The sequence below is a fragment of the Nansenia antarctica genome (genome assembly GCF_963989245.1).
Source record: "Nansenia antarctica genome assembly, chromosome: 2".
NCBI lineage: Eukaryota > Metazoa > Chordata > Actinopteri > Argentiniformes > Microstomatidae > Nansenia > Nansenia antarctica.
Window position 1 is genome coordinate 67,912,176 of NC_137675.1, and position 131,062 is coordinate 68,043,237.

Here is a 131,062-nt window from a genome sequence, read left to right on the forward strand (position 1 = left end):
TCAATCCAGAAAGCAGGCATCTCAGGCTTCTCAGGGTGTGTCGAACGCGCTAGTGTCATCTGGCATCAGATCCAGGTCGCCAAGAAGGAGGGAACGGATCTCCATGTGGTGTTCCTGGATCTCGCGAACGCCTTTGGCTCAGTCCCTCACAACCTCCTGTAGACAGCCTTCGACTTCTTCAGGATCCCACCAGCTCTCACAACCCTTGTCAAGGCCTACTTCCAGGACGTCCAGCTCTGCGTGACCACAGCAGAGTACACCACAGCATGGCAACATCTGGAAGTGGGAATCATGGCCGGCTGCACCATCTCCCCACTGGCCTTCACCCTGGCCATGGAGGTCATAATTCGGGCCTCTCAATGGGTGGTTGGCGGACAGCGAATAAGACCTGGGCTGAGGCTGCCGCCAATCAGAGCCTACATGGATGACCTCACAACACTCACCACGACCAAGGCTTGCACAGTACGGCTACTAAGAAAGTTCCAGGAAAACATTGAGTTGGCTCGCATGAAGATCAAGCCAAGCAAGTCCAGAAGCATCTCCATTGTCAAGGGGAAGCTGTCAGACCACCGCTTCCACATTGGCGAAGAACCCATTCCAACGGTCTCCGAGAAGCCTGTGAAGAGCCTGGGTCGTTGGTATGATGCCTCCCTCAAAGATAAAGAGCAAGTAGAGCAGCTCAGGAAGGAGGTAGCCAGCAGCCTGGAGAACATCGACAGAACCCTGCTTCCTGGCAAGCTGAAGCTCTGGTGCATGCAGTATGGACTACTTCCACGTCTCCTGTGGCCACTAACCCTCTATGAAGTTCCTCTCTCAAAGGTGGAAAAGCTGGAGAGACTGGTCAACTCATATGCAAGGAAGTGGCTTGGCCTTCCCAGGTGCCTCAGCAGCATTGGGCTCTACGGCAAAGGGATGTTACACCTGCCCATTTCCAGTCTGACAGAGGAGTACAAGTGTGCCAAAGTCAGACTGGAGATGATGCTTCTGGATTCGAATGATCCATTTGTAGCCCAAGCTGCCCCCATCCTGGCCACTGGGAGAAAGTGGACCCCATTGGCTGCAACTGAGCAGGCAAAGGCAGCACTCAGACACAGCGACATTGTGGGCCGAGTGCAGGAGGGGAGGAGTGGTCTTGGCCTCGGGATTAGTACACCGGCCTGGAGCAAGGTCAATCCATCTCAGAGACGCAAGCTGGTGGTCCAGGAGGTACGTCGGGAAGAGGAAGCAGGAAGGCGCGCACAAGCTGTGGCGCAGGCAAAGCAAGGGCAGTGGATGGCATGGGAAGGAGTGGAAAAGAGGAAGATCTGGAAAGATCTGTGGGAGATGGAGGCATTTAGAGCGAGCTTCACCATCAGGGCTGCCTGCGATGTCCTGCCTTGTCCTGCAAACCTAAGCCAGTGGTATGGCGAAGACCCCACGTGCCCTCTATGGCAAAGTCCAGCAACACTGAAGCACATCTTAGTGAGATGCAAGACCAGCCTTCTGCGCCGTTCTGAGCGGCAGCCGGTCTCGCTGCTCTGTTTTTAATGTTTGTCGGTTTTTTGTTGTATAATGTCTAATGTTACAACCTCAGCCAGAGTTGTTTATACCAGAAGTGCCCTCTTTGCACTAAGAGAGACTGCAAAACATCAGGGTTCCAAACACTCATTACCGAAGGAACTACGGAAGAAATACCGGGGGTGCAGAGCTGGAGCGAGATACAAGCCGTTTCTACCATCAATCGTAATGGGAAATGTTAACTCCTTACCCAACAAATGTGACGAGTTGGAGGCACTCGTGATGCATCATTCAGTGTATCGGGAGTGCAGCCTGATGTGCTTCTCTGAGAGCTGGCTAAATGACAACATCGCCGACTCATGTGTGGAGATAGCCGGCTTCACTGCAGTGCGAGCGGACAGAGATGCGAGGACGAGTGGCAAGAGCAAAGGTGGGGGACTGATCCTGTACGTGAATAATCGCTGGTGTAATCCGGGTCATGTCACGGTGAAGGAGAGGATATGCTGTCAGGATGCTGAACTATTGGTAGTTGGACTCCGACCATATTATGTTCCGAGAGAGTTTTCTCACAACGTTGCAATTGTTGTTTACGTTCCTCCGAGAGCGGTTCCGGCAACAGCGTGTGACGTCATCCACGATACTGTCGCGAGAATTCAGACCCAGCACCCCGATGCATTCATTGTAATCTCGGGGGATTTCAACCATGTCAGCCTGTCTCATCACCTAACTGGATTTGTGCAGTATGTTGACTGTCCCACCAGAGAGAATAAGACCCTCGACCTACTGTATGCAAATGCCAAGGAGGCATACACTGTCTCAGCACTCCCACCACTTGGCAGGTCAGATCACAACCTGGTCCTACTCCAGCCCTCCTACAAACCCTGTGTTATGAGGCAGCCTGTGACCACCAGGACACTCAGGAAGTGGACACCGGAGGCCTGTGAGACCCTCAGGGCCTGTTATGAATGCACAGACTGGGTGGAACTACAGAACACAGAAGGTAATAGGGGGCGCACAGCTGTGGACAGGATGGTTGACTGCTGCACTGACTATTTGACATGGTGCAGGGACATGATTGTTCCGACGAGGACGGTGCGTTGCTTTCCCAACAATAAACCATGGATTACCTGTAACATCAAGCTACTACTGAACCAAAAAAAGGCTGCCTATAGAGAGGGGGACAGAGAGAAGCGCAGGCTGATACAACAAGAGCTGAAGAGGAGTATGAAACAGGCCACGGTGGACTACAAGAACAAGGTGGAGAGGAAGCTGCAACACAGCAACACCAGAGAGGTGTGGAAGGGGATGAAGACCATCACCGGCAACAAACGGAAGAACAGTCAGGCAGCGGTCCCAGACTTGGCTAAGGCCAATGAGCTCAACCACTTTTTTAACAGGTTTGACTCAGCGGCCGGTGCCTACTCTGTCCCTGCTGCCCCTCCCACTACCTCTCCCGCTTCACCAGCCTCCCCCACATCCCACAGCTACAGCCTCGGCAGCACGGCTGGGCCCCCTTCCCCTCCCTTCCCCCCCCCCCCCCTCCCCTCCCCCCCTCTCCCACCAAGCCCCCCCCTGTCCCTCACAGTGGAGGAGGTAACGGCGGAGCTGAAGAGGCTGCACCCTGGAAAGGCGGCGGGTCCTGATGGGGTGTGCTCGCGGCTGCTGAAGGTCTGTGCAGACCAACTGGCTGAGCCCCTCCAGAAGCTCTTCAACCTGAGTTTACAGTCAGGGACGGTGCCGGTTCTGTGGAAAACATCATGTCTCGTGCCAGTACCCAAAACTGGGCGCCCGGCCGAGCTCAACGACTACAGACCGGTTGCCCTCACTTCACATAGTATGAAGACACTGGAGCGGCTGTTTCTGAGACATCTGAGACCACAGACTGAACATGCACGTGATCCCCTGCAGTTCGGGTACCAGGAAAAAGTTGGTGTGGATGACGCTGTCCTCTACCTCCTCCATCGTGCTTACTCCTACCTGGATGAGCCGGGAAGTCAGGTGAGGATAATGTTTTTTGACTTCTCAAGTGCCTTTAACACCATCCAGCCTCTTCTACTCCGAGAGAAGCTTTCAGGTATGGGGGTTGATCCCTCCACTACATCCTGGATCATGGACTACCTCACTGGACGGCCACAGTCAGTCAGGCTGGGGAACTGTGTCTCGGACACAGTAGTGAGCAACACCGGGGCTCCGCAGGGAACTGTGCTGGCTCCCTTCCTGTTCACCCTGTACACATCAGACTTCAACTACAACTCTGAGTCCTGCCACGTACAGAAGTACTCTGACGATACAGCCATAGTGGCGTGCGTGAGGGATGGACGGGAGGGGGAGTACAGGGATCTGATAGGAGCCTTCAGCGTCTGGAGCGAGAGGAATGGTCTGCTCCTCAATCAAACCAAGACCAAGGAGCTAGTTATAGACTTCCGTAGGTCTAGGCCACCTCGGTTGCCCATTAACATCCGGGGCGAGGATATCGAGGTGGTGAAGACCTACAAGTACCTGGGGGTGCATCTGGACGACAAACTGGACTGGTCCACCAACACAGAGGCACTTTACAAGAAGGGCCAGAGCAGGCTGTACTTCCTAAGAAGACTTAGGTCTTTTGAAGTGTGTGGAGAGATGCTGGCCATGTTTTACCAGTCTGTCATGGCCAGCATTCTCTTCTACGCTGCAGTCTGCTGGGGGGGAAACATCACCAAGAGGGATACCGGACGGCTGGACAAGCTCGTAAAAAAGGCGGGTTCAGTGGTGGGAAGGAGCCTGGACTCTCTGGGGACGGTGGTGGAGAGAAGGACTAGGAGTAAGCTGCTGTCCATCAGGGACAACCCCAACCACCCCCTCCATCATGTCCTCGCTGGGCAAACCAGCAGCCGCCGCAGAGGGCGGTTCATTTCGGTACGCTCCCGGACGGAGCGATATAAAAAATCATTTATCCCGGCTGCACTAAGACTGTTCAATGGCAACTAAAGTAGTAGTCGGGGTCAAGGCTCCTGAATTTGTATTTATTATTTATTTTAATCATCATCATCACTTTTTAGTATTTTAATATAATAACTATAGCCATCTTTTTATCCACTTTTCTATCATGATCTCACTGTTTTTTATATACTATACATGGCTGGCCCAGTATTATTGTCTGTCCTTTATGTTGTGTTGTCATGTGTTGTTTTTAGAGAGTGGCGTGGCAAAATGAATTTCCCCACGGGGATAAATAAAGTATCATTGAATTGAATTGAATTGAATTGAATTGAGCCTCACCCAAGGCTGTTACACCTGGCGGCAGGACCAGGTGCTAAAGTGTCTTGCAGCAGTGCTGGAAAGTCAACGGACAAGTGTGAACGCCCTTCCTCCCCCGTCATCCCGGTGGCAGCCAGCACCATTTGTTCGGGAGGGCGAGGGTCAAGCCAGCCTCACCACCATAAGACCAGACACTGGGCAGCTGGGCAGAGCACGGGACTGGAAGCTGCTGGCAGACTTGGACAAGAAACTCTGCTTCCCAGCTGAGATCGCATCCACCAACCTGCGACCAGACCTTGTGCTGTGGTCAGCCTCGCTCAAGTTCGTTTACATCATCGAGCTCACTGTGCCCTGGGAGGGTGCAGTGGAGGAGGCCTACGAGCGGAAGAGGCTGAGGTACACTGAACTCGCAGCAGATGCCCAACAACAAGGCTGGACAGCGAAGGTACACCCAGTGGAAGTAGGCTGCAGAGGGTTCGTAGCCACCTCAACATCCAGGCTACTCAGAAAGATGGGAGTGCGAGGGAAGGCCCACCGGCAGGCAATCAAGGACCTCTCCAGGGCTGCTGAAAAGGGGAGCCAGTGGCTGTGGATGAAGAGAAAGGACTCGACCCGGGCGTTCAAATGAGCTGATCGCATCTAGGGAGTGAACCTGGGAAGCTGGGATTCACTGCTGAACCCTCTGGAGGTGTCGTGGGCTTATCAGCGAAACATTCATGAAGGAGGGCGCCCACTTGACAACCCAAAGGATGCCATCTGTGCCTTAAGTATGTATCTATTGAGGGATATCAACATCTAGTCCTACACAACAGATCTATGTATGGGGGGTGCTGAAATGGGAATATCGGCGCACACCACACACAATACGATCAAGGCTGTTCAATCCAAGATTTTTTATCTTCATGTGTGGGGTCTGTCTCAGATAAAAAATCTGTTAAGATTTTTGTGTACCGGGCTTTATGCAATTATGTCATCATGGACCAGTATTAGTATAGTGTTCCTAATACAGTGTTCGGTGAGTGTATATTTGTTATCATTTGAAGGCATGGCACAAATATACACACACATCCAAGGCGCATGTTTGTTGGTGACTATTTGAACCTGATAGCCGACAAACCTGATAGCTGAAAAACACTGAAACAAGCCTCTACTTTAGTAAAGGACTGCCCCTGTTTTGGTGTGACCAATCAATGTGACCATGAATCAAGATTAATTTTTGTTGATCCACGCTCCAGAGACAATAAAAGGTTAAATGCTCCGATTCTAAGAGGTGAGTCAATGGCATTTACATGCGTTTAGCCACCACTACACCACTGGATATAGCTCAGGGGTGTCAAACTTGTTTTGGTCATGGGCCACATTGGACCAAATGCATGGCCAGAAAAAATATTACATTTGTTAGTAAAACCAAATGTCCACTGCTGTGTGCACTGGCACATCATATTATTACAATACTCAGTATTATAGTAGCCTATATAATATATAAATAGATAGTAATAATAATGGTGTGCTTTTCAGATCGATGTATAGGATCATGATGCTACCATACTCAGAGCATGTTCCTGCTGAAGCAGGTTACCAACATTAACATTATGTCTTAAGAATAACCCTAACCCTATGTAAAGGGTCTCCAGATATCATCAAAAACGTTCTGTTTACGCCTAACAATATAAGTTATCTTTTCCATTGACATGTTTTATGCCATTTCTTCAAGCTTGCTATAGTGAAGTTACTTTCACTATTACTGCAAAAAAGCCACTTGGCTAGCTGCAGACAAGTTCATGTTGCATCCATCCAATTCCAATATGAAAGACGCGCATAAACACAGCAAACCGGCCACTTGACTAGCATAAAGGCGCGTTAATTCAGTTGTTTGTGACTGAAGTTGACTTCCTATGTTCACTCTGAGAATCAGACTGCAACCCATGTATTGTGATGTAAGACAATGCTATACGAGTCTACTCAGTTAGAATCTAACAATCTTTGTTCATCTCATTTTGAATGGCTACAGTGTAGATATGATCAAACTCTATTCCACTCATGTCCCTCTTACCATTAGTGTGGATGTCAAACATTAACCAATGATCAGCAAATGTCCCTGGAAATGATCCTTGCCATCTGAATGCCCCAAGCCTGCAATTTTCATCATGGAGAGTGAGACTGGATGACATTTTCGAAGTAAATCTGTCTCTCCTAGCGATAAGCCAGCTCAAATCACTGACACCTGTGGATATCAAACATGTATACATCAGAGAGAACGGCAGGCAGGAGGAGATGGTGACTCTGACAAGTGATTCCCTTCGGTGTTGGAATGTCCCCTGATTAGCATGTGTAGTTATGGGCCTTTAGATAGCCAAAAGTGCTTTAGAAGCAGCAGTAGAGCTGCTTGGACGCTACAGTAGTCCCAGGCCGGCTCTGATTGGAGAGCACTGCTCCCTGATGCCAGAGAAATATTAAATGCTCATGCCTACAGTATAGTCTTCATCAGGCAGGTCGTCCAAAAATGAGCTTCACTTTTCTATTATCGTCTGACAAGTGAGTAGTCACTGTGAGTGATAAAAGGTGAGATGCACAACACACTGAGCGAAAATACATGTATTTACATGCTATATAATTATACCTGAGTCATTTCCCCACCTGTTCCTTTGTATCAGCACCGTAATGATTAGATTAAGTTGAATCACAATAATTACAGACTTAATTTCTTATGTGTTGTCATACACTGGTGATTTGGTTTACTTAAATAATACAAAAATCACAACCAAGACAGCCATTTCGATCAAGGAATCTATTTAAGCTCTAATCTGCAGTGAGGGAAAACTGATTCTCTTACAATGTGGTGATCAACATGTGTTAGATATGAAGACCAATGATGGAGCTTGAGGACTATTTTGTTTATGAATACCAAATGCACAGTAAGAGGACATCTGCTGTTGCCGGCTGCTCTGTGGGTGACATTATCATGCCTCCTGCGTGTCCACACCCTCCTTAATGGCGCACTGACAATATCTGCTTGCCTCACACATTGACGTATACCACGCTGCCAGCCCCCAAGAAAAACAGATGCATAATATCCCCACGGGAGGGTCAGTGTTGAGATTGTAATTTACTGCGTAGTGATGCTACTAGTTAACTTTTCATCATCACCACATTGCCTAAACCCCACTTTATACCAACCACACTAGGGCAGCAGATTTGGTCAACTGGGCCAATAAATAAAAAAAATATTAATTTGGAGAGTTGTATTGATGAATGCTAGGAGCAGCAGTAAGGGAAGACGGAAATCAGCTATTAGGGAAGTTCAATGGCAGCATCTGGGGTTCAGTTGCAGCTATAGTCACTCCACAAACACAGTTGTACTGATGATGGAGTGAGGGGGATGGAGGAGTGGAGTTGGAGGGAGGGAGAACTGTGTGAGCCTGAATACATTTATAGGCTACTTGTCCAATATAATCAAAATGTATTTCATCATTTTAAGTCAGACTGTTTTAATGTCTAAACTTCCTTGTTATCTCCTATTAGATTCCAAACAGCCAGATCCAGGTGAGATCCCCCGAGAGGCTCCAAAATACTCCTACTGTCTGCCAAGAAAGCTAAGGAAGGAGGTCAGATTAAAAACATCTGAAATGAAAAGGTACATTGGAACTTGTCATCACAACATTGTTTTAGATATGGAAGTTTCATACTGCTATTGGTATTCATAATCTGCATGAATGAATAAATGTTATCCTTTTTATTTGGTCATTAAATATAACATTTAGACCTACTGTACACATCCATTAACTTTTGTTAAACATATGTGTCACGGCTTGGTGAAAAGGTCCGCATGTCAGGAATTCTGAAACATTGCAATCGAGCCAAAAATGAACAAAATTGTTTTCCGTTTTTTGCCATAGGACGAAAATTGAAGCGATGAAGAACCCACTCGATATCATAACCAACAGTTTTACATTCACTAAAAATCTACACTTTGTTAGCAAACTTGGGTCAGGGGAAGTATTATTTTTTGTGTTGGGGCATAATCACTTCTCTTTCTGCCACACCCCACACCCTCATAAATAGCCATGTGCGTGTGTGTCTGTTTGTGGACAAGAGAGAGAAAGTTTTGTCGATCAACATACTATTCACAGGACTGTGGTCTGTTGATACACCTTGTGCTTTGTTTTTGGGTGTGAGTTGTGAGTTACATGCTACTAAGCCGTGTGTATGTTCACTAGGCTAACCAAGTTTGTATCTTTGTTGCAGACACACTAAGAGTGAGTTACATGCTAAAGCCAAACGTTGGTTTATGTAGTGAGTTACATGCGTTATTTACTCACTGTGTGTAAGTGAATGTTTACTAGACTAGCCACACAAATGTTAGCTTGTTAGCTAGCTTGGTTAGAAGATTGTTTGTTTGTTTCTTTTTGTTAGCTGACTTAGTGGTTTTGTTGTGTATGAACGTTATGGTATGTGTGTGTGTGTGTGTGTGTGTGTGTGTTTACTACGCTAGCCAAACAAGTGTTAGCTTGCTAGTAGCTAGCTAGCTTTGTTAGAAATATAGTGGATTATAGAAAAAGTAAATGCTTTTGTAATGAACGGGTAATGTTGTGTGGAATCAAAAAGAATGATTCATTCATTGATTTGTAGATTTGCTGTAGAATAATACTGTGGATTGAAATTATTTCACTAGCCTACTTCTTACAGTACAGGATGACTTCAACAAGTACAGTACACTATCGTTCATGAGAGTCTATGGAAAGCATGCAAGCCTACACTATAGAACAGGGTTGCCAACTCTCACGCTTCTGGCGTCACACACGCATTCACCTTCAGTCTCACGCTCTCATGCTGCCCAAACAATTCTCACGCCAAAACACTGCGACAGCAACAGAGATGAACAGGCGAACGTATATGGTCAGAGTCTTTCTGGTATAGTAATGGTTAAACCAAGCGAACGACTTTGATTGGAGAGGATAGCTGATTATTCGAAAACCTGGTGTTTCATATACAGTAGGTGTTTCCATGGAGCTGCATCTCTTAAATTACTCTCTGATTGCTGTGTGATGCTTATCTCCGTGTTGATTGGACCAGTGTTTTTCAACCACTGTGCCGCGGCACACTAGTGTGCCGTGAGAGATCATCAGATGTGCCGTGGGAAATTATCAAATTCCACTTACCGTATTGACCCGAATATAAGACGGGGTTTTTTCCCCGGAAAAAAGTCTGAAAAAGTTGCATCGTCTTGTAAAAGTCTAGGGCGCGAATATAAGTCAATATTAATTCACAACAACGTATGGCGCCAAAAGACTGTTCCCCACGCGAGCCACCGTGTTTCTCCCTCTCACACACACACCAGTGACGGGTGCCTGGAGAGATGGAGACACACTCACACACACACCCGCGGAGAGACACCGCAGAGACACACTCGGACCAGCTCGAAAAAAGTGGCTCAAGTGGTTGGTCAAGTTAACAAACAACAGAGGTGGAGTTACGATGCCAATTTTAAGACCATGGTGGTCAATGAAGCAGAGGCATCAAACAACTGTCGAGGAGCCAAGAAATATGATATTACAGAGTGTAATGTTAGAAGTTGACGAGCCCAAAAAGATCGGCTTAAGAATGGTAACAGTCAGAGAAAAGCGTATCGCCGTCCGCAAAGCGGCCTCTTCCAGGTGATTGACAGGAGGGTGTGTGAATACGTGACTGAAAAACCTAACCATTGTATGCCCATACCCCAAGATGATAAAAATAACCTACATTGTTTCATTCATTCATTAACCCTTGTGTGGTGTTCGGGTCAACCGGACCCGTTTTACATTTTTACTTGGTGAGAAATGGTACAAGAATACATTTGATCAATATGAAACTCCATGGCCTTGGCTTATTTTCTATGAAAAACATGTAAAAGTGAAAAAAAAAATGTTTACACATCCTACAATACCCCAACACATTTATGTCCTTCATAAGATCTTCGGGTCATTTAGGCCCGGATGCACAGAGACACACAGAAACATACACACACTCACACTGACACTCACTCACTCACACACCTCTGCTCTAGCTTTCGTGCCAAGAAGCCGTCTGCTCTCGCACTTTTTACCCTTTGAAGTGCAACATTGTAAACATTTTTACATTTTCTTGCACTGTACAGAACGTATGCAGCAACTGCAAAAAGTACATTTGAGGTACACACACTGTCACATTCTGTGCTTCATGTGTTGTGTAGACAGGCATACCCATGCACACACAATTGTAGCCAGTGGTATTTCAGAATTATTTGGGATTTTTCAGACATAATACTGTATTTCGACAGTGACAGTGAAAACAGTGTATATTCCGTTCGTGTTTTGTGATTCAGCATTTGCAGACATTTTTGAGAGATGTATTTCATAGCTATTGGCAAAAACAATCTTAGTTTGGTTCTTTCATTTCTATTCTTGTTCATCACCTGTATTTTCTTTACAGCTTTGATTATAATTAGATAAATGTGAAATTCAATTGAGAATATAAATTCAAAATAATAAACAGCAATGAAAACATTGTTTCATTAACATTGTTCCTAGATAAGTATGATTTATGACACCCAGGTCTTTATTATAGTGGATTTTGCATTTTCAAAGTTAGGGGCATCATGTGCGTAAAAACGCTTCTACTCATCATGCTGTCGTTCGGCCCCACCTATTCCCAGGGGTCTGACACTTTGTGGGTTGTTACTAAGCATCCTCTGCTCCAGCCTCTCCAAAGGGCAGCCCCCTAGATCCACTAGAACAAAAGATATGCACTTTTGAATGTGTACACAGTAGCTATTGTGCATTATTGGGTACAGTACCTGTTTGTGCCCACAGGAGGCGCCCTTTAATATTATGGGCTATTTTGGGGCTTTCTTGCGCCCTGAGTATACCCCCTTGTATGGGTCACCCTTGGGACTAGGAGCACCATGTCAAGACAAGTGCTTTTAAAACCCCAATGATGTCCCGGGTCAACTGGACCGGAACACTACGAAAGGGTCCAAAAAGTGAACATCACACAAGGGTTAAGACGATTGCCAGACGCATTGATGACATGTCTGCAGACATCGAAAATGTTGTTTTGGAGAAGATACGTGGCAGTGGGCAGTTTGCTTTGCAACTTGAGTCTTGGCTCAACTCTTGGCCAATGCACGCTTTGTGGATGGAGACACAATCACAGAAAATGTCTTTTTTGCAAGACATTGCATACAAAAAACAACAGGGGAGGACTTCAGTGGGACAGCTGCGTAAGTGTCTGCACTGATGGAGCAGCAGCTATGTTGCCGAGACTTTACCAGCGGAGATAGCTGTTGTTCGTATGGTAAACTTTGTAAAAACAAGACCTCTGAAAAGCCGCTTATATGCAGCATTATGTGAAGAGATGGGAGACCAGCATAAGACGTTATTGCTCCATACGCCGCGTGTTTGAGTTACGGGAGGAGCTGAAAACCGTTTTAACTGATGAGAAGTGTGATGACGCAAAATTGCTTGCAAGTGACAAATTGTGCGCAAGGCTCGCATACATGGCCAACATACAGGGCCAGGCTTCGCACTGAGTGAGTATAACGACAAGTTCATATAATGTTACGTATATGATAGGCTACTATGTATCATTTTGTAACATTTGGGATGGCGGTGTGCCGTTGGATTTTTTCAAGGTAAGAAATGTGCCGTGGCACAAGTCAAGTCAAAAGTCAAAAGTCACTTTATTGTCCCATCACTGGGAAATTTGTATTGGGCTTACACCCCACAGCAGCCAACAAAGAGCAACAGACAATACAGCATGTTAACACACAAACAGAAGGCAGCCCTGATTAAGACAAGAGTGGAAATAAAACGATAAGCAAGATATGTTCACATTCATCTGGTGCAGTTTAAAAGTTTAACAGAAACGGAAATAAAAGAATTTTTAAATCTATTTAATCTAGAGCGGGGGACTCTGAACCTCCTCCCAGAGGGCAGCAGTTCATACTCTGCATGTAGGACATGGGAGGGATTCATGAGAATTCTATTAGCCTGTCTGAGAGTAGCCTGTTCAAAAATAGACTGCAGGGATGAGTGGTCTTTCACCCCTATGATCTTCCATGCAGTCTGTATCAGTCGGACCAGTTTGGACCTTAGTTGTACAGATAGGTTACCAAACCAAGATGTAATGCCGTATCTGATGAGACTCTCTAAGACAGACTGGTAGAAGAGTAGCATACATTTTTGGTCAACACCATGAACTCTAAGGCGGCGTAGGAAGTGTAGTCGTTGTTGTAATCTGCTACAAAGGCTGTCTACATGAGTGCTCCAGGTGAGTGAGTTGTCAATGAAAACCCCAAGATACTTGTAAGAGGCGACCTGCGAGATGGATTGTTTGTGGATGACCACAGGCCTGTGGTCCCCAACACCTCTGGGGTCGAACACCATCTCCTCAGTCTTCTTAACATTTAAAACCAGGCAGTTAACATCACACCATTTAACAAACCTCTGGATTTCAGAATAATAGTCAATTAGGTCACTGTCCTTTTTAATTAAAGCAAGGATGGCAGTGTCATCCGAAAATGTTATGATGCGATTGCTAGGGTAGGTGCTTCTGCACTCGTTTGTGTATAAAGTAAAGAGCACAGGGGAACTGACTACACCCTGTGGAGCACCAGTGCTTATGGTTCTGGGTTCCGAAAGAGTGCCATTAACACTGACCCGCTGTGTGCGGTTAGTTAAAAAGGAGTGATACCATTAAGTGACACAGCCCAATGAAAAGGGCTACCTGTAGGCGAAATCATTTTTCAGTTTTTTACATGTGCTTAAACTACAGATTGTAAGCTTTCAAATGATGCATCATACATTGAAATCGGAAACAAATTGAAGACGACATGAGTATTTGAAAGTTGCTACACCGGAAATCACTAAGCACAGAAAATCCCCATCAAAGATAATGAATCCCCATCAAACAACAAGAAACGAAGTCATTGTGTTATAGATTACACTTATTTAATGAACGTAAAACTGTTCGGAAAAATAACGAGTGGGTACTTCACATCTTCGAGTTGAATGTTAGCTAAAAAACGAAAATTTGAAAAAAAAACAAAAAAACTTTATAGACGAATTTGACGTCTTTCTCATTTCCGAGAGGTGTCCAGAAACACCAGGAGCAGTCACAATTTTTATAATGAGGGGGTGGACATTAAGCCCATTTAACTTCTCAATTAAAAGGTGCGGCTGTATCGTGTCGTACAAAAAAGGTTGAAAAACACTGCCCTAGATAACGTTATTCCATTGTGACTGTCTCCTACCCCCTCGTCTTGTCCGGTTTGTTTATTTGTTATACATTACATGTAGCGCTGTCAATCGATTCTTTCTTTTTTTTAAATCAAGTTAAGAGAGACAGACCTCAGGGCGGTGTCATGTGAACAGCGGTGGTGGATACACACCTATAGGATAGGTTGTTAGAGACCAGTTCACCGTTCAAGGTCATTATTGATTGAGAGGTTAGTTTTTAAATTGTGTAATAGTATTTATAGTATAGTAGTTTATTTTATTCTATTATTATTCAATTGTCATTTATTTTTTGTTGTTGTGTGAGCTTCTGTAACTCCTTAATTTCCCCTCGGGGATCAATAAAGTACATGTCTGTCTGTCTGTCTGTCTAGACTTCTGTCTAAAAATGAGTGTTATCGTTTCTTTACAAGGGACCAAGGTGCAAGTGAAAATATGGACAGCTATGTCACAGAACTGAAATTGTTGGCGAAAACATGCATGACTGCATGAATTCCCCCCCAGTGGAAGGGTCTAGTTCCCCCCCAGTGTGTTGTGTTGTGTAGTGTGGTGTGGTGTGGTTTGGTGTGTTAGGTTTTTGTTTTTTTTCTGAAATAAAAGCCCAACTTGAAAAACTACTCTTGCTCTGTGCTGTCACTTTGTTGACCTTGTATGGAACTGTGGCTGCATCATTGAGAGTTCTCAACATAGAAGGCTCTAGGAGCTCTGGGTGCAGTAATTGTCACAATGGCCGCTCACAAAAGAGAATGTTGCCTAAGATTCCACTGTCAAAGTCTGTCATAGTTCTAATGCCACACACAGGTATAGTGTAACCAGGTATAGACAGCCTTCTATTTCTGGCTGTTTTTTTTCTGGGGTTTGTTGGCTACAAACAAAGTTTACAAAAAGTGTCTGGGCTTGGAGGAGAGGCTGCAGAAGAGGCTGGTGGGCATGGAGGAGTGGGGGCAGGAGAGGCAGGTGGGCCTGGAGGAGAGGCTGGTGGGCCTGGAGGAGAGGCTGGTGGGCCTGGAGGAGAGGCGAGTGGGCCTGGAGGAGAGGCTGGTGGGCCTGCAGGAGAGGCGGGTGGGCCTGGAGGAGAGGCTGGAGGACCTGGAGGAGAGGCTGGAGGACCTGGAGGAGAGGCTGCAGGAGAGGCTGCAGGAGGACGAACGCCAGAGGAGGATGGCCAAGGGCTGACCCGCCGGGACACAGACTGACTGCCCCTCGCAAGGAGAGAGTGAGGACATGGCAGATATTGGTTGCCCTATTAGTCCTGAAAAGGACAGCTTTAAAACAGTAAAATGTGATCATCTCAAGTCTAGTATTCTTTTGAGGTTATTGTTCGACAGCTGCTCAAGTTCACAGCCGAGAGCAGAGTAGGCATTCAAGCAAGCCAGCCACTGACTCCAACTAACAAGGTGAGTGACATAAGGAAAGCTATCAATCATGGACTAATTAATTAACGAACCCAGGGTTTTTGTTATAAACTAACTAGCTATATAATATTTGTTTTGAATAAATGCTCTGTAAATTACAGAGTAAGTTTAAGCTAGCTTAAGCTATGTAAACAGCTAGCTAGCTTACGTTAGCTGTCTATAACATTAAGTGCACGGCAGAGAGAATAATGAAAGCAACGCTAAGGCATGGCATTCGGCTTTTCTATTCAACTAAACTCCTCAAAAAAAGTTCGGAAACGTTATTTCGGTCGATTATTCCTCCCCTTTAATAATACCAATTGGTATTGTATTTTATATCGTTGGAAAGCCTGATTAGTCACCTTTACAACAAGGTCAGGCTATAATTATACTTAAATCTTAGACCTAAGCTCCTGCTCCCGTCAAATGTGTAAGCTGCATACCTTTTTAAAACCCTGATGGTGAGTCCAAAATGTGCACGTGATTAAGTGTGTGTGCACGTACGCGTGATTAAGCCCATGGAATCAAAATATCTCTCCAGCTAGATACCCAAAGTTGGCAGCCCTGCTATAGAAGTGTCCACTCCTCTGACCTGAAATTTGTGTTACAGAATGACGAAAGTGAGAGGTTCTGAGAGATGAGGTTCTGAGATCTACCCTTTCATAATCTGGAAAAAACTGGAAAATGACGTTGCCCTACTTGGGGTCACATATCTCTTCATATAATACAAGCCCATTACACTGATAATATGGAACTTAACATTACTACCGTTACCATTCGCATTATTCACGCCGCGGCCATTTTTAAAAAAAGAAACAAGGCTTTGTTAGGAAACCCCCAGAGGTAACACCATGGCAGCCATGGACGCTAACGTGAGATGGAAAATCAACCTAGAGTTCTTGCCCCTTATAACCCATGCACACCGGCAAGAGTTGGCTAGCTCTAACTAATGTTCTCTAACGGGATCGTACTCTGAATAACATTGCTTTTGCAGCTAGAAGGAAAAAGAGTGACAGGGCTAGTGTCAGAGCAAGGGCATTTCCCTCCATGAGGAAGAACGAGCATCCCTATGTGGTCCAGTAACTAGATGTGCACAGTAACGTAAGCAGTTGAAAGGCTATGGATGGAGGACCAAAAATGACATAAGTGGGAATAAATAAATGTGAAAATAATACTTTTCCACGTGTTATATGTAGTTACTCATTTCCACGTATGTCATTTTTGGACCGCCACAAAGGGACACAGCAGTACGATCTATGGCAAGCCGTTTTAACATTTATTAGCAAAATTTGACTAGTCGTAATTCGATTTTTACTAGTCTAAATTTGTATTCAAGATATCTATAACGTCATTCTGACTAGTCAAAACGACAGTTAGAGATATCTGTAATTCAGTTTTGACTAGTCAAAATTGAATTACAGATATCAGCAGTGATGTCACCGAAAACGACACTCAACTCGTCACACATCCTTAAATGACATTGCAGATATCTGTAATTGAGTTTTGACTAGTCAAAAGAATAGTTGCAGATATCTCAAACGTCATTATGACTAGTCCGAATTGTATTGCATGACGATGCTCATGATGCGAGGTATCTCATGATATTGGCGGGACCAGCAAAGCATTTGATGAGTGTTGGCAGAAGCAATGGCGGTTGCTGTGGTGGATAGGATAGCGCGAAAATGCCATGAAATGGAGAGAATATATCATCAAGGGATTTGTGGTGAACGTGAGATTCGTTCACTAGATGCTTGTACTACAAATCTACAGCGCATTGCAGATGTGTTGTCTCCACACACACTTGAGGAAGCTGCTCCCGCGTTTTCTGACAACAACAGACATTTCTGACAACAACAGACATATCTGAAACGTCATTTCGCCTAGTCTAAACTCTAATTTAAGATATCTGTAATAACATTTCGACTAGGCAGAATGAAAGTTAAAGATATCACCAATTTGAGATATCAATCATTAAAATGAATTTCAAGATATCTATAACTTTAGAATAGATATCTACAATTAAATTACGACTATTCCTAATTCCAGTTTGAGATATCTACAACTTCATTCAAGATATCTTCAACTTAATTTAAGATATCTTAAAGGACAATGTAGATATCTTGAATTATTGGGAATTATGACTAGTCAGAATGAAACCGTAGATATCTGAAACTGTAATTACAACTAGTCATAATTCAGTTGCAGATATCGGCAATGTGAATAGCTGATATCTACAACTGAATTGTAGATATCTGTAATCAGTGGCGGATTAAGGTGGTCAGTGGCCCTAGGCTACTCCTTTGTGTGAGGGCCCCCCCCCATACACGAGCCTCCCCCTCCCCAAAATACACAACTCACGAGCACCCTGCACACACACACCACTCATAATGCTTTACCATAAAACACATTGTGCTTTAATAACATAATGCAAACAATAAAAAATGCACTGAAAAGGTTGTTATCATTCAGTGACTCTTGGATGTTGGCATAGTTCTGGTGTAGTGCTTTTGTTGCTTGCGCATGTGCTGACCAGTGTTGCCACAGTTACTTTGAAAAAGTATTCTGATTACTGATTACTGATTACTCCTTTAAAAAGTAATCTAGTTACTTTACTGATTACTTGATTTTAAAAGTAACTAAGTTAGATTACTAGTTACTTTTTTAGTTACTATTGGCAGCTGCCTAGGCACCCGACCCCCCCCCCCCCCCCCCGCAACATAAAAATGAAAACTGGTTTTGCCAAAACTCACTTTATTTTAACAGTAACTTAAATTACATAATTAAACTTTAAACAATAACTTAAAACAACAAAATAAAGAGTCTTTCTTTGCCTCACCCAACATAAATACTTGTTTTTAAACAATAAAATAAATATAATCTTTATTTAACAGTAACTAGCAAGGAGTGGTTTCACAAAACCTAAAACCTACCCTGACCATTCAGGCTTTTACCACAGGACAATATTTTCTTGCCAGCACAGAGTGTACAACGAACATTTATGTTCTTGTCATCCTTTGCTGACACAAACTCAAAATAATCCTTATATTTCCAGCTATTTAACGCATATCTCTGTTCTCGCTCCATTCTTCTGTTTACACTGTGCAATCAGCGTGGTGATACACGTGAGCGATTCTGCTGCAACCTCGTGTTGAAAACGTGAGCACTGACGTCACTCCCCAAGACACGAGAAAAGCAAACAAATGTTTGTTTACTATCGAACATTACAAAGAAATACTGCATTTAGCCTAAGTTATGAGGTAGTAACGCAATAGTAACGCACAGTCACTTGAATAAGTAACTTTAATCCGATTACTGATTTGGAAATAGTATCGCGTTAGAATACTCGTTACTGAAAAAAGTATTCAGATTAGAGTAACGCGTTACTTAGTAACGCGTTACCGGCATCACTGGTGCTGACCATCTAGTATCTGACAAACTTTTCAATTTCTCCAGCCTCTTGTTGTCAATAACATTTAGCCCCACAGTTATTATCTGCCAACGCGCCGTGGATTTGGAACAAAAATTATAAAGTGTCTGTACAAAATTTAAAAATTCCATTGTCACAGGGCAACAATTTACACTGGCAACTCCCACTAAATTGAGTGTATGCGCTGCGCAGGGTACCCACTCGGCCAAATTATTTATCTCCTTAATGCGTGTTTGCAAACCCACTGTAAATGCCAGACATGTTGGCTGCATTGTCATAACATTGGCCTCGGCAGTTATTGATGTCAATGCCCATTTCTTCCAGAACAGACTGATAAAGTGACTCCCCTGAATGACTCTGAATTGGCAAAAACTTGAGAAAACGCTCCTCCACGCATCCATCTGGTGACACATATCGTATGATGAATGTGAGCTGGTCTGTGTGTGCAACATCTGGTGTAGAGTCGACGCTGATTGAAAAGTACTTTGCTATTTTTACCTGGCTGATTATCTCAGCTAGGACATGCTCTCCCATCAATTCAATACATTCTAAGCATGTTGTTGATGAGAGGTAAGATGGGGTTCCCTTGCCAGCATTTCCATATTTGTCTATGTGCGCTTTCAAGAATGGATCAAACTCACTGATCACTTCCAACACACCCATAAAATTCCCATTATAAGGCTGGCCAAAGGTTTCACAGTGTCCCCTCAATGGTAATCCTCGCTCTGCAAGAAACTTCACCACTACAACCACTCGCTTTAACACATCTGTCCAATAAGCACACTCGTTGTCAAACAGCTTTTTTAGTTCTGAGTCAATACAGCCAGCAACAGCACAGTGCATCACATAGGAAAGCATAGCTTTAGCATATATATATATATATATATATATATATATAACATAGCATAGCTTTCCTGTGGCTTTCGGAACCTTCATGCTCAGCCAGACACACTGCTGCGTGTTTCCAGTCATTGTAGCCTGTTTTGAGTCCTGATTTATGATCACCGTCTGCAAATAATTTACATGCGAAACAAAATACTTTTCCTTTTGCAGGTGAATAAATTAACCATTCTCGAGGCACGGTTTCGCCATTTGAATGTTTTCTTTTAAATAGTGTTTTTGAAAAATACCTCTTCTGATGCTTGTGCTGTGTTTCTGAAGCGGCGACATTAGCATCTTTATTTTGACAACATTGTGGCCCCATCTTAATCTTGAGATGTCTTGGAAATATGAAGATGTCTTAAGATTTACAGAAATGGCAGAAAAAATTCTCCCCCTTTCCAAGGCCACTCCCCATGCCTCTTATTGGACCAGAGCAGAGCACCCACAGGCCACTCTGATTGGACCAGAGCACAGCTAGTGTGTATAACATTATTATTACCCATTTAAAACCTAAAATGTAATGATAGAAAGCTGGTTGAAAATGGGTGAAGCCGTCTTTTAACTGCGAGGGCAGAGTAGCCTCCGCACTATAGTCTCACCAAACAAGAGAACATCTACTTCAATGCCCATTGCACACCGTTTCACACCACTTTGAGGAAACATTCAAGTCATTAATATCTGTATTTTTTCGATTGCAGATACAGCATGTTCAATGCTCTCAAGAAACGGGCCGAGAGGAAGATCCTGCCAACCTCCACAGAGGCTGAGGTGAAAAATTTGGTTCCTAGAGCCACCAAGCTTGCTTTCAAGCATATGGGAGGGAACGGGAGGGAACTGAATGAGTCGTGCCACAGCATGACAGCCGTTTTTCTGTTGGCGTGGCACAAGGCAGTGCAAAGTGCTAAAGATGCACAGACCGCAGCAGTTAACGCTGTTAAAGACAATGATTTATGATTTTACTTAGATTTTTGTACAGTTTTTTAATTATTTGTTACATAAACGGCTGTCATGTTCTGAACTCAGAACAGCAGGCAGAGAGAGACCAACAAGAGGCCCAACTTAAATTAATGAAGCAGCTGGAGGACGAATTACAAGGTGTCAAAGACGAGCAGCTTGGCTTCAAAGCAGAAGTCGAAAACTCACATCAGGGACTGAGCCTGAAACTGGAAAATTCTGCTCAGCAAATTCATGTCACGGGGTGACATTTGCATGCGGAACCTTTTTCGTCTGTGTTTTGTTTCCCTTCGGTCGGGCGCACCGTTGGTGTTGTGGTCGCTGCCCCTCCTGTGCACACCTGGTGCTGGTTGATGGTGATTGGGGACTGGGAGTGGCACTCTTCCCCTTTTCTCTATTTAAGGTGCCAGCAAGCAGAGGAGGAGAGCGCAGTTCGGGAACGAGTGGCCAGACGGGAGTACAGAGACACCGAGTGCCGATAAGACGACCACTAGACGAGCCCCTGCTGGATACCAGAGGGACCTGCGTGGAATCGAGAGAATGCCTGACTGGGGATAAGGGAGGGTGTGGCACAAAGCCCCCTTCCCAGAGTTAAGTGGACTTTACGCCTTACCTCATCATCTGTCGCAGCCTGTGGGCCACTGTAGTCCCGCTGTTGTTGACGGGAACGTCCGGACTATTAGCTCGCCTCCTATACAGACATAGTGTTCTAGGGTTAGCCCCTCCAGTGTTTCTTGTGAACTTTATTTTGCTTTTGCTTGGTGTGTCTATTCTTTTGAGTAGTGTTGTTTATGACGAGCTAGTGGCAAGCTCCTTATTTGTGTGGTTTATTATTTCTGTCTTCGACAGTTGTGTGGTTTTCTTGGATCATTTAGTTTTAAGTATTGTTTTGAGTTGTATTATTTTGGAGATCGAGGGCTAACCCTATGGTCTAGCGTAGCTGGGAGTTAGTGGAGGGGCGCACCGTGAGAGTGACTGTCGTCTATATACCACCTGTTGAGTCCCTCTCCCTCCTGTCCTCAGCGAGACCATTGGCGCCACGCCGGGATAGAGACGTAATCTGTGATCATTGAGAGTTTTAGAGCAAACTAAAAAAATAAATGGTTATTCATATTCAGGGTCCTTAGGGTCCTTGACCGACGGGATACGGCCGGGAGTTAACCCTGGGGGGGAGCCCGATTCGAGACTCCATCGGATTACCCCATCCCATTGGACTCTGTTGTTTTTAAAGACTCTATTTTTAATTAGCTTTTGTAATTCCTTTTAATAAAGATTCATTGTGGACTGTTCCTGGTCTCTGGGTGTTGTCTGGGTAACCTTGGTTGGCTCCTCAACAGTATCCTCTTAGAAGGCAGGGGTGTTGGAAAGCTTTAGGGCTGCCCCGGCCCCGTTACATTCAGATGTCCCTTATGAGGTTCCAGCTGCTCATAGATCTAGCTTCACAGCGAGGACAAGCCCCTGGACCCCTGGCTGATGCTATGCGAGTGGAACCTTAAGTGGGACCTTAAGTGGGAGCGGAACACCGAGGCCCTCATGAAGAAGGCCCAGAAGAGGATGTTCTTCCTCCGGCAGCTGAGGAAATTCAGGCTGCCGAGGTCCATGATGGTCCAGTTTTACACGGCCATCATAGAGTCCATCCTCACCCACTCCATCATCACCTGGTTCCCTGCTGCAACGACCAAGGACAAGGCCAAGTTGCAGCGGGTGATACGTTCAGCAGAGAGGGTGATCGGCTGTCCCTTGCCCTCTCTCAACTCCCTGCATGACACCAGGGCTCTGAGGAGGGCAAGGAAGATCATGGCCGACCCCTTCCACCCCGGCCACGGCCTCCTCACCCTGCTTCCCTCTGGAAGAAGGTTGCGGCTGCCTAAGACATTAAAGGCCCGCCACAGGCTCAGTTTCTTCCCCTCAGCTGCCAGGCTGCTAAATGACTCTGGCTTCCCCCTCCCCCCCGCCTCCAAGCCTGCCCAGGACTGAACATGCACTGGACCTGAAATAACTCTGCACTGCACTTTATATACAGCACTATCCATGTCTGTCCTGTGTTTGTCCTGTTTTTGCATTTGTATTTGTACTTGTTTTGTTCATGTAGCCTATATGTGAAAAAAGCATAAATGCACCTTCTGTAAATGCCAAAACAAATTCCTATATGTGTCAAGCATAATGGCAATAAACGTTATCTGAATCTGAATCTGAATCATGCTGTGGCATGACTCGTTCAGTTCCCTCCCGTTCCCTCCCATATTTTATAAAAATGAAATTGTATATACCGTAATAATTAACTATATTTAATAATATAATATATTTGTTATATATTTATTCTATTTATTTAATTAATATTTATTATACTATTTACTTGTTTTAATATTTAATGATTTGTTACATATTTAAAAAGATAAAAATGAAATTGTATATAATAATTTAATATATTTAATAATATAATATATTTGATATATATTTATTTTATTTATTTTATTAATTAATATTTATTATACTATTTACTTGTTTTCATATTTAATACACTGTATTTACTTGTATTAAACTATTTTGTACTTTTCCATTTTTTTCTTTCCTAACACCAGGGGAGCCACCCCTCCTAAATTTCGTTGTTTGGTACCTGTACTATAGCAATGACAATAAAGACCATTCATTCATTCATTCATTCATTCATAATTGTACTTGTATTAAATGTTTTAAGCTGGGTGCTCTCCTCCTGTCTACTAGACAGCTGCTCTTCCTTTGTCTGAATCTCCTCCTTTTGCTTTCTGATCTGCTCCTCAAAGGCAGACACCCTCTCCTGCAGCACCTCCTTCTCCTGGACGCTCTCTTGATTTTCCCTGGTCAGCAGCTCCTCTCTAACCTGTGCTTCATTCTCAGCCTTCTTCAGAGAGGCACCCACACTCTCAATCTGACTCTTCAGATCTTGGATTTCCCTCTGCAGAATCTCCTCCTGAACAGAGCTCTCGTTGTGCTTCCTAGACAGCTGCTGTTCATGGGTCTGGATCTCCTCTTCAGCTCTCCTCATTGACACAACCAGGCTTTGCACCTCCTCTTTCAGGCTGCCGATCTGCAGGTGTTCATAATCAATTCATGAATTAGCTATAACAGTATAATAGTTAAATGGAAGAGATGCCAAGTTAGATGGAAATACAAATACACTACATGGCTGATATTATGGGTGTGAAACAGGTGTGAATCAACCCTTAGATTTACATAAGGGTATACTGGTATATCTTGAGGACCATCTTAGATTTACAATGGCAACTCAAAGAGGCACAAGTTACAGTGGGGTGCAAACATGTGGGCACCCCTGGTTTAAATGTCTGTTACAATTATTCTCCAAGTGATTGAAAGCAAACCTGAACACTAAATGCTACAAAGTTAAACATGACACCTTTCTGCAAATTTTAAAGCAAATGTTAAAGTTTCTTTTTTATAAATGATAAAAAAAAGTTTGGGAAATAAACAGATCCTGTATGACATCAGATACAATGTCATATGATGAAGGTTAATATCTGTTTGATATGGGACAAAGAGATGACATCTAGTTAGTTGTAAACAAACACCTTCTGAGCGGTGGCATGTTGGAGCTCCATCTGTAGGTGGCCGTGTTGAGCACTACACTCCTCCTGAGCCTGCACCTGGGCCTCGGTCAGCCTCTCCACCTCAGCCTCCATTCTGGCCAGCTGCGTGCACACTGTATGCATCTGTCAGAGATAGACAAACACAGAGATCAGAGGCACGGTGTAACAACACTGAACACTCAGATACAGAAATCTGTACGGTCGCCACCAGTGAACGAACCAGTGTCTTTTATACCCGTACAAGTCTATAGTGCTCTGTGAAATGTTTAAACATGTTGTTTTTTGTTTACCACGACTGTTCTTTTGTGCATGTGTCTCACCTGGGCTGAGAGTGTGCCATTCTCTTCTGTGAGCTGATCCACCTTGCGCTCTAAGTCCTGGCACTGCTTTAAAAGCCCTATAACAGAGCCCTAACACCAGGGTTCGAGTTATAAGCTGAGCTTTGTGGGGGTCTCCAAAATAACAGTGCGAAATGTTCTCATGCACGCGCGCGAATCATGCCCACACAGCGTTGGGACTTACAAGTTTTAATTAGCCATAGGCTACTCATTTCACCACATCAACAGCACCACATGAAACAACAGCTATAAGCGATAGTCACGGGTATCTCGGCCAATCATTTTGTTGTTTTTGCTATACAGTCCATTCACTTTCACTGTTAGCACGACACATTGTCCACATCTCCATTTCTAGTGACATCGCACCTGACATAAATAATCATGTATGCTCGTCCATGAATTGTGCTTTCATCTAATGTTATGCTACTACGGGAATCAAGTGATTTGACATTAGAAAGGAATTTGTTATGGTAGCACTAGCAAAAGAGTCAAGTGTGGCAGAACCCCAGAACAGACGGACACAAGAGGCAAACTAACAATAAAAGGATTTATTAAAATGATGGACAAAAGAATAAACCTACTCTAACGGGGCCTAAGTGGGGGGAATGTGTGGATGCCAGAGAACTGGATAATGTAAATGAGGTGTGAGTGGGACTGTACTCTATGTGTCTGGGTGTGAGTGTCTAGCGTGCAAAACTAGTGTGGTGTAGATATGTAGATGAGTGAAGTGTTGAAATATGTACGTGTACTAACCAGTCCAGAGCAGAGAGGGGGAATAGTCGGCAGGCAGGCAGACGGGGGGGGTTAGGCAGGAGGAGTAGGCGGCAGGCAGGCAGGGGGTTAGGCAGGAGGAGTAGGCGGCAGGCAGGCAGGGGCATAGGCAGGAGGGGTGGTCGTTAGGCAGGCAGGGACATAGGCAGGAGACGTAGTCGATAGGCAGGCAGGGGAAGGCAGGTTCCTTTGGGGAGCGAGGATCAACAAAGAAAACAACTAAGGTAAGCAAAATAACAAACAAACAAAACTCTGAAGTGAAACTACTTGAACGAGAATAGACAACAGGGAGAGCCAAACTACTAACCACATGGGTCAAAATAATCAAGCGTCGGAGGAAGGTTTCTGGGGCTTCTTATAGGGCTGCCTCCTCCTGAGTTGATAGCTGGACCCAGCTGTCTCCACTTGAGCCTGATGAGGCTCAACGAGCGCCAACGAGGCAGGAGGGGGCGGAGCCGATGAGGGATTCACAACAGTACCCCCCCCCTTAGGGGAGGCACCTGACGACCGTCCTGGAGCGTCCGGGTGGGCCTGATAGAAATCCTCCAGGAGTGTGGGGTCGGCGAGGTAGGATGGGGGCACCCAGCTCCGGTCTTCGGGGCCGTAACCCACCCAGTCCACCAGATACTGGAACCCCCGTCCCCTACGGCGGACAGCCAGTAGGCGGTCAACCGTCCACACCTGGTCGCCATCCTTCAGGACCCGGGGAGGTGGGGGGGCTGGAACGGGGGGGGACAGGGGGCTAGTGGAAACAGGCTTGAGGAGGGACACGTGAAATACTGGGTGGACCTTGAGAGCAGGGGGAAGGTTTAATCGAACCGCTGCAGGGTTAATAATCCGGTCAATAGTGTAGGGCCCAACATAACGGGGATTTAGCTTACGGGAGGAGGTCTGGGCGGTCTGGAGGGGCAGGTCCCGGGCCAACAACCAGACCTTCTGGCCGGGACGATAGGCCGGGGCTGGCACCCTCCGCCGGTCGGCACAGCGACGGGACCGCTCAGTGGCCCGCAGCAGAGCGGTCCGGGTGGTCCTCCAGATGCGCCGACACCGGCGGAGGTGGACCCTGGTGGACGGGACTGCCACCTCCAGCTCCTGTTGGGGAAAGAGAGGAGGTTGATAGCCCAAGGAGCATTCAAAAGGGGACATACCCGTGGCGGAGCTCTCCATGGTGTTGATGGCATACTCCACCCATGGTAGGTACTTGGCCCAGGAGGCGGGGTTGCTGGTGGTGACACAACGCAGGGCTGCCTCCAGGGCCTGGTTGGTCCGCTCGGCCTGTCCGTTGGACTGCGGATGGTATCCAGAGGTGAGGCTGACCGAGGCCCCAATTCCCTTACAGAAGGCCTGCCACACCTTGGAGATGAACTGGGGGCCCCGGTCGGACACAATGTTGTGGGGAATGCCGTGAAGCCTCACCACATGGAGCGTGAGGAGGTCAGCAGTCTCGGCCGCGGAGGGGAGCTTGGGAAGGGCGACAAAGTGGACAGCCTTGGAAAACCTGTCCACAATGGTTAGGATGGTGTCCTTACCCTTGGATAAGGGGAGCCCCGTAACGAAGTCTAAAGCGATGTGGGACCAAGGACGACCGGGGATAGGGAGGGGACATAGGAGGCCCGAAGGAGGACGATGGGAGGCCTTACTCCGGGAGCAGATGGTGCAGGCACCCACAAACTCCTTAACGTCCCCCCGGAGTGTGGGCCACCAAAAACGTCGGCTGATAAACTCCGCTGTCCGGTGGGAGCCAGGGTGGCAGGCAAAGTGACTAGAGTGCCCCCACTCTAGCACTTGCGGCCGGACAGTGGAGGGAACAAAAAGTCTGTGCCGGGGTCCGGTACCTGGGTCCGGCTCGGCACGCTGGGCCTGTCTGACCACCGACTCGATGGCCCAGGTGACGACACCTACCACCCGGGTAGGGGGGAGGATGGTGTCTTGGGTCACCGGCATATCCGGGGACTCCCCCGGGAACAGCCGGGAGAGGGCGTCCGCCCTGACGTTCTTTGACCCCGGGCGGTAGGTGAGGGTGAAGTCGAATCGGCTGAAGAACAGGGCCCAGCGTGCCTGTCTAGGGTTAAGCCTTTTTGCCGTCCTCATATAGGTCAAGTTCTTGTGGTCAGACCACACAAGGAACGGCAGCTTAGCCCCCTCCAGCCAGTGCCTCCACTCTCCGAGGGCAGCGTGGATGGCCAGCAACTCCTTGTTGCCCACATCGTAGTTCCTCTCGGCAGGGTCAAACCGGCGAGAGTAGTAGGCACACGGGTGGACCTTCTGGTCCTCCTCCGACCGCTGGGTGAGAACGGCCCCGACGCCCGTGTCTGAAGCGTCTACCTCCACGATGAACTGCCTGGCTGGATCCGGGTGGGCCAACACCGGCGCGGTCGTAAAGAGGCCCTTCAGGGTGGAGAAGGCCGCCTCAGCCTCAGGGGTCCAAGAGAACGGGCGAACAGTGGAGGTACAAGCAGTGAGAGGGGCCGCCACCTGGCTAAACCCCTTGATGAACCGCCGGGTAAACCCGGCGAACCCGAGGAAGCGCCGGAGTTGTGTTCGGTCGGTGGGTCGTGGCCACTCTGCCACCGCTTTAATCTTAGCCGGGTCGGCGCGCATTTGCCCTTCTTCCACGACGTTACCCAGGTACGTCACAGAGGAGGAGTGGAAGACGCATTTCTCCGCCTTGACGAAGAGACGATTCTCCAGGAGCCGTTGTAGGACCAGGCGCACGTGTTGGTGGTGTTCCTCCATGGTCGGGGAAAAGATCAGGATATCATCCAGGTAAACAACCACGAAAACATTTATCATGTCCCTCAGCACGTCATTGACCAGCTCCTGGAAGACTCCGGGGGCATTGGACAGGCCAAAGGGCATGACCAGGTACTCGAAGTGACCGAGGTGGGTGTTGAACCCGGTCTTCCACTCGTCCCCCTCCTTGACCCTAACCAGATGGTAGGCGTTGCGGAGGTCAAGTTTAGTGAACACCCGGGCGTGAGTGAGTGGCTCGAAAGTGGAACTCATAAGGGGGAGTGGGTATTTATTCTTAACAGTGATGGTGTTTAAACTACGAAAATCTATACAGGGCCTCAGGCCACCATCCTTCTTCGCCACAAAGGCAAGGCAAGGCAAGGCAAGTTTATTTGTATAGCACATTTCATACAACAGGGGCAATTCAAAGTGCTTTACATGCATTATTTAAAAATACAGCAAGAGGAGCATAAGAAAATAACAATTACAATGACTAAAAGCAAATATAAGAAGTAAATAGATAAAACATTTAAAAAGACAATAGTTAATGGGAAAAAAGACATTGATAGAAGTTTTTGTGTTTAATCATATCCCTCTACATCCCTCCACATCCCTCCACATCCCTCTACATCCCTCTACATCCCTCTACATCCCTCCACATCCCTCTACATCCCTCTACATCCCTCTACAACCCTCTACATCCCTCCACATCCCTCCACATCCCTCTACAACCCTCCACATCCCTCTACATCCCTCCACATTCCTCTACATCCCTCTACATCCCTCCACATCCCTCCACATTCCTCTACATCCCTCTACATCCCTCTACATCCCTCTACACCTCTCTACATCCCTCCACATTCCTCTACAATCCTCTACATCCCTCTACATCCCTCCACATCACTCTACATCCCTCTACATCCCTCTACATCCCTCCACATCCCTTCACATCTCTCTACATCCCTCCACATCCCTCTACATCCCTCTACATCCCTCCACAAACCTCTACATCCCTCTACATCCCTCTACACCACTCCATATCCCTCCATATCCCTCCACATCCCTCCACAAGAGGAGCATAAGAAAATAAAAATTACAATGAATAAAAGCAAATATAAGAAGTAAATAGATAAAACATTTAAAAAGACAATAGTTAATGGAAAAAAGACATTGATAGAAGTGTTTGTGTTTAATCATAACTGGTGCAAAACATGAAGGTTTTTAGCTTAGATTTAAATATTTTAAGGGTTTGGGCCTGTTTGATTTCTTCAGGGAGTTTGTTCCAGGAGCATGCAGCAGCGTGACTGAAAGCTGCTGCACCGTGTTTTGTTTTTACTCTTGGAATTATTAGCTGATTTGTCTCAGCTGACCTTAGGGACCTTGCGGGAATATAGGGTGGGAGGAGATCTGATATGTATTTTGGTCCAAGACCATTTTGTGATTTGTATGTAATTAGGAGGATTTTGAATTCAATTCTCTGAGAGACTGGTAGCCAGTGCAGGGATCTCAGGATTGGTGTAATGTGTTCAAATTTCTTTGTTTTTGTTAGGACCCTAGCAGCGGCGTTTTGGATTAGCTGCAATTTACGAACAGCTCCTTTAGATAGGCCTGTTAGTAGACCATTACAATAATCAAGTCTACTCGAAACAAATGCATGGATGAGTTTTTCAAGGTCTTGCTTGGACATGAAACCTCTCATTCTTGTTATGTTTTTCAGGTGATAGTAGGCTGATTTAGTTATTGAGTTTATGTGGCTGTTGAAGTTTAGATCGGAGTCTAGAATTACACCAAGATTTCTGACCTGTTTTTTACTGTGAAGAGAGAGAGAATCAAGTTTTGCACTGACTTTCGATCTTTTGTCAGGTGCACCGAATACAATTATCTCTGTTTTGTCCTTGTTTAGTTGGAGGAAGTTTTGTGTCATCCAGGCGTTTATTTGCTCAATGCAATTACAGAGATTGTCAATGGGACTATAGTCGTTCGGTGAGAGGGCTATGTAGATTTGAGTGTCATCCGCATAGTTGTGGTAGGCAATTTTGTTCTTTTTTATGATGTGTCCCAATGGAAGCATGTAGAGATTGAATAGAAGGGGGCCAAGGATTGACCCTTGGGGAACCCCACATGTCATTTTAATTTGGTCAGATACAAAGTTGCCAATGGAGACATAGTAGCTTCTGTCCTGTAGGTAGGATCTAAACCAGTTTAGGGCAGTGCCCGAAAGTCCTACCCAGGTTTTTAGTCTATCTATTAGAATGTCATGGTCTACAGTGTCAAAGGCAGCACTAAGATCTAGTAGTACCAAAACTGAGATTTTTCCGGAGTCTGTGTTTACGCGAATGTCATTAAGGACCTTAATAAGGGCCGTTTCAGTGCTATGTAGGGGGCGAAAGCCTGATTGAAAGTCATCAAAGAGATCATTTAGGGTCAAATAATTGCTAAGTTGTTCGTGGGCAACCATTTCAATAATTTTTCCTGTACAGGGAAGGTTTGATATGGGTCTGTAGTTGTTTAGTACAAATGGGTCTAGGCCGTTCTTTTTTAGTAGAGGCTTAATAACTGCAGTTTTCAGGGCTTCAGGGAAGATTCCTGATGAAAGGGAGGTGTTAATTATTTGTATTAGTTCGCCTGCCATGCAGCTAAATATGTTTTTTAAAAAGCTTGTTGGCAGGACATCAAGGGCACAGGTGGATGGTTTAAGACGTGACATGATTTTATCTAGGGTCTTGTAATCAATGGTGTTAAATTGTGACATGGTTGTTATGTCCGCCCTATTTGGGGTTGTTAATGGGGACATGTTTTTCATGCCTGACACAGAAGACCTAATGCCTTGTCTAATGGTTTCTATTTTATTGTTAAAAAAGGATGCAAGCTCATTGCATTTACTAGTTGAGTGAAATTCCTGAGCAATGGGTGTTGGGGGATTTGTTAGTCTGTCAACAGTTCTGAAAAGGATGCGGGCATTATTTATGTTATTGTTTATGATCTTAGAGAAAAATGATTGCCTGGCACTTCTTATTTCTAAGTTATAGTTCTGAAGATTCTCTTTATAGATATCATAGTGGACTTGGAGGTTTGTTTTTCTCCATCTGCGCTCTGCTTTACGACATTCTCTTTTTTGGGTCTTTACGGATGGGGCAGTTCTCCAGGGAGCTTTTTGCTTACCAGAGATGCATTTGGATCTAATGGGTGCAATATCATCAATGGTTTTTGTGATTTTTAAGTTGAAATCGTGTAGAAGGTCATTTACTGAGGTTGGAATAGAAGTTTGGGGTGGGGGGGCTAGGGAAAAGGCCTGTGTGAACAGTGCACTGGTCTTTTCATTGATATATCGTTTGGAAATAGTTTTAGACATAGTTTGAATAACAGGAAAGATAGATACGTCAAAGAATATGCAACAGTGGTCAGACAGGGCAATGTCAGTTACAACAACATTTGAAATATCTAGGCCTTTGGTGATGATAAGGTCCAGAGTGTGACCTCGATTGTTGAAGTTCAAAAACATCTAACAGAACAGAGAGTTCTTTGGCTTTGTTGTCCTCTGAGTTATCTACATGAATATTGAAATCACCAGCAATGATCAGACCATTAAATTCAGTAGTAATGATGGAGAGAAGCTCTGTAAGTTCATTAAAGAAGCTAGTAGAGTATTGGGGTGGTCTATATAAAATTATAAAAATAATTCGAGTGGAACATTTAAAAACAACTGAAAGATATTCAAATGATAAAAATTCCCCGAAGGATTTCTGTTTGCAGTTAAAACTGTCTCGGAAGAAAGAGGCGATTCCACCACCTTTTTTGTGGGATCTAACGACATCTAAGGTTCTAAAATTGGGGGGTGCTGACTCAATAAGAATTGGTGTCTTGTTATCTTTATCTAACCAGGTCTCAGTGATAAATAAGAAATCTAGTTCATAGGAGCTAATCAAGTCGTTGATTAAGAGAGACTTATTAGCTAAGGATCTGGCATTGAAAAGTGCTAGCTTGAGTGGTTTTGTGTTTGGTCTCTGTGTGGGCTGTGTGTGGCAGGGTACAGAAATTAAATTTGAGGGGTGTATAAAGCATTCAGACTTGCAATTAACTGTTCTGTTACTGATATGAACAGGGATAGCAAGAGTTGAGAGTCCCAGCTTTATATCAGGAATGTCAATGGTATCAACTCTATGGAAGCAGGGACTGTTAGAGCATCAACTGATTCTGGGTGTCATCCGGGGGATGGGGATGGGTGTTGTAGATAGCATCCTGTGGCGGGGTAGGGCGATGGGTATTGTTGATGAGGCTGGCATTGTTGATGAGGCTGGCGTCACAGGGAGTGTGGGGCCAGGTGTTGTAGAATGGAGAGTTGCCTGAGATGGAGCAGCTTTCGGGGTGAGCTCTACTCCTGTCTTCACCATTTTCTCTAACCTAGCTGAGAAAGGCCGGAACGGCGTGAGTTGGAGGAAGGAGAGCTCAGTGGACTCAGTGGATGAGTGTCTCTGGGAGTTGGGGGTAGAGTGGTTTGGGGGGTCGGGGGCAGAGTGGTTTGGGGGGTCGGGGGCAGGGAGGGAGGGTGGAGGGAGAGAAAAGGGGCTGGACCGTCGCCTTAGTGGGGGTTCAGCCAGCTGTGATGAGTTTGGAGGGCCCTTTACTGTAGGCTGTGATGAGTCGCAGGACTGTGGGGAGAGTTTATCCACTGTGAGCAGTTCAGCTGCCTGTGCTGAGTCTGAAGAATCCTGCACTGTAGGCCTTTCAGTTGGTTCAAGAGCGAGGGAAGGGGGAGCAGAGTTTATGAGGTTGAAGAGTATGTTGTTCATCAAATGGTATTCTCCCGATCTGTTTAAGTGGAGGCCATCTCTTTTGAATAGGTCTCTCTGCCTCCAGAATATGTTCCAGTGGTCAATGAATTTCAGCCTTTTAAGTTGGCACGCAGCAGAGAGCCACGTATTAAGGCTTAGGAGCCGGCTGAATTCCAGGTTACCTCTGTCAACAGTGGGTAGCGGTCCACAGATGAATGTCTCAATCTTAAGCTTGTCAAGTCTATTGAAAAGTTCCATGAAATCACGTCTCAAGTCTACTGAGCCCATTTTACGTGAATCGGTTTGTCCCACATGTAATACAAGACGCTTTGTGTCTGGGTTTTTAGACAGTGTTTCTTCCAAATCTTTTGTTATTTCTGAGACCGTTAGGTTAGGAAGACAGTGGAAGAAGAAGCCCGCCGCGAGGGGGGAAGACGATGGTCGAATTACACCCGAGGCTAGGGACTCGGCTATATAATTGCGCATTGCCTCCTTCTCCGGGACCGAGAGGTTGTAGAGACGACCCTTGGGAAGGGCTGCCTCGGGAAGGAGGTTGATGGGACAATCATACGGCCGGTGAGGAGGAAGTGAAAGGGCGCGGTCCTTACTAAACACCATGGCCAGGTCAAGATACGTAGAGGGGACACCAGTGAGGTCCGGGGGAGAGACTAAGGGCCTGGGACCGCTGGACGGAGAGAGGGCGGAGCGTAGGCAGTTGGCATGACAGGGGATGCTCCAGCCCAAAATCCGTCCAGTGGTCCAGGAGATGTGGGGATCGTGTCTCTCCAACCACGGCCTACCTAATACTAGGGGTGCAGTGGGGGCGTGGAGGACAAGAAAACGTGCCGTCTCGACGTGATTACCGGACATGGTGAGGGTGAGGGATTCAGTGCTATGCGTGATCCTACCTAAGGGCCTCCCATCGATGGCTTGGGGGAACAAGGCATGGTCGAGGGGAACGAGCGGGATGCCGGCCTGCCGAGCGAGGGTGATGTCCATCAAGCACTCGTCGGCCCCGGAGTCAATGAGGGCGCCGGCAGAAATGGACTCCTCACCCCAGGAGAGGGTGGCTGGGAACAGCCGGTTGTGGTTCTTGATGGGTTGGGGGATCGAGGCACGGCTCACCAAAAACCCCTCCTTTAGCGAGCCGGGTCTTTTGGCCGCGCCGGGCAGGTTCGGAGGACGTGTCCGGGTCTTCCGCAATACAGGCACAGCCCGCCCCGCATTCTCTGCTCTCTCTCTTCCTGAGAGAGGCGGGACCGGCCGACCTGCATGGGCTCCTCCGCTGACTCAGAGGTGGACGGGGCTGGGGAGAGCATGGGAACCCGAGGGGGCAGGGCCGAGTGGGCGGCCGCAAAACGGGGGAGAGAGGACGTGCGGCTGGGGACCGAGTGAGGGGGCCCCACGGCGCGTTGGCTGCGCTCCTGGCGGCGCTCCCGCAGGCGCTCATCCATTTGTAGGGACAAGGTGACCAGTTCTTGAAGGGAGCCTGGGCGGTCCCGGACGATAAGGTCCTTCACCGCCTCACTCAGACCCCGCCGGTAGGCGCAAAGGAGCGCTATGTCTCCCCACCCGCTGTCGGCGGCGAGGATCCGGAACTCTAGGGTGTAGTCCGCGACGGTCCTGGAGCCTTGCCGGAGTTCCAGCATCCTGGAGGCGGCGTCCGCGCCGTCAGAGGGGTGGTCAAACAAAAAGGAAAACTCCCGGCGGAACGCCTAGTAGTCCTGGGCAAGATGTGGGTCTCTGCCCACCACGGCTATGGCCCAGTCTAGAGCCTTGTCCACTAGGAGGGACATAACGAAGGCTACTTTAGCCTCTTCTGACCCATACTTGGACGGTTGGAAAGCAAAAAAAAGTTCACACTGGGTCAGGAACCCTCTGCCCAGATCAAAGTTCCCTCCAAAGGGTCGAGGGGTAACCAGGTTGGGCTCGGGTTGGGCGGGAGCTCGCCCTGGGGGGGCTGGAACCCCCGGTGAATCAGCAGGGGGAGCAGGGACTGCAGCTCCTCCAGGGAGCGTGTTCAGCCTCAGCTGGATGGAAGCCACCGCAGAGGCAAGAGTGCCCATCTGGACAGCAAGGGAGGCGAGAGCAGCTGAGGCGGAGGTGGACGACTTCTGGAGCTCAGCGATGTTACCCTGAACGGAGGGGAAAGCCTTACTCAACTCCGCCTGGAGGGACGCGAGCTCGGCCGCGTGGGCGGAAACAAGCTTGTCAACTGAATGGGAAATTGGGTTGGGCTTAACTGCGGGCGTCTGCCCCGAGGTGCTGCCTTGACTCATGATGGCTTGATTATTCTGTTATGGTAGCACTAGCAAAAGAGTCAAGTGTGGCAGAACCCCAGAACAGACGGACACAAGAGGCAAACTAACAATAAAAGGATTTATTAAAATGATGGACAAAAGAATAAACCTACTCTAACGGGGCCTAAGTGGGGGGAATGTGTGGATGCCAGAGAACTGGATAATGTAAATGAGGTGTGAGTGGGACTGTACTCTATGTGTCTGGGTGTGAGTGTCTAGCGTGCAAAACTAGTGTGGTGTAGATATGTAGATGAGTGAAGTGTTGAAATATGTACGTGTACTAACCAGTCCAGAGCAGAGAGGGGGAATAGTCGGCAGGCAGGCAGACGGGGGGGGTTAGGCAGGAGGAGTAGGCGGCAGGCAGGCAGGGGGTTAGGCAGGAGGAGTAGGCGGCAGGCAGGCAGGGGCATAGGCAGGAGGGGTGGTCGTTAGGCAGGCAGGGACATAGGCAGGAGACGTAGTCGATAGGCAGGCAGGGGGTCTAGGCAGGGGAAGGCAGGTTCCTTTGGGGAGCGAGGATCAACAAAGAAAACAACTAAGGTAAGCAAAATAACAAACAAACAAAACTCTGAAGTGAAACTACTTGAACGAGAATAGACAACAGGGAGAGCCAAACTACTAACCACATGGGTCAAAATAATCAAGCGTCGGAGGAAGGTTTCTGGGGCTTCTTATAGGGCTGCCTCCTCCTGAGTTGATAGCTGGACCCAGCTGTCTCCACTTGAGCCTGATGAGGCTCAACGAGCGCCAACGAGGCAGGAGGGGGCGGAGCCGATGAGGGATTCACAACAGAATTTGTTTCATCTCTTGTGCAATATGCTCTACAATCTGGGCACATGAATGATCGGATCGGTGAGCAGGGGCCAACTGTCGCGCCATTCATCTCATTAAGTTTCATAATTGGATTCAGTTTTGTATAAGGCATCCTTTCTTTAGCGACAGTATAGGCTGCCCTGAACGAACTAGCTGTCTCTGGAGGTGAGTTCTGCTACTTTCTTCGGAAGCACTTGCTTTTGTTTGAGCTCTGCTATTTCAACAGTTTCAACGTTAGGTGTCATAACAGGTGCAGCTGAATTCAAGTTTGGTTTCTTGGATGAAAACCCGAAACTTTCCAGGCGTGTCGACTCGGTCGGCAGCAGTGGCCTTTTTTGGGGCGGCATGATAGCTAGCTACTGAATGTTTTCTTCTCAATAATCGTGTTTTCACATTCGCAAGTTCTCAACGATCATATTCTGCTGTTGCACAATATTCTACTGCGCCCCATAGTGTCTTGGTGGTAAAGTGCAGGCAGTCAAAGGCATACTGTCATTCACAGGAGATTAATGCTGGTGCGCGTAGTTCTTTTGGAAAACGTGTTTATTTTAGAATATTTATCATATAAATAAATATAAATAATACTCATTACATTGACATTTTTGATCAAATAATGGTTGTGGTAATGTATTATTAGCGACCCCCACAGATGTATGATTTTACTGCTTTCATGGGAGCTCAGACCTTCCTTATGGGAGCTCAGCTCCCATTGTCTCCCACATGGAATGGAATGGAATGGAATGGAATGGACTTTATTTGTCATTGCTACAGTACAGGTACCAAACAACGAAATTTAGGAGGGGTGGCTCCCCTGGTGTTAGGAAAGGAAAAAGAAAACACATTTTAGAAAAAGCATAGATGCATAAAATCACAAGAAGGTAAGGAGCTGGTTTACATCAATAAAGGCTATGTACACAATCCACTGTACTATACTGCACAGATAGTCAACTAGGGTTGTCATATTGCACAAAAAGTATTTTTTCACATTATTTTAAAGTGTCACAGTTTGCAGGCTTGAAAATGTACATGTTTGTGCCTCAGCACTAGCTGCCATACAATCCGTCCGGACTGTCCTGGGCCCAGAACTTAGGCCTTTTCTGTGTTCAGGGCCTTGACGGCCCTGTGGTAGAAGCAGTCCTTCAGTCTGTTTGTCTTAGCGGCCGGGGTCCTGTACCTCCTGTTCGAGGGCAGCTTGACAAAGTGTACGTGCCCAGGGTGGGTCGGGTCCTTGGAGATCTTGGAGGCCCTCCTGAGACAGCGTGTGTTGTACAGCTCCTCCAGAGAGGGGAGGGGGGCGCCGGTGATCTTCTGTGCTGTTCTCACGACTCTCTGTAGCTCGTTTCTCTCCGCTGTTGTGCAGCTGTGGAACCAGTTGGAGATGCCCAAGGTGAGGATGCTCTCCACTGCGCCGTGGTAGAAGGCCACCAGTATCTCCTGCTTGTTGTGTTGTTTCCTGAGGCATCTCAGGGTGTATAGCCGCTGTTGTGCCCTCTTGATGGTGCCTTTAGTGTTGTCCTTCCAGGCCAGGTCATCCCGCATGTTGTGTCCCAGGAATCGGAGGGTTGAGACTCTCTCCACGCTCTCTCCGTCGATGAGCAGGGGCTGGATCTCGGACTTTTTCCTCCTGAAGTCTACGATGAATTCCTGGGTCTTTGACTTGTTTAGCAGCAGGTTGTTAACCTTGCACAGCTTGCTCAGTTGCTCTACCTCATCCCTGTACGCCGCCTCGTCCCCCCCCCGAGATACATCCCACCACGGTGGTGTCGTCTGCAAACTTTACGATGTAGTTGCTGGGGTGGACGGGGGTGAAGTCGTGGGTGTAGATGGCTATCATCGAACCCTGATGATAGCCATCTATGAGCAATCAAATCAAATCAAATCAAATTGTATTTGTATAGCGCATTTCTTACAAGATGCAACTCAATGCGCTTCACACAATGAACATGAGCAATGCACTATATATAAGATGATGACCAAGGGTCTTTCTGCTGCTGACCAAGGGTCTGAGTCCAGTTGATGGGGCCCAATTTTCTTTTAGACTCTGTAGGCTACTGTATTTGTTTATTAAGACTTACATAAATATGATATATTGTCTGAATTTGTCTTGTTTTATCAAATGTTCCAATTATTTTCATTTCTTGTGCTGGTTTATTGTGAACAACATGTAAAATTGCAGGAAACTAGCACAAATAATTGTGTGGGAGAGAGGGGCCGCCGCTACCAAAACGTGCACAGTTTTGGGTCGCTCCACCACCAAAAAATCTCACTCCAAACTTTTGGTGAAACTTGGCAGCCCTGCTGGTACATAATTAAGGTGAACCGATCGAATGGGACTTTTTTGCGGAGGATTTGGACTCCCATGCCGGGCTATGGAGAATATACGAAGGTGCATTCTCATGCATGCCTGGGTAACATGCCAGTCAGTCACAGCCACATGAGTTGTCTAATAACTTAATCATTAACTTACTTAACCATTTAGATTTGAACCTGTTGCCTTCGTATGCACTGGTGCTATCAAAAGTAGAGCTATAGAAATGACTCGATTATACTTTAATCATGTTCTATTGATCATGTTCTATTGATCAATGATCTCCCACCCGGCCTCGAGATCAACACATGCCGGTAGAGACCCCTACCTCGCCCGTGACTCGTGAAGTGGTGAAGATGGGACTCCTGAACGCCAGATCGGTGAAAGAGAAAACATCCGTGATGAATGACTTTATATCCAAACAAGATCTCTCTTTCTTTTTCATCACAGAAACGTGGCAAACTCCTGGGGATTATTCCACTCTCAACGAACTCTGCCTAGCTGGCTGGAAGTACCACAGCAACCCGAGACGTGGTAAAACGGGAGGGGGCGTGGCCTGCCTATATAAGGACAAATACACCTGTTCTCTGCTGAACTGTCATACTTATTCCAGTTTTGAGGTTCAGTTGCTGAAAGTAGGCATAACCCTCCTCATCATGATCATCTACCGCCCGACGGACAGCAAGACCTTTAAGGAAACTAAGAATTTACTTCCCAATTCTCTGATCTCCTTACTGAAATCATTCCCAGCCATAACAAGGTGCTTATCGTGGGGGATTTCAATATCCATGTGGATAATCCCACCCGGGCTTTCGAGTCTGAATTCCTGGACCTGATCGAGTCATTTGGTTTGACTCAGCATGTTTCTGGCCCCACCCACAATGGAGGACACACATTAGATCTGGTCCTCTCAGTCAACATCCCCATCAGTGACGTGGAGACCATGCTGGCCCATGCTGACTGTGACCATAGGGCAGTTCTGTTCACCTCATCTCTGTCCATCCCTCCCGCTACCCAATCCTCTGCTCGCCTCTCTCGTTACATTAACGCCCAGACAGCCCCAAGGTTTTCCTCTGCTTTCATGGCCGCCCAAAACATCAGGGCAGGTGAGGCACCATCTGACCCAGAGGAACTCACTTCCATGTTCAACACCTCCTGCCGCTCCATCCTCGACTCGATAGCCCCACTTACCCTGAAAAAGCCCAAACCCAGGGTCTCAGCTTGGCTCAACGACACCATCAGAGCTCAGAGAAGAGCGTGGAGACAGGCTGAACGCAGGTGGAAAAAGGACAGGCTGACCATCTCACTCGAGATTTTGAGGGAAAAGCAGAGGACCTATCAGAAGGTGGTAAAGACTGAAAGGGCCAAGTACTTTGCCACTCTCATCTCCAACAACTCACACAACCCCAGAGTGTTATTCAGGACAATCAACACCGTTGTTCACCCCCCCCCCTACCTTCATCCAGGATCCATCCCCGGCTAAGTGCAAGGAATTTTTATCCTTTTTTTCTGACAAAGTCACCAACATCAGAAAAAACATCCCGCACTCCACCAAGGACTTAGCCGTCACACTGGGATGTTCATCCACTTTCTCCAGCTTCTGTCCTTTCACTCTACCAGCCCTCTCCAAGATGGCCGCTGCACTGAAGCCGGCCTCATCGTCTCTGGACCCCATCCCTACCCCCCTTCTCAAAGAGGTGTTCGACACGATAGGGCCACACATCCTCTCTATAATCAATAGCTCGCTGGCCACTGGCATTGTTCCGCCCAGCCTCAAACAAGCTGTGGTCCAGCCTCTCCTCAAGAAACCTAACCTGGACCCCTCCAACCCCAGTAATTACAGACCTATTTCCAAGCTCCCAGTCGTGTCCAAGCTCCTGGAAAAGGCTGTCCTCAGCCAGCTGTGGCCCTACCTCCAACAGAACAACATCCTGGAGAAGTTTCAGTCTGGCTTCAGACCTGGCCATAGCACTGAGTCGGCACTTTTAAAGGTTTGGAACGACCTCCTCCTCATCGCAGACTCCAGGAAATGTGCTGCCCTGGTCCTCCTGGACCTCAGCGCAGCTTTTGACACCATAGACCACGCCATCCTCCTCGATCGCCTCCAGCAGGAGGTTGGCATCACCGACACCGCTTTGTCGTGGTTCAAGTCCTACCTCAACAATAGAACCTACGCCGTCCACATAGCAGACTGCTCCTCCAGACAAGCCAACCTCACCTGTGGGGTCCCTCAGGGCTCCATCCTCGGTCCCATCTTGTTCTCCCTCTACATGCTCCCCCTATGTCTAATCCCTCAACGCTACAATATCTCATTCCACTGCTATGCGGACGACACCCAGCTCTACCTGTCAATCAACACTGACGACCCCGCCGATCTGAAGCGCCTGATGGACTGCCTCCGCGATGTGAAGGAGTGGATGGCCCAGAGCTTCCTACAGCTGAATGAGAGCAAGGGGGAAATCCTCCTCATCGGCAACACCACCGCCATCACTCAGCTCAGCACCAACATGGGAAGCCTGTCCACCCTTGTCAGATGTCAAGAACCTCGGTGTCATCATTGACTCCGAGCTTAACCTTGACCGACAAGTGAGCTCAGTCGTGAAGGCATGCCTATACCAACTACGCATCATAGCCAAGATCAAGTCCTTCCTCACCCCCAGCGACCTGAGGAGGGTCGTCCTCATGCTAATATCATCTAGGCTCGACTACTGCAACTCACTATATGCGGGACTTCCTGATAAGACCATCTACCGCCTGCAGCTAGTCCAAAATGCCGCTGCCAGGCTGGTGTCAGGCACCAAAATGAGGGACCACATCTCCCCTGTCCTCATCTCCCTTCACTGGCTCCCAGTGAAGAAGAGAGTGAAGTTCAAAATCTGCACCTTTGTTTTTAAAGCTCTCAACAGTCTCGCCCCACCATACATCAAGGACCTCCTGGACCAGTCTACCTCCTCAAGGCCCAGACCCAGGCTCAGGTCCGACGCCCAACTCAGCCTGAGGGTCCCACGTACCAACCTCAAGAGGAAGGGTGACCGTGCCTTTGCGGTGATAGCACCGACCCTGTGGAACGTGCTCCCTTCTGCCATCAAGTTTGCCCCCACTCTGGACTCCTTTAGAGCCAAGTTAAAAACCCACCTCTTCCAAAATGACATTCCCTAAATCTACTCCCTATTTGTTGTGAATTGTATGCCTGAGTTTTACGTTTAAGTCGTCTGTGTCTGATTGCTTTCTGTGTTCCTTGTCTTTGTCTTTATCTGTTCCTTTACCCGGGCTGCGCCCCGGGCCGATGTAAAAGTTGGATGGGGGGCGCATTATAAATGAAATTAACATAACATAACATAACAATGATACTAAAAAATCGAATGCACGCTAATGTGGTTGTTCGCCCTGTCTCCCTTGTAATGTCCAGGTCAAAACTTGATGGCGCAGTAGAGCAAATAAAGCAACACGAAGCTTCGGCCCATGTGTGACCCAATTGGATGGAAAGCTTCAACAGTTCATGAAGCTTCATCTCGCCATCACTACTCAATCCTCAATCAAGGGTGGAGGGAGGATAAAAGCCTGGGAGACACTCAGTATCCTAGTTTTGTACTTTGTGTTTATTAATCTTGGGTTCATAGTCGTTTAGTCTTAGTTGTATTTGATTGGTTACTTAGATTAGATTGCCACTAGGCCTGTTAATTTACTTTATTCTTTATTATAGAGTAGTTTTCCGTTAAGAGTTTCACGGAAACCTGTTTATGTTACCTTTGTACAATAAATCTTGTTTATTTTATATTTCCCTTCTCCTCCGATTCTTGCCCCCCTGGTTTTATTTAATTGTTACACCCCGTATCCCCTAGAACACATATGGGGTCGTGACACTGGTTATTAGTATGGCACTAATACTAGCCACTCACACAGTTCACGCCAAGAGAACATCAGCAACAGTCCCTTCACATCAACACACGTAATCCTTTTCCCCTGTCTCTCCTCTCACTCTCTCACCTAAACCGAGTTTTTTTTTAAAGGGTACAACAGCCAATCCCATGACTAGTTCGCTCATCAGCTAACCCACTTCAGCTGTGTCTAATCAACATGCCTGCGAACTTCCCATCCTATTATTAGGTCCCGTTTGGTCTCGTGACATTTAGATCAAAAGTTAGATCAGGTTTAAATATTTGTACTACAAAGCGGCCCAGATATTCTTGTTTTTCGAGTGAATCGTGGCTCAAAAGAATCAGTATATCTGACACTGATATTGCCTTATCAGGCTATCTTGTTTGTTCTCCATCAGCTGGAAAGGATTCTGTTGAAGCACTTGGGGATCTACTTGCCCAATATACAGGCGATGAGCTTATTATAACTGGTGATTTTAACTTAAATGTGTTTAATTCAATCTCAGAGGTTAGTGGGAACCTAAACCTAACTCAATTGTTAGTTGAGACCCACTAGGCCTGATTTCAAGGACAGCTCAAAGTGTTGATTGATTGATCTGATTTTCAGCAATACATTTGACAAAATTGTAGCCAGTGGAGTATTTGAATTAGGTTTATTTCGTATTTGAATTAGGTAGGTATCAGAATCATTCGCTTAGAAAATAACAAATCTCATGTGGTCTTGAGAAGAAATCTCAAACATTTTAATGAGCAATCTTTCTTGGCAGGTTTTACTCAGAAGTAGAATTGATGTCATGTTACTATAAGTTCAATGATGCTCAACTGGCATTGGACTTCTTCAATGAATCAACTCAGTTGACCTAGGTACAGAGGAACGGCTGTAAATATGTTTTTATTGGCGTACAGCACGGCTCAGCAACGTCACTGACGTGCTGAGCGAGTCTTTTCTAAATAATAAAGAACAAGTACAGTCTCCTTCACTCTCCCGTGGGAACAAACACACACAGGTTAAATAGACCAGCAGGATAACGAGTCTGATTACTGACACCTGTCCGTAATCAGCCCGTCATCCATCCCCCAGCGACAGTCTGGCTCCCTCTGCAGGCCAGAACGCGCCATGCTCCCCACAGTTGTTAACGACTGTAATGACAAACCCCATACACTTGAATGGCAAAATAAATTTGAATCTTACTAGTCAAAATATAATTACAGATATCTCAAATGTGAGTTTCGATTAGTCAAAATATAATTAAAGATATCTTGAATTTGAGTTTTGACTAGGCAAAATGATGTTGCAGATATCAGTAATGAATATCCATTGTAGCTAATAAATGTTAAAACGGCTTGCCATAGTACGACATGATCACAGATTTCCCAACACAGCCTGGTTTTTGTTCAGCCGGAAGTCAAAATGGCGACACGTTAAATAAAGCGAATTACTACGATGAATCACACCTTGAGGGAAGCAATCTCAGAGACGGCAAATCACAAGGGTGGAAGACCCTTCTTGGGCAACCTTTCATGTGACATCTGAAAAGGGATGACGAGATACGATGGGACTGTGAGAGGCAAAAGTGAATATCAATGCTGTATTTGAAATTCTAATAGGATACAAATGTGCATAACTAAGTGACCGCTTAGGAATAACTTATAGGCCACCACCTCACGCTCTCATTTAGCAGACACTACACAGAGACAAACCCCTCTTCTTCCATCACCACTATACAGTATCAGATATAATGAGCTCAACTCGGATTACTGTAACACTTTTAAATCCAAGTGACTTTCTCTCTAGGGAACTGACTAATCACTGGAATAATGAGATCTGACTAATCATTAACCCAGTGTGGCTTTATGTGGCACATATTCAGATGGTGGTCTTTTTAGAAATGCACATTTTCTGATCTGACATAAGTGTTCACAATGACTCCCCCTGATAACTCAGATACAGATTAACCAACATCATTAAAATGGTGAACAATGTTTGTGAGGATAACCTGGAAACATATTGGCTTAGCTTCCTTCACAGAACAAAGTTAATAGATCATTTTAAAAGCACAAAAGAGCAACGCAGTCTGAGGGCCCATGCAATACATGCATAATGCTAAGAGGTAAAGGAGGAAAGGTACATGTAGTAAATTGGAAATATACCCATCACTGTGTGATACTGTATACTGAAGCTGTTGTAATCACAGTCCCTAAGCAATCAGCTGCTGATGAATATTCATTCATGAAAAGCACACTACCTGCTCATTTCTGATTCTGATCACTATTGATAACTGCAGACCATGAATATTCATGAAGACAGACACAACAGAGTATAACATCTATACCCAAGCTTCTTTATAAGAGACAGAAAGTAATTGCAATTCAAGAAACATCAACGTCATGGATTGTACTTCATATTGTTCAGGTATAAACGATTGACCAAAGCACAGACAAGGGTTGAATTATCGTATAATAAAGTGTTTAGGCCAGTGAAATATCCTCATGGTACTTTCTAAATACTGTGTACATACAGTGGCTATATAAAGTCAACACACTCCTTCACTTTTCCACATTTTGTTAAATTTGTGTTAAATACAATGGCATAAATCCACACACAATACCCCATAATGACGAAGTGAAAACAAGTTTTTAGAAATGTCTGCAAATGTAATCAAATTGGAACACAGAAATACCTCATGTGCATACGTCTTCACACCCTTTCCTATGACACTCTTAAAATTAGCTAAAAAGCAAAAATGTCATCAACAGATCACTCAATAAGTTGAATTGAGTCCATCTTAATGCAAGGATAATAGTTAATGTCATTTTGGAATCAATATCTTTGTTTTTATAGGGTCTCTGATTTGCATAGGAATCAATTACACACTCAAAAGGGATTCTTGACAAATATTTGATCTATTCAGATGCTACCGATTAATGAATGGACGCATATGAACTGTCACAGACCTGATCGAACATACACATGAATATTCATATTTAGAGAGAGTGACAAAGTGTCTTGATTCAATTTGATTTACTTTCAAGTAGCAAGCTCTTGAACCCAAAAAGATACCTGTTCTAAGCTGTCTCCCCTCTGGCCACCTCACTCAGAATTCATTTAACACACAAGTAGTGACATGCGTAGGAAACAGTGGAAAAACAAACTGCTGCAGCACTCAAGACAGAGGGCCCTATTATGCACTTCTTAACTTGCCGTCTTAAGTCTTAATTAAGACGCACCGCCAGGTTAAGACCTACCGCCACCCTTATTATGCGCTCCTAAATTTCGTTGTTTGGTACCTGTACTGTAGCAATGACAATAAAGACCATTCATTCATACGCGCTACTGCTATTATGCAGGTGTCGATAGGCGCCCACACATAAGACGTAAAACTCCCGTGCATATATTGCTCATTGTGGGAGTGTTCATATGTTAATGAAGTGCACTAGGCGCCCCTGCTATTATGCGATCTGACTTTGCTCCTAGCGCTAAGAAGTGGTTTGAAAAGTTCTTGGGCCCTATTATGCACTTCATCAATAAGACGAGGCGGTAGATCTAAACTTAAGACGTGGAGGCGTGGTCAAGGCCACTTTGCTATTATGCGTGCTGTAGTGGGCGCCTAAAACCCGGCGCTAAGCAAAGAAATTAGTCATGGGTGTGTTTTGGGCGTCTTCTCAATCAACCCAATCAGTTTAGACTTCATGCATGTTTTGAAACACGAGCGCGCCTCCGCGGTTTGCGCATGCATGTGGGCACACATGAACACGCACGTGGCTCCACGGCAAGACGTCAATTACGGTCACAGTATAAATGTTTTATTTCAGAAGGGAGAGGCCAGCGCTGTACAGTATGTTGCCTCCGCATACTGTGCACATACAGTACGAGCATGCCGTGCGTAATATAATGACATCAACATCTGTCATTCCTGCAGTCTTCCAGCGACCCCTCTGTAATACTTCTCAACTCACAAGCGGAGGTATTGCCGTGTTTATTCAGAAAATAATCATGCACGAGCTTGTTACTTTCTTCTGCAGAGAAGCGCGCTGACCTCCTTCTTAGGACTTCCATAATAGCATAGCGCTAATGACTCAACGCAGCCGGTTCTTAAAGGGAATGGCACCTGGCACGCTGATTGGGTTGATTGAGAAGACGCCCAAAACACACCCATGACTAATTTCTTTGCTTAGCGCCGGGTTTTAGGCGCCCACTACCGCACGCATAATAGCAAAGTGGCCTTGACCACGCCTCCACGTCTTAAATTTAGATTTACCGCCTCTTCTTATTGCTTCAAACTTATTCATCCTGAGCTGTACCATAGTCTTGCTCTGGTAACAAGGCTATGGGTACCATCTCCAGCACTGCTCATATCTGATGTAAAGAGATGAAAATGCAGCCCCATGAACAGTCTTTCAATTAATCTATAGTTTATGTTTTGATTTTGAAATAAGACTATAGACTATCCTGGATTCATTATTGTAGGACATGTTGGATGTAATGCAAATCTTTAAGCCACAAGGGACTATTACCAATACTCTGGGTAAATACTCTATAAATAAACAGGTCTATTCTATCATTCCCTATTTTGCTCACATAGAATGTCCCCATCATTTACTTTTCAACAAAAAGCCCTTACAGCGTGTGTACAAATTAAAAACAAGAAAAGAACACAGGTCTATAAGAAACATTTGAAAATAAAGAAAATGTTTTGGGCTCTTTTATTAAACAACTCAATACTGTAGTAGACTGTACAATACTACTAAATATGAATATAGAATATGTGCATTGTGGATGATCAGTACTCCAAAAAGTGAAGGAGGATACAGAGGGATCACTTTTAATTGACCTTCTTTTGCTCTTGTACTGTGCTACTTACACTTAGTAACACAGGGGTAATAATGTTCCTCTTGTACATCATTGTCATTCCCTAATGTACCACCTTACCACACGACCAACACACAGGGATGAGGTAACACTTCCAACCACACACTTTCTGAGCCACATAAGTAGTTAAAGCTCATCAGAATATTTCATCACCACAATGCACAGTATATAAAAATATAAAAGAGCTCAATGGGTTGTATAGCTGACACTTCTCAGTCAACACGTGAACATGACTAGTCAGCAGAACCACTTGGTGCTGTTTTTGTTTAACTTATTTTTTATCAACCATATCCACTGGCGGACTCAGTAGGGGGGCAGGGGGGGCGACTGCCCCCCCTGGTGCGCCCACGGATGAGAAATTCGCGCTAAAGTGCCCCTTTGAGTGGAGAAATTGAGAGGACGTGCCCTATTGGCTGCCCTTCCAATGGTCTAAACTTGACCATGTGCCCCCATAGTTGAAAACGGCACGCTAAAGTGCCCTTTTGAGTGGAGAAATTGAGAGGACGTGCCCTATTGGCTGCCCTTCACATGGTCTAAACTTGACCATGTGCCCCCATAGTTGAAAACGTTGCGCTAAAGTGCCCTTTTGAGTGGAGAAATTGAGAGGACGTGCCCTATTGGCTGCCCTTCCAATGGTAAGATGGAGCAACTTCAAACAGAGACCACTGGAAGAGGCTTTCAGGAGGGCAGACATAGAAGGCCAAGCCAAAAGAGAACAGGAACAACAACGAAACAGGGAGATAATGACAAGACTGGTAGACATCACATTGTATCTTGCCCGGCAAGATGGGGCGTTCAGGGGTCATGATGAAAGTAGTACATCTTTGAACAAAGGAAATTTCCTTGAACTTGTACAGCTACTTGCAAAATATGACTCCACCATCAAAATGCACCTTGATAACATCAACCACATCCAGTCTCAACAGAAAAAACCACAGACGTCACTGTTGTCCTATAAGACACAGAATGACATAATCAATGCCCTTGCCACCTATGTCAGAAGAGTAATTCTCAAAGAAATGGAAGAGTCCAAAATATTCTTCATTCTCTTGGATGAGACAACTGATGCTTCTCATGTCGAACAAGTGTCCTTTGTTGTTCGCTTTGTCCATCAGATGGAAATCAAGGAGAGATTTTTACAAGTTTGTGACGTGAGCGGAACAACAGCAAAACAATTGGAAAATGTTGTGATGACAGTCCTTGAGGAGAATAGATTAAAAGTGGAAGACATCAGGGGCCAAGGCTACGATGGAGCCGCAAATATGAGCGGAAGCTACAACGGTCTGCAGTCACGAATTCAGAGCCACAATAAGAAAGCTTTATACGTGCACTGCCATGCCCACTGTCTCAACCTGGTCTTGGTGGAGAGTGCCAAATCAAGCCAGCATTTTGTTCGGTTTTTCAACTTAGTTGAAAGTCTGTACACCTTCATAGCCAGATCTCCAAAACGCCACGCTGCGTTCGTGAAAATGCAACAGACCATGTACCCTGACCAAAGAGTCCGTGAGTTGAAAAGGCTGTCTGACACACGGTGGGCATGTAGAGAAGATGCTCTGAGATCCCTGAAGAAGGTCCTTACTGCTGTGGTGAAGCTGCTTCAGAACATGGCTGATAGTGATCCACCAGACTCTGCAGCAGGTGATGCCCGGATGCTCTTGCGTAGCATAGATTTTGAATTTATTCTATGCATGGAGATTGCCACCACCGTCTTCAATGAGACTGCCATCGCATCTGCTTCGCTTCAGAGAAAAGACCTCGACTTGTCAGCATCATACACCATTGTGGAGGGGGTCATACAAAGAGTGACAGCAATGAGGAAGGATGAAGAGTTCAAGGTGCTTTTTTCAAATGCAAAGGGGCAAGCAGAGGCAGCAGGCATTGAGGCGCCAGAAGAAATACCTGGACAAACCAGACGGAGGAAGGTACCTCAAAGGTACAGGTATAGCTCTGAATCTGTTACGGAGGAGTACCAAGCCCAAGACTTGGAGGAACACTACCGGGGCAAGGTGTTCTTTACCTTTCTTGACATACTCTCGCATGAGCTACACCGTAGATTCAAGGGGAAGGATGACACGCCTACTGGGTCAATCCTAACAGGTCTTCACTGCCTTACCATCTCAAGTCACTGGAAGGGCATGACAAATGACAGAGCTGCTCTATCTGTCAGAGATGTGTGCCAGTTTTATGATGCAGAAGAAGAGAATGTTGTCACCGAACTGAAGGTATTCCACTCTTCATATGCTCTCCCCTCCAACAATGTCACAGCTGCGCTTAAGTGCCTTAAAGATAATAATGTGGAATCAGTTTTCCCAAATCTAACTATGCTCCTCAAAACTTATGCTACTATCCCAGTGACAACTGCTTCAGTAGAGCGATCATTCTCAAAACTGAAGCTGATCAAAACCCAGCTCAGAAACCGATGTGGGGAAAAAAGGCTCTCTGATCTCATGCTGCTTTCAATTGAGAGGGATATCCCAATTGATCGTAATGAAGTCATAGACATATATAAACACATGGCTCAAAGAAGAATTCTGCTATGACTCCACTACCCACCATCTCCCTTCCGTTGCAGCAATGGCATCTGTCCATGCTTCTCCTGCAGCAAGCGCCCAACCAATTCACGAATAGTCACCCCCAAAATACACCTTTGTTTGGACATGCAGAGTGATTTTCAAATGAGACACTCATGACAATATTTTTAATTTCCAGTTACAGTAACAGTCATGTAATCTAATGTTGGGTCTTAAAATCATATTTTTTCATATACTTGTCTTGTTTCTTTTGTGTAGTTTGTAGCTTAATCATATATTTCTTTATTTCTTGATCTGTTGAAGATAGTCCTGTCCATAGGTAGGTAACTTGAGCCTTGGCTGGGGGGATGGGCTGTTTATTATGGTGGGAGGCTAGGGGGATGGGAGAGCCTCGGTTCATTGTTTTGTTTGTGAAGCATTAGTTGAAATGCAGGTGCAAATGACTGAGTGGCAGACATTGTATATGGTTTTCTAGTTCTGATAATTTTCAAGGTTTGGTTTTATTGTGTGCTTGATTGTATTTTCAATTTTCTAATATTTCAAAGTTTGCTATTATTGTAATTCTGTATGCTCTCAGTTTGACAATAAACTGTCAAACTTCATTTTCTATGTATATTTTTCTTTGAGTGGGTAAATGTACAGAGATGAATGGGTTAATTTTCAAAACAAGTGAGAAAACTGTTGAATTTGGATGGAATTTATACCTATAGTGATGTGTCAGTGAAATATAATCAGTTTTACAAAAGAAAATAAGATGAGAAAGGTCAAATGGCACTGACGGTGCCAAAATGTCTCCAAATGGCACAATTTGGCCTAAACATACCTGTACTAAAACAGGTACAAAGTTGCACTGGCTCACATTACTAGCATCTAATTTGGCATAAGTACTCATCAGACCATGGAGTACTGATTCCTAGATGATTTGGGCTACCAGCTCAGGTTTCCAAGCTGATATTCACTCTAAAAGCTGTCGTTTTTTTAGGCGGAGAGTGAATTTGAGATTTTTCACAATGTTCTAGCTCTATTTACTCTGACACAGTATATATATTTTGATTTTGACACTTTGATTCTGCCACCCCACAGGTGTTAGCTTTCATTTGATAGCAAGATCATTATGAAAGCCCTTGTGAGCAGAAAACCTAAAAAAAAATAGAATGGATATAAACAGGTTAACATGAAAATATCCCCCCAAAACATTTTGGGAGGTGTTTGTGAAATAAACATTTTAAAGGTGTATTGTTCCCTATGTGTTTTTATCATAGAGGTGTATACTTTTAATCTGAATTGCCTAGACTACATAATGTTAATCTTAATCCATACATGACGCATCATAGCTTTTTCCTCGCTGATGGGGTCCCATGTCGTGCAGTAGGTGCCCTTTTTTTCTTTTCGCCCCTGCCCTTCAAACAGCCTGAGTCCGCCACTGACCATATCCAATACTTTTCAAACATTGACTAACAATGGAGGACATTTGCAGAGTCTCTCTACAGTCTCAGTGGAGCTCTATCCTCACTGACTGCTGCTTTCGTAGGCTTCTAGAGAAAGAAAACTGCCCTCTAAGCAGAAAGAGCAACATGCAAGGAGTCTTGTGTTATGATAGACATAATTGGTAGTGTGGGGAGAGAGGTGTAGTGAAATGAGTTAGGAAGGGTGATACCGTAGGGATCATTTTGAATGAGAAAGCTGAATTCTAGAGTGTCTGTCGTAACTCTTAGTTCGAAGGCACCCTAATGCAGAACACAATCATGCTCTAACTGTACAATGTCACTACAGGACCGAGGGGTGTTTGGGGCATATGGAGGGCTTCCTAATTAATTGGCCCTCTGATGGGTCTAACCTAACGTGTCATTATCATCACTATAAGCTGATTATTTCCTCAAGTGTATTTGTGTGCATGCCAGCCAAATGACTGACACTGTAATTACATTAGCATAATGATGATGACAATTAAAGTAGCTCTAATGTTGAGGAGACAGGATGACAAGTATATGAGCTTTCTTTCTTTTGGTAATCACATTGTGGCTAGTGAGTAAATGAGTAGGTGAGTGTATTAAATCCCAATGATAATCAGAAGCCCAATAATAGCTGGCATACTTACTATATCTAAGACCATTCAAAGAGTTTGATTAAATATACGTTGCATAATCAGACTAACTGTCTGCATGTGTATGTCATCCAGGATAAAGGGTCTGCTAAACAGTTTCAACTGATTCAAAAAGCCTGCCTGTTTGGCTGCCAGGAACAACAGAACACATCAGGCCTAGTGTTAGGCTGGGGTCCAGGGTGGACATCCTCAGGGACACAGAGGCCACTGCCAATACACTAACTACTGGGCTCTCTTTCAACCCAAACCTGTCCTCAAACTTTTATCACCCTTTAACCATGCTCATGTTTATTCCAACCGGGATACACCTCTCCATAATGGATGTGACTGGTCGACTACAGGCTTGCCAGGGTGAGAGGAGTAACAAAGTGTGTATGCGCTGAAGAGCATGGTTTCAAACAAGCCATGACACACGTCATCCTGCTTCTAGCCGCCAGGGTTGCGGGAATATTCATTATTATGGTTGGACTTTGTGGGGCGCAGTGATGCTAATAAGCCAAAGAGATCAAAGAGTGGATGCTCAGCGAGAGCAGCTCCCTCAGGACTCTGTGGCCCATATTGCTCCACTGTTCTGGGCTCTCACCTGCTACTCTAAATGTAAATGTAAATGTAAAAGGGAGTACTCTCCCTCCAACTGGTCTCCCCACCAACACAGTCAGCCAGGACAGGCACACTAATGCCAGGGGCACCTGCCACCACTCATCCTGGTTTCTACAATACAGTATGTGAACTGTGTCTAACATACAAATAATTTACAGAGGTAAGATAGGCACCTGGTGGTATGCCTGCAACTTAACTCTCTCTTAGTATATATATATATATATATATATATATATATATATATATATATATTTACAACTTCCAAACACTCCCAATGTTTCCTGTTTCTTCATTTCTTCATTAACTGCCTAATGTTAGGAAGCCGCAGACATATTTTCAGAACTTGTAAACATAGCCTAATCAACCAAAAGATACAAATAATAAAAAGCTTTCTTCAAGAGTGTTCACCCTCTGGTGATGGGATAAAAAAAAATGTCTATAAATAGCATGAGTAAGTAAACACAGATAACAGAAATATGTCAGATATCAACAGAACAAAAAGGTTTGTAGTGCAGATACTTTTTTCGAAAGATTGATCTTCATCATAAGGACACAGAATGTCTACAGAGACAGAACAGATTATCTGCGACAGATCACATACTGTACCTTTTTACTCAAAAGTATCATTGCTCTGCTGGCTGCTGGCTTCTCTCTCTTTCTCTTTCTCTCTCTCTGAGTGTGTTGGGGAGATAGAGAGCCCCTGTTCATTGTGCATTATTCTGTGCACAATGAATGAATAATAAAGTTTAAAAAATAACTGTTCTCTAACTAGAAGATTCCTCTAACTAGTTTGTCATGCATTTCTTTATTCCAAAACCACACATGTTTTTGGTTTATCTACTCCCAAAAATTCTAGTAAATACTAGTATTTTAAACTTGTGATTAATCATGATTAAATGTTTTAATCGATTGACAGCACTAATTAAATTTCACCATTAAATCACTATTTTGTATTAAATATAAAATACATGTAACAAGAATACTTCAGATGTAACAAGCATCTTGCACTACAGCGCCCCCTGCCACCTGCCCCTAACATAGAATCGCCGCTGTACGTAACAACATGTATTGTTGTTTTGTCAAAAGAATAACCCTCTAACTCTGTTTTAAATGACGATTCCCACCCTTCATCTTCTTCCTTCCTTTTCTTTAGTTTTTTGTGAGGATTGGAACATCAAATAGGCTACTTGTATTCATGTTTGTCTACTGTCTGTGTTGTTTCTTAAATGTGTGTCAACATGGATGACTCGTTTACTGCAAAACAAATCTAACCTGAACGTGAACCTGAAACTGAACTTGACATCCTCATTCCCCTGTAGCTCTGGGATTCTGTGCTGGTTCCCGAGGCATTTGCATGACGCCAATCTTTGAATAATTCCTAGGCTGTTATTTGACCTATTCAGACACCCTCCCCAGTATCAGTTCTGTCCCACATTAGAGGTTCCCCTCTCATTGACAGGACAAGTGGCTCAATGCAAGCATATCAGATGAAGGATTAGTATTCTACACCCAGACACTAAATGTGACTAAAATGAGCAGAATGAGCTAAATTAGTTTCCATTCACTATGCCTGTCAGTGATACAGAAAATGGAAGGTCCACATTAGTACCCATTATTCCATTTTCAGTTTGCATTGAACTCTACTTTGTTACAGTATGTCCTCAAGCACTGAGTGAACTGAAAAAAATCATGTTTAGATCCGTATGGCCTAGCTACGAGGGAGTTCTGAGCTTACTCAGTTGGATGCCTCTATTGGCTGCAGGGTGTCAGTTAGCAGATGATGCCACATGTGGAATAAGTGTTTGTGACAGCAATCAGATGACCCTGTCACACAAAGGCCCTCATCATTTCATAACATGTGTCAACTTGGATTGTAAGCCAAAGGGATATTCATCCCAGGAATAATACTTCAACTGTGAAAACCTCATTGGAACAAGACCAATACTTGGTTTGCCACTAGTGACATTATCACCTGTCATCTGTTTGAGACAGCATGAATCAGAATCCTGTTAAATGTACAGTATACTGAAAAGATACACAGAAATGAATCTATAAGGCCTAATTAAAAGATACTGTATTCATTCATATTCATTATCACTCACCATATCATATCATGTGTAAATGGAGCTGAAATTAATACAAACTCAAAATATTTAACAGTATGTTGATCAAGGTTTACAGGTTTACAATTTCTGTATCTGTCTCTCTTGGAAAGTATTTGATTGCGTTTATATTTTTGCGTTTATATTTTTGTTCAGTGTAGATTGTCCAAATGTAAGTGCTGTCATGACATTATTTGAATTAATATAAAATGTACTCGTGTTGCACTGGATAGAGAAATGTATTCACTTTCAGCCCTTTTATATTCATCCAATCTAACCATTTATTTTGTATTAATCATTCCTTGTAGTCAGACCTCCCGCAGAGAGAATGCAAAATGGCATCTGAGTAGCTCTTTATTGAGGGAAGAGAGCATTAACTCACAATGACTTGTGTATTAAATAAACAGCAGGCTTTTATGGCCATCCATTAAGGTACCGCTCACAGATATGTTTCACTGAGGTGACAAAGCATGGATCATGTCTATAATTTCTCTGCACACCTTGGAGATGTTTGCAATACAAAAAAGGAGAAAAAAGGATCTGCCGGTAACTGATTTTGTTTATTGAATGCCAACCTTCAGTGGGGAGGATTGCAGTGAACTAAGGAAGTGTTACGGTGGCTTCAGCAAAGGAATTAAATGTGACAGGGTTTGATGAAGAAGTCTGCATGTCTGGCAACGTAGGGAAGGGAAGCCATGTGAGAGAGACAAAGGAATTAACCATTGCTAAATTCATTTTCCAGAACAAATACCTGGAAACAGTAATATAATGCATTAGTGGAGCATATTCAAGAAATAGTTAAAACACAATCAAAATATGTAATTATTCATGAGATGTTTTACATGATGCCAAATCTCAGCAAGGTTTTCTTTTGCCATATCAGCCTTATGTTATCAATCGATTTACTGCTTTATGTTTTCTTTTGTCATTTGCTTAATGCATGCTTTACAAAACACACTGGCAAGTTCACATAGTTCATACTCTCCATTGCTGCAAATGGGATACATCCCCATGCTGTCTCCCAGGTTCTTTGCAGGGAGAGATGGCAGAGTAGCCTCCCCCACAGCTAATTGGCAGATCGAGGGGGCTTAATTGGGTCATCAGCTGCGTTGATTTGCTTTGGTCACAATGATCATTGCCAATAAAGGCACAACGGCTGAGTTCCGGTGCCTTCCAGATGTCAAGACAAAGCCAACGCATGTCTCTCTCCTCCTTAAGCTCTTGGGGCCGGCTGGGGGCTGAGTGGTGTTATTTATAGCAGAATGGCAGAGCTGCAGGGGTGGAGGGGTCTTTAGCTGTCAGTGGGGCTAAGGTGGTATGCCTGCCAGGGTTCCACTCTCCTTAACACTACAGAAGAGCAATAGTCACCTCAGTAGGTCAGATTTCACATATACAGTTAAAAACAATATACAGTTGAAATAAGTGCATAAAAATAACTTAGAGATTGCTTCTCAATGTTGTGGTTCAAGGTGAAGATAATACAGAGTATGTTAAGATAATGTAAGACAACACAGAGATGTTATTACTCCCTTAGTCTTGACTGATGGGTGGCTCTGTTGGCTTTTATCTACAGTACTGTGCCTGATATTGTGGTGTTTGACAGAATAGTAACTATTATGGCCAACATTGACAGCAGAAGAGAATTCTCAGGGCTAGACTACCTTTCGCCCCTTGGCTTTTCCTCTGGTCTTATTGGCTCAAACCCTGAGCTCCATTTCTCTCAGAAGATGTTTACAGCAAAATTGACACACTTTTACTTTGGACCTTATACAGTATCTTATAATCTTTGCCATATACTGTATATTATCAGGAAAAGAAACCACATTATAGCTGCACAATTCAAGAACGACAACCTGCAAAAACTGAGCCACTACTGAGTGCTACCGATAAATGCCTTGAATAATTTTTTCACCCTTAACAGCTATCATCCTAATCACAAATCTGTTGGCACGGCGATAGGCCAAATATATTAATCCAATCACAATCAACATTCCGTTTTTTGTCTATTCAGTCACAATCATCATGCCTGTAACATTGCAGAAATAATGAGGTATGTGTACTCCTCAATGCTATATTACTTTAATCAAGTGGGGAAATTAAGTTGGGACCAAGTTACTGTTAATCTTCTCTATTGGAAGACATGAAAAGGTATCTTGTATTTCTGTCCAACGCTATTATAGTACTTGTAGAATTACATATGTTTTACATTTCTATCTCCTCTACAAAAGCTGCAGTATTGCTACATTGTTTGAATAAGTACTATAAGTACTTTTTTGTTTGGATCCTTGAGCCCTCACTATTATATAACTACACTGTTGTCTTCACATTTTTATAAGGCAAGGAAAGGCACATTTATTTCTACAGCACATATTTATACAACTTAATGCATACCCATAGTGCTTTACATGAGCACATGAGATAAAATAACTATTAATAAGTGAAAAATAACTGCGCAGGAACAGAAGAAAACTATTAAATTGAATTCATAGCTTTCCATAAGTCTTCAGGGAGATGTACTCTATGAGGTGGCTATCCTTGAAGCTACTGATATGGAACAGAGAGAGAGAGGTTCCCTGGAGCTCTCGTGGCTGTGTCCCCAGGGCTGTGCACAACTGCTGTCCTACATATGCTGATAGCTGATAATGCAAGAAATGAGACCGACAGGAGGGCCTGTCATTCTGTATGCCCAGAGACCCACTGGGCACCAATAGAGACACTGTCATTTGCTGTGTTATGGCTCTGTCGGCTATAATGCTATCAGCCTATAAAACACTTTATTCCAAGACTCTGGTTAACACATGCAGCTGTTTGGTTTTATGTGGTTGTTTAATGTTCACAGTGATCATGTGCTGCGTCGTAGTCTCTGGCTGGGTAGGGCTTGCCACACTTATCAGACTGAGCACTAGACAGGCTGTTGGTGGATCCCCTAAGCACCTCCTTATCACATGGTGGCTGTACTGTATGCCAACAATAGTGATGGGAAAGAGCCTGACTTGGTCCCAAAAGTTAAGCCTAGCTAGTATGAAGTCAGTCCACAGAGTGTAAATGCATTCTGCGGGCATATCATGTGGGTTCAACAACCTAGTAGGAACTCTAGTTGCTGCTAGCTTAGCCTCTAGGTTGTAACTAAGTGATCTCTTCAAGGAACAAAAGACTAGATATCAGCAGATATTTGACCTGAGCAGTGATCCTGCTCCTGATAAAAGAGTGCAGGGAACTGTGGAATATTTTGTATTGTAGAATTTAGGCTAGAACTCTATGGGGCAGTTACCTGGACACAGATAAAGCCTAGTCCTGGACTAAAAAACACTTTCAATGGAAAATCTTAAATGAAGTCTAAAATTAGTCTGTCCTGGAAACCAGCCCTTCATGTACAAAGATTGTTATGTCTGTGACAGAGGTTTGCCTTTGAGGCACTTTGTATGTTCTCAACAGAAGCTAGATGCCGCTGGATGCCAATCAAGTTAATGGCAACCGATTGCATCAAGGGGGCAACTCAAGCATATCTACTTAATGAAGTGTAAGAATATGCAAATGATTATAGCATGGGAGAAATCTCAGTCTATAAGAAGCTTAATAATTTGACAATATCATTCTAATGATTATTTCTCATTGTCTTCAACATCAGGCTGATAAGAACAAAGGTCAGGAGCTCTAGGCCAGTGGAACAAAAAGGTGCTGTGAAAGGTTATACATCACTGAATCTGCAGTGGCATGATTGTGGTGGAGGTGAGATCAGAATACTGTTATGACCAGTTTAGTCTCACATGGCAAGGTGAGTGTCATGCCTCTCTGTAGCTGCACCGAGATCTGAGACTATTACATGATAGATTCCTATGAAACCAATGATTCACTTGAGTGCAGTATACTACTGTATATAACCAATTGTACACACAAAATTGTACCCACTCAACGTGCAAATAACAGTTTATCTGGAATTTTGTAGCTGGTAACAGTTGGTCTTGCAATTATGTATTTTCAATACATTTTTTACACTTCTCAAAGTAGTTTTCACACCATCTGAAACAGACAAAAGATCATAATTGCTCCTGCTGCTTCTGCTGCTTCTATTACCAAATCAGAGAAATACTCTTCAACGTTGGCTCTTGAAATCAACAGATTCTGCACTTGCAAATATGAATGACAAACAAACCAATTTTTATCAGACAAAGAAAGATGATTAGATATCTTTTAACCACATTCATACGTATCAATCTTGGTGCAACAATGCAACAATGCAAAGCTAGACAGTCTGTGCCATGTTTCTAGACACTGTCATTATCTAAGCAGGGTATATTGTGATTTTCACACCACTTAAGCTTTATTTAGTCTGCCGACAATATAAGTGTATTGGACAGTGGTATACAAACATGTGAATATCCTGAGAAGTGGGTCTGGGGGGATTTAGATATGAGGCTTAAAGACACAATCGGTCTCTAATGTAATTAGACAATGTAAAGGACAATTTAATTAGTGTCTACTGATAAAAGCACATTTAAATATCAACTTTATTTGATTCATACAGATATCAAACATCAGCTCCCGAGGGACAACAGGGGCAAATGCTTCAATTATAGAAGATCAGACCAACCACACACCTCAATCTACGTCAATGGCAAACAGCAAGACTGAGATTGTCGTCCTTTGTTGCCCATTAAAACATGTTTGTGTCCAGAGCTCTCACTGTGGCTGTCCTACTGTGGAAAGAGGTGACACTACAGTATGTGATACGGAATGAGACTAACCAAGGATATGACATCTCATGTGTGAAATGTGCTCTTAGAGCTGAGGATTATGAAGCCTAGGGTCTATCCAACATACTGTAATGTATGCTGTGTATAATGGACTCATTTCAACTGCTTACCAGTGTGTCAAAGTAATGTTTACTGATTTCGTTGTTATGGTTTATAAATTACCCTAACTAATGTTATATTGCATCAACCATACCTTAGTATGCTTTATCTTTACTTTAGATGGGGATCATAACCAGTTGCATGGCAGCTTTTCTCAATTTTGAGACGGCTCATAAATGCAAGGATATGACATCATTTTCTATATTTCTATATTCTATATTCAAGTGAATAATCTAGTAATAATCTAATTTCTCAGGGAAGATTACTCTTTTGTTGAGGGAGGAAGAATCTTGTCTTTGGGGAATAATTCATATCTCAAGGGGATTATTTCATGTTCGGAGATGATTGAAATACTTTTCTAACAAGATAATAAAAGCAATCCCTGAAATATTGTAATGTAAAAAATCATGATTATTTAATATTCTCTTGAGATGAACTTTCTTTGTGTCCCATGGCGCCATAAAAAGAAGGAAACTTTCATTCAGTCCTCCTCCATCACTATGAGATAGAGATAAGCTTGTTCCTCCTCATCTGTGTGGTACTGCAAACCAACTTTTTATGATCAATTCCTTGGCCCTTCCATTATGCATACTTTTTAGGTATAGTGTGGATACAGCGCTTGTATAGAGGGAAACATAAATGTCTTTACTTCTTACTTTTTGACTTTTCAAAAGCTGTCTATTCCATTCTCGCCAGTCAATCAAATATGGGTTTGATGTCATCTCTTGAAATATTCATGCAAAAGTTCCTGGGGGGGTAATGTTCTTTTATGAAATTATACCTATTATCTGCTCTCTGCTGTACATCTGAGGAATTAAATATGCCAGCAAGATATGTAATCCCAGAACAGATAGCATGTTAATTAATAATACTAAGCATAATTCATAGTATGTGGCCATTTCCTGATCTAAAATGATTACATGAAATCATTACCTGATATGCAGTCTCTTTCAAAGTACAAACTGTAATGGACGGCAGTTATGAAAAGAAACATTTTGCACAATAAACATCTGTCAAAACATGGTCTTCTAAAAGAATCAGAGTGCCAGCCTCATGATTAAACAACTTGCATCGTGGATGCATTGGTGAGATTATGTTGATGGAAATGGAATGTGGTGCATCATTGGTCTTCCCCTTACACTAGCCCTGGGGGCATTCCCTGACACTCATGAGCAGGAACAGCAGAGGGAATACCAAAGAGGGTAGAAGCAGCAGCAGCAGCTATCAACATGCATCCTCCCAACATAGACTGACACGATGCCCTTCAGGCCGGTTCACCACTGCTGAGGAAGCACTAAACTTTTCCACAGCTAGTTATAAGAGGACTTTATCCGTCCGGTAAGTACTGCCGGCAGAGCCCACTGTTCACTGCTACAGCAGCTGGTTCTGTCACTATTCGAGGGCTCTTGTGCTCACGGTAAGCCCCCAGCAACTGGCAAACTTGGAAACCTTTGTGTCTGGTTGAGTGCAGGGGAATGAGCCAATTAGGTGTGTTTGTCTGGGGAGCAGCAATCATGAAAGACTCACTATGGCAGGTTTCCTCCCATGCAGCCAAGGCTCTAATCCTTTGCAATATTGCCTTCCTTTCTAAAATAATAAACAAACAGGTATTTCTTTATTGTAATACTGTATTCTTTATTCTGTTGTGGTAAATTCAACAATGTTCATCTATAGTCTAATTTGGTTTTAATTTATTGTAGAGATTAAGTGCCATCTCTCAAAGCAACATAATAATCAAATTTGATGAGGAACAATATACTGACAGAATAGTATGTAGGTGGACCTTAGTAAAGTGGTTGACTTAACTGACGTATATACATCTAAGAAAATATATAGAAAATAAAAAGAAATCACTGTGTCTGTGGGTCTACAAGCAGATTGAGGATAATTGTCTTTTATTTCAACCTGTGTATCATATCCCAGACTAGCACTGACCTCTACTGGTAATGGAGGAGAATATCAGCACCTTTCAACATAGTGCATAAGCATCAGGGGTATTTTTTAACATAACCTGATGTACAGCACAACATTGCATTGCCATGAACCTGTCTGTCTATACTTACATGTATGCACTATTGCCTATTTAGGTCACTGATATTATAGTGGCTCTGCATCCAACTGACACAGTGGGGGTCAAACCACCACAAGGTGTCCCACTGGTTTCGCTATTCAACATTGCTGATCACAACCCTCCCGTCTGGCCAATGCCTAACACTAACACTAACATGTCATGTTTCTTTATCTAAGAGTAATAACATGGAAAGGAAGGAATTGTTGAGCTTCTTTACAGCTCTGCAAGAACATTATTAGGACTCTGATATAACCAGTATATCCAAACATAATGTTTGGATTTAGTCAGATATTTCACTGAACATTATGTTGCAACACTGAAAGTCAGTGTTGCTAGAAAAAGTAGTCCATACTTGCTAGTTCTAGAAACGGCATGACAACTTATTGTGCTTTTGATTTCAAAGTCTACAAGAAGGTATTACTTAATTTAAGTACATTTTACCTCATGTCTTTTCTTTCCTGATACCGTGTCAAAGTCCAGGATTGACCAGACAATGATCACTGAAACTCTTGGGTGCCAGGTCACGTTTTCTGTCTGAATCAGGTTGTCCTTTGGAACATTCCAGTTATCAGTAGTCCTGGGAAACTAGATACAGAGAAATAGAGTTAAAGTCTGATGTTTAACATCATAGCCTTTGCTGACTAATTGTCAAGGGCATAATTCAGATACCAAAATGTACCCCTGGATTTGACCCCAACCTGCAAACTGTGAGATAAGGTTACTACATTTCCCTATGTCAGTTACCTGGGATGATGACTTTCTAATGTGCACTGATATCAACCCATAATTATTAAATACATACACCTCTACATCTCACATGCCAATACTTAAAGCTATTTCAATTCCAAGTAAAAGCTATTGATATTTTTATGGCCAGCATACTGTAGGTTCAGTGCACTGGTTTTGTCTTATCTCTTTGCCACTCTGTATCAGTCAGAATCTACAGTATATGTACTCAGATAGGACCCTGACTTTCGTAAACATCAAAGGCCACTTGAAAGAGTAAGAGTGAATTAGACATGCATGTGTGGATGTATTAATAATATTATGACCTATAGAAGTTTACAAACAATAAAGCAAGACCCATTTACTGTATGGCTGTTTGCCTCCACCAATGCTGTTAGTAATGCTGTTATACTGCTGTATGGCAAAAAGAAAACATAATAATGACTATTCAACACTTTATCACCATTGTTTATCAAGAGTGTTTACTAAAAACATTGGAATAAAGTGTTTTTTTATTGTAACAAAAAAACGTGTTATGTGGTTTATTTGTATTTGGTTGGTATGCTATTCCTTTGTATAACTTATACTGGTGAGAGGCCATTACAATTATTGCAGTAAAAAAAAAAGAAAAAAAAAGAAATGAACAGGTTAATTTTGCATGTTCAGTGGGTCTGGCTTCTTCTTTTTTTTAAGTGTGTCATAGGGGTAGGCTGGTTTGCCTTTCCTCATGTACACACAACCACACACATACACACACAGGTTGGTCATTCAGTAGGGTGCTGCCTGTCGCCCTCAACTCTACATTGCTAAAAATCTAAGGTAGGACAACACCATATGCTGAGTAATGGAATTTCTAGCTATTACACCTAAAACGGTTAAAGTTAAAACTAGGCTACATATGTATGTATATGTTTAGCAGCTCTCTTCATATTGGAATAAATTAATGCTTATTTAATTATGCGTTAAGCCTATATTTAGAATATATTTTGTTGAGCATAAGTGCAATCTAAAATCCGAAACATATAAACCTATAATTGTACATTCCAGAAAAGTGGTACAGTACATCAATTGGCTAACAGGGAGGATTTACATAGCTGCATAGCGCTTACCCCCTTTGCTCTCTATCCCCAGCTGTTATGCACACCACTGTGCTGCTGGTGTTGTGGGTACTGGGAACATCACTGGTGTTGCCAGACCCTGACACAGGGGAAGAGAAGCCCACTGAGGAGCCCATTCCTTGTTCCAAGAGCTGCACCTGCCTGCATGATGACTACAGTTTAGAGCTCAATGTGTACTGTAGTGCACACAACTTCACCCAGGTTCCCTCTGACGTGCCTGTCTCCACTCGCTCCCTCTGGCTGGATGGGAACTTGTTCACCTCTCTCCCTGCAGTCTCTTTCAAAGACCTCAGCAACTTGGATTTTCTGAATCTACAGAGTGGCCAGCTGGTGACACTTGACCCCCAGGTTTTCAAAGGTCTTAAGTCGCTTGCTCACATCCATCTGGAGCGCAACCGCCTCCGTTCGTTACCTGGCACTATCTTTCAGAACACACCCAATCTTGCCTCACTTAGTCTCCATAACAACCAGCTCTCACGTATTGAGGATAAGCTATTTTCTGGTCTCTCAAATATGTGGCTTCTCAACTTAGGGTGGAACTCATTAGCGGTGTTGCCTGAGACTGGTTTCCATGACCTGCATGGCCTAAGGGAGCTGGTGCTGGCAGGGAATAGACTGGCTTACTTACAGCCACAGCTCTTTCAAGGTCTAACTGAGCTGAAGGAGTTGGACCTCACTGGAAACTACCTGAAGGTCATTAAAGCTAATGTATTCTTGAAGCTTCCAAAACTGCAAAAACTATACCTGGCCCAGAATCAGATTGTCACAGTGGTACCCAGAGCGTTTATGGGTATGAAGTCCCTCAGATGGTTGGATCTCACAAACAATAGACTAACAGGGCTCCATGATGAGACTTTCCTGGGTCTACATAGTCTCCATGTGCTGCGGCTTTCAAACAACTCCATCAACGGACTTAGGCCCAGGACCTTCCGCGACTTGCAATACCTTGAGGAGCTGCGTCTGAGCCACAACCGGATCCGTGCCTTAGGGGAGAGGATCTTTGAGGGGCTAGGTCATTTGGAGGTTCTAGAGCTAGAGCATAACCAGGTGCAGGAGGCACGTATGGGTACCTTCATGGGCCTCTCTCACGTAGCTGTGATTAACCTGTCTGGCAGCTGTTTCCGCAGTCTTCCAGACCAAGTGTTCAAGGGCCTGTCAAAGCTCCATAGTCTCCATTTGGACAGAGGCTGTTTAACACGGGTCACAACCCAAGCTTTGATTGGACTCTCAGGTCTGCGACGGCTTTTCCTCCAACACAACAATATCTCTGTGGTGGAGCGCCAGAGCTTTGTGGACCTATTAGGACTTCAGCAGCTTGACCTGAGGTTCAACAAGCTTGAAGCCCTCACCTCCCATACCTTCTATGGCCTCAAGAACCTGGACTATTTGCTGCTATCAAACAACCTGTTCCAGCAGCTCCCCTCAGACGCCCTCCTACCCTTGCAGCATCTCTCATGGCTGGACCTTTCAGCCAACAAACTGGAGTTTCTGCAGAATGGTACTATGCAGCTTCTGCCCAGGTTACGCTACCTTAACCTGAAAGATAATGCTCTTAGTGACATTCCACCAGATATTCCTGACAGCCTGGATCAACTCTGGTTGTCAGGTAACCAATGGAAATGTGACTGCAGCGTCCTTCCCCTCAGAGACTACAGCTTGAGGAAGCCGCAGGTGGTGCCCCGGCAAGTGGAAACCATGGCGGAAGGAGAGGAGCCCCACACTGTTGTCACCATCTATAACAACATAACATGCAGCAGCCCCCCAGATCTTGTTGGCCATGACCTGCGGGATATCAGCAATGAACACTTCCTCAACTGCTGAGTGAAGGGTGGCCTCTTTGTCTTTCAAGAAGCCATATGCAATTGAAGACAAACATTAAATGTGTTTAATAATTGTCTCTGGTATTTTCCCTTTAATTAGATTTTTCATTGTTTGTTTTAATTCATTTATTTTAATTAAATTCATGGCAAGTACTTTCAGGAATAACTTGATGTATATATACAACACAACACAACACATCATTAAATGCTTTTTAGAAATGTGTAAAACAGCCTATTTTCTGAATGAGAGTCTGTTAAAAGCATTCCACTGAATAAACAAGAGGCATGTTTGTTTTTGTCCTCTAAACAAATATCAAGGAGATGCAAAGGACAATGATCTCTTGAGGAAATTGGACACAACCAAATGGCAAACAATATCAGCCTTCACAAATTAAAGGAGCAGCTTCTCATAATGTGGATGAAACTCAAACTTGTAAAACACAATTATGTCCTTCTTCATCATCAGCCCCTTAGAATAGATCTAACTGATTTCTTCATAATATTTACACATTTCATCCCAGGTAAAGACATGAACAAATATTACAGTATATGCAACACATGTAATAATAGGGCTGTGATTCAGGCAATTTGTGCAGTTTGGCAAAGTGCAATGACAGTGTTGACAAAAAAGTAAGGAAACCCAAATCCTAAAACGTCCATATGAGAGCAAAAGCTATTCATGGGCCTTATAGGGAATCAAATGTATAATTGATTACAAATTCATCAAATGTAGCGTGCACCCACTTACCACGAGTATACCGTAGTTTCACCAAAGGTTTCACCGTTCTACAACACAACATGGGACACGTGCTCACACTGTGTTCGGTTGTTATGGTAACGCTTGATAGTCGCGTACTAGTCGGTCTTTTCTTCAGGCCAACTGTCATTTAGATTCTCGTTGGGTCTACAGTTTACAGTTTAACGTGTCATTTGTGTCTAATTGGAAATGAATCCTTCGTCGTATTGGTCCAGTGTCATATTGAATATCCCGTCCATCGATTCGGACTCCTCGTCAGTAAGTTGAAGTTTGCTTAACTTTCTTCTTAGCTGCCAGCTATCCTGACTGGCTTATCTATGGTAGAGAAACTGTTTCTATCAGGAAGCTAAGCTAAGGGGCTAGCTAAGTTCAATCAGGTTTAGTGTGTAGAGCTAAAGATTGTTCTAGCCTTGTTGAGTGCTCTGATGACTGCAGTCAAATAATCTATTACACCCTCCAGTCTGAGAATGAAGAGGACATATCCATTTTTCGCCGACCAATAGCCCTTCTCCCTGAAGACTTCCTGGAGTGTCTGTCATTGGAGGACACAGAATTTGCGGTGAGCTAAGTTAGCTGATTCCTCAATTAGTGCATGACACATGACAAGTGTAGTACCTACACATTTACTAATTGAGTGTGTGTGTGTGTGTGTGTGTGTGTGTGTGTGTGTGTGTGTGTGTGTGTCTGTGTGTGTGTGTGTCTGTGTGTGTGTGTGTCTGTGTGTGTGTGTCTGTGTGTCTGTGTGTCTGTGTATCCCAATCAGGAGCTGCTGACACCTGTAGCACACCCAGAAATGTGTTGGACAGAGGAGACCTTATGCAACAAAAGTAAACTTTCAATTGAGCCCCTGGGAGCTACTGATTTAGGCTCAAGCCCCATAGGTATTGAGGCAAATGGGTTATGCATCCATGGCGCTATTAGAAACTCCACTCAGGCAAGACGCCACACAATCAGTAATGTTCCTGCGGAGAAGAAAGGGGACAGCACAGTGCACCAAAGTAGGCAGAGTACAACTGACTCCACATCCCTTCACCCTTTACGGAATGGTGCTTGTGAAGACAACACATTGGAGCCAGTTAAGTTGCAAAGATCAAATCCAAACACCTATCCAGAACAGCTTCAACAGAATGGTAGCACTGATGAGGGATTTCCTGTTCTGTCTTTTACAGTAAGTTTTAGTTTCACACACACTCTTGCACAATTAGTAGCCTAACAAAAAATGTCTCAGATCATACTGAGTAGGTGCATACATATTATGAAGATGAAGATGTGTCCTGAAAAATAGTCAATGCCTTTGCGTTTTTTTACAGCCACTTGATCACTGGGATCTGGACCGCGTCCTCCAGACTCTAAAGAAAGATGGACACCAATTACGAGGCAATGTGTCGAACAAACTTGTAAAACTACAACAAGGTAGAGAGAAATATCGAGTGTAATTCACTGTTATACTTACTAAGCTACAGCTACATCAGCTACTTCATTTTTTAGACAAGGTGAACACTCGAAGGTCAACACCAGTTACATTTTTCAGGAAGTTATTCTACTGCCTGTCATTCACAGTCAAGGCAATTGTCGTAAGCAAAGAGGATAGTATAATCAATTCCCATGTCATTCTCAATTAAATCACAGATGGTGACAATGAAAGGCCACAGGGGAATATAATGGAGCGTCTGACTTCTTTCTGCAAGAAACAGTCATGTGGAGATATTAAAGAGAAGGGAAGAACAGGATCAGTAAAAACAGATGCTGTTCCTCAGAAAGCTCCTGGACAGTATCCCACCATGTTCAGGTAAAATACCATACCAAATTACGTGAGTAACAGAATGTTTGTTGCCATGAATTAATATGTTTTTCTACCATGCAGAAACAATTGTGAACAGAGAAACTCATTCAAAAGGATGGCAGCAGAGTTACAGCTGAATGGTCAGCAGTCTCCCACTATATTTATCGATTTGCGAAACCCTGAACCCCCTGCAAAAACAACAAGATCATGCAATGGCATTTCACCAATATCCAGGACACTGAATAACCCCAACCCAGAAGAGGACAACCCATCCATGTTGAAAACCAACTGTTATATGCAGACAGGATCAACACGTGGGAGAGGGTAAATGTTTCCTCTTATTACAACAGTCACAAGCACAAGACCCACTGTAACTCTTTCCCAAATACACAATGTATTTGTTTCTCTCCTCCCAGGGAAATGACTGGAACAAGTATGTTACTCAAACAACTACAAGCGAACAGAAACATAATTGATCGAGACAGGAAACATCCAGATCCACTAGAACTGTGTGGAACCCTTAAAAAGGAGGGTATGAGGGAGAAGCCGCCCCAACACAGAGTTCCTGATGGAGACAGTGGGGAGAGGTATCTACCTCCAAAGGTGGATAACCAAACCACAGCTTCCTCAGGGCAATGTGTTCAGAACAGGCCACAAATAAAGAGAACACTTGCTATCCAGCAGAGTGCTACAACTGGACTGCCTAAACATCATAGGTAGGCTATATTTTACTCAAGGGACTTCTCATATTGAACTGAATATTATACATCACATTGCCTGATTACCTGTTTTTGTCAGTTACCAGGAACAGAGAGAAAAACAGAAGCGACAGCACAAACAGCGCCAGCAGCTCCAGAAGCAACTAAAAAGCCTTCGACCAACAAGATCTGTCAGAGACAGGGAGCCTGCTGCTGAGAAGACTGATGTTCTCTATGACACTGTAAGTTCACTTAACTTAACTTTTACCAACTTAATCAACTTAACTTCAACCCAAAACACTCCTAGTTTACTAACTGCTCAGTCTTGTTTCTCATTCTCTCATAGTATATTTAGCTAAATTGTACAGTACCCCTTCATATTCCATTTAATTTCATTCAGGAGGCCACTTACCTACAGTCAATCAACACTCTGCCAGCACATATTGAGGATAAGGAGTGCTTGCTGCTCACTGTATGCCTCTCCAGCCCAGGACTGGTGGCCAGCTACAGTCTTGGGAAAGCACAAACAGTAGAGTCAACCACAACCAAATCCCATGTATACAACTCCCTGGTCGCTTGGTTTCTGTCTCTGGTGAATATTTGATTTACTTTTTCATGACAAGTATCAAATCAGATGATTTGATCACTCTTTTTGTGGTATGGAGTCGCCATCTTACTGAAGCCACTGAACTGTGTGTGTTAGGTTAGTCCTGGCTCTCATCATGAAGACAAGGCTTGCATAGATGTCCCCTTCTGGGTGGCTGGGCTGCAGCAACTATGGAGAGAGGATGGACTGGCTCTACACATCTTGGCTGTGTCCCATGAGGAGAGCCAACAGCAGTGCCCAAAACCCAGGGTGAGCTAAGAGCAATCAAACAGTGCATCCATTGTCTTAATCTGCAGTTATGATTTCAGTACTGATCTTTGTGATCCGTTTTGTTTTCATAGAAAAAAGGCATGAATAAGGGCCGTAGTTTGTTCCATCAGCGAGTCTGCAGGTTCCTCTCCCAGACCTCCCTCAGTGCCGCTACCCACTGGCTGCCACAGCTCCGAACCCTACTGGACCAACAGGCCTATCCACCAACCATCTATGTTCCTTCCTCCTGCCTTGACTGCTTCATCTCTGTCAACTCAGAAAAAACAGTAGGTGTGCTTAGAGTCTGAGATTGACTCTGTGATTATGAAGTTCTGAACATACCTGAGAGTGTGCCATGTCTTTTTCTGTGTCATAGGCTGTGGAGAGGGCCTTCCATTTGAGTCCAGGCTTCTACTGGCAGACTTTGGAGACCCCCGAACCATGTTGTCAGAGGGCAGAGACCATGTGTGCGCAGCAGTTACACACAGAGGTGAAGCATCTGTCTTAAGCAGTGGCATGTTTGAGCTGGTCAAAAATATATGATTGATTTTATATCAAATCATGGTGTCACTATCCCATGATCATGGCCACAGGTATGGATTGAGGTGATTGAGCATATTTGTTTTACTTCTCTTCCTAGGTAGCTATTGCCTTGGGAAACAAAGCTCTGTTCCTGCAACCCCTAGTGACTCATCACACCCTCCAGCTTATCCACAACTCAGGACTGGATGTATGTGGACTCCGCCTCCTTTACCCCCCGAATGGACTTCTGACCAACAGCACAGGTAAGACTTATACTGTATCTAGAGACTGCAGAGTCTCAATGGACTGTACTGTAGAGTAACACAGGTTCCTCTCTCTCTGTTAGGGAATGTACTCTATGGACAGCAATGTGATGGAACCATTCAACCCATCCTTGCATTGGCTATCCGGGGTCCTCATGCCCGCGAAGTATGGCAGGACGTAACAGGCCCCTCAGACCCACTGCTGGCAAGGAAGTTAGCCCCAGCATCTATTAACGCCCTGCACTGCAGCAGCAAAGACCAGCCCCTCCTCTACTCTCCTCGCCTGGCCAGTCGAGTACACCGGGAACTGTGTATTTCGTTTGCAGGAAGAGCTCCCGGAGATAACTCACACAGCCCTAACCAGGCTCTAAATGACAGGTGTGTAGTCACACAGCATCATGCTAGTGACACTGAAATGTTGTTGTTGTTTTCTATATTATTCAGATACAGTCAAGTCCACACACAATAAAGCAATACAAGTAGAGAATTAACATTCTGTGACAATGGAAATAAACCTAGACTTGCTCCCTTGAAAATGTAACATGTATTAATGTGAAATGTAAACTATTGTTCATCTGTTCAACTATACTCACTATAATCCTATGTATGTGGCATACTGTATATCTAATCAAGATATCTATGCAATATGCTCAACAAAGTAGTCAATACATGACGTATAAACATCCCTCTCTTCCAAACCTCAGAGCTCCTCCTGACGATGGAGAAGGAAACACCCCATGGTATCTATCCAGGACATCGGCTGCCACCCTGTGTGCCACTGTCAAAGGTAACTCGAATGCAAGCAAACAAGGTCACATGTTAGTGTTCTGGCCTAAACTTCTCATTTGGATTCCAAGAAGTTAGCAAAGTGCAAAAAGTCGCACTCCCTCCCTCTCCCCCACACAGCGGACGTGTTCGTAGTGGTGTCTCCTGCGGTGGCTCCATGCTGCTACAGCCAGGTGCTGTCTGTGTGTGAGCGCAGAGGCTTCAGTCTGAAGGGGCTCCAGAGGCTGCAGCTCGACAACAAACAGGCCCAGAGTCTAGGGCTCACCAGCCAGCAGGTTGGACCCCACCATGTTGTCAGCAGATCAAACACACCACATCAAACTGACATGGAATTACCCTGAGAGGGTTTTAAGAGATCAATGTTCTCTACATGCCCTTGTCTTTTCTGTCTGCCTACCTGCTTCCCCAGGTGTCAGTGTTCTGCAGCCCGCCCACTGTGACCCTGGGTGAGGAGCAGGTGGTGTTGTCCTCTCACTGCCTGGTGCTACTGCTGAGGAGAGAGAGTGCTCTTCACCACTCTGCTAGCCTGCCTACAGGTACAGCACTGACCCTCCTCCTGGAGGCTACCATTATTCCAGTTAGGATCAAATTCATTGCTATTGAATAGATTGGACATGCTACTGGCTTAAAAGTTACCTTTACTTTTCTTTTATTTGGTTCTGAATGTGTGCTTTCTGAATGTCAGCTGTAAGAGTGTCTGCATTCGAGCCTGAAACATCAGTGTACTATTGACACTGTTGATGATGTTATTGTGCCAGCCTTGATGAAGGAGTTGGAGGAGCAGAAGTTGATTGGACGCATCAGCTCCAGACTGTCTCATGAGGGAAAGGTGGACCCAAGCTGCTGCTTTCACATTTTGCCCTACAGAGAAAGCCTGCTCCATACCTTTGGTGAGTGAAGAATGCCCACTCCCCATAGTCTATCTACAGTATGAAGACGCTGTGCCCCTGTGCGAGTTTCTCTTTTGCTTGCTTCTCAGTTAGGCGCATGTGGGAAGTGCCGGACCCCCGTGGTGTGGTCCTGTCCAATCGTAGGTGTCCATCCAACCCTGAGATGGAGCAGGTGGTGATTCTCACCCTTTCTGACATGGGACAGGGACTGAGCCTCCTACACAGGCTGCTGAGAGGTTACCCAGCAGGTACAGGTTCATACGTAATAACCATTCTCACCACACAGCATGAATTAACATCCCCTCAGATGTTAAAAACACATCCTTATTCATACATCATTCTGCACCTGCGGTTCTGATGTAGCCTTGAACTCATCTTTTAAAGTATTAATATTAGAGTATTCTACCCTGTTTCTCCAGATGATGTAGAAGAGGTTGGATTTGAGCTGCTCGCCCTCAAGTGGTTGCCTACGTTATCATGGCAGCAGGCACTGTTGGTGAGCCCTTTTGAAGTGGGCGAACGGCAGTGGCAGAGCAGCCTGGTGGGCCTGGCATCATCTCCTGCCCTAGTGTGTGTACTCAGGAGGGTGGACGCTTTCGCCACACTAAGGAGGCTCCTGTCATGTGATTACCCTGGTGACCTGAGTGTGCTGATGTCCCTTTCCCCTGAGCTCGCCTTAAGACAAGCTTCTCTCTTCTTCTCAGAGGGAGAGATGATCCCAGGTAAAGCCTGAGTCAGTGTGAGCTGCGTACTATGTATTTCCCTACCCTTTCTCTGGGATGATGATGTCCATAAAAGCTAAAACTGTATGCATTTTCTCATCTTCAGATCACAGTGTGCGCCCATTACTGACATTTCTGCCCTCATCTTGTAACAACAGTTCTGGTATGTCGGCCTGTAACATCCATCACAAGCATCAGTACAGTATCTGTCCCTCACCTCCCTTATGATCGTTTTTTTGTTCTTACAGGTTCCCATAGTGAGTTCCTATTCAATTGCATGGCGCACGGTGAGTTTTCACATTACTTTATTCATATAATTTAAAACAATATACAACATGATGTTGAAGAATCTTTTTAAAATAAATACATCTTTGATTTGTTCAAGTCCTTGTAATGGTTCTCATTAGGCCCCCAGCTACTGGTCACACTGTGTCTGTTCAAACCTGGAGTCTGGAGCCATACTCTGGGCAACATTCTCAGCAAAGTCCATCAGAATGGCTTCACTCTGGTGGGCCTGCATGTGGTGGTGCTGGACACAAACGCAGCCATGTCACTGGTGTCCACTGGTGAGCATCAGGTAACTCATACCCTCCTACTTACACCTAAACATGTTTTACTGTATTTCATTGTAAAGGAGTATCACAAAAACATTCTTAATGCTGAATTTAACTGCTCAACTTATTCAGTGGATTTTATTGCAATGACTCACTGCAGTTCTATTCTGTTCTTCTTGTGTAGGACCCCTCTGATCTAGAAGCTCAGGTGCAGTACTTGTGCTCTGGCCCCTCTCTGGCTCTCTGCCTCCAGAGAGAGAACGCTGTGAGGCGGCTGTTGGACCTGCTGGGGCCTGAGGAACAGTTCCAGGCCTGCGCTCAGGACCAGTTCCTGTGGAGGGCTTGTTATGGTGCTGACTGTCTGCACAGCGGAATCTATGGTCAGATTCAGTGCCCTCGCCCCCATGTTGGGACACTTTCCAGGCCCTGCCAGTCAACAGAGATCAATCAATAACAGTGCAACAGACTGCTGGCTTGGAGTGGCTCTAAACATTCTAAAGCAAAAAAATGTCAGTAACCAATAATACAATACTGTCTTTTAGGATCAGGATCATATCAGAGAGCTGCTGAAGATGTGAAGAGGGTGTTCGCAGAGGGCCTGTGCTGCACAGAGACTGATATCATGAGACAAGAGCAGGTATCATCGAGTGCTAGACTTTACATAGGATTTACTAACCCCAGCTCTACAACCTTTTTTTATGTGCCATATGTTTGTGTTGCTCCTTCTTATTGCAGATACCTTCTGTAAGCTCAGACCCGTTGGCCTGTCTGACCCGAGAACAAAGACACACTATTGCTACTATAAGCAAGAACAAGCCATCTATATCACGCATAATGGCATTGGGACTGAATGGAGGTATTCTATGCATACTTTCACTGATAGAGGGTGATGTATTGTGAAATTACAATCATTACAATCAACAACAGCTTTGCTTTGAGTCTGGGACCTCTTTGCTTACATTTGATTTATGTATTTATTATGTTTTGCTAAGGTGCAAAGCAAAAGCTGTGGTCCTCTGTGGCTCAGTTGGTAGAGCATGGCACTAACAATGCTTAGGTTGTGGGTTTGATTCCTGCTGGGACCATATATACTGAAATGTATGCACTCACTGTAATGTAAGTTGCTTTGGATAAAAGTGTCAGCTAAATGGCATATATTATTATTATTATTATTATTATTATATAAAAGCTAGATGATAATTATTCAGGGGAATATAGCCATTGAATAGCCAAGCCAAGGGCATGTTTACTACAAGCTACCTGTATCAGGATGCAAAAAGGGTCCCTTCCTTAAATCATTTACTTTTTATGGTTCATTGACTATGATTGTGCTGGAGCTGCTAGTGTTGTGATTTGTTGAAGTGGTATCAGCTGCTGTTGAACTTTGTTAACTGGGATGAAAACTGTCCTGTTGAGTTTGTTTGTTTGTGGGTGGCAGGGCCCTTCATACGCAGTGCTCTCTGCCAGACAACCTGCCTACTGATGCCCTCCAACGTGTTGCGGCTCAGCCAAGTGCCCCTCCACCTGGAAGTGCTGGAGCGGCTGCTGAGGACAGGCTGCTACCTGGTGGCGGGAAGGATGAGTGTGCTGAATGAGGCCCAGAGTGGACACATCACTGAGATACTGACACCACCCTCTGAGAAGGAGAGGATGGTGAGGAATGGGGTTCTGCTATTTAGAGGGTTTAATCAGTAGCACAATGCAAGGATCATTAAGGGCAAACACCTGTCTTTTGTGTCCGTTCTAGACTCCTCATCTACCAGAGGGTCCCTGTCTCATCCTCGCTCTTCAGAGAGATAATGTTGTGACCTGTTTTGACTTAATGCTGGAAAGGTAAGGAAGGCTGATGAAAGCCATATGTAAGTGTATATGCATGTTATTAATCATTATCTGTACAATGCATAATTGCTTATGATGTGCTTTATCTCGTTTTCAACTTAAGAATTTACAGGGAGAGGTCAGACTTGGAAAAAGTGGGTAAAATGATTGTTTACCCAAGGACTGAAAAAGAGGTAAGTCTCTGATGCATTTGCACATTATTTGTGTGTTGCAGAGCAAATTAATGGCTAAATGATGCCTAAAACGTGATGCTTGAGTAAATCAGGCACGTCTGAGAATGTTTTTCTTTTCTTTTTTTGATATAGGCAGTGCATCTGCTGTGCTACCTATTTGATGTCCTTTCTCCTGACAGTCATCACGCTATTGTACCACAGTAATCAAAGCTATCCATGTGCTGAATTAGATGTCCATGTGTCAAAGCTATCCATGTGCTGAATTAGATATTACATATTTCAGAAATGGTGGATTTCTAGTTTTTTATCCAGTCCAATACTGAAGGGAAAAATAAAATCAATACATTTCTCTTCACATCACAATTGTAAGATACTTTCACGTGTAGTAAACAAACTCTAATAAACTGTTTACACGTAAATAAAATAATTTATTGACAAGGTCCTTGTATTTCTGTGATTGTGATTGAAAACTGTCCCTTTTAAACAAATATTTTTGTCTTTTGTAAATGTGCACTACATGCTAACTACCTTTGACTGTTTTATATGAATGAAACAAATACTCCACACGCTTCAGATCAAAAATTATTTTAATTTCCAAGATGGTAAAAATCATTCAGTGAATTCTGTAAACCATTGCATAACTGTAGTGTAAAATGTTAACAATATTAATTATACACTACAGGTAAAAGATTATGCATTATAAATAATACCTTAGTCTGAGAGAATAAGCCATTCAAGCCGATCTCTGATGCAGACAATCTACATTTCAATGAGGAGGGTTATAACTTTAACAAAGGGGGAACTTCCATTAGATATAGCTACGGTCTTGTTGACACACACACACACACACAAATCAATATACAGATAGAATAATTTCTAGGAGTATTTGAATACTAATTTGATACAGGGTGTCCTATGTATCCATACATATTGTAACAAAATAAGGGACATGTTTCTTGTTCGTGATACAAATGTGTATTCCCATTAGTGTCAATCTATGTAAATAAATCTAGGAACTGTAGTTTACTCAGAATTAACACCTTTCTTTCTTCTATAGTCATCACTGTAAAACCCTGAGAAAATACATTTCTTTCCCCCTTAATCATTACACTTATAAATACAGAAACTTGAAAACTGCATTTGAGTTTAAGTCTTATAAATTTATTTCATTGTATAGCAATTCACAAAACTAGATGCTACATCAGAACGGATTAACTGCTCTCCATGTTATTCCAGTGACCTACTGAATATCTAATTTAGAACGGTACATTCAATCTTTCAGGGTGTCCATGTTAAATTAACATCTCCATTGAAATGATCTATAGGAACAAGTGGTTCCACCAATTCAGATCATTATTTATTTATTTTACAAAAGCTTTATGCTGTATTAGGCATTTTTCCTTTACTAAATTTGAACAGTGTCATACATCATATTTGTGTACTGTATGTACAAGATTGCATAAAATCCATAAAAACACTTCACAAAAATGCAAAATAGATTAGGCTATTCCACTGCAGAGCATTACAGTATGATACATCTCCAGTTCATTACAGTTCATTACAGTTCATACAGTTCATTTACATAACGACTCTTCCTACTTGGTGCTTTTCTTTAACAGTAATTGCCTGGGTTTGCTTGTGCCAATGAACAATGCATTGAGTACATAAGGAATATATCAGTGGTAGGGAGGTATTAGGTATGCTATGACAACTGATATGGCAAATACAGACAAATATGAGGAATCTTCAGATGTTACCTATACCTCTCACAGGAAATGTGGCCTGACTTCAGTGATGAGTTAACATGAGGATAATTTCAAATAATATCATACCAAACAATCAAATCATCTACATAGTGTCCATCACATATTTTGATTGATTGGGGAGCCAACTTATATGGTCCATGTAATATCTAAAGGCACTGGAATTATGATTATATGTCTGCGTTCATATAATTTGCAATTTATCCTCTATACATGAAGTTACACCTCATATTCTTAGAGCAATAGTCTTTCAATGCCAATTATAAATGACATTTTATCATAAAGGCACAGATAAATTCAAAAGCTAAATTGGTCCATAATAAAATGATACAACTGTCCATAACAAGGAGTTATTATTTTTATTTTTTAGCTATAATACTAAGCTACTTTTTCCTATTCAGAAGTAAAGTGAGATTTCATATTAAAGAAAACCACATAAAAAAGACGGTTTGTGGACCAATAACAAATGAGTGATAACCTGCTCATGTCTGTATCTGCCACAGATACTGGTTATACTAATAACTTGTTCCCTGTTATTTCACCTGTCAATAATGACCCACTCAAATATGTAACAAAAAATAAAACACCAGACAAATTAAAACTAAAGAAAGCACCTTACAGTCAAATTGTTCTCTTGACAGCATACAAAATGCACAACCATCAATATTCAGAACTGAAACTGATTTAGAGATTATCTGAAAGTGAAATTGACATACAAAAGAAAATTATACTTAAACTGTACTTATCTATATGGCCACGTAAGAATGTTAACACAAATTTCATTCACTTATGACATTCCTTCACTGAGAACTGACAATTAAAACATTTCATATCACACGTTTCAAAGAATTCTGTGTGTACCCCACCCACTAACCACAATCATTTGTGAAACAAAAATAGGGACTGGGATGTTATTTCTGTAAATGCATATTAATCTACATAAGGTCCTACGTTTGTTTTTTGTCAAATTAGATTTCTAACCATTACTTAGAATGCTCAAATGAAAATACAGTACAAAAATAAAAAATAAAACAAAATATCAATAATAGTAAAGGTCTTTGGTAAAACTACAAAATGGGCTGTAAGTCCATTAATATTGTCAGCAAATCAGTTGGCATAGTTTTCTCTTTCTGTCATTTACATATGAAGAGAATGTCATACTAATTGTAAATGTCAATACACACCTCGAAAGTCACTACAAGAAGAAACTACAACACCACTTTGGTTCATTTCAGAGAAATCCATTTTAGCCAATATAACTTACTATAAACCATTTCCAAATTGGGGTAGTAGTAAAAATGGACAATACGCTGCAGTCCAGTAACATTAGCAAGATTCTCCATCAACCAATTAAAGAATTATCCTGCAGTACACTGGCCTATAACGTCATTCTAAGAGTTACAAAAGTACCAAAACGTCTGACTAATACACACATTTACAATGAAATAACTTCATCAAATATCAATTTTAATCCAATGAGTATTCATGTTTGTTGAAGATTGATGATGTCATATTATCTGAGTCTGAACGGTGTATGCACAATAACATCCAAGCATCTTAATGAAGCTAATGACACTAAACTACATGAATACCTTTTTACCAACAGCAGCAGTAAAGCTTACAGAAGTGAAGTCATCAACCATTCAGTATGCTAGAATGAGTCTATACAAATATATCTGGCAGTGTGATCTAGGTTTGTAGCTGGTTAACGTGGCGCATATTATAAGACATGCAATACAATTGCTTAGCCTGCTGCTTTTAACTTGTCCAACATCATAAATACAAGGGAACATTATACATTTCCTCTTTTTGGATTTTAGGAGAAATACATTGTATTTTCTTCTGAGTTACTAAATTACCATACATGTCAATGTAAACGGTTTCATTTGCAAAATGTGTACCTGTAAATATATACTGATTTCTTTCTACTGAACTTACAAATTGCTGTAAATATCGAAGGACCAAGATAAAGAGCAGGGAAGAACACATACATCGTTTTTTGAACACAGTAGAAGGTCATTTCAATTAGATTACCCTAAGCATACACTGTCGTATTTGAAAATACAACTTCCTGGTTCAACACCACTAATTTCTTCTGTAAACAGTACAGAATGGTGCATTTCACTGAACAAACTAACAAGCACTCAATTGTACAGTGGAGCCTATTTTTGTCTTGTCATTAAATTTGTGGATTTGTTTCCTTATTTGCATACTCCCAAACATAAAATCAAAGGTGGTCACTTTAAATGAGAATGAAGCTGCACCAAAATAAAAGCACCATTGTCTGTTAAGACAAGGAATGGGGAGAGTTTTCAGCTTTGTTTTTAAGCTTGAAGTCAGGACACAGGCACTGACAACGGGTCAACTTCTAACTTCTACAAATAATTGGGCTGATACAGACTCTATGGCAGATACATATAGGCAAATGCAAAGTAAAAAATAAAGTAGAAATAGTTTGCAGAAATTTGTGCAGAAGCTTTTACTACCTGTGTCTGCTTTTACAACAATCCTAAACACTATGCTCAAGGTTAAGGCAAGGCACTTGAGAGTGAGAGGCCAAGTATCAGATATGTTCTACACATTTTTGAGAGTCTAGGCGTCCTATATAATTCACCATGTCAGACTTCAGCACATACAATACGTGCTCCTCTAAGAACTACATAATGAGCAATTCAGTAATCACTACAAGACAGACTAATTGATATCCTAACTTATTTAGCATACATGTGCCTTACTGATATTACAGCTGCTGGTTATGCCTAAAATGCATTCAAAGTTTGCACTTATTTGATTGAAAAATGTAAATCTAACAATGAAAGTAGAAACTATGTACTTTTCTATGAAATCTAACAAGATATATAGAACTATACCATGACTTAACAATAGGAAACATGAAATATTCTATTATGTTTCACAGTACACACAAAAGCTTCATACATTAGCATATTTAGAAAAAATATATAAATCTAAGAAACAAAAAACTACAAAGCAGCTTAAAGCTAATTTCTAAAATACCCTTTAACAAAATCCCAGGTCAACAAAGTGCTTTAACAAGAAATACATTTTCTTCACAAAGATGGTTGCAATAATGATGTTTGACTGATGTGTTCAGAGATGAACAGTCAAATCAGGGCAACTTAAACTATGGACATCCAAACAGATATAAGGGCAAAATGTGTTTTGAAACTGTGGTGATGACCATTACAATACAAAATAACATATGACATTTAAGTACTTAATTTATCAGTCAAACACCATTTATTAAGCTCTTAATAAAACTATTAATTCCATCACTATATGAAATACTGAAACACAAAATGCTATTTAGAAAATGTAAGCATAACATTTGTATTAGTAGTTCTTCAAAGGGCTAATTCCTTAAATAGTACCTTGAATAATTGTACATCACCACTTCAATATTTTTGTCTTACAGTAAGGACATTCTGTTTTACTAGGTGCACAATTCTCACAAAGTACATAATGTTGGCAAGGCTGCAGGACTATGCAACGATCATGCTTTTGGCAAACTATACATTTCTTTGACTGAAGCTGATATATTACCTGTGTTGGGAAAAGAAGAGTGAGTATCAGTTGCAAATCGTTAAAAAAAATCAAAGAAAATCAGTACATTGATTTCATGCCAGATCAATAGAAAATGCATGCTTAACTACATCATGTTGTGTAAATGACAGGCAGATTATCTGGTTTAGTGATACTGCAAATGAGAATTTGTATGGGATCTGGCTCTTCTTACCCCATCTATAAGGTCTAGGTCTGTGCGCAGCTGGCTTTGGATGGAGTGAAGCTTTGGCAGAGGGAGCTGGTCCAGCTCTCCATAGCTGCGCAGCAGGGGTGTTCCTGGGGAGCGACACAGCACGTCAAAGTCCCCCTGGAGCTCCTTCAGCTTGTGCTCTGTGTCCTCTCGCTTCTGCTCCGCCAGCTGCCGCTCTGCCTCAGCAGACTTTGCTTGTTCCTTTGCATCATGAGCGTCTTTCTGCCAGGCCTCACATGCCTAGATCAAGGAGACACACTATTAGTTTAACATCAGTCATGTTACATTACTTACAAACCACCCATGTATAGTTCATGTATGGCAGGGGCTGACCTGTTTGACCTGGTGCCAGGCATCCTCCCATTGCTTGATCTTCCTTTTGGCCTCATCCAGCTCCCTGAAGAGGCGGGCTAGGTCAGCATTGCTGGAGCTCACAGTGGTGGAGGTGAGGCTGCTGAACACTGGGGATGGGCTGGGGGATAAGTTGCCACTGACAAAGTCCCATATGCTGCTAGCTCCCCCATTCAAACCTACAGAGGGATAATGAAATTGCCTTCATTTAAGTACGTAGTAGAAAGGAAGGTAAAGGACTATTTTAACATTTTGAAATCTGACCAACTCCCTTAGTCTATCAGAGCTAAGTGCAAACTCACCCAGAGAATTCTGGGAGGAGGAAGTTGTTTGAAGCAGGGCCTGAGGCTGACTCTGCTGGGGTGCCATTCCTGACAGCAGGGACTGGGACAGGGACTGGGAGAGGGAGCTCAGGGGGGAGGCTGAGAGTGACGAAGAGGAATTAAATGATGAGGACCGTGCAAGTGAGCCAGGAATGTTGACCGGGGCAGACCCTCCAAAGAACCTTTGACCTAGAGGGGCACAAGAATACGTTTCTTCCAGAGCATTCACTGCAATATCAAGTAAGTCATATTCAAGGTAAGTAAAACACCAACATTTCTAAAGAACTTACTTGTTAAACCAAGACTGTTGTGTTCTTGTTCCTCAAACTCTTTATCAAGAGAGGCAACATTGATGTCACAAAAATTCAGGTCAAGAGCAGACCCTGAAAGAGAAGACGTGTTAAAATACTGGAAACATTTGTTATTTATTTACCCTCAGTTATAAGTCTAAATTAGTTACAAGAGAAAACTTACCTATAACTGACTCCACTGTATTACTCCCAGGATAGAAAGGGGTGGCTTTTGCATTCATTGTTGATAAGGTGGTGGGTGAGGAACTATCCGAGCCAATACTTGAGGCCAGGCTAGATGTTATACTGGAGGTTATGCTGGATGCCAAATGGTTTACCACAGAGAATACAGTATTGTGTGCCTAAAAAAAAGAAAATAGTAGGGAATCGTTCTTTTGTTGTAAATACTAGTGTCAATGCAGGCAAGCCTCAGATACCATTACTAGTCATATGCTTCAGACAAAGGCTCATGAATGAGCTTCTTTTAATAATCAAATCAGCTCAAATTACTAATATATAGCAGAACATCTAAGCACCTCAGCACAACTACCTTAAAATATCAAATGATCCACTACATGACCTGTAGGGTGAAGTGTAAATGTTTTACTTATTCACCTGTTTGTCTTGGTCCATCAACTTTTGATCGCTTTGTCCCTTATGGTTCTTTGTCTGAAAAAATACAGCACATTAAAGATAAACAAGTTGCACCAGCAATCCAATGGTGATGAGAGCCTTTCTTAAAAGAGAAAAAAGTGAAGTTAATCAGTAAAACATCTGCAGTCATATCCATTTCAAGCCTGCAAACTGTGACACTTTAAATGAATGTGCAATAACACTATGGGCCAGTTTCACAGACAAGGCTTAAGCCTAATCCTGGACTAAAAAGCATCTTCAATGGAGATTTTACATTGAAAGTGTGATTTAGTCCAGGACTAGGCTTAAGCCTTGTCTGTGAAACCGGACAACCCTAGTCGTCTTACCTGTACAGTATAGCATAGTGGATAGTGTACATAGCCTTTATCTATGTAAACCAGCTTCTTTCCCTTCCTGTTTTTTTTCAGTTTTTTTTTTTCTTTCCTAGCACTCGTTGTTTGGTACCTGTACTATAGCAATGACAATAAAGACCATTCATTCATTCATTCATTCATTCATTCAAGAGAGACAGGTTCTCCAGTTATGGCTAAAACAGACATTCTAAAAAATTAGCAGGCACTTGTTTTAAAATAATATCAAACAAAGTGCAGATCTATGCAAACATGGTAATCAGAATGAGATGTGTTGAGATGTTGAACAAACAATCTCAACACTGAATATGACTACAAATCTGTTGTAGAATCTCTGTATCTGCATTCACAATGAAAACATACAAGGTGTCACAAATTATAAAACGTTAAACAAGTATATTACACAAATATACAAACTATGAGTCAAATGAATCAAAACTATGACCAAAGTGTGTGAAGCAGTGTCAGGACCTACACTAATCTCGATGCAGGGTTTTCCCTGTATGGCGGGGGAAAGAGAGAGAGAGTGCAGTCTTATTGTACCTGATCCTCACGTTCAAAGCCCGGCGCTTTGGGATAGTTAGACGTCAAAGATGAAACACTGGACGTGGTGGACTCTGAACATAAGCTACCGTTAGTTAAGGATTTGGGCCTGCCGATGGGTCCAACTGGGGACAATGAACTGTTGCTTCCTGAGCTTGGCGTTAAAGTTGAACTGTTGCTTCCTGAGCTTGGAGTTACAGTTGGACTATTAGAACATGAAACCTGGAGGAGAGAAGCACACAAGGGCCTTAACACCATGGATGTTGAGCCAGCTACACAAGCCCATCTTCCTTCATGTGGTCAGAGAGCAGATGATTGCTGAAGATACTGAGATAAAATACCAATTTCAAGGAGTTGACCGTGTTAGAGTAGCCAAATATAATTTAAGTGGAAATAACACTAAAGGATCGCTTCCTTTCAGTTAGTTGTTTCATTTTAAACTCTAGATGTATTAGAATTGTCTGTGTGAGTCTGCACGTGTGTTGCCAGAGACTAAATGATGAGAGCAGTGAAATGCAAAGCAAGCAAATTAAAAGAGCAAAACAGAATATTACATGCAAAACAAAATTGATGTGGCAGATAAAATCTCCTATTTATTCTAGCTCTGTATCATACTAAATTAAATCATTATTTTTTTTAAAGACAGGAGAGACAGAGAAAGTAGTAGTTGGGAGACATACTTTCCCCACTTGGCAGTTGTTGCTGTTAATGGAGTTGGCACTGCTGGCCCACTCGCTGACTGGACACTCTGAATACTGCTGAGAGCCCAGCTTGGACTGGGAGCCTGACTGCATCGCTGTTAGCAATGAGTTCATGGTCTCTTCTGTGGAGGGAATTCCTGGAGGAACCCAGTCACAAACACATTTCTGATGTGAGCATACTATTGTCATTACCATTTCTGCACGCAGCATTTTTAGACGACATGGGTTAATTGTTTAAAGAGGTAGCCTATTTGGACCTCCATGAATGACAATGATAATACTTCCTAAATGTATTCATCTAATAGGGTTACAACAAATGGCAAGATTTGTTGGCAATTCACTTACTTTCTACATGTGCAAATGCACAGAACGGTCCCCTAGGACAGTAACCAGTTTGCCTCATGTCATTGCATTTAGTGGATTTGTAGATCTGGAAGAGAAAAAAATCTTACTTAAAAGCAAAAGACAGGTTTTTTCTGCACAACACAATGAGATATTATATATAAAATAATAGGCCTACAAACCACATTTTCCACTGTGTTAATACAACAACATTACAAACACGAAAGCCACAGTGTCAGTTTGCTATACGAGTGTAAGGTCCACTTACCTCTGGGTGGAACTGCTGTTCAGTGCGTGAGTGACAGTATTGGCAGCTGTCTCCACTGTCACACTTTGATGGCTCTCCCCACTCATCCCCATGCTTCACATTCGGGCATGGAGTTGACCTACCACATAATTCAAAGGGCTTTAGCTACTTGAAGTCATACAAATGCGCTCATCACACATTATTTATTTACTGTTTAGTGCCACCTCCTACCTGTATTTGAACTTGCGTGGATTTCTTCTTCTGTCTCTACTGTTGTGGTAGTGGGGGCAGGCATAGCCTTGTCTGCATAGTCTTGGAGGCTTGGTACACTGCTCTGTTTTATAGTTTGCCAATACAAAATTGGTGTCTGCAAGAAAGATTTAATTATTATTAACAATTTAATTCTTTACTTCACCAAACTATTCAAGAAAATCAAATGAAATCAAATGGAAGGGTTTTAGGCACTACTAAGTGAGGTCATCTGGATCAATGTGCCAGTCACTCACCCTGCCACCGGGGGTCCTCAGTAAGAGTCTTCTCGATCATGGCTTGGCTGGCCAGTACACCAGGCTGCAGGTCAGGGATGCCCTCTCCGGATCCCAACTGTCCATTCTGAAGGGCCTCTTGCGCCTGAATCTCTCTATGCACATTAATCAGAGAATTACTTCAGACTGAAAAAAACCTTTAAAAAATACGGAAAGGCAGATGTAATATCAAGGCATGCCTTGGTCTAACAATGCTCCTTTGCTCAACCAGTTGCTAGGCAACTATTGAGTGAGCCTCTTTTACCATTGCATTTTACATTGCAAGCTCCTATTATGTTAGAAAGATTGGTATTCGTGTGACTGACATTGATTATTGCACCAATCACGTTTCACAGTGAACGAGGGCCATCCAATAACTGTTACAAATTATTTTCCTAAGCAAGTGGCTTCAACAACATTCACACACCAGTTAGCTGAAGGTAAGATGATCTGAGAGAGTGGATACTGACAGTATGGTAGATCACCTGATATCATAGACAGGGGGTCTGAGATCATGTGGCCCATGAGCAAAGGCACAGTGCAGGCCATTTTTTACGCAGTGCCCGCGAGCATCTGTTTCATGGATACAGGTGCCAGTCTTGTAGTAGCGAAGATGGTACTTGCGCTCTGTGTCACCAGTGGTCCGGTGTAAATAAGGACAGCTAGACAGATACAAGAGACAATGTTTAATTAGTCATTCACTTTCTAATTCAAATGATCAAACACAATCTACATAAAAGCTCTTCCACAGTATGGTATGTTAAATCCACAGATGTATAGTAAAAGGAAATGTAGAAGTTACAGAAAAGAGTTAGGGCTATAGAACACAATGTGAGAGTCTTCCTGTACTAGTGGCAAATGTTCTGGTGCCTAATATGCAAGTCAGACAATAGAAAACACAAAAAATGCAACCAATGCCCAGTGGGAGTGAGAGGAATGCAACAAATTGTCTTTTATGGATGGATGATTCTGACAGGCATTGATGTATGGCAGGGAATTTAACATAAATAATACCAATGTTAATGTGCTGAACTTCACATTGAAAACACTAGATAACCAATAATCTTCTCAAATATAGCAAAAACTCCTTACACTGATAGCAACAGTAACTATGGCAACTGATAGAATCAGCCACTGGTAGAATGAGAGGAGCACAAGAGCTTACTCTCAGAGGAGTGACAAGCAGAATGTATAGGCTACTGACCACTGATTCCAAATACATTAATATAGGGAACTGAAACTATCGCTAATTAGTCTCTACTTGTGGACATGTGTCTCACTAAACATCTACTAAAAGCACTTTCACCAGACCTGTTGCCTTGGTCCTTGAGTGTCTGTGAGGCATGTCAAGTCACTCAGATTCATTAATGGTGCTTTGACATTCAAGAACAAAATGTTAAGAGGGGAAGTAAATGTTGTTCTCATGTTGCATTTGACATTAGAGTGGCTTCAATATCATGTTTCAGTTGTTCTCATTCTTGGCCCTATTCCTCAAGATAAGATATGCTATAAGTCAAGTCTAAGTCTTTTTACATTGCTTGCTTTGTTTGAATAACAAACACTGCATTCTGCTCATTTGACATTCTTCAAGTCAACAACCTACTGAACAGTTAAGGGAAATTAATACAATTATACATACTTACATTTTCATTCATGGGTATTCCACAATTGCACTCAAATAAACTGCCTGTTTTTGCACATCATTTATACCATATCAGTAGCACAGTGACCTTAATACACTATGAAACGGAAGAGTAGATTTTATCTCACGTAGATACAGATGCACTGCTAATATATGCATGCATACTCATCCTTTGATGTCTACTCACTACCCCAAAAGCAATTGCATAGGCCCATCTAATCCCTGTGATGAAATATGCAGCTTTAAAGTTGGCCAGCTATAGTTTGTAGGTCTCCCAAGACCATTTGTGCAATGTTTGACTCTTAGAAGTCAAACATTGCCCAAGAGTCAAAGGCCAATTCTCATTTCTTTCTTGAGTCATTTCCAAGGAAGTGGTAATAAAATAATGTGTGTGATGGAACTACTGAGGCGCTGAAGTGACATAAATCCCCAAGGAGATATATATATAGCTTATATATTATGAACAGACAATTGATAGGACAAACATGGAGATATATCAGGAGATTGTTTGCTCGAATAAGGTCTATATTGTACTTGCATTGAAGCATGCAGAAAAAGGTAAAGCCTGCTTTACTTTGTGTATAATTGTAAACAATAAGAAAGGACACATACTAAGCAGGGGGGGTATTTCAACAACGTCGCTACGTCGGAAAAACTGACTTATATTGATAAATCTCGCAAGACATATACAAATAAAGCTGGATTTAAAAAAAAAAAAATTGTCATTTAGCGACATTGATGGAATACCAAGAACTCATTCAACGCGTTATTATATCAACCGAATCAATCAGTAGGTGCGCACGGTGATAAACATTGCTTCCTTGACCAATGAGAGAAGGCTACGTACAAAGGCGGTTCAATCACGAGCAAGTAAACAGGGGGTGTGTGCTCCGTTTGCACGAGGAAGAAACTACTTAGGCAACTCGACTGTTCAAAACAAGAGCTAGAGATCAAAGTTATACGTTTTTATATCACAGTCTGGGGATACTAACGTAAAGCATGTATGACCAAACGTATCAATAACGTTTGCTACAATGGAGAATGGTTAGCGAACGACTGGAGGGAAACGCTAGTCCAGGACCCCTTGGTATTTTTGAAGCATTCTACTTTGATAGTGAAGAAAACATACATACATTTACAATGTAAGGAGCTATAAGACGATGTGCACACATTGAGTTGGCTTAACGAGTACAATGTGGGGTTGAGCTACCGAATCAGTCAATACAGTGAAACCAGACTAATATTCACCGAGGAAACTTCACACTTACTCATCTCCGTCGGGGCAAATTCCCGTAGTCTCGTCATACTTTGTGCAATAAACATCAGGGCTGTAGTTAAATGTCCCGTCTCTTCTTCTTATCGGTCGTCTTCGCCGCTGATTGAGGAAATGCCAATGGAAACATGTAAAGGGTCTATGTTGTGTGCACTTGTGCTGCAAGAATAGCGGGCACTGTTCGGTCCTGAACTCCTTTAAATAGCTGCAAAGCGGAGAACAGGGGGTATATTAGTCACCAAATCACATTATCTATGCAAACCAAATACACATTGTATAATGACAGGCCTATATGATCATAACTGACTGTGAAAATAATACGATACTTCTTTTTAAATGTTAGGAACAACATAGCATAATAATGCTATCTAGGCCTTATAATACAGTAACTTCACGCATTGAAAACATCTTGGCGATTATCGCTACCAAATGATTGAAATGGATTGACTGGCAACGTTTCTATTTGACAACCAGCCCAAGGATGTCTAACTCCTAACCAACAGAAACTTGGTTGCGATAGTTTGGATGTTGACATAAAGAGTACGCATGATTTCTAACGTTAGGCTACTCTCATTCCAATAACGACCCAGCGTACGTCAAGTACGTAAGAGACTTGCGTAGAGACAGGCCGAGGACGGTGGAAGAAGGAAAGCAAAGCTATGTGTATGTTTACTTGCTGGATTGGCATTAAACGACCATTATCCCTTGCATGTTGTTAAACAAATGCTACGGAAGTGTTTGGCGTTTGCAATCTCATCGTTTCCCCCTGTGAGTCTTTTGATCATTCGAGCATATGAAATATCCATCAACACACTTTATTCTACATTATATTTCCATCACGAAGCATTCCATGGAAGGTTTTCGTGGCAGAGTTTAGTCAGGCCCCCCCCATCATAGCGCACCAATCCTGGTTAGTACTAGCTGTTTACTAACAAGCGGGACTATGTCCACGACTCCTTAACGGGGGCGGGAACAACTCTACAGTTGTTGTATACGATCGTACATCCATTCCTATATCGTATTTATTTCAGGGGAACATTAGCCCATATGGCTAGCTATCAATTTAGCGAACTTCCTCGATAAAGCTGTCTTGAAAACTAGCTAACTGTAGCTTAGCTCAACAGCTAGCCAGCTACGTGCATTCGGAAGAATTTACAAAAAGAAAAGCACCATGTTTTAACGCACTACGGATGACGAAAACCAAGTGCTCCAGTTGTAAAACAATAACAAAAACATCAACAAAAAATATGATCTTGTCCAAGACATGATTTCTTCCGTTTCACGTTGGCTTTACTTACGTATAGTGGGTTGGCTTCTCGGTTTGAGGAGAAGCGTTCGCCGCCGTTTTCGAAACCGACGGCATTTTCAGTCAAAACAATGAAACGCGCATGCGCGACTGTCTGTTTCAGGCCCGGTACCCTCTCACGCCACTGTTAGGCCAATCAGAGTAGCGACACAGGCGGGGGAAATAGAACACTGACATTAATCTTGAATTTATTTGTGCAAATCGGCACACAAACTAAATATGGATCCGATCTAAAAGTCTGGCTAAATGTCAGCCTCTCGACAATTCTTTGCTCTACCAGTCAGAGTCATATGCAAAACTATCAACAGCTTAGTGCAAGCCAGCTCCTGACCTGTCGCTGTCTTTTGGCTAATGGTGCTGAACTCTGGGCTAGTCAGACCACATGTTGCATACGATGGTTTTGCCATCCTTTGTGCTTAGTTCAATGCTATTGGCCAGATTTATACTTTTAAATGGTAGGCCTAATTTTGACGTGACAGTCTAGTAGTAGGCTAAATAATTTAGTCTTTACATTTTAACTGGGAAAACAGGTGCAAACTTTATGCCAGTGTGCATCGCCTAATTAGGCTATGGGCCTATACAATAACAGGTGCAAAATCTGCATTATACATTTCACAGCCTGATTGGCAATGCCATGCAAATAGTTGATGAAATCACACAGACTGAAACGTTATGGTTTTCAGTGTTTCCCCTAGGTTTGCTGCCTTGGGAGGGTGGCATGGATCCTCCACCCCCCCCCCCCCCCCCCCCGTTGTGAAATGTTAATTTCTCCCCCTCCCCCCCCCCCCCCCACAATTAGTGTAACAGATTAGTAACAGAACAAGTTATCTCTGCTGATTGAAACAAACTGTTACAGGACTCAATTTATTTTTTTACTGTTTTGACACTATAACAATCTTGACTTCACTATCTGTCCATTTTCTCACCTCTCTCTCTCTCTCTCTGTGTCATCTCCATCCTCCTCTCTCCCTCTTTGCACTGACAATCACACACAAACATATATGACAGGGTCTGGTTAAAAAGTCTGCAAGTCTGGCAACATCATTTTTCTGTTTTTTCACTACCTTTCATTATCTACCTGTCATCTGTCAGTGATGACATGCTGACATGTTTAAATAGCAAAAATGTTTTGCTAATTCAAGATTCATGTTTTTTTATTGCCATGTGTGTCAAACGTTTATTACATCATATTACAAGTAATGAAGGGGGGTGCTGAGGGTGCTGCACCAGAACCATAGGTTCTCAAGGCTACTTGTGGTCTTGACTACATGTCCACTTTCTCACCTGGTTCTTGCTGTCTCTCTGGTGTGCCGACTCCATCCTGCTCTCTCTCCTCCTCCTCTCCCTCTCTCTCCTCCTCTCTCCCTCTTTTGCTGTCCACCGAAAGGCAAACATAACAACCAGAATATGTATAATCTAATAAGAGGTATACATTGATCCATATGAATTTATAACATCATTCTAATTGTATATTGGGTTGCTGAGGGCAATGCAGTCAGATAATGTCATTTTGACTTGACTCTCTCACCTGAAAAACAATCTTATGTCCATCTATGGAAAAACAGACATTTCCAATGAGTGAGGGTTTGTTCCAATGCTTCAATCCACTTGTTTATTGTATTTTATTACCATAAAGCCCAATTCTAGCAGAATAAGACATATTGTATTATTACTACTACTATCTATTATTACTAATCACCTCTGAGCTAGCTAGCTAGCTTGCTAGTTCGTTAACACTATTCACACAATGGAACTATAGCCACTTTCTAGTCACCATGGAACTACAATCAGACACTTTCTAGTTAAGTCACAATAATAATGAACAATTTGAACCAATGTTTTCTGTCAGAAATACAGAAATTATATTTGCTACGGTTACTTACTTTCATCTGCTGACTTCCTTCATCTGTCTCTCTCTCACACACACACTCCCGCGCTAAACAATTATTCTCCGGGCGAAGCACGAGACTACTTGCGAACCAATGAGGTGCGTGTATGTAGGCTACTGGACCGGAGTGTGTAACATCATCTGTGATTGGGCTAGAATTATTTCAGAAAATAATAATAATAATAACAATAATAATGATAATAATAATAATGATTATTCTCTTTTAGGTCGTGCTGAGATGAAATTTAGGGATACTCAAGCACCCCTAAAAAGCGTCTAAAATCGTCCATATCGCCAGATTCGGGTTGGGTGCGTTTAATAAACACGGGAAGTTAGCCTGCTTGTCAGAGGTTTGGGGTCTACGTCCGTCCATTACTAAAACTATGATTGTTGGCCTTTATTTGCACTTCCGGCAGAGACGAATGGTTTGTTTGAGATTAGCACGTCAGAGCGTGTGTGTGGAGGGAGCTGAGCCCCGCCCTTCGTGAAACGAGGAGACAAGCGGACAAGCGTGGCAGCAAAACGCACAGAGGAGAAACATATTAAATGAGGGTGCACATAAATTAGGCAAATGACACAGAATAAACATATTTCGACCACATAAGAAACATATTTCGACCACATAAGAAACATATTTCGGCCATATACAACTGGGAGAAAAATATAATTATTAAAAAAAAAAAAAAAATGAACCAAATTGACATTGAACATTTTTCTTGGGGGGGCGGGAGGTCCCGTTGGGGGGGCGGCCCGCCCTCCCAAGGCAATGGTAGGGGAAACACTGGTTTTAATAGCTGATGGAAGCTATCAACACAGTGATGTTTGCTTAGCTGTCATATGTTGCAGTCACTGTTGATGGAAATCAACATTCATGTCAATAATTTACTCTCGGAACAGTCAGGCAGGCCTATCAGTTATTTACACCATGATACAATTTACTTGACAATATTGAGCAGTGCTACAAGTAAAATTACTATAGTTAATGATCGAGGATGAGTCTCTTAGCGCTCATGGTCACAGGAGGCAGGTCGACACTTGATATATGACAATGTTCATTCAGAATTCAAGTGAATGGTGTGCACCTGATGGGTTTTTTAGGAAACCTTTTGGACTCATTTAGGTCGTTAGGTTGTTTTTTTTTCAGCTGAGCATACCACACATTAGCATAAGCAACCTTTTGCTAATTGGAAGGACTTTCCACCATGGTCGTTGGTAACTGCTTCCAAACAAGTGGTTAGCAGTCCAGGCATGGTGGCTGCCTTTGCTTGGGGTGAATTTGATGGGCTGTCCCATCACCCTGCCATTCTTGGGTTAAGGCTCTGATATCTGGAAACCTCTTGACGTCAGGCATAAGTGTCTCAGTGCGAGAAGGCACCTATAATAAACCACATGGTAAATAATAATATTCAGCAAAGTAGGCATATGAGAGAGAGAGTCAGAGAGAGAGAGTATAATTTTACTTAGGGTTATTATTATATCTGATTACAAGCTCCTAGCTAGTTAAGATTTATTTGGCAAGAAATTTGATTTAGGCCTATAGTTCAGTTTTTTTCAGCAGTAGGCCTATTTATAAGTAAATACCCCATCAGTAAATTATTATTTTTAAAAAATTCAATGCAGGCCTACTTACCTTGAGTCAAAATGCTGTCTATCACTCAACAATTTCTTATTAAATAAAGAGTTACATAGATGATAGGCTGCCCTACAGTAGACTCCATATCCTGACGTCGTACAAGTGGGCATGCAAGCCGTATGAAGTGACATTTACAGACATAAATTCTTACACAACGCTTCGTAAATGCCACTCAATGAGTTGTCCATTCATTATAGATAAAACATGAATGTTATTTTGTCTATACCATGTGTATGAGAGAGATAGGTTGGGGGGGGGGGGGGAGTGGAGGGGATGAAAATGATCTGAGTGTAATTCTGTTAGATTTCCACTAGAGGACAGAGTAGGCTTCATAATTCAGGAAAGGCCAACATCTCAATTGGTTGACAAAGTTATGTCTGTGTGTGTGTGTGTGTGTGTGTGTGTGTGTGTGTGTGTGTGTGAGAGTGTGTGTGAGAGTGTGTGTGTACGTGCGTGTGTGTGTGTGTGTGTGTATGTGTTTGTGTGTGAATCAACTTTCTCATGAATTTGCTTGTTGCAGGCTTGTCAAGCACATGCATGCCATCTAAACGGCACTGATCTTGAAATAAGACCATTAGATTGAATGCATACACACTCTCCATCTCAGCACATGTGCAATGTTAATCCTTCGCCTTTTTGATTACCAGGAAGGCAATCTATTTTCTTCACTTCCCTGTTTTCCGCACAGCATTTTAATTTACAAATGCAATCATGAGTCAGTTCCATTATTCAGTCTCCTAGCTCCCTAGCGAGCACTGCCATGCAATTATGCATGAGCTTTATCCAGTCTTAATTACTTTGACATGGTAGCAGCCTTACAGTCTTTGGTGCTGCTCCCATGCTTTATCATCTTTCAATTTGAGGCAGAATGGCAGGTTAAATAACTCATTTTCAAAAGTCAAGTTGTGCTACTCAAACATGTAAAGTATCAATGTGATAATTTGAAAATGAAGCCAAAAGCCCTATGAATTGGTCAGTGTGTATGAATATTTATGAATGTTAAACTATTGTTATTAATAATGATAAATGATAATGGCCCAATACAAGTCACATTTTGGTTCAACTTGGATTACCTGAAACAAACAACTCTGCTCTAGATTGTCCTACTACAGACACGAGAGTAATATCTGTGTAGACACGATGTGGATAGGAGCTTGTTTCAATGAACCCTTATGAAACCAAACATATATTTATAATGGTATACACTAGGTATCATATATCAAATATAAATTAATACATCAAAATATGTAGGCCTACTGTATATACCAATTTGAATAGGAATGAAATAATTGATAGGTGATCAATCAGGGATGGGCATTACCTTGATGAGATTTTGCCTTACTTTTCAATAAAGTTCTGACCTCTGGCTTAGTTTAACAGATTGCCTGACTGTTTTGAATTCTTATCGATATGCAGTACATTGAAATCTAACCTCACCGAGGACATGTTCTGTAGATAAAAGCAAGGAAAAAGTCACACCATTTATATCTTCTATGACGTCAGACACATCAAACCCTGAACCCATACTCAACAGACCCAGCTGCACACACAGTCCCCTGTCAACCTCTTCTCACAGTCTCTTTCTCTCCTTAACTGTGTGTGTGTGTGTGTGTGTGTGTGTGTGTGTGTGTGTGTGTTTACACGTGTGGTGGGTGGATCTGCCTCTCCCCAGGGTTGAACTAGGGGGCTCTTGTTTCTGTCCGTCGGCGCTGCTTCTGTATGTTAATGAAGTTGTCGGTCTTCATTTCATTATCACTTGCCCATCTTCCTGTCTTGGTCCCCTCTGTTGCTTTCCCCTCTGTGGCTTTTCATATCCTGGTCTCACAAGGCTCTTTAATTTATTTTCAATATTATCCAGACATGCAGGCTGATATACCCTGAAGCTATACTCAAGCCATCTCTGGAGTCAGCTTGGTTGTATGTGAAACTTGTTTAAAAAGGAGAGCTTTTTGTATAATGCACCACAACAAGTTTGACATTTTCGCAGACCTCCTCCAAACAATTATTCAAACAATGCTCTGAGCTTATTTCCCAGGCTGCCAGGATTGTCACAGCTGGAAAAACAGTTTGTGGTTTGAGCTCATGCGTTTCCCAGACTGTGCCTAGTATCTTGTGCTACTGCATCTACAAACACAGCACAGTCCTACCACACACTGTCCATAGAGACCTCATAACAATGCCGCACACTTCCAAATGCATACATACTATCATTAATGATCAACTGCTGGCATAACCGGACCCACAGGGAAGTTGCCTCAGCAATATACACAGCCACAATTCTTTCTAGTTTAGGGTCAACCACAAGACACTACATGCCTTTTTGTAGGTGACAATTGTAGGAGACACTTTCCATTAAGGCCACATTTGTAAATGGTTTATAACTGTTTTATAATTAGTTAATACATCACATATTCAATAATAAATGTACAAACAATTATAAGTCATTCATTTAGACATATCGATATTCACTTGGTGCTTGCCAAAAAAAGGGATCTTGCGATCAGTAAAAAGCTATTAATGCTTTATAAATGCACTTAGTGTAAGTAAGTAAGTAAGCATTAATGGCCCTTAGGCCATTATCTCCTGATTCCGTAGCGTGAGGCGGCTTGATGTACAAGTACAACCCCTGGACATGACGCTGGTATGTCGCAGGGTTTTACCCCCAATCCAACCCTTAATGCTGAGTGCCAATTTTTTATAGTCTTTTGTATGACTTGGCCGGGGATCGAACTCACGACCTCCCAATCTCAGGGGGCGGACACTCTAACCGCAAGGCCACTGAGCTGGTAAATTGTGAGTTTAATTACTTTTTATTAATAGTATAGCAGGAATAAACAATGAATGTGAATTACTGATTACTTATGATAAATCATGCAATGCTGGATCACTTGTCCCCTTTAAACATGCATTACTGTTTATAATTGCTTAAGAAAAGTAAGGTTACAGTACTTCACTTAGAGTACCTTATTGTAAATGTTATCCTGTAGGCACACATTAATTATGCTTAGTTACAAATGTTTGTAACTCAATAAGTAATGTTAGTACCTCATTCATAAATGGTAAATGGTGTTACACTTTACATTACATTAAGGTCACATTTCATCAGTTAGAAATATCGATAACTCATTAATTAATGTTGGTAACTCATTATGATCAACGGTGTTACACTTTACCTTAAGGTCCCATTTGATCAGTTACAAATGTTGATAAGTCATTAATAAATGGTAACATTTCAACAGTTATATAGTTATGTTTGTTGGTACCTCTTATGTGGTCAGAGCTTTTCTCCATAAGTACACAGGATAGAAGAGTACTCATGTGACTTAATTATCAATGTTGTCTACTGATATACCAAAACCAGCTCAGAGCACTAACCACACATCAGTAAACACAGAGAAGGAAGTGGAGTGGATATATCAATAAATAAAATATGTAAACCTGCACGGTGGACATGTTTAAATGTGGAATGTGTCGACATGGACATCAGGATTTCAAGGGCCATGGTTAAAAAAAACATGGTGACAGTTGTACTGTACTTTGGGAGATCTTCACATTGTACTGTATGTAAAGATGTGTTGAATCTGTTTGGTATCAGCAGAATCATCCCCACAATTCAGGTAATAACTTTACCAACTGTGCAACCACTGTGCAACCATTAATGACTGGCTCCTGATTTCAAGCTCCCTATTTGGCAAGCACCAAGCGAATGTTGAACATCTAATGAGTTATAACTGTTTGTAGATGGGTTATAATTGAATAATTAACTGGTTATAAGTGATGTATTAACTAATTATAAATCATTTATAAACCCTCTACAAATGTGACCTTAATGTAAAGTGTTACCCAATTGTATCCTTGCTATATCCATTAATCTTCTACAAAATTATATATTTTTCCAATTGGATGCATATTAAGATGATAAATATTAAGCATTTTGATTCATGTTTGTTTTGGGAGAAGAGGATGCAATTCATATCGAGCAAGATATCGGATAATAGAATTAGATAAATATGTTTTAGCCATGTTAGATTCAACCAAACATTTAGGGTAGAATTGCATTAAACATTTATTATATTTGCTCTGGATGACAAAACCACACGAAGAGGCTATAAACTGGATTTATGACAGGTGGTTTTGAACTTCAAAGGCCTGTAGCACTATTACAATCCTTAGAGATTGTTGGACTAGTTGTGTTGCTTAGTATCAGTATTAAATTGCCTTGCAATATAAAATGACTTGTTATTGCCACATTTTACTCTTTGGAGAGCATGCATTGATATTGTCTAACACAAGGAGTCTAGAGCCAATGTAATATAATGTGTCATTAGTATCCAGAGTTAGATAAATTGGCAGCAATGTCATACTGCACTATGTTTGAGAGGCTTATTGCGTAATACAGGAGCACACCTCTCACAGTGTGAGTCTCACACTTTCAACAAAATTGGCCAGGCTTGTAGTAGCATCACAGATGCTCTGGTGTACTGACTCAGAGTGTTGTTTTTGTTGAGCTACCAATAAAAGCTATTTCTTTACTGACCCTTACGCTGCTCTCCTACTGAACACATTACAGTAGGTAATAGACATAAAGCAATACACTGAACCATTTGCAGTTTTTCTTTTCCTTAATCTGTCTGGCCCCAAACCCATAAATTACAGATGAACAGGCAAAAGTTAGCACCCATACACAGAGGTATTTAGCAAAGTCACATAATGTGTACTTTAGGTGGTCTCAACATACTAACTATACTGTTATTGGTCATAACTTGAGTGACAATTTTTTAATTTAGATTGTTTAGCCTGTGGCAATTCAGCTGCACACAAAAAGGCTTGATGGGAGCATGTTGGCTGTGATATTTTAAGATCTGTATTGGTGCTCTGGCTTTTGTGTTGCGCTTCAATCAAATTATGTCTGACAACACTAGCCCTATGTTTTATAATATTCATAGATTTCAGTTAGAGATAGATGAGTTGTTTGAGTTTTATTGAATCCTTAAAGGTATTGGATTTGTTTGTTTTCCTCCCATTGGTCCCTTTTACATGCATAGAAAAGAGATACTTCTCTATGTATACAGTAATGCTGATCAATGTACTATAGAGAGTGTTAAGCACAAATTACTGTATCAAATATCTTAGTGTCTTAGAGTTCAAACCAAGGGTGTCCTACACACTGATTTACCTACCAACATACATTTGTCTGTATTTCAGTTGAATTCCTGCATTTATAATGAATGAAATGTGTATGATAAAGCTGAAAGGGAGTTATCCAAACAAAACAGGAGACTAATACCCCGAAAGTACATACAGCATTGAGCAGTAATATCAACTGTTGCAACTATAAGACAACTTCCCTTTATCACACTCTATGTCACTGGAAGGTTAGAAAGATATGGTTGTATACTCATCCTTTACCCCCAAATTTATGTTTGGTAGACATATTTCCTACTAAGGCCTTGAACCGTTCAAAATGTGTAAACATAAGAGATGAACGCAGCTCCTCCATGGTCTTCATTTAGTAATGTGTTTACATAGTCTCATCTCTTCCGAGCAACACCTGCCTCTTTCCTCCAGCCTCAGCCAAATAGGAGCTGACAACTAGGGCAATAATGGTGTGGATAACATCCATCTTTAGAATGAGCACTGATCTGCTCTCACATGCTATTGACAATTCACCAAATCCAACAAAGCATTGAGGAGGCCACAAATAGCATGTTTGCATGTTTGCATGTTACTTTTGTTACATGTTTGGAATACATGTTAATCCAAAACATTTAGCTAATCTATATAACCATATTCTTGGATCATATTGACTGTTTGACATGAACATGAGCATGAATGGTCCCTTTGCTTTCAACCTTGATTGGTTTTGATCATTTTATTCATTTATTTTTAATTTATGGGAGCCATAGAATATCAGTTCTACTTCTACTTGCTTAAAACACCTAAGGTTGTCAGCACTCAGCAAGAAACCTCTCAACATATTCCTGAAATAGAAAATGTATTGTACTTTATTTCCTTAAATAAAAGTGGTGTTAGTGGACATTTGTTTGTATGGACAAACAAAACAAAATCTGAAATGTATATCTACTAAAATACAGTGCCATTGTCAGTACATAAAAAGAAGTCAATGCACAGGTTTGTTTAGCAGTCACCTACTGTATCTACTGTACCTGGACAGTACAGAGCAGAGGAGAAGCAAGCCACTGGTCCCTTTGATAGGACTTTTTTACTTTGTTCCCTCACAACTGTTCCTCCGAGCATATAGCCCTGTACGCTTATGACACGTGATGCTTTGATGAATTAGAATTGAATTAGAGTTTGTTTTTGAGAAGTGAAGGTAGTACAAATTGTAAAGATCATTTTCTGAAATGTTTTGCCTTGTCCATTTTCCAAGCCACTTCTGTGTTACCCTGAATACCCCTCATGGAGCTAAAAGGAATCTCTTGACGTTGAATGACAAGAAGTACCCAGTGTTTCCTCTACTCATGCTGACATGAGCTGAAATGAGCTGAAATGTTAAACCACCTCCACATAGGAGGAGCTAAATTCTGGAAGCCTTGGGAGATAAGACAAAACACAAATTCCCAGGATCCTGCTGGGTGGACAGAGCACATGAAACTGGATCCCTGGCTTCTGTGCATCCCAACCTTTTTAGAAACATGTAGCTGACAAGGCAGCATTCAGTATCACACCCCCGACACCTCGCTCTTGACAGGGATGTGTAAATCCAGGGTATGGTGGCAGAAGCGGTAGAGCACGGACCAGCTGGCCTTCTGCTTAATGAAGAGACGCAGCTTGTCTCTGAACGTCTCCCCTAGAAAGCTGTAGATGATAGGGTTAAGGCAGCTGTTAGAAAAGGCCGCCAGGTTGACAATGTGGCCGGTGAGCGGGTAGGCATGCCACAGGGTGGTGGCACTGCCCTGGGCGGGGTCCGTTGTCCCCTGGAGCAGCTGGATGCTAATGAAGACATTCTCAGGCAGCCAGCAGATGAAGAACACCAGTACCACCACCACGATCATCCGCAGAGCTTTCTGCCTCCGCGGCCACAAGCCCCGGTGCTTCTGGGCCCGCATGAGGATACGCACAATCAGGGAGTAGCACAGGCCGATAACGGAGAAAGGCACCAAGAAACCAATGGTCACCTCCAGCCATTGGATCTCATAGACGTTGGCGAAGCAAAAGTGCACCTCGCCCCTGTGCTGGGTCTGCACAATGGTGAAAGGGAGCAGGGTGGCCAGGATGGAGGCCATCCAGATGAGACCGCAGCTGAGCTTGGCGTGCTGCATTGTCCGCAGGGGGCTGCTGCTCATGGAGCTGGCCAGGGCCACGTAGCGGTCGAAGCTCATCCACGTCAGGAAGAAGATGCTGCTGTACATGTTGACCTGCAGAAACAGGGACATGAAGGTGCAGAGGACAGCATAGTCATAGTATTTCTCGTTCAGGTTGAAGACCTCGATGAGGGAATCAGCCACCAGGATTAGGTCAGCCAAAGCCAGGTTGACAAAGTAAAGGTCAGGGATGGTCATCTTTTCCCTGTGGTTGAAGTTGACTACCAGGATAAGAATATTCCCAATGAAGCCTATTGGGAAGAGGAGGATGGTGTACAGACAGGAGAGGAAGAGGCCGATCACATAGTATTGATAGGTGTCTGGGTTCTCAGTCACATCTGTTGTGTTGAAGTCATATGAAGTGTTCAGTTGCTCACTACCATTTACATAAATCTGAGCCAGAGATGTGGTCTGCACTTCCATACTGACTGTGTCTTTGTTTTGGATGTCCTGAATCATAGGTCACATATCCTATAACTACTACATACTTAAATCGTGCCAGTGCCCGATTCTCTGAATCGAAAACGTCTCTCATCTATGCTGTGTTTGTATGCTGACAGAAGTCAGTTATGTCTATAAACAGTTTAAGGGTTGTGTGACCCCATAATGATATCAAGGGTTGCCTACCAATAGATGACCGAGGATAAAGACAACACAGAGAAACACCTCCATGTTTTGATATACTATAGCTCTCTTATCTGCAGAGGTTGCCAAGGCTCACGTTATCCATATTGTCCAACCTAAGGGCCTGTGCTTGCTTAGGGGTGGTGCTTCTTTCTCTTTTTTTGAGTCGTTTGTTTTTCACATGTTTTGAGTCCAGTGCTGGCTTGTGTCCTCCAGTCCATGTGCATGTTTAAGTTGTTTGTTTTTCACACGTTTTGAGTCCAGTGCTGGCTTGTCTCGTCCAGTCCATGTGCATGTTTAATCACGAAACCTCAGCCTCTGACGCTATTGCTGTGACACCTGAGCTGTGGAGTGGAGAAAAGAAAAAAAGTCATTACATGAAAAAAGGATTAGGAGCACAGCCTTTAGTCAAAATTACCTTATTGTCAGTATAGTAATATGGACACTTGAGCACATGAGAGACATTTCACCATAAGTAACATTCCTCAAAATATCATCCGACTCATATTGTGGGTGAGTTCCACATAATTGTTCTACTCTATGTGAAATCTGAAGGTCAGTAGAGTTCGTTGGTTGCTACCAAGGATATTAAAATGCAAACTTCAGACTTAAACAGATGCATTGAAGGGCTGTTTTTAAATCCTCAGCCAATCCCAGCTCAGTCTAAGAGCCTTGTTCAGACTGAATTGTTATTAATTGGTGAGAGGATGGAAATAGAGATTCTGAACGAATCAATATTGAACAGTTCTAAATCTGTTATGCTGGCTTGAGCGGGGGCACATGGCTTTCGAGAAACATCAGATACAGCCCATGTTGTTAGAGAGCAAAAAGCATTCCTTCATAAGGTGAAGATTGTCCAACTAAGATTGTTTATGGTTATTGCTCTGTTATTCTTTTCTGTAATTTATTTTTGTTTCATGTTTTATTCATACAACAATATAATTTATTCATATTCACATATCAATCTAATTCCAGCTGTTTCACAGGTTTTTCTAATCACATTTTCTCCATGCTGGACTTGAATAATCATCCCAGATTCCCAGCCTGTTTTCCTTGATGATGAAGATGTTAATCAGGTTGAGCAGGAGTTTTGGCCTTCCCAGCCCCTCAGTCCTTTTACTTTCACAAGAGGAAACCTCTGCAATATTAATGCCTTCCCATGAGAATCAGCTTTTACAGCAATAACTCACCCATGCAGCATGTACAGTATGTGCAGGAAATCAAATGGGATAAATCGACATGTCGGACTAGGACAGGGAACAGCCATCTGAAACCTCCAGAGCCTTGCCTACCCAGTCACTTAGAGCCCCCTCCTTCGTTGGCAAACAAACAGCAACTGTCTGTTTTAATCAACTTCGCCAGACATGAGACCAGGGTATCTGAAGTTCAGATAAATAAATCATCAGTAACTTCACCATGCAGTCTCAGACTCATTTATCTAATTGTTTAGTAAGTAGTACAAAAGGTAATAAAGTAAAACTCTTACGGGGAATGATGTGAGGCCTTTGTATCCTTATCAGTTGCATTTGTCCAATACTTGATAAGCAAACCATGTCAATGAAATACCATCCACCTGACCCATTTTTCAAGCTTTAGTCATACAGCTTCGCTGACTATAAAAAGCCTGAACACAAGGCAACAGCTCCTACAATGGCATTCCAACATAAAGCTGGACTTCAACAAATAAGGAGTGCATGGTATTTTATTTTGGCATGTTGCTTGCTAACTCCAGTGACACATGAGGCAGAGATAGAAGTTCTCTCTGGGGAAATGGATGTCTATCCACCAGTCCTGACATGTAGTGGGGCAGACATGTAGTGGAGCAGATTAATAATTCATCACCCATTTATTTTTACTTAGAATGAAGCTAAAAAGCAATGGAAAGCTTTTCTACTGTAAACATGTTAATTTACTTTGTAAAATACACACCTGTTCCTGTTTATTATGTCAACAAAAACAACCTGTCTCTAAAAACAACAACTTTTAGTCTAATAGCACTTGTAAAGATACTTTCTTCATCTCAAGAAATTAAATGATACCTAATAATGAGCAGATGTAAAATCACAACGAGCTCTGGAGCTGATTTGAACATCCCATTCAATCCAGGTGTGCCCCTCTTTCCTCTAATATCTGCAGCCACACTTCTTTTCATACAGCATAAGTCATAATTATACAGTAAAACACCTCCAGTATAATGCATGAGACAGACAGAAGGGAAGAACACCTACTTTTCTGTTGAAGGCTCGTTGTCCATCCAGTGTGAAGCTCCAGTGCAGAAGTCAGTGAAGTGCCACAGATTTGTAATTCCATGTCCAGCTGAGGCTTTACTCCCTGCGCCACCTACTGTTCAGTCTAACCCAGAGAGGGAGAGAGGGAGAAGAGGGCGGCGACACAGTAGCCGATAACTATACCTCCTCCCTCATGAAACTGCTTGGTTTGTGACCATGCAGGCTGACTTGTTCATCCTGTCTTCACCACCTTCTCTTCCCTCCCTATTCAGTCCTTACACCTCTCCCTAGACCATCTCTGACTTGCTCTAATTCAGGCATGTTCCAGTGTTGGACCTGGTAAATTGACTCATTAACACCAATATATTTGTGTATAATTTGTGTATAATCTTGTGTATAATCTAAAACTTGGGCCTGGAGTTTGTCATGTGGTCAGTAATTCCTCCTAGCCCAAGTAATTCATGTACAACTTGGAGAGCCAGGGTCTCTTTGTGTGAACAGTATCATATGAGGCCTTATAGCCAGGGGAAACTCTCAGAGCTGTAGGGCACATATCTTGACAGAATGCTATGTATTTATACCTCATTCCTCAGTTGAGTCTCTCTCAGATTAGTTTGAATACAATAACATCCAATTGGGAGGGATCTGGCACAAGTGACATCAATGTGAAATTGCACCAAATACCACTGATTCCACGAGAGAGAGAAGGGAGCACAAGAGAAAGAGAGGAATGGACAACATACATTGAGCCTTAAACCACTCAAGAGTCCCAACCCCCCTGTGAGGTCGGTCCATTAAGCAGGAGAGTAAACAGGTGCTCTGCTCTAGGGCAAGTGGTTAGAAATAACATGAACATAATCTGAACCGAGCTATTCTTTTGTCCCCAAACTAAAATGTTATTACAGTAACTCTTTTATAACTGTGCTGCTATAACTGCTCTGTGCAGGATGTTGCATAGTGTAGTGTCCCTGTGACAGTGAGGATATCTGACAGTGTACAGACCTGCCTGTGTTTAGATATGGCCATTTGCTGGCTGGAGCTGCTCATAGAACTAGAACACTGCTCATACCTGCTTTACATCCCATTCATACAGTGTACCTGTCACAGACTCCAAGAGATGAATGGTGCTGTTCATTTTGATTTGATACACAAACAGGAAGCTCTTCTGCAAACAGGAAGCCAGAGCCCATGCGAGTAACATTTATACCCAGATCCCAAGACAAATACACAAAGAGTCACAAATATCCTGACCACAAAAACAAACATGAAACACTCATATCCTCTCAGACAGAGAATAAAATGTCCTATACGTCATGATGACATTTATCTGGTCTCTAAAATAGGTATAGAACATCTGATGCAGCAGCTCACTGATTCGGCTAGACAGCCCCTCTGTGCAATTGTGTTCGGTTGACTTGTTATATTCCCCTTATGGATTATTGTGAATTAATTCACATAATGAATATCACCATAGGAGCTCCCCAATTCAAGATACATTGTGTGGATGCAGGACAAATAAAGCAAGGTGTCAAATCAAATGATTTCAATGTGAATACTAGCCTGAGAGGAATTGCTCTTAAAAGGGATAATACAGAATAATGGAGACACACACATTATTGTACGTTTCAAATGTATGTTTGTGTTATGTGTACTGTACTATGCTGGACATGTGATAACTAAATACCTACTAGGATAGTTTACAATTACTATAAAAGCCTTTGAAAACCGTAAAGAGATGACATCCACAGACTGAGAACACTCATCCTAACCATCAGAAAATGTCTCAGTCGGTGAGAAAAACGTTCTCTGTGTACATGTGAAATTTTTCATTACAGTGGAACCACACTTGTGGGGACAGACTACAGCGTTGCATACTAGAGCCCAGCGGAGTGCAGGAACCAGAGGTGAAGATAACACACTGTAAAGGGCAGACTTCCTGAAAGCATGACTCTCCCAAGCACCATGGGGGCCCTGGTCAACATGTCCTCTCATAACCCTCTGGATGGTTGTACTACTAAAAGGCATTGTGGTGGGGTTCTGTGACATTGACTGATTCCAGATACAGAGCACTTAAAAGAGCCCCAGGAATTCCTTTCAATATCATGTTTAGCTGAATACTCAATTTGTCTGGATAATTGCACTGCATTAACACACACTACCCTCAAACAAAACCTGTCTGATAAGTTGCTATGGCTTCACAAAGAACAAGGCTGTCTGATGCTTCCAATGTCAGTCCTCTCATGTCCCACTAAATGACCTTTGCTAAAACATCCCAGTTGATGTATAGAAAATGCACCAGTGAAAGTAAAGTGATGTTATTTTCTCCTGAATTGAAATGAATAAGAAAAAAAACGCATCAAAGATTCAGAATACTTAGAATGTGGTTTGATTTAGCTATAATCTCAGTCCAAGTGACAGATTAGAACAGTTTTTCAAATATTATCCCTAGAAAAGGAAAATACAATGACTATGGGAAACTCGAATATGATGCATCGGCATATAGACAAACAGTGATGCATTCCCAATGAATGACCACTGGGTGGCACACTAGTATTAATGATTGATGACTTTGGAATGAACAACAGTTTCACAAAAAATATTCATGTTCATGTTACACTGATTTATACTTCATTGACATACTGTCCCAAGAGTTTTGTGAGCTTGTAATTGAAAGTTGATCTCATGTGTCTGTATTGGCTAGAAATGATTTGTTTAGTTTGGTAATGAGCCGACTGGATTCACAGAGGCCGAGAAGTGATTATGGTGTGGTCTGAACTGCCCAGCTGGATGGTGTCAAAGGGCACTGAGCTGGGATCAGTCAACGAGGCTGTTGCAACAAGCATGCACACACATGCACATGCACCTGTCTGGAAAAAAAGAGGTCTGAAAAGCAGGTCCAGCTGTTTCTCTGACCAGTGCCCCAGGGCTTCCTGGCTCCCTACTGTTCTTCTCAGCTGCTGTCTAAGGTTGGTTGGAGAGAGGGGAGGACAGTGTCGGTCAACTTGACCTCTGTCTCTGCTTCTCCTCTGCTCTTTGCAACATCACACCTTTGTTGTTGGAAAAGGTCTTTGTGTTGATAGTTTTGAAAAGGTACACTGTCTGCCTGACATTATGTCGTGTGTGTGTGTGTGTGTGTGTGTGTGTGTGTGAGCAGCACATTGCCTGCTGGACACTGTGTGTGTGTGTGTGTGTGTGTGTGTGTGTGTGTGTGTGTGTGTGTGTGTGTGTGTGTGCATGTGTGTGTTTTGGTGTGTTTTGGTGTGTGTGTTAGAGGGTGTAGTTCACCAAAGCAAGAACATTGTACACCATTGATTAATTCCCATGTTCCTCTTCCTCTCACTACAAATGTGTTATTCTGAATGGATGTCTAGAAGGCTAATTAGAATGCTATCTTTGAACATGCTAACAGGCACGTCTGTTATTATCTCTGCAGGATTATGATAAAATGTTTGGATTTTCATTTAAGTGGATGTTTGATAATTAGATAAAGAGAAAGTGGGTGTGGTGGAGATCCACAGGACACGCATGTTTTGTTTTGATTATTGTGATGTCATGTTGTACTCCTAACTTACTGAGTGGTAAAAAAACTAAACCAAGGCTCACCATCAAGAAAGAACAACAACACATACCACAACATGTAATGAATGAGACAATGTTAACAGCCTCCACATGTTATTAGTGGAGAACTGTGAGAGATTTCTGTTTGTGGTTCTGGGGAGTGGAGGTGGGAGGTTTTAGGCTTCAGTCAAGGGTGTGAGGAGCACATTCATCTGCCTTCACTTACCAGCTCTGCCTGATGTGCTGCTGGCTCCCTAGAAAAACCTCCCAGACCCACAACCACAGACTCCAATGGGACATCCTACATGGACAGACTCTACTCTACTTCTAAGGGCCCTATTTAATATTTTGCTGACACCGGGTTTTCATTGTTATTGTATTTTTGATTCTCTGGGACCCTGTGAGAGGGGGGACAAAATACAGAACAAGGCTAGCAGGCAAGGAATGGAGGATTGTGTTTCACCATCTGCTCTGACCTGGTTGCCTTCCCAGAGCTGAGGGGATGGGGTTCCACAGGGGGGAGGCTTTCACACAGCATCAAAGAAAGCCCCCTTCCAAATCCCTGTTCTGTTCTGTTCTGTTCTGTGGGATCTATCATCAGCCTCCCAAGGACATAAAGGCCAGCAGTGTAGACTGAGTGTAACTACACTCATGTCGTCATTGCTCTCGCCCTCAATCTCACAAAGTTGTCATTGGAGAAGATAGTTTTCAGTTTGCAACAGGCAAGTCTGTTATTAGGTGATAACAAAGGTAGATAACATTATCTGTGTGTGTGTGTGTGTGTGTGTGTGTGTGTGTGTGTGTGTGTGTGTGTGTGTGTGTGTGTGACTGTGTTGGGGTGGGGGAGTGGGGCAACAACAACAATGTTTTATTGTTTCCAATATTGGAAATGTCCTTGGTACCTTGATATTGGTCCACAATTAAAGGAACCACACAAAGTGACAGCATTGCCTGGTTTGACCTGCATTTTTTCACAAAACTCTTTGCCCAGATTTTGTGAGGGATCTGGGTGACCGCCAATTGAAACAGCTAAAAGTTTAAGTGAAGGACCAAATGGCTTCATAGGTGGTCTGGTATGCTTTAGTGCTGTGTTTAAGATCCAGTTTAAGATACCATTTTCTTTACAGATTCACTAATAGAGCCCCAAGCAGAAATACTAGGTATATTTAGTGACTGAGCAAATACACCATGGAATACGAAGATGGGTCAGACAGGGTCAATGTTAACACAAAGCTGGCATCAACACAATGACCTATTTTAACACAGCATTTTCACTGAGAAGATTAGTCCATTTACAGCTCAGGCTGAGGTCAGATTGCTGTTTGCTGCCACACAGGTGTATATCTGACTGTAGCTTAGGGTGGACAATGAGTTTATTGTGTCCTGGCAGAGGGTCATGTAGTCCTGTCTGTCCTCAAGCTAGGTGGGTCCTCTAAAGTGAGGGATATGGTTCAATGCCCTTTACCTTTAGGACTCCCTGTGTTCCTGAAACATTCCCTCTCTTCCATATAGAATGTGTAACTGAAGTGTACTTAATCATACACATGGATATCAAACATACATTATATACATTATAATATTGTCTCTAGTCTCTAGTCTTTTTCTACAGCTGCTGTTATAAGGTAATGTCTGTTTCACTTCTGTAGACCAAGGTTCCTTCCCAAAAGCAGGAGGCTCTAATCAGTGGTCTTAGAGCCTGGAGAAAATCCTCCCCCTAAATGAATTGAACTCTGGCTCAACTCAAGTTATTTGGTTGGTTCTACAACCTGTCAGTAATTTAATTTGGAATTTCAATAGCCCACCCACATTTTGTTGCTTTATATATTTATTGCTTCATCCAACACATAAGTGAGAGCGTAATGGTAAATGGCAATATAGCCCTGAACTGTGGTACCTGTTTCCGTGACTGAAATGAGAAACATTCCATCACAAGGAGAAAGGAAACTGATACTAGATTTGTGTTTACAACAATGTTGTTTTTCTGAGCTAGTTTGGACTGACAGCCCCATGAAACTACAAGTCTCAGAAGGGAACTGCATCCATGGCAACCATTTTCAATTCACTTGATTATCATATCATTTCCAGATGTACAGTCAGTAGTTCTTTCAGCATTTCTTTTCAAACTGTTACAGCACAGTTCTGCAAGACATTTGGCTATGAGGACTTAAAGCACGTTGCTATTTCCAAACTGTAAATTGTACTCCAGTATATAACAGGACAGTTGCAGGAAAACCACATTTTGTAAGACCAAATGTACAAACAGTAGCAGTCGCAGCAGCATCAGCAGCTGATTATGAAGTTATTTTTTTCCTGCAGGGTCCCCTTTAAAGTAGATTAAAGGGCTGTCCTTTGCAATGGTGCTTCCGTTTGGTTAAGCTTAGATTTCATCCCCTCTTAAGTAATTACAAATGTGGACTGAAAACTGTTTTAGTGTCAGGGATCTGGTGAAAATAAACCCTAAAAAGCCAAAGCAAAAGTCTCTAGGGCTAGATCGTATGTCTATCACCTCCTCACCTCTTTGTTTTAGCTTATTTGATCAATGTTTGTACGCCTCTCTGTTGGACATTTCAGCAAAAGTATCCAAGTAAATATATACTATTTTAACCTTTATGTTTTTGCTGTACCAGACTCATTCAATCCTTATCTCACACACATGACTCACAAAAGCAACCCCTATACAGTCCTTGTTATCATATACATCAAGACAATATTGTTCTTTTTAAGAATGGAAACATAATTGGGTGGTATAGGGCCACGGAAGTCAAAACAATTCCCAGAATGACTGGAATGTTGCTGTTTTACCCAGCCTGAGTGGCATGGTTAAGGGACACACCGCAGGCGCTCTGTTGTTTACAGTGTGAAGAGGGCACAGCAGCATCCTTTTCCACTGTACTCACTTTCACTATAGGAAGGGGGTAACACTGAACGATGTTTCAGTTGAAAGTTTTGTACAAATTCATTTGTTAATCAATCTATGTTAATCTCATCGTAGCACAATAAGTAGGTCACTAGCTTTGACACGGTTACAGCGAGGTTGAGTACAATTCAATATAAGATATAGTAAGGTCTGTAAAAAACATCTCAGCGAAGTATAGTAGTCTGAACTGCAAATGCCCAATATAAACATTTGAAACATTTTGATTTGATAAACATTTGATTTGATTTGGAACACCATAGTCTCTTGTTCATTATGCAATACAGTGGTCTGCGTAAAGAATGGGACAGTGAAGCAATTACTCTTGAGGTTAAAATAGACATTATCATTTGATGCTATTTGTGTACATTCAGTACACTATTTTCGCCATTCAGAAATCACAACACTTTTCATGCATGGGACAATTGGCTTGATATCGAGCTCTCTGATTGGCCGTAAGATTGAGCCCTCTGAGTGGCTGTAATATCCAGCCTTCTGATTGGCTGCAATATACAGCCCTCTGATTGGCTGTAATATCCAGCCTTCGGATTGGCTGTAATATCCAGTCTTCAGGTTGGCTGTAGTAAGGTGCTGTTCTCCTGAGGCTGTAGAATGAGGGATGAAGGAAGCTCAGTTGGTTTGATGAGTGAGAGAGAAAGAGAGAGAGATAGGTAGAGACACTCTAACACACTCTCTCTCTACCCAGAGTCAAACATAAAGCTACCAGATAGCTACAGTGGGGTGCAAAAATGTGGGCACCCCTAGTCAAAATGCCTTTTACAATTAATATCTAAGTGAAAAGAAGCAAACCTAACCTTTAAATGGTACAAAGTAAAGTAAACATGACACATTTCATCACATTTTAAAGCAAGATTAAAATTGCCTGTGCCCCCAGCTGCTACACAACCCCAAAGCATAATGGATCTCTACAAATGCTTCACCCTTTTTTCTCCAAACATACCTTCTTTGGTTGTGGCCAAAAAAGTTACATTTTGGTTTCGTCAATCCAAATGTTTTCTTGTGCCGGTTTTCTTTTGTATACTTCAGATGCTTCATTTTGTGTTGGGGTCGTAGGAATGGCTTCTTTCTGACAACTCTGACATGTAGGTCTTTGTTGTTTAAGGTTTTGCAGCTCTTTTGTAGTGATGTGTGGGTTCTTCTCAGCATTTCTCACCAGATATCGGGCCATTCTATCTTCTATCAGATTTCCAGACCTGTTTCCAGATAAAACGTCACAGAAACACTGGTCATTCTTGAGCACATTTATGAAACTACTTGTGTTCACATGCAAGCTGTGCAAACCCAAAGTTCCAGTCAAGTGTACCTCGTTGTAAAGGTGACTAATCAGGCTTTCCAACGATATAAAATACAATACCAATTGGTATTATTAAAGGGGAGGAATAATCGACCGAAATAACGTTTCCGAAATTTTCTTGAGGAGTTTAGTTCAACCCTGGAATTACTGAATCACTGAGCCATTGAAGCCCTAATGAGTAAATCACCTTGGTCTGGGCCTTAGTAATCATCTTCTCAAAAGGTAACAAAGAATAATCCAAAAGGGTTCCCAAACTTTTGCACAGGGCCCTTTTTCTTTTTTATCATTTAAAAACTCTGAAAAATGAAAATGAAAATAAAAAGAAACCTCGCTTTAAAATTTGCAGAAAGGTGTCATGTTTAACTTTGTAGAATTTAGTGTTCAGGTTTGCTTTCAATCACTTGGAGATTAATTGTAACAGACATTTAAACCAGGGGTGCCCAAATGTTTTGCACCCCACTGTATGAGACTCTACTGTACTGGGCAGATAGCTAGCTAGCAAACAAACACACCATGATATGTTTGTTTTCAACATCTTTGCTGTGGAACTTTGGGTTTGCACAGCTTGCATGTGAACACAAGTAGTTTCATAAATGTGCTCAAGTATGACCAGTGTTTCTGTGACGTTTTATCTGGAAACAGGTCTGGAAATCTGCTCATAACTGAAATAAGTTAATTTACGGTCAACGGTTCATAACGGTCAGTTAAAAGTCTTCACAAACTAACTGTAAACATGGCGGACACCATGTTCCGACATTTTTAGTTTGGATTGTTCTGATGCTCTGACAAATCGTATTTTCAGTAAGAGCGCCCAGTGTGCCCTCTGAGTGCTCCCAGAGCACAGTGCTGAATTTTCAAACGGGAATGCTTTGCACGCTCTGAATGACCAGAGAGCACCACTACGAACGCACCCATCGTGTCTGCTCAAGTACAAGCAAATCCCTCCAAATTCATTGGATGGCGCATCATACAGTAAGACAATGACCCAAAACATACTGCCATAGCAAATAGGGATTTTTTTCAGGGCCAACAAGTGGAAAGGTCTTGACAATCTTCAGATTTAAATCCAATTGAACATGCATTTCATTTCCTAATGATAAGATTTTAGGCAAATAGGCCTAAAAAAACTATTGAAGATGGCTGCAGTACAAGCCTGGCAGAGCCAGAAAATATCCAGCATCTGGTGGGGTCAATGCGTAAGCTAACTTCCGGCAGTTATTGCACGCAAAGGATTGTCGACAAAATACTAAACATGAGTGCTTCATTTGGATATTTGATAAATCTGTCCATTACTTTTGGGTAACCTGGTATAGACTATGCATAAAAAGTGTTTACATTTCTGAATGGTGAAACCAATATGTACCCAAATACGATCATATAAAATCTTGGACCCTCTACTTTAACCTCACAGATTTGAATCCAAACTTTGAGTGTGTAGCCAAAAGAAGAATGGATGCTTCACTGTCTCATTACTTAGGCAAGGCACTGTATATACAGTACAGTAGCATTTTTGAAGATGGACAGATATGGGAAATAACATGACAGATCTGCAGTTGGAGATATCCCCCAGGCATGATACTAGGTATGATTGGCCGATTTTGATGTCTATACTTTTCTGTCTATATTTGCTTTGATCTGTCCACCTGTCCAAGTGCACCAAGAGTCCACACTTCAAACTATTGAAATGCACTAACATGAATGGCCATACAGTAGACATTGATAATTTCACAAACAAATGGATATGATAATACTATAAAAAAAAGTAAATAAAAATAAATAATAACATTAAAAATAAAGTAGGAACAAAAAAACACTAAAACAAATGTAACAAGTATTGTGTTTATTATCCATGTTAGTTTATTGTTTAATCAGTCTTTAATAGACAGTAGAGAAGATAACTGACGCTACAGTATCTAAATATATCTCTCTGAAAATAATACTGTATTTTTGAAAGGGCATTGGTTTCTTCCAGTAAATCTCTAACATACAATATATACACATTTCATATTATACACATATACTGGTATATACAGTCACAAAAGCATCACATCTGAATGAATTCATTTTTACCTTTTAGGTATCATTGTTTTTCATCATTAAATACATTCTTAACTCTGTTTATATAGGTGGATTTAAAAGAATATCATACTCTAGACTTTACCATACACATACAGTACTCGTTCTTTCAGAAATATACTCATTTTGGTAGATTATATAGGCTCAACATAAGTGAAAGTAGAGGCGATAGTATCTGTCATGCTAAAGGAGAAATTCAGAAGAGTTGTGACATTTTACTGTTCCCTATTTTAGTTACTTTCTTCTTTCCTGACAGTATTGGTCATACTGTATCAGTTTGTCATGGCCATAGTATCTAGTATTATATTGCTCGTAAGTATATAATGCAAGAGGCAGGCTTCAGTGTGTATACTTATTCAAATTCTGTCTCTATCATCTTCTACATGTTGGACCTCTCAGTGATCTATTACTTTCTGTCTTTCAATTACTATACCCAATTGGATTGCTTCTTTTTCTACTATCACTCAAAAGCCTCCAGGATTAAAACCGGGTGATATATATGCGTAAAAAAAAAAAGTATTTATTATTTTAAATTTGGTTTGCAGGGTAAAACATGAAGAATATCTGATCATATGCAAGATTGCACGAATGCTCAAAAAGTGTGTGCAACTATAATCAATGGGACTTTGATCTGAACTTAAACAATGATTAACTGGGTGTGGACTCACTTCCAGGTTTCCTCTCAATGAAACTCAAATAGTTTTTGTTGATTTCCTTCCTTTTTTTATCCAACTATTTGTCATGAGGTGCTTCAATGCATACATGTCTGTATTTAGCACCTGCAGTAGCAACACCTAAAAAAATTTGATTAAGCTTATCATAGTCTAGTTTTCTTCAGAGATGATTAAACTGGCCATTTCAAACAAATATTTCATGTACAACATGATCATGCAACATGATTGGACGTAATGACAACAGTGAAATGTGATGGGTGTGTTGCTTTACTGTCATTTAGCTGAAATATAAATAGGACACATTTAACTTTTTTTTTTTTTTTTTACAATCTTCGCTATGGGAAGCACGGTAAGCTAAGCAGCAGGTGATGTGCAGATCACCTTGATAGCTCTGAGCAGCACTTACACATACTGAGCAAAGGCAACTGTTCCAGACACAAACTGGCTCAGTTATTAGCTGCTAGTGCAGGCAGTTATGTGACAACATCCTAGGACAAAAGAGGTATGTGGCCTGGCCATTTATGAACCCTGAATATAAGCTCTCTGAGGCTTAAGACTTTTCTGGAAGTTTTCTTAGCAGTTCACATGATTCTATGTAATGCCGTAGTGGTGTGGAAATGAGGTACATGTATTTGTATTGTAGTACAGTATTATGTTGGGGGTGAATGTGTGCAAAGGTTTACTGTACGTGCAAGACAGTGAAAGTGGACAGCGGAAAACAGGAAGTCTGGGTCACTGGGTGGTCATATATTTTCATAATCAGGATGCATTCAAATTCTTACCACCAGCTACGTGGTAGTAGTGACATGTACACAACATGATTTGATATCAACAAATATTTTGTTTTACTCCTATAGGGTACACTAACCTTTGCTCTAGTCAGTTTGTGTGCTCTATCCTATCCCTACTGACAATCCTGTTTTGGTCACCCTGTATGTGTTGAAGAAGAGAGAAACATCATTAACTGGGAAGGGCTAAGCGTTTTATCCCCAAGTGACCAAGTAACAAGCTTGCTTACACTATCACAAATAAAACAGCACTTAGTGGTTTCTGCTTGGTTTGTCATCTCACTACAGAACTGGACAAATAACGTTAAGTTCTGGAAAGTCACTGAAGATTCCTTAGTTTTATACAAACACAGACTCCGCCCCGAGCAGCGAGGGACCCGTTGCCGACTTCTCAGGCCACATACTGGCTCTGTTGGGTCTGGGATAAGTGCAGGCTAGCTAAGGGGGAGTTGGAGGAGGGTCAGAGCCAGGCATAGCCCTTCCTTACGTCACCACCTGCTGCACTGTGGAGCGTTCATGAGGGCAGGCCTGCTCCCCACAGTGCAGCCTCTTTAGCAGCCTCTGGAGCTTGTGGGAGAAATTCTTGTTCATCTGCCTGTACATGAGAGGCATGGCGAAGCTGCTGGAGAAGGCTAGCAGCTCAGATAGGCACCTCAGAAAGAAGTAGGTGGTGAGGCGCTGTCTGTTGCTATGGCTCCCTGGTGCCCCGGCTATGGTGTGTACCAGCAGGGTCATGTAATATGGGGTCCATAGGACAAACTGCATGCACACTGAGGCTAGCAGCAGCCTGTGAATAGAAGGGTCCAGACGGGCTGAGTCCTGGTCCAGGGGGGTGGACTCTTTCCTAATGCGCAGGATGAGCACAAAGGCATACAGAACAGCCACGGCAGGCACCACATAGCCAATGAACATCATGATGGCATCTGCCGCCTCCTTGTTCTGCATCTTGGAGCACTCGATGATCTTGGTCGAGACGTGATTGCACACGTAGAAGAGCAGCGAGGAGAAACTAGTGAGCACAGCGCCGCCCCAGATAAAGCCACACACGTGTTTTGTGTTGTACACGCTGGACATGTACGTGCGAGGCAGTGCCCGCTCAATGTAGTAGTCCAGGCTGAGCAGTGTGGTGGAGTACATGATGACCAGGGAGGAGATGTTGAAGAGGATGAGCAGGGTGATGTAGATCTCGTTGTTGTACTCCCACACAGGCCAGCGTGTGAAACTGGGGCCCAGCAGCTCCACAGGGGCCACCAGGTTGAGCACCAGGCCTGCGATGGCCATGTTGACAAAGTAGACGTCAGGCATGGTCATGGACACCTTGTTGGACAGGTTGACGACCACCAGCAAGGCATTGTAGCATAGGCCCACAGGGAAACACACCATGAGGTAGATGAGGGAGAAGACGGACAGAATGAGGCCAAAATCCTGGCAGAGTCGGTGGTCCACACTGGTGTCCGTCTCATTGTAACCCATACAGCTCCACATTTCAAGGCTCCAATAGAGATCTGCACTTTCTTACTGGTTAGCTAGAAACAAGGACAGAGGAAAACAACATTAACAACCTCGGATTTCACTGTACTACGTCCCATAATTAAATCAGGAGTGGTAAAACTAATATTATTTTCTATCAATCACTGTACATTTATTTTTAGTAGTTATTGCGCATGCCTATGACATGTGGAGATAACAGACAATAGCGATATACTTCTCATTCTTAACGTAATGTATTTATATTTATATATGTATTTATACTTTGTCTGTGTTATTGGTTTCTGGCATTTCTGCAGTTCTTATAAAGTGCTCTGCTGGGGAGAGAAGCAAGTAAGCACACTCAAACACAAACAACCCAGACACGGCAGAGCTATTATGCCTGGGGTAATACCATTAATTCCACTTCATTGCATTTCACAAGATGAATAAAACTTGTTTCATTGGCTAGTGCGGCATTCAAAACTTTCTTTTTGCAGTTTGAGGGCCATGCTAGCCAGAGCAATTGAGGCCCCTGTTCTTGTGGAAGAATACAAAACTGCATTTGTTAGACACCGCAGCAAACCCCCTGGCCCTTTCTGCCTCTTCGACTCTCTCTCTCTCTCTCTCTCTCTCTCTCTCTCTCTCTCTCTCTCTCTCTCTCTCTGTCTCTCTCTCTCTCTGTCTCTCTCTCTCTCTCTGTCTCTCTCTCTCTCTCTCTCTCTCTCTCTCTCTCTCTCTCTCTCTCTCTCTCTCTCGTTCTCTCTCCCCCTCCATCTCTCTGCAGGTCCAATTCTCTGTCACAGCCACATGCAGGGGCCAGGCTGCCTGTGGAGAGTTGCCCTTGTGCTTTTCACATGGCCCGCCAAAGAAAGACCCCCCCCCCTCCCCTTTACTAGCCTGACTCTACAGGCTGCTTTGGCTCTTCCATTCGGACTAACGCGTGGATGCCTTCTGCTCAGTTTACTACTCCCCCATGTAAGAGAGAGAAAGAGAGAGAGTTGATGGAATGTTGTGGGTGATGGGTAGATTTATAGACGGTGAAATGCAATGCAGGCCGTGTGTGTGCTGGCATGGGGAGGGGTCAGTGCGGACTGAGTGTGAGGTTGGAGTTCAGGACAAGGTCAGAACGCCTGGGCACATGCAGGGGAAGACTGGGGCTAAAGCCTGCCGAAGCTGCTCATTAAAACACAGTTATATAACTCTCCCTCTGCCTGGAATATGCCAACTCAGATCATATTTGAACATTAACTAATTAATTCTGCTCAGGCAGAAATGAAAGCATACGCTAACAAACTAACTTCTGTAAAGACTAAACAGAAAATGTCTTCCCGTGGTTAAAAAAGCTTGGACATTTCTATTATCAAAAAAATCTATGATACGGTTTGTGTGTTTTATGTTTTATAGCCTCCAAAACAATTTGTAATCTCAAAAGTTTAAATAAATGGGGCACACTGCTTTCTAAATACTTCAATAATGAAGTATGCTTTCAAATGTGTGTTCACCTGGTCAGCATTTTCCAACACTCAAGACAATGTTTTGGAACACTGTGCAGATGGATGATTTTGTTTGCAGGAGGTTGAGAGAAGATGCCAGTAAAGAGAACATTCCTCTGTTCAGTTACATAACCCCACTACTGAGGGGCTGTGTTGGCCTGATGACACACACCAAATGAGAGACACACACAAAGTTCCTGCAGGAGAAATCACTTGCTCCGCTACACCTCCTGAGCTGGCTGTAACAGGAGTATGGTGGAGGGGTGTGCTGCAGGAGAACGGTGTAGAGTTACCTTTTCAAAAAAGCCCACTAGCTCCCCCTTCCCAAGGACAGGTGTAATGGGCTTGACCCTTGTAAAAACACTCTCACACACCACCAGGTGACTCATGCTTGGGTTGAGTTTTAAGGGAGGAAAGGGGGGGCTTCTAGAAGAAAAGCATGCGACTAGCCTTAGTCCTGTAGATAAGATAGGCTGTCTTTGTGAATATGAGCTGTCTTTGTGAATATAGGCCCTGCAGTCATCATTCGACCCACTAGAAACTGAAGGCCTAGCAACAGTCCCTCAGGATTCCCCCCCAGAGAAATCTGGGATGTGCAAATGAACAGTCTAGTTGGTTATTCAAGTCTGTGAAGAACCAAAAGATACAGCGTGTGGTGTACCTGAGACATAATTGCCTTTATGTTGCACTGTTATCTCAGCTTGATATGGACACTACATATAGAAATACATCTCATACAGTAGCTTTAGTATTCCAGAATATGTTGGAATTTATCTGTCAATCCCTTTCATTTGTTTTCCAGCACCATTTCCCTCTAAAGAAATCATGACTAAACATTGCCTGATGTCAGATAAGAGGCATTCCTGAGTGAAAAAAAGTGACAGCCCCTACTTTTCCCTGACAGTAACAGACACATGCACATGACAAGGCATTCCATAGGCTCTCACTCAAAGAGTGCCAAGTTGAGCTGTGAGAAGCCCTAAATCATATCATACAAACACTACCATGATTACCAAAGCCAATGTGAACTTGTCATACTTTCTTCCACATCAAATATTGTTAGTTTAATATTCCCCGAAGGAATAATGCTGCTATGTTTGGCATGCCTCATCCCATCCTCACAGACAGGGTGTTGTGAGAGTGACACAGATGTGCTTGACGTTTTCAACAGTTTGGACTAACACAGGGGCTGAAAGGAATAGTGTGACACGTTCGGCTCACACCCCTATCCCCACTGGAATGTACAGGCACTTCTCAGAATCGGAGTGATGTAGAAATGTACAGAATCATGTGACAGCTGTGTGTAGTAGAGAAAGAGGAGACCTGTAGAAAAGCATGCACATTTGATGACTCAGGGTTTCAAATGTTTTGTAAACAACTGTGTATTCAAGTTGAACTGCACTGAAGTGACTGCAATCACATTAGAGAGTCAAAGCAATTTCATACTACACTCATTTGCTAAAGAACACTATAGTCTATATTCTCCCAACCAGCATAACATGTCTTGTATCACATTTGACAGAAATTTCCTCATTGCACTTTGTTAGAGAAGGGTCAGAGTGGCTTTGAAATGAGCATTTTAAAACGATGGGAGACTATGTTCCTTTCATTAATAATTCCACCTGTGAAAGTCCTTAATCTCTCATGAACAGTTCCATTTGATATTCCCACCTGCTTTTTATTCCCTCAGAGCAGCATACTAAATGAGCCGTGGGATTTGTCTGAAGTTGCCTGCTGCTGGGCGTGTTATACCCTGACACTATATTACAATGGTCACTATCAAGACTCAGCTTGAAAAAATATTTTCCTGCTCTGAATTGATCATATTGATCTCTTGTGATATGAATGTTGCATAATTCCTGTAATAATTTGTTCAGTTGTTGTTAAGTCAGTGCCAGGTAGCCTCGTTGAGACCAGGCTTTCTGAACCAGGATATTTGAGGCAGAAGTTCATTAGCGAGGGGTGTGGACCTGTAACATGCTTGTCACACTCCCAACCCAATGGGGTCAGCTTAAAACAGAACAGCCAATACTTTTCCAGCATTATTGTATAATAAAAGGAGCCTAGTCATCAGGAACACATTTCACACATAACATTTCTCCCAAAAATACACTATGAAATGTGTTGATGCTGAGGTGCTCCCAGGACCCAGTGTGCTAAACTTTGTTTGTAATGTAGACACTGTGCAGCCATGATGCTTTCCTATAGGGACTGGAACACCATGCTAAAGGTATAGACAGACCATGAACAAAAGTCACAGCTCAATGGTCAGCAGAAAGCAAGCTTACTCTCATTAAGCCAGGGCACTCACGCTTACTTCCTCTTTAGTCACATGCCAGGCTTCAAGCGTGAATCTCAGGACCTCATTTATTGGATGATCTGGTATTAATGGTCATGGATTACGGTAGCTGTTCGTACATTCATACATTCCCAATGTTATCATGTCACTATGGAACAACTTTGATTTCATTGAAGGGATCACATGTGTAGCCTATATCATAATATCATATTTTCATCGAGAACTGTACATGTCAAAAGGTATCCACCCTCCTCCCATTAACTTTATTTGTGTTCTTTATTTGCCCACACGTCCCAAAAGAAGTGTAGTTTGACAGGAAATTAAGTAGTCTGTAACAGACACGTTTGTTAGGGAACATTATGGTTGTGGTAAAAATGTGGTCTCTTAGAACTTAATTGTGTTTCTGAAGCATTACAAATGTGATGGATGTGATAAGGCCTATAGCTGTCAGCCCTGCATCATCAAGCCTCAGCAGGTATCTGTTATGTCGGATTTAGGTGAAATCGAAAGCTTTCCACCAGGTGTGGTTCTCTAATAGTACAGACGTTTGCTCCATCATTGAATTGACTTGTAGTCTACAAACAGTTTGGCTACAACATCTTACCAGATTGATTGAATAGTTTTATGTTGGCGCAACGCTTTAAATGTTTTTTATTATTTGTTTTATGTTACATGACTTCGTTGTGTAGTGTTCATGCTTTTCACTCTTGACATTTAATTCTGGTTCTCTCACTTTTGGTTTGTCTCACATTCATCTCTTAACTTATTATTATTAAAGACCTATCCCTTTGAATTACACTGTAGAGCCTGCAAATTAGGAATACCATTTTTTGCAGAGCATCTGAACTTGCGGGATTTTCAAATGCGTTGTTCTGTGTTCATGTCACAGTAGTAGGCTATAACGTTGGTTTAATGCAATATCCCTTCAAACTTAAAACGTTTACAATGTAGCATATCATCTCGTTCATAGAATGTGACCTATTCGTGGATATAATATCTGCTTGCTGTTATCGACGCCGAGAAGGATGACTGTCATCGGTTTCCGAGGCTGTTGTTGACCGCTACATTGTAATATGCAATAATATGCAATTTAGTTTAGACTAGAACCAAAGCTCGGCAAATTCCGTCGTCTGAAATGTAATGCATGTGACAAACATACTAACAAATAAAATACAACAGTATCCTGAAAAGTATGAGAAATTATACTTTTTCAAAAACTCACCAGAAAAGTAACGATTTGGCACAGCGACAGATCTACGGAGGCATCGGGTTTTTCTGTACTTCCACTGACATTTCTCTGTAGTTACATTTGATGATGTCTTACAACGGACGCCGTATATGTCCTGATCCAACACTATACAAAGACAATTTAAAAAGATGACTTTTCATGTAATTACTTTGCGTAACGCTGCATTAGTTGGCCTGATTCCGTTTCACATCCGACGAGGCTTGTTCTCGAAAGGGGACGACGTTGACGACTTACTACGAAGTGAATGCTACTGAACCCTCCACAGTGTATACACACGTGACCCTCCCCCACCGTCTCCCTACTGAACCCTACAGTGTATACACACGTGACCCTCCCCCTTCGTTTGGTCGATGAGGCCCGACTGCCCATCGAGGTCCTCATTGGACGCAGCAGATGAGCGGTAGGGGGGCTGGTAGGGGGGCTGGTAGGGGGGCTGACCGGTAGGGGGGCTGACCGGACTCTGAAAAACACCCACTTCCACAAGCGAAAACACCTTAGGGTGGCTTTGTCAGCTGAGTAAATGAACATAAATACTATCATGGACAATAGTGAGAAAGTCTTTCTAAGACAGACAACTTTATTCTTAAAGGAATTGTATCATTGTTTCTCTGTGTTATGCCTTCATTTTACATTACATTTTTGGCATTTAGCAGACGCCTTATTCCAAAGCGACTTACAATCAATACATTTGAATACTAAGCATGTGAATCAGCAATCCACCATTCGTTGCAGGAAGAGTAATCTAGCTCGGGCCCGGGGCCACTGATAGAAGGAAAAACCTTCTCCCTATCGCCTTCTACTAAAACTTTTTTTTTTTTTTTACTGGAGAAACTGAGAAACAGTACAAGGGGGGCAATAGAAGTTCTTAGGGACACAGTAGAGGGGAAAGATGTCTCAGGAGGAGCATCCTCCTATTAACCTTCATCCTCCTATTCATAATTGGGGAAAATCCAAACCGAGAACACGCAGTTTATTGGTTGTCTTGCAGGTGTGCCATGCTGGTGACTCCTACAGTATAGTTTATGTATCCATACTGACACATTTCCCATATAAAGACTGACAGTATTTACTGGATGTCGTGAGTCACAATGAAAGGATGTTTTACACTTGAGAGTAGTGATTGATAGACAATGAAATGGTGATAGTGTAGGGTCCAAGCATGTCCAAACAGATAGGACTGTTATTCTGGGAAAGGACACATTACCAGTTGTATTTAAGCATAACTCGTGATTAAGAATGACACAACAGGATTATATTTGAATATGAGGCTCAAAGACAAGGCTTAAGCCTAGTCCTGGACTAAATCACACTTTCAATGTAAAATGTCCATGAAAGATCCTTTTTAGTATGAAATTAGGCTTAAGCCTTGTCTGTGAAACAGGTCCTTGATGTACCTGATGACTAGGTGAAAGGTTATGTTTTCCCCCTAATTGTTCACACCTCACCTCATTGTGTTTGCACTTTGTGTTCAGTTTTATTCCAAAAATAGAAGTACTAATACTGCTTGAGTTGCTGAATATGGAGCCAATTGTTTTTCGAACAGTTTTTCAGCCATTTTGAGTGCAAGTGACTGTTGGTGGGAAGTGTTTGTGTTGAGGATTGGTGGGTGTTTTGTGTGTAGTGTCCCTCCCATGATCCCAGACAGGTATGTTTGACCCCGACCTTACAGGACAAATCCCCACATCAGACAAATCTACCCTAATCTTCCCACTGGTCTGGACTGTCTTTTGGCCAGGCAGAAGGAAAACAGCAGTCCTCCCTCAGAGGAAATATAATCATGTGGCAAAGCTTATGCAATGCCTCCAGAAACAATATACTGGATATAAATACACTGAATGTATATAACTGAAGTCATAACAATACTCATTGCTGAATATTCATACATTTTTCAAGTGCATGATAACAAACCCTTGCTGTTGTTCGACCTGTTAATAAAGTAACAGGGAGTTTGCTAAGAAGATTAAGGATTATAGAAGTAGGCCCAACTGTAAATACTTCAGTGTTCATGACCCACCTGACCCAGAGAGAGGTTTTGTAATGCAGACGGTCATTAACCTCGTTGACACTAGGCTTCCCTAGTTTCCTTTTGCAGAAAGTATATACAAAAGGGTGGAAACCTATTTAAATAAGTGACGTCTTGTGACACTCCAAACCAATCAAATACTGTGCCTTACTTGGTCGGAGCTCCAAAAAAACATAATTCAGTTTTTTGCAATCTACAGGCATGTGGAGGAGGGTTCTTGGAATGAAATTGGAAGCCAATGAAATTGCAAGCACATTCTCCCCTCACTACGTCCATTTCAATATAAGCCAGATCGGATAATTCTAAATTAATACAATTCTCTTGACTTCCAAATGAAGCATGAGAACAACGTGATTTGGAGATATGACAACATGAGTCTAGGCGGTCATGAATTCTAGATGTGTTCGAACTGAACAATGGCCAGCTTCAAGATCTTCAAATAGGCTACAAAAGACAGAACACTATGTGCTATTGATTGGGATGTTTAAGTCTGCACACAATTTAGTCAATGATCCCTCCATTACAACAATATAAAAGTATTGTAACCTCAATTGAGTTTGTGACCCAAATCTGCAAGTTCATGCTTAATGTTTTTCCAGAAACCTACTTAAATCCTTCTAGTTTAATAAATGTGTTTGTTTATATGAAATAATAAAGTCTAAAGACAAAATGTGAGCAAACCTTTCTTTCACTGGTATGTATATACCATACGTACTGTAAGTGTATTGAAAGTACTGAAACACTTTTTTGTTAAGAGACATTGGGTTTTGAGACATGTTTAGGTTGTATAAAACACTCATCATGAGATGCTTTGAAAAATTATGTGGTGTGTTACACCAATAAATCAAGAGTTGTGAAGTACCCGTTGTCAGTCCTCTTTTTAGGTCTTAATCCTATTAAGTTGACACACAGTCCTGTTACAAACTGGTACAACAACCAGTTAGTATCTGCTAGTATTATGTATCACTGATAACCCTCCAGGTATACTTTTGTTTTGGTGTGTTGTATAGGCCTTCCTGAATTTGATGTTGAAATCCTCCCATTATTAATTCATATTTTCTTTTGTTTTTTGTTGAAACATATCACACAGAGGAGAAGTATCACTCTCAGGTTATGTTCATCATAGTTTGTGTCCTAGCAACAAATAGTCTCTGAGCAGCATTTCCAGATCTCGCTGTGAAGATAACACAGAGGTTTCTGTGGCATGGTGACATCAGGTCTGCATTAGGGCTGTGTTGCTATGTGCACAGAGCCACCCTTTAATTTCCTGCTCCGCACCTGAGGGCTAAGAGAGATACTGTACCACAATAAAACCCAGGGTTGAAGACTCTAGAGAAGGAGTGTACAAGGGATATGAATAATAATAACCATAGGAATGTGTAAAGTGTGACTTGTTCTTCCAGGGATACAGTAGGTTATGGAATCATCTATTGATCACTGCCATGCAAATAGGGTAATAGAGTAGTCTGTTGTTAATGCCACAGTGAGCTTTTGTTGAGCCATTGATTGATGTTTTATTTTGAAAATGTGGACTCAGATGCACCTTGTATTTACAATACATATTCACAACGAGTGCAATACAATATGAATTAATATATTGAAGGATCTACCTTCTTAGGGCTGTTACGGGAATTGTTACCATTATTATTGGGTTTCATCTACATTTACCACTCATACAAATTCAAATGTACTTTTGGGGTTTAAGCATTGTGCTTTTGGACAATGGGATTTATTTAACAACACATTTGTATATCTAGCCTCCTGAAATCCAGGAGAGGCTGCTCTAACATGAAATACTGTCAAATAATTACAGGGCACCATGACTGTTGGAGGCCTGGTTAAGGCTAAGGGAACTCTCTAACAAAGAGGTTGTTTTAATGTTCCAGTCCAACAGCTCCACCATAAAATGTCAGTTGTACTTAAATATCCCCTCATTTTGAATTGGCTTGTGTTTTAAGGTCCTGTGACAGCCAGTGCTTATTTGCTCCTGGCCAGCGACTCATGTTGTCTGACCTAGTTCAGTTTTCTGGAACAGTGCTCACAGGCTTCTGCGTCTTCCAAGAACTTTACCCCACACAGGACTATCTCTGTCATTTGTTTGTTTATATGAAGTAATTAAGCCCAAATACACACTGTTAAATTAAAGTGTTGCAAAACACAAAAATTGGTGGCAACTGAACTGCCATCAATTTAAAGCATTAAAAAACGTTCTTCCACTGGTATTTACAGGCCATATATAAAGTACTGACAACACTTTTTAGGAAGGTTTTGAGACATGTTTTAGGATGTATGAAACACTTATCACGAGATGTTTGAAAAGTGACGTGGTGTGCTACACCAATTAATCAAGAGTTATGAAGCACCCGTTGCCAGTCCTCTTTTTATATCTTAATCCTGTCACGTTGACACAGTCCTGTTACAAACTGGTGCAACAACCAAACTTACTGGATAAAAAGCAGGTAGTCACTACTCAAGTTGACACCAGTTACTTTACATACTACTTTATGAAAATGAACAAAACCATGAACAAAACCATACAATCAGAGTTAAATACTATGTACATGTTTTCTCTCTCAAAGCATTTTGAGACTGTTCAAGCGTGGAATCCCAACTCAAGAACTTCGACATTTATGATGATGTCGAGCCCACCTGTGACAGATGCCATCAGGCCCCTGCCACACACGGTCACATGTTTTGGTCCTGCCCCTCCCTACATAATTTTTGGTCTGACATTTTCCAAACCGTTTCAAAATGTATTGAAACTCCGATCTGGCCAACGGCCCTAACAGCTTGTTTTGGTGTGCTCCCTGCCAATCTCTCACTACCATCATATAAAGCTGGCCTGGTCGCCTTTACAACGCTTCTGGCCAGACGTTTGATTTTACTGCAGTGGAAATCCACCAATCCTCCATCTCACTGTGTGCGGCTTAGGGACATTTTATACTTTATTAAAATGGAGAAAATAAGATGTGTCAGGGGGGGATCAACACATAGATTTTTTATAAAACATGGGGTTCTTTCCTTAACTATATTAGGGCCCTACACCTGCCAGATGCTCCATAAGGAGTAGGCCATCTGGTAGACCTACCCAAAATTACTCAATTGGGACAGCTGGGTTAGGTTGAATGTGTGTGATTAACTAGTGGAACCATATATACGGGCCCCATATATTTCTGACTCTTGACCACTATACATTAGGCTACTGCGTATTTGTTTTAGGGTATACAGACAATTTATTTGAATATCTGGACCTCCAAGCTATGTGCTGTGTGTTTGTTATGTGTGGTTTCTCTTTTTTCTCTTTTACTTTATTTTATTTTATTTCATTTATTTTTTACATCCTTTTTTTAAATTATTATTTTTTATTTTGCTGTTGTTGTTGTTGTTGTTGTATGCGTCTGTGGGTATATATGGATGTTGTATCATTTGATTACCTCTCTGGCTGCTCATGTATTTGTATGACCCACTACTTTATGTTATGGAAAATAATCAATAAACAAATATAAAAAAATTAAAAAAAGAACTTCGACATTTGCATAAATCTTACTATACAGTACATAGAGGTCAATAGGGAAATTTGCGTGATGATTCAACTTACGTGCGGGGATCTTGAATAAGGATTCCACCCTTATTTGATTGTATGCTGTGTACCTACATCTACTGATGCCTCTGGACACATCTTCAGTGATCAATCATCGGGCGTTTCGGGTCTTTCAACATCATACACCCTCCTCCAGGTGACCCAGCTGGGGCTGATCAGACCCCAGCTTGTGTCCAGATGGCTAACTAGCTACCATGACTCCATGGCTCTCCTCTTTTGAGCCACAGCCATCTAGAGGCTCTCTCTGCCGCATTGGTGGTACTGCGGATGGCTCTCCTCTTTCTCTCTCCATCAATGCCCAAACTGCTGAAGGCTCTGGCCAAGGAACGGGCTGCAAATCCTCTGCAACCAACCTCGACTGGGAAACACCTCGCTCTCCAACCAGCCTGCTGGCAGTCACTGACCAGTCCCGCGTACTTGGAGAGCTTCCTCTCAAAGGCTTCTTCCAAGCGGTCTTCCCACGGGACTGTCAGTTCCAGCAGCACTGCTTGCCTGGTGGACTCAGACAAGAGAACAATGTCTGGTCGCAGGGTGGTGACTACAATGTGGCTGGGGAACTTCAGCTGATGTTCAAGGTCAACCAACAGCTGCCAGTCTCTTGCAGAGGTCAAGATGCCTGCAGATGTTTTCCTGGCAGGGGTTGGCTGCTCCCCAGCTCTGACAAAGGCGATGGTTTTCTTGGAGGGTCGGAACTGCTTTGCCCACACAAGTCCTGCGCTGATGGCTTCAGCAATGGTCTTCAGGACTTGGTCATGCCTCCACCTGTACCGTCCATCTCCAAGGGCCCTTGTACAGCAGCTGAGGATGTGTTCCAGGGTTCCTCGCTTGGAACACAGTTGGCATGCTGGTGTCTCTGCTATGCCCCATGTGTGCAGATTTGACGGGCTTGGAAGCACATCATAGACTGCCTGGATGAGGAATTTGATGCGGTGAGGCTCGGCTTTCCAAAGCTCAGCCCAGGTCACCTTCCTCTCAATCGCATTCTCCCATCTCGTCCAAGCTCCCTGTTGCTTCATTCCCACTGCCTTGCAGGTTCTTGTCTCCTCCAGTGCTGCTCTCACCTCCTCCTGAACAAGGCGGCGCTTTTCCTTCCCCCTGGTGTTCATTTGGGGAGTTGGAAAGGATCCAAGCCCAGCTCGACCTCGTGTGACCACTCCCACCAAGCTCCTGTGACGCAGCCTCGCCTCTGCCTCTTGAACAGCTTCCTCTGCCCTCCACTTCCTGCCAGTCCTCACTTGGATCCCTGCATTAGCCACCTTCGGATCACTTGAGTCCCTGTACTGAACCACTTCTTTGGCTCTTGTCACCTTGAATTCCTCCTCCAAGGATTTGAAGGGCAGTTGCAGTTTGTTGGTGTTCCCATAGAGTGCGGTGCTGCTCAAACTCCTTGGTAATCCAAGCCATCTCCGGAGGTGGTTGCTGACCCTCCTCTCTAAGGTCTCCACTGTTGAGATAGGGACCGCATAGACAAGGAGGGGCCACAGGATCCTGGGAAGAATGCCATGTTGGTAAACCCAGGCTTTAAACTTCCCGGGTAGGCCTGACTTGTCCACGGATTTCAGCCAGCCATCCAACTCAGTGCAGGTCGACTGGATGGATATTGTGTCTCTCAGAGAGCAGTCAAAAACCTTGCCCAAGCTCTTGACTGGCTTCTCTGTGATAGTTGGGATGGCTGTGCCTGTGATGGTAAACCGGAACTTGTCCTCCACTTTCCCTTTCCTCAGCACCATCGATCTTGATTTGGCGGGTTTGAAACGCATCCGGGCCCACTCCACTAGCTTTTCGAGTCCCTTCAGAATCCACCGGCAGCCTGGGACTGATTCTGTCGTGACTGTGAGGTCATCCATGAATGCCCTGATGGGTGGTTGCCGTTGTCTGGAATTCGTTCGGGGCCCTCTGCACTCTGGCTCAGCAGACTTGGTGAGCATGTTCATGGCTAGGGAGAACAGTGTCACAGAGATAGTGCACCCTGTGATGATACCGATCTCCACCTTGTGCCAACTGGATGTTATTGCTCCTGAAGAGACCCTCATCCTGAAATTGCTGTAGTAATCTGCGATGAGGTCTCTACACCTGCTGGGGACATGATGTTTCGTCAAGGTGAACTGAACCAGCTTGTGTGGAATGGAGCCGAATGCATTTGCCAGGTCAAGCCACAACACTGACAGGTTGCCTTTGTTCTCTCGGGCCTCCCGAATGAGCTGTGTCACCACGCCGGTATGCTCCAGACAACCTGGCATTCCTGACACACCGCCCTTCTGGACGGATGTATCGATGTAGGTGTTCTTTGCCAGGTAGGTACACAGCCGTCTGGAAACAGTGCTGAAGAAAACCTTTGCCTCAACACACAGCAGGGAGATGATGCGGAACTGGTCTAGCTGAGTGGAGTTTTCCTCCTTCGGGATCCAAACCCCTTCAGCCACTCTCCATTGTTCAGGTATCCTCCCCCTTCTCCAGAAGACTCGTAGGATTTTCCACAGACGCAGCAGGAGTTTGGGACAGTTCTTGTACACTTTGTATGAAGTGCCACTCGGTCCTGGAGCAGAGCTTGCCCTTGCTTTGCGGACAACCTCCCTGACTTCCTTCAGCTGCAGCTCCGACATGTCGAATTGCTCTTCCGGTTCAGGGGGGTCTATGAGGATGTTTCACTCTCCCAACTCCTGCTCTCTTGCGGGATCGCTGTACGTCTGCTTCAGACGATGGTCTATCTCTTCCTGCGAGGAGGCCAGTTTGCCACTGCGCTTCTGCCCGAGCAAATCCTTCATGAACTTGAAGGGGTTGGCTATGAATGCAGCACGTTTACGTGCCCTCTCACGCCGCCGCCTCCGATGCCACTCAGCCCGGCGGAGAATCCTGATGTTTTTCCGTAGGATGCACATTAGCTGGGCCAGGCCAGTGCGTTCCTCCTCTCCTGCCACCTTGTACTGGGACTTCAGCGCTTTCATCTCCTGCCTGATGTTATGGATCTTTGCAGCTCTTTGGTTCTTTACATAAGATGTTCCGGAGCTTTTCTTCTCCTCCACGCCGAACCTTTCAGCTGCAATGCTGACAATGATTGTTGTCATCGCCTGTAGCTTCCTGTCAGCCTCGCCCTTCACCGTTACCTCCAGAATTTGGTCGACATCGTCATCGAACTGCTTCCACAGTGAAGTCATGCTAGCTGCTGGCCATTTGATCCGCCTCCGGTCGGACTTGATGCTCGAGGGGTTAGACTGCAAAACTTGGAGGTTCTGGGCACTATGGGGTGACTCCGGGCCTGGCACCTCCTGCGTCTCACCAGGTTGAACACCTGTGCGTTGTGTTGCTTCTACTCCTAACGGGCATTTCATCCTCGCTCGGTGGATCTTTAAGCCATGGATGTTCTTGCAGTATGAATGATACAACTTGTATTATATTTAATTGTTTTATTTAAGCCAAAAAAAGCTAGATTACACTTCCTGCTACGACTGGTGAATTGATGATTCACTTGCTTATATTGATTGTAAGTTGCTTTGGAATAACGCATATGCTAAATGTACAAAAATGTAAATGTAAATGTGTGGGACATCAAAACACTAAAGCAAGCATCACCCAACACTAAAACAAGTTTTGTTTGAAAGCTTGTTTTAGTGTTTTGTTTCAAACCTTATGTTAGTGTTTGTAAGGGCACCAACAAATCTAAATGAATTTTCACAGCACTCTCTTACCCCACTCTTGCTACAGCAAAATGAAAAGATCCACTTTGGGTGTTTCGGTGGACTGTCATGGTGTGTTAAATCACATTCAGTGTAACACAACTCTTGCATTGGGTTTACATTCAAACCTCATTCATACACCAGATTTTAGCTTAGGAACCCTACTTTTTGGGGTTTCACAACAAACTCATGTTTTTAGTCACTTTCTTCTGTGCCAGGGTGCCTTTGAGTGCCTAGTCTACCCCCCCCCACACACACACACACACACACACACACACACACACACTTTATGACATCACCTTTGTCCTTGCCTAGACCTGCACTATTAATCTCTATACAGATACAGTAGTAACACCCTGTAATGTTTTACAAGAGTCTTAACAGAGGCATTACAACCTATTCGTTGGAGGTGGAGTATTACATAATTATTGTTTGTTTAATCTGTTATTAAGGCATGTTTTGTTTGCAGCAGCAGTAGGAACAGCTGTGGCTGAGAGGTGAGAAATGATTCATGGGTGTATCCATGATATTGAGGCAAGGGAAACAATAAACACATGAGCTCATTCCGAAGCCCCTCTATGAGGGTGGAGACAGGGTGTTACTGTACAAGAAGCTCATAAATGATCCTCGAAGTTTCATAGTAGAGTCATAGAGGTTGAAAAGATTCCTATCTGTTGCCATAGGGATATTAGATTTCAGAATCAGATCAGAATCAGAATCAGAATCACTTTTATTACATCTCATTCTACAAGAGTAAAATTCTTTGGCCTGGTTCCTCAACATTGGCATTGCAGCATTCAGATACAAAATCACAATAATAATAATAAGTAAAGTAAATAAGTAAGGATTTTATTGTATGCTTATAAATAACCTCTACTAGCATTTATAAAAAATGTCAAAGTTATACTGTACTCAGGATTTACTAAATATATTTGTTGTATTGCAGAATATTCTAATTATTATTCTAAAAGTTACAGTACTACTTCAAATGCCAATTGAGCTAAGCCACAAATTCCTATTTGGAAATATTTTTTCTGGCTATCCTGCTCATGCCCAAAAAGCCAGTTCTATGAATCAAACTAGGCCATATCAGCAGTATTCACATCACAGGAAACTGACATGAATATGTTCAGACATGCAGTATTGTTTTCCTTATGTGGATATGGGTTTTATCTAAGATATGAACCATATTGAGAATGAATAATGGATGACATCCTATCATCAGTGGAATGAGGGCAGACAGCATGTGGGCTGTCGTGCATGATTATGCATTCAGGTACTGTATAGCACAAACTTGTGGGTCTGGGTAAGAGCTGTTCTGCTTTGAATGCTGTCTGATATGGAGCATGACCAGACACAGACAGTGATAACA

General features: G+C 42.9%; 5 protein-coding genes across 6 annotated transcripts; 2 read left to right on the forward strand and 3 right to left on the reverse strand.

Annotated features, from left to right (window-relative positions):
- Positions 1–62,705: 62,705 nt before the first annotated feature.
- Positions 62,706–65,087, forward strand: igfals (insulin-like growth factor binding protein, acid labile subunit). The gene is made up of 2 exons (XM_080522350.1): positions 62,706–62,815; positions 63,128–65,087. Exon 2 carries the CDS (start codon positions 63,133–63,135, stop codon positions 64,933–64,935), a length of 1,803 nt encoding a protein of 600 aa, XP_080378476.1. The 5' UTR covers positions 62,706–62,815; positions 63,128–63,132; the 3' UTR covers positions 64,936–65,087.
- Positions 65,088–65,880: 793 nt separating this feature from the next.
- Positions 65,881–75,211, forward strand: LOC308150506 (dynein axonemal assembly factor 8; the record flags this gene model as incomplete). The annotated part of the gene is made up of 30 exons (XM_080523328.1): positions 65,881–65,949; positions 66,152–66,250; positions 66,455–66,859; positions 67,002–67,104; positions 67,321–67,480; positions 67,556–67,798; positions 67,891–68,190; positions 68,273–68,414; positions 68,573–68,764; positions 68,876–69,028; positions 69,121–69,315; positions 69,405–69,518; positions 69,669–69,813; positions 69,897–70,191; positions 70,518–70,600; positions 70,720–70,874; positions 71,009–71,135; positions 71,358–71,489; positions 71,579–71,737; positions 71,909–72,211; positions 72,318–72,374; positions 72,460–72,498; positions 72,619–72,788; positions 72,950–73,145; positions 73,308–73,402; positions 73,501–73,621; positions 74,204–74,418; positions 74,513–74,598; positions 74,708–74,777; positions 74,910–75,211. 30 exons carry the CDS (start codon positions 65,881–65,883, stop codon positions 74,979–74,981), a joined length of 4,695 nt encoding a protein of 1,564 aa, XP_080379454.1. The 3' UTR covers positions 74,982–75,211.
- A 141-nt stretch (positions 75,212–75,352) lies between these two features.
- Positions 75,353–88,915, reverse strand: unkl (unk like zinc finger; the record flags this gene model as incomplete). 2 transcript variants are annotated; one of them, XM_080523944.1, is made up of 16 exons in its annotated part: positions 75,353–80,101; positions 80,295–80,552; positions 80,646–80,842; positions 80,966–81,175; positions 81,277–81,369; positions 81,461–81,638; positions 81,892–81,945; positions 82,824–83,045; positions 83,504–83,661; positions 83,870–83,954; positions 84,135–84,252; positions 84,345–84,480; positions 84,620–84,753; positions 85,123–85,299; positions 87,548–87,757; positions 88,851–88,915. In XM_080523944.1, the coding sequence occupies 16 exons, from the start codon at positions 88,913–88,915 to the stop codon at positions 79,946–79,948; spliced, it is 2,451 nt and encodes an 816-aa protein (XP_080380070.1). In that variant the 3' UTR covers positions 75,353–79,945. The 2 variants fall into 2 exon arrangements, with proteins under 2 accessions (XP_080380070.1, XP_080380071.1); XM_080523945.1 differs by lacking the exon at positions 82,824–83,045.
- A 10,147-nt stretch (positions 88,916–99,062) lies between these two features.
- On the reverse strand, positions 99,063–100,163 carry gper1 (G protein-coupled estrogen receptor 1; the record flags this gene model as incomplete). Its single annotated transcript, XM_080522460.1, has 1 exon — positions 99,063–100,163. The coding sequence occupies one exon, from the start codon at positions 100,161–100,163 to the stop codon at positions 99,063–99,065; it is 1,101 nt and encodes a 366-aa protein (XP_080378586.1).
- A 12,024-nt stretch (positions 100,164–112,187) lies between these two features.
- On the reverse strand, positions 112,188–120,569 carry gpr146 (G protein-coupled receptor 146). The gene is made up of 2 exons (XM_080523995.1): positions 120,366–120,569; positions 112,188–115,407 (listed from the first exon to the last, which is right to left on the reverse strand). The coding sequence occupies exon 2, from the start codon at positions 115,364–115,366 to the stop codon at positions 114,365–114,367; it is 1,002 nt and encodes a 333-aa protein (XP_080380121.1). The 5' UTR covers positions 115,367–115,407; positions 120,366–120,569; the 3' UTR covers positions 112,188–114,364.
- Between the last annotated feature and the right edge of the window lie 10,493 nt (positions 120,570–131,062).

Bases quoted from the DNA above. Each gene is read 5' to 3' on its own strand.
- igfals (XM_080522350.1), top strand. From the start codon at position 63,133: ATGCACACCACTGTGCTGCTGGTGTTGTGGGTACTGGGAACATCACTG.
- gpr146 (XM_080523995.1), bottom strand. From the start codon at position 115,366: ATGTGGAGCTGTATGGGTTACAATGAGACGGACACCAGTGTGGACCAC.